The 137,676-nt window shown below is 34.3% G+C and overlaps 9 protein-coding genes, 1 long non-coding RNA gene and 2 pseudogenes across 11 annotated transcripts; 5 read left to right on the top strand and 7 right to left on the bottom strand.

Moving 5' to 3' along the window:
• The first annotated feature begins 13,926 nt into the window (after positions 1–13,926).
• On the top strand, positions 13,927–18,621 carry LOC142638477 (G-type lectin S-receptor-like serine/threonine-protein kinase At4g27290). The gene is made up of 7 exons (XM_075812503.1): positions 13,927–15,340; positions 15,475–15,588; positions 16,567–16,760; positions 17,033–17,243; positions 17,352–17,586; positions 17,692–17,839; positions 18,160–18,621. The coding sequence occupies exons 1-7, from the start codon at positions 14,038–14,040 to the stop codon at positions 18,466–18,468; spliced, it is 2,514 nt and encodes an 837-aa protein (XP_075668618.1). The 5' UTR covers positions 13,927–14,037; the 3' UTR covers positions 18,469–18,621.
• A 12,280-nt stretch (positions 18,622–30,901) lies between these two features.
• LOC142639525 (uncharacterized) lies at positions 30,902–31,537 on the bottom strand. Its single transcript, XM_075813686.1, has one exon. The coding sequence runs from the start codon at positions 31,535–31,537 to the stop codon at positions 30,902–30,904; it is 636 nt and encodes a 211-aa protein (XP_075669801.1).
• Positions 31,538–36,678: 5,141 nt separating this feature from the next.
• LOC142639524 (uncharacterized) lies at positions 36,679–37,233 on the bottom strand. Its single transcript, XM_075813685.1, has one exon. It carries the CDS (start codon positions 37,231–37,233, stop codon positions 36,679–36,681), a length of 555 nt encoding a protein of 184 aa, XP_075669800.1.
• A 15,656-nt stretch (positions 37,234–52,889) lies between these two features.
• On the top strand, positions 52,890–57,061 carry LOC142638825 (G-type lectin S-receptor-like serine/threonine-protein kinase At4g27290). Its single transcript, XM_075812887.1, has 7 exons — positions 52,890–54,503; positions 54,787–54,912; positions 55,082–55,209; positions 55,308–55,518; positions 55,697–55,934; positions 56,157–56,307; positions 56,403–57,061. Exons 1-7 carry the CDS (start codon positions 53,207–53,209, stop codon positions 56,709–56,711), a joined length of 2,460 nt encoding a protein of 819 aa, XP_075669002.1. The 5' UTR covers positions 52,890–53,206; the 3' UTR covers positions 56,712–57,061.
• LOC142638826 (uncharacterized) lies at positions 55,014–55,722 on the bottom strand. The gene is made up of 2 exons (XR_012845063.1): positions 55,578–55,722; positions 55,014–55,444 (listed from the first exon to the last, which is right to left on the bottom strand). It is a non-coding gene; the product is annotated as an uncharacterized LOC142638826 (long non-coding RNA).
• Positions 57,062–59,784: 2,723 nt separating the features above from the next.
• LOC142641384 (protein RKD1-like) lies at positions 59,785–61,980 on the bottom strand. Its single transcript, XM_075815805.1, has 4 exons — positions 61,475–61,980; positions 61,232–61,368; positions 60,773–61,119; positions 59,785–60,273 (listed from the first exon to the last, which is right to left on the bottom strand). Exons 1-4 carry the CDS (start codon positions 61,576–61,578, stop codon positions 59,962–59,964), a joined length of 900 nt encoding a protein of 299 aa, XP_075671920.1. The 5' UTR covers positions 61,579–61,980; the 3' UTR covers positions 59,785–59,961.
• A 9,453-nt stretch (positions 61,981–71,433) lies between these two features.
• LOC142640650 (F-box protein At3g07870-like) lies at positions 71,434–78,138 on the bottom strand (annotated as a pseudogene).
• Positions 78,139–78,413: 275 nt separating this feature from the next.
• On the bottom strand, positions 78,414–79,275 carry LOC142639523 (uncharacterized). The gene is made up of 2 exons (XM_075813684.1): positions 78,824–79,275; positions 78,414–78,788 (listed from the first exon to the last, which is right to left on the bottom strand). Exons 1-2 carry the CDS (start codon positions 79,136–79,138, stop codon positions 78,414–78,416), a joined length of 690 nt encoding a protein of 229 aa, XP_075669799.1. The 5' UTR covers positions 79,139–79,275.
• Positions 79,276–86,818: 7,543 nt separating this feature from the next.
• Positions 86,819–90,390, bottom strand: LOC142640649 (F-box protein At3g07870-like). Of its 2 annotated transcripts, none has more exons than XM_075814831.1 (2): positions 88,960–90,390; positions 86,819–87,087 (listed from the first exon to the last, which is right to left on the bottom strand). In XM_075814831.1, the coding sequence occupies exon 1, from the start codon at positions 90,256–90,258 to the stop codon at positions 88,990–88,992; it is 1,269 nt and encodes a 422-aa protein (XP_075670946.1). In that variant the 5' UTR covers positions 90,259–90,390; the 3' UTR covers positions 86,819–87,087; positions 88,960–88,989. The 2 variants fall into 2 exon arrangements, with proteins under 2 accessions (XP_075670946.1, XP_075670947.1); XM_075814832.1 differs by having other exon boundaries at positions 88,965–90,383.
• A 2,105-nt stretch (positions 90,391–92,495) lies between these two features.
• LOC142639522 (uncharacterized) lies at positions 92,496–96,798 on the top strand. The gene is made up of 7 exons (XM_075813682.1): positions 92,496–92,738; positions 92,824–92,929; positions 93,032–93,465; positions 94,221–94,382; positions 94,505–94,941; positions 95,143–95,473; positions 95,869–96,798. The coding sequence occupies exons 1-7, from the start codon at positions 92,496–92,498 to the stop codon at positions 96,796–96,798; spliced, it is 2,643 nt and encodes an 880-aa protein (XP_075669797.1).
• A 6,434-nt stretch (positions 96,799–103,232) lies between these two features.
• LOC142639521 (uncharacterized) lies at positions 103,233–103,748 on the top strand. Its single transcript, XM_075813681.1, has one exon. It carries the CDS (start codon positions 103,233–103,235, stop codon positions 103,746–103,748), a length of 516 nt encoding a protein of 171 aa, XP_075669796.1.
• An 8,168-nt stretch (positions 103,749–111,916) lies between these two features.
• Positions 111,917–119,107, top strand: LOC142639520 (G-type lectin S-receptor-like serine/threonine-protein kinase At4g27290; annotated as a pseudogene).
• Positions 119,108–137,676: the final 18,569 nt, after the last annotated feature.

Raw genomic sequence — 137,676 nt, 5'->3', positions numbered from 1 at the left:
AATCTTGGATGACCATAACAAGATCACACACCATATAATGTACTAAGTTTAGCAAAGAGTAACTTGTGTAGTGTGTGCAATTAGTAAGAGCTTGAGATACATGTAAGGTGATAAGTAGATAGAAATTAATCATATTTTTTACAAAATTCATCACATAAAATTCACTTAAAGAATTACATCATATAACTCCCACATCTCCTTGAAAACAAGCTTACAATCATGTAACTTTCTTATTTTGTCTCATAATGTACACACCAATTTTATTAGATTTGGAAATTATTAGAATAGTCAAGATAATGTGCACACCAATTTTATTTCATTGTGATTTGATTATAGCCCAATAATGTACACACCAATTTTTAGCATTAATCTAAGGCTACATCTTATGTTCTTTTTATGAATGTGATACACTTTCTCGAGTACAAAATCTTACGATATGCACTAAGGTGTTCATGATTGGCTAGTAAACAGTGGTGAGATGATTATTTATGCATTTCTCATTAAGTTCAAGTCCAACAATCAAAAGCATGTGACTTCAAGATTAGGATCAAGTTATCAAAAACTATAAACATCTCCCACACAACATGCACTATAAAGCTCAAACTCGTAAAGTGCAATAACATGAGCTCATCCAAGCTAACCAAAGTAAATAAACAAGTTATGTAAAGTTAATATGGCCAGCCTTGATTTCAAATCCAAGAAAAATAATGCAAAACACATTTTTTTTTAAAAGAATAACAAAAACAACCTAGCATGAAATGCATGAAAATTATGCAATGCAAATCCTAAAAAAAAAAAAAAAATCAAAACAACAAAAGAAGAATGGTCACAAAGAGTAGAGAAATGAAGCACAAAGACCATATTAGAAATACTCAATTAGATTAAATCTTTTGCATCCACAACTTCTTAGATGCAACTCTAGCATTGAAGTTATTATTCTGATTAGAATGATGAGCAACTCTAGGATTGGAATAAAGGTTTAATGCCTTTACCAACTCACCAATAAGTACCACAGGATCTTGTGCTTGAGGCACAGGTACTTTTGGCTTATTTGCACACTTAGCAGCTTGTAACTTGAAACAGTTTGAACGAATATGCCCAAACTTTCCACAAAAATGACAAACTCAGACTAATCTATCATGCAACTTATCCTTATGAGGGTTAGGGGTCTTAGGCTTAGACTCTTTGAGATCAACCCTAATCTTCCTAAGAGGTATAACTTCCACTGGTTTGACACTCTCTCTCATTGGAAGTTCAAAAGAAGGAACAAAATTTATGGAATGAGTTTCAGACAAAGAGATGTTTTCTATAAAACCTAGACCAGTTTTGTCTAAAGAGGACTTTGGAACACTCAACATGTGATCAAATTTAGAACTAGTAGACCTATTAGTTTGTTCTCTAGCAACTGATAACTCGAGTTCTAAGTTCTTAACTTTATCAAGCAATAACATGTTCTCAGTCTTCACCTTATCAAGCAATTCATTAGCATTAAATAGTTTCAACAACAAATTTTTCTCATCAAGTTTAAGAGAAGTAATTTTTTTAAAGCCTAAATCAACATTCATAGCATCCTTTGTAGCAACCTTGCAAAGCTTATTATAGGCTTCTTACAAATCAGCATTCTCAGAGAGTTCCCCATCTGAAGGGTTCTCATCAGCCACAACACTTTGATCAACTGCAGTAGTTGCTGTGAAAGTTATGAAGTTTTCATCCTCATCACTGCCAAACTCATTATCAGAAACTTCATTATCACTAAGGGTTATAGCCATAGCCTTACCCTTTGATCTAAAAAATGTAGGACATTCTGATTTCACATGACCATACCTTTGATAACCAAAACATTGTTGATCTATAGAATTATTAAAGGATTGACTTACTTTCTCTTTAGGTTTTTCAGTATTGTTCACTTTAGTGGGATCATTCCTCCTAAAATTTTTAGGTTCAGCATTATTTTTACCTCTTGCCCTTCTGTTACTATTCCTAAGAAAATTTCTAAAATTCTTGGCAAGAAAAGCAACCTCTGTAGCAGAGTGTTCATAATCAAAACCATTCCCATCTACATTATCAACTAACTCATAGGACTAGAGAGATCCTACAAGTTCATCAACAGGAATGGAGTTCACATCTTTGCTTTCAGTAATAGCAGTCACTTTGGGTTTAAAGTCCTCAGTCAAGGATCTAAGTATTTTCCTAATAATCTTAGGTTGATCATAAATTTTATCCAAATTATAAGCAGAATTAACAATGTCATTAAACTTAGCATATAATTGATCAAAACTTTCATCATCAAACATCCTAATGCTTTCAAATCTAGTTGTTAACTGCTGCAACTTATTGATCTTAACTGCCTTTGTGCCTTCATGCACAGTTTGGAGAATATTCCAAGCAGTATGAGAAACCTCAACATTTGAGATCCTCTTGAATTCCTCAATAGAAACAGTATTGAAAATAGCGTTCATGGCTTTGCTATTAAAAGTAGATGTTTTATTCTGAGAAGTTTGCCACTTGCTTACAAGAGTAGTCGGCTTCTCCCATCCAAATTCAACGGAATTCCAAACTCTCTCACTAATGGATTTTAGGAATGCTTTCATCCTTACTTTCCAGTAGGCATAATTGTTCCCATCAAAGTGAGATGGGATCACAAGAGAGTGACCGTGTTCCATGACAACAGGGGTCAATGATTAACTCTTAGATCAAAGGATCTAAACACTAGAGCTAACCCGCTCTGATACCACTTGTACATTTTTAGACCCGTTAAATACAAACAGATTAATCTAGTTATTTTGCCAAGTGATTAACTTAGGTAAATTATTCAGATCTAGGTTAACACAAGTAAATCATATCATTGAAACAGTGCGGAAAGTAAATAACACAACGATATGATAACCTAGGAAAACCAAACCGTTAAAAAACCTGGGGAGGATTTAACCTAGCTATCCTCAAGTTAAAACAAATCCACTATAAAAGAATTGAAATTTTACAATAGGGACTTAAACCATTAACATCCTATTGCTACCTCGAGTAAAAAACTTACTACCACGATCACATGATAGCTCCGAGTCCACAAACTACTTCTTTCTCAGATCCACAACATCCACATGTATACCACTTGTTTTTCTTTAAGCTCTTTGTGCAGCAATTGAAACGATTACCAAGCTCTCGACATCAATCTCGATCTTGATAACCCTAAGTGTGTATGAAGGCAAACACTTCTAAATCTCACAAGAGATTCACACACACACAACATAAACAACAACTTCAAAATGTGGTTAGGGTTTTTCTTTTTATACTTAAGGCAAAACATAAAGCCCTACACGTTATATGAGCTTGGACTGAGTTGAAAATTTTGCAGAAAAAACATTTTACACGAGTTTCGATTGATCGAGTCTAATTTTCGATTGATCGAGCCTTGCAGAAATTGAACAGTAATTTTCTGCACTTACTCGATTCCAACTTTACACATACATCACTTTGAGCAGCCTAAATCTACACTCTAAGTTTTGATCATGGTTTGCCAACATTACATATTGAAGTTTTAATACATTTAGATTCTAAATCCTTAGAACCTAACAATAAGATTCCACCTCCACAGCCACAGATTTTTTGTGTCAGATTCTATGTGGCTATGGAGGTGGAACGTTATGAAAATGGGGTGGAAGAGCAATGGAGGAGAGAGAAACGTGTAGTGAATGAGAAAGAGAGAGCAGAGAGAAAAATATACCTATTTTTGGGATTAGAGATAGGTATGAAATGTTATAAATAAGGATAATAAATGAGATCTTTATCAAAATATCAGCATTAATGAATGCATTTTTTTTTACCATTAGATCTACTTAAATTCAATGATTTAGAAAAACTGTAAGTTGAACCTATCTCATAAAAAGTTAGAGAAAGTTAATGGACACAAGTTTTATACCATTACTCTAAAAGATGTGTAAACTTAAATAGAGGAAAAAAAAAAGGTGATGAGTCTATGTGAAAATTATATTTCACCAATTACAATTATATATGTTATCAAGCTATAACAATATATGTAGTCCTAGAAGTAGAAGAACTGGAAAAGCTATCACTAATAATTATAATAAGATAAGGATTAGAGTTTGATTACCTTTATTTTACAAAATAATATCAAATCAATTCATTTAAATTTTCTTATTTAATAGTTTCTCAAGAAAAAAAAATTCTTATTTAATTAATAGAATATGCAACAGTGGTAGAGAAATCAAATATAGCTTTGTCTCTGTCAGTGTCAGGGTCACAGGGAAGACAATGGTGAGGAGAAAATTCCTACGTATAAATCCACGGTTCTGTCGCTTTCCACCACTTTCTTCTTTTTCAATTTGATTTTTTCAAATAAAAAAGAGACGTAATAGGTTTCTTTAGTGAGAAGGCAATGAGAGCGTACTAGGTGTTTTTTTTTTTTTTTTTTTTTTTTTTTTTTTTTTTTTAAAGATTTGCAAGTCGGAAAATCAAACGACCGACGCACGTTGGCCGAGCCTTATATGGTATAGAATTTTCATTAAAATATCAGTTTTTTTTTTTTTTTATATAGGAAAATTAAAATATCAGCCAAATGATGACTAACTATTACCTTTACATAATTTAGCAACAAAAAAAAGAAAAACTAGTACCTTTACATAGGGCTCTCCTCGCAGTTGGTATATTTAGTATTTATATATTTTAAGTTACACATGTTAATCCCAACTTTATACGCTTCTTATAGAAAAAACAAATGTTATTTTTTTTTCTTCTCAAAAAAAAAAAAAGTGTTTTTTTTTTTTTTTGCGGTTCAAAATATGTTAAACAGAAAATTTATTTTTTATTAAAAAAAATCAGTTTTGACTGCGAACTATTTTACATTTCAAATTTGATTATCAAAGCTCGTACAAGATCATTAAAAACAGTCTAGAGTTCTCAATTGTAAATCAAACATACATATCACCACAATCCATATAACAATAAAGGCAAATATTAAAAGACAGTATTTGGTGAAAAAATATAAAATCTTTTGAAGAATTTTTTCAGAAGAAAAACTGCTCCGAGGTAAACTACGCCAAGAGGAAATCCACCATAAAAAAAAAAATCGTTAAAAGTCTTACTTTCAAAACTTATAGCTTGATAACATATAATCAAGCAAACAACATGCATACTTAGAGCACAACTATTTCTGGACTTTTCCACCAAACGACTCATCCGTGACAATCTGGAACTCCAAAAAGAAATTTCAAGCCATTTGGAGTTAGTAAAAGTCACAAATTGGTGCAATTAAATTTTTATTTGACTTGTCCCCTTGAGGATTCAACATGTCAACTGAATCTTCGCATGGCTTAAGCTAACTCTGCCTTAAGAACTTGGCCCAAAACTCCAAAAAATTAAAATTAAAAAAAAAAACCTTTTTCTTTGTTTTGCTCAAACCTTCTCAAATATGCATCAATTTATATGTACATCAGTTTGATATATCAATATAAATATTATATTATTATGTTTGGTCTTGTTGCAAGATGTGTATTGTAAGTTCACATGTCTTACTCAAAATTTATGGGAATTATAACTCATTCATTTACATAAATATTATATATATATATATATATATATATATATATATATATATATATATCATTCTCATGTAAAAATTATATAATACTTCAGGTATATTAATGTCCGCCTCTCATATGAATAATAGATTACATTGAATTTAATTAGTAAGAAATATTATTATGTGAGAGTAGACTAAGTCATTATTGTACTCTGAGTTATGACTTATATTTGAATGGTAAATTATGGGAAACCTAGCTATACTGTTTGATATTTTTTAAAAGAAAAATGCAAAGAATTCAAAAAACAATTATTTTGGGTCTTTTTAATTTATTGATAGGCCAAAGGAATTTATTTAGAATGATGACTCAACGCTATTATAAATTTGATTACATAAACATTACAAATTGATGTATCAATGTTAAAACACAACAAATTAGTAATTAAGAAATTTATTTATTATATTGTTGATGTGTAACCGATCACATTCATTGGTAAATTAGTTTGTAAATATTTTGTAATAAAATTGGTATTTTTATTTATTTATTATGCTATTGATGTGACGCTAATCACATTCATTTTATTGTCACATTAGTCTGTAAACTTTTAGTAAAACTAGCCGATATCTTGCGTGTAAGAATTATTTATGACCCATTGATTTTATGAATACCATTGTTGTTAGCCACACTTAATCTATGAAATTTTCTACTAAAACTAAATTCAAACTAAATACATTGGGCGGAAAATTCCTTTAATTTATGTAACCAAGAAATGTTACTAGATCACATTTAACATTGTCACCTACGAACCTAATGGTTCCTATGTGTCTTTCTTGTATGATTCATGGTTTATATATCAATTAGCTATAACAACTTCTAGAATTTCATGATACAACCAAAAAAATAATAATAAAAAAAGCTATAGTGATGCAATGATATCACAACTTAACCTCGAAATTTTAATTGAACTAAAAGCAACCAAAAAACATATCCTTACCAAGTATATGCATCATACGGAAAACCAAAATATAAATTGGCACATAATATGAAAAAATAAGCCTAAATACATTACAATACTATATAAGTAAAAATGTATATATAAAATGTAAACAAAATATTTAAGATGAACATAATATTTTGAAAATTAACATACCTCTCAGAAAGAAAAACAAAGATATTATAAGAAAAATTACGGAAGTTTAATTTTTAAGTACAATGGAAATGGGGATTTAAATTGGACCAATGCGGAGACAAATAATATTTATCCAATTCATTAAATCCGACTCTTGCAATTCTGCATTAAATTTAGTCTTATGCAAAAAATTGAAAAGTTTTCTTAATTCCTACATGTCCCATGACTTTTTAGATCCATCTGTATCTATTCAAAATATGTAACGTTATGAATGTATACAAATTCTTTGAATTTTATTAATACATTGAAATAAATGCATTTGCCATTACTTAATAGTTTGACATAAATGCTAAATTTAGATGAGTTGGAAGCCTAAATGAAAAGAATGTATATAATATGTCAATTGGCAGAATCTCATACTTTCTCATATGAGATATCTGCTTTTATATATAATATATATTGATTGATTAGTGGCAATTTTAGCATTTTTTGTTGCTGATATATATTGTGATAATCAATATATATATAAAAGCAGAAACCTCATTGTGTGAGGGTTTAAGCTTTTGCCAAGTGGCACCTCCTATGAAGTTTCTCTAAAATCATCCAACTCTCTCATTAATTGATTGAATTTATACCACAACTCTCTCTCCCTTCTTCATTCTTTTAGTATACCAAATGTTTTAGTTTTTTTTTTAATAAAAAGGGATCAATACTAATAGTGTAGAGATCAAGAAAATAGTGTAGAAAAATTTTGAAATAGATCATTTCTATCATTCTCCACGCATAAGTGATAATTTCCACAAACTAAAACTTCCAAACACATACTGTTCTCGCTATGTGATATATCATATCATAGCCAAAAAGTCAGGATTTTATTTTTACTGTTCAAGATTGGTGGAAAAAAAAATCATTTGATTAGAGTGTCTTGGGTATTACGTGTCCTAAATTATTGAAGACATCTTGAAGTTGGGTTAGTTGTTGTGGGGGCAACTTATCCACATTCTTAAGGTCACTGTGCACTCTAATGATGTAGTTTGCCACGTTAGGAAAAAGGTGCTCGAGATTTGCAATATAAATAGAGTGACATCCATTAAGGTCACCACACTTCAATAATAAATAGTAGAAGTATCATCTCCATAACAATGTCTACAAACAATGTTAGTAGTGAAACAGGTTCAGGCTACGGGCTTGGGTCTGGTAGTGGTTCAAGCTATGTGGTTCAATCAGTGGTTAGTTCTACTGTGACCGTTGTTGAATCTGTTGTTGAAACGGTTGTAGATACAGTTACTGGGGCAGAATCATGTGGTAGTTTTTGCCAAGTGGGATATTGTATAACATTCTTCTCATTTAGGCTTTCACCTCGTCTAAATTTACCATTTATGTCAAACTATTAAGTAATGACAAATGCATTTATTTCAATGTATTAATAAAATTCAAAAAATTTGTATACATTTATAACTTTACATGCTTTGAATTGATGTGGATGGATTTAAAAAGTCATGAGAAATGTAGGATAAAATTCAAAGAATTTTTATATAAAAGCAGAAACCTCATTGTGTGAGGGTTTAAGCTTTTGCCAAGTGGCACCTCCTATGAAGTTTCTCTACAATCATCCAACTCTCCCATTAATTGATTGAATTTACACCACAACTCTCTCTCCCTTTTTTATGTCTTTTAGTATACCAAATGTTTTAGTTTTTTTTTTTTAATAAAAAGGGATCAATACTAATAGTGTAGAGATCAAGAAAATAGTGTAGAAAAATTTTGAAATAGATCATTTCTATCATTCTCCATGCATAAGTGATAAATTTCACAAACTAAAACTTCCAAACACTTACTGTTCTCGCTATGTGATATATCATATCATAGCCAAAAAGTCAGGATTTTATTTTTACTGTTCAAGATTGTTGGAAAAAAAATCATTTGATTAGACTGCCTTGGGTATTACGTGTCCTAAATTATTGGAGACATCTTGAAGTTGGGTTAGTTGTTGTGGGGCAACTTATCCGCATTCTTAAGGTCACTGTGCACTCTAATGATATAGTTTGCCACGTTAGGAAAAAGGTGCTCGAGATTTGCAATATAAATAGTGACATCCATTAAGGTCATCACACTTCAATAATAAATAGTAGAAGTATCATGTCCATAACAATGTCAACAAACAATGTTAGCAGTGAAATAGGTTCAGGCTACGGGCTTGGGTCTGGTAGTGGTTCTAGCTATGTGGTTCAATCAGTGGTTAGTGCTGCTGTGACCACTGTTGAATCTGTTGTTGAAACGGTTGTCGATACAGTTACTAGGGCAGAATCATGTGGTAGTTTTTGCCAAGTGGGACATTGTATGATATTCTTTTCATTTAGGCTTTCACCTCGTCTAAATTTACCATTTATATCAAACTATTAAGTAATGACAAATGCATTTATTTCAATGTATTAATAAAATTCAAAGAATTTGTATACATTTATAACTTTACATGCTTTGAATTGATGCGGATGGATTTAAAAAGTCATGAGAAATGTAGGATAAAATTCAAAGAATTTTTATACATTAATAATTTTACATGCTTTGAATTGATACAGATGGATCTAAAAAATCATGAGAAATTTAGGAATCAAAAAAACTTTTCAATTTTCTGCATAAGACTAAATTCAATACAAAATTGTAAGAGTCGAATTCAATGAATTGGGCAAATATTATTTGTGTCAATTTATTTAGGCTTATTTTTTCATATTATGTGTCAATTTATATTTTTGGTTTTCTGTATAATGCGTATACCTGATAAGGATCTATTTTGGCTACTTTTAGTTCAATTAAAATTGGAAGTTAAATTGTGATATTATTGCATCACTACTTTTATTTTTCTATTTTATTTTATTCTATGGGAATCCTTATTATCCATCTCATAAACAAAATCTCCCTTCTCTGTTAGTCATTTTTTTTTTGGGTACGACAAGTTTTTATGGTAGTTATATAAAAATTTTCTGCATTTATGATTGTGTAGATGCATTAATCATAGCTAGCCTCCAAAATGACATTTTGGTTTTTACCTTTTTGTTTTCACATTGTGTACATTATCAATACTCTGCTATATTGATTAATGTAGGATTTTCTAAACCTTTGACTCCCCAACCTCTCTCTCATGCTTTGCCTTCCCCTCTTAACTTTGACTATATGCCTCCATTCTCTTTCTTTCTCTCTTAAAAAAACTTTATTTCTCTTCAAAAAAAAACCTTTAATAGGTAAATTTCTTAAACTACTACTACTCTCAAATTTTGTTTTCATACTCACAATTTTTTAGAACACCAGGCCCTTCCTATTGCACTTGTGATCTTTTGTTGTAGCCAGTGGCTATCCATTGCACATTAAGTGGCCTTGACATGTATGACTTCAAGCTATCTTTTGTTACTTTCAAAGATTCATTTCTTCACTTACAATCGGTAGGATTAAGATCGTGAGATTCTGTGTTTTGCTATTTTCTTTTATAGGTTGTGTTATTGTGTATATCGATTTCCAAAAGATGCTTGAAGTCTATGACTAAGAAGTCGATAATTGTTTATTGTAGTGTAAAAGTCTTATTGTCATTGTCCCTTCAAGGTTGTTTAATCTTAGCATATGGCTTGAGTAGTCTAGTCTTTTCAAAATAAACTAAAACTAAACCTGCTGTAAATCATAAATTGGATTATAGGGATCAAGTAGTTATCATCTAGAGTGGAGGGTTTATTTTTTATTTTTTTTTGCAAGATAGAAATTCTACTCTACCTAAATCTAAGTGTATATATGTGTTAATGTCTCTCTTGGAGATTTGAACCCATAAACACTTATACTTGTGGAGTGACCATCACATTAAGGGTGTGCGTGATAAGGTAGAGGGGATTTAGTCAAATGACAATTGAATTTTCAGAGGAAAAACAACACAACTACTCAATCTACATTCTTTAAACTCCAAAGCTTCTTTCTTGAGTAAGTCTCTTGATATTTCAATAAAGAAATACATATTGAATTTTTTCCTACAATAAATTAAATTTTGGGTTAATGGTTTTTTTTTTTTTGAGTTTTGGTTTAGTGATGATTGTATAATGATCTATATGTTGTGTGTGCTTTCTTTTCTATGAATTCAATAATATATGAATTGAAGATTTTAGCATTTGGTTCATTAAGTTTTTTTTTTTTTAAATTCTAAATTTCATCTTTATTTCATTATTTTGTTTAGCTTTTGTTACTTCTTATAATGAACTTATTACTAACAAATTTCTATGACAATTATGGTATAATATATGTACAACATTCTCCAAACCTATCTTACATAAAATATTACAATATTATCCGTGCATCGCACGGGCAACTTACTAGTACTAAATAAATACTTGTTTGCATTAAAAAATAAAAATCGTTTATACTTTGGCCCTCTAATGGTAATATGCTCTCTCTCTCTCTCTCTCTCTCTCTCTCTCTCTCTCTCTCTCTCTCTCTCTCTCTCAAGTTTGACATTTTAGTCTTCTAATCTAAGTAGTCCACGATTATAACATGTGATGCATTCTTAGAAAATAAATCTAACATACAATCAAGAATATAAAGAAAATAATTTATGTTGTTAAGTTTAAAAAAGAATTAAATATTTGTCAATTTACGCAAACAATATTACAACATTTTCATATTCTAAATTACATTAATCTTAAAATTTTACATTTTTTTTTTTATTCCTGAAATATTATAATAGTAATAAAAATATATTTTAAAATAAGTTTATAGCATACACGAGCATCGCATAGGACATCGGTTAGTCATGATATAATAGAAAACTGTACCACCAACGCACAGATAGAATTTAAATTAACCTAGCTAGAAATCATCTAATTGTATTTGCATTTCCAACTCCAGGAAAATACAAAGAATGAATTTTAGGTCTAAGGGGAAGCCAGGAGGAAGCCAGTCATACAGGTCCAGCAAAATATGTGGCTCTATACTCCATGTACAATTTTACATGAGCCTAATATATAATGCCGCCATGCTTTATGGTAAGTTAGCTGAAAATAACCATTCCCAAGACAAGAAAGAGCCACCGTTATAGACTTTATAGTCAATTCAAAAGAATGATTACAATACAAAACAATATATATTAGTAGAAATGTCGTTTCCTAAAGTCCAGAATATCAACCTTGTACACCGTTAGAGATGTGGATTAAAATAAATGAAGTTGGACAAATAATGAAATCCGAGAAACTTTAGAAAGATGAGGTAAATAGGTTTGGAAACTAGTGCCGTCAAGAGAACATTAGCAAAGCACTAAACATGATTTTGATTTGTCACGGACGGAAAAGTAACAGTTCTAAAGCCTAAAGGATTAGGATTTAGGAACAGGGTTCCTCCGTGGACTTTCCTCAACGTGAGATCCTGTTTGGTAGAGTGGTTCAAATTCATATTTTTCAGTTTTTAAACAACCTTACATACATTTCACACACATTTTTACTCACACGTATTTCAAAAAATTACAAACAACATTACTCAAATTCCTCTACTAAACAAGCCCTTAATCATCTAAGTCAAATAATATATATTATTTTATACTCAAGTTTTTAGAGATAAATACTAATTAAAATTAAAAGATAAATAACTCCTTATTTTCTTGGATTTACCGTTTCAAGTCTTTCTTCAAATACCACATTAGCAATAGATAAAGATTAATTAAAATTTAAAAGATAATAACTCCATTTTTTTTGGATTCACCATTTTAGAACTTTCCTCTCTTTCATAGGCACAAAACCTTTCGTATTTCCACTAACTCTATTCACCTCTTGCCACTAACTCTTTTCACCTCTTGCACTTCTGGTACTTTATGTATACATGTCCATAACTCATCATTTTTATGTCATCTCATCTCAAATATACCTAGACCAAGAACAATGTTCTTTAGCTTCAATCCTTCAAGTATACCCAGCTAGCCCCAACATCCATCTAATCCTAACCTAAACCCCAAATTCACCCAAAGAGTTCATATCTAACGAGAAACATGTGACAAGCAAGGTAGTTAGGATTGAGATCTCACATGGTGAAATCTCAATGGAAGAATTGGAAGATTCTACTTTCCGTTAAGAACATAATGAATAATCATCAGTAATAATAATATATATTAAAGAATCATAAAAAAAGAAGAAGTAAAATTGACACAAATTACTCATAAAATGCACTAACTACTTAGTGCCAAATTACAAATACAAGAATAAATGACAAACTTCAAATTTCAAACTTACAAGTTCCAGGTACTAACACCAAAAATATATATAAATTTCAAAATTAACTAATCTGTCATTGGCTACAAGAAGAAAATCATCTCAATTCCAAATTTACAAAAACTTTGCACATGGACTTCTACGTTGCTCTTTTTTTTTTCTTTTTTTTTTTTAATTCCAATTATAACAAGTGAAAACTTTTTGTTCTCATTTTTTTTTTCTTTTGCTTTCCACTAGACGTTACAAGTTGCCTCTTCTTTCTTTCTTTCTTTTTTTTTTTTTTTTTTTGTCCTTGGGCATGACAATGTTTGTCTTGTTTCTTTTCTTTCTTTTTTTTTTTTTGGTTTAGACATGTTTTTTTTTCTGGACATGTTTTTTATTTTTTTAAATAAATTTGGGTGATCGTATTTTTCTTGGTTGTTTGTCATTTTTTTTTAATTGGATATTATTTTTAACAAAGGTATATAAGTAAATTATATAAACTCACTTTTTCCATCCTTTTACTTTTTCACTTCCAACCAAACAAAAAAAAGAGAAATTAAAATCTTTTCTATCCTCTTATTTTTCTATTCTCCCACCATTTTCTATCCTCTTATTTTTCCACCCTCCAACCAAATGAACCCTTAGACTTACTAACTATTTTTTTTGTCTTTTATAATCTCTCTTTTTCTTTGCTTTAACTTAGACATACTGACTTGGGCTCCCCTCTAGTTCTCTTTGGGCTAAATTGGCTTTTCAGCTTTTTTGTAAGGATATATATGTAAATATGTAATTGTGTATTTGTGTTGACTATTGATTGGCTATTGTCTCCTGAGTTCGGGTGGGGCAATGGCATTTGATTGGGGTAATGATCCTGGTCCACTTAATAGCAACACCCAGAACAAGACATTATAAAAGACAGAAAAAATTAAACTATGTTAGTTCTGATTGGTATGTAAATAGAAAATGGTTGGTTTATAGTATAGACAAAGATTCGATGTTTTGTTTGTATTGCTACTTATTTGTGCAAGAGGAGGAGAGACTTTTATAACAAAAGGACGCAAACTTTGAAAAAAAAATTTGGAGCCGCCACTGCTATATCATGTTAAAAAAAATTAAAAAAAAACTATATCATGTTAGCTAGGAGATTTAAGAGTAGCAAGCAATGGACATCTTCGTTTTTGTGGTGTTGATTTCCAATTTGCTTCTTTTCTTCTTTGTATTCTCGGATGGTGCTGATAGCATTACTAAATCCCAATTCCTCAGTGACATTGATAGCACAACCTTGGTCTCTAAAGATGGAGGCTTTGTCCTGGGGTTCTTCAGTCCCGGTAATTCTTCTAACCGTTACTTGGGAATTTGGTACAACAATATCCCAGTTAAGACGGTTGTTTGGGTAGCAAACCGGCTCAACCCAATCAGTGACTCGTCTGGCATGTTGATGTTAAATGGTTCAGGTAGTCTTGTTCTTCTCAGCCAGAATACGTCAGTTACTTGGTTGGCGAATTCAACAAAAGAGGCAGGGAGTCCAATTGTTGAGCTTTTAGATTCTGGAAATCTAGTGTTAAGAGAAGAGAATGAAGGAAACCCAGAACGCTATTTGTGGCAAAGCTTTGACTATCCTTCTGATACGTGGCTACCTGGGATGAAGCTTGGATGGGACTTAAGGATTGGTCTGAATCGGTATCTATCTTCATGGAAGAGTTCAGATGACCCCTCCCCTGGAGAACTGAGCTGGGGGATTGAAATTCATAATTACCCTGAATTTGTCATGAAGAACGGCTCCCAGAAGTGCTTCCGGTCCGGCCCATGGAATGGCCTTTTTTTCAGTGGTATGCCAGAGTTACAGAGCACCCGAGATTACAGCTTCACTTTTGTCTACAACAAGGACGAGGTACAATTCACATTTGACATGGCTCAAAGTTCTGCAATAATCACAAGAATAGTTATGAACCAATCACAGTATGAGGTCTACACGTGGGTTGAAGAAAAAAAAGAATGGAGCATGTTATTATATTTGCCAAAAGACAAATGTGACAGTTATAATTTATGTGGTGCTTATGGAAATTGTATCATGGGTGAGTCACCTGTCTGTCAATGTGTACAAGGATTCAAGCCTAAATCACTACAAACATGGAACCCAGAAGAGTGGTATAAGGGATGTGAACGCAGTAAGAAATTGAGCTGCCAGGATAAAGATAAAATTGCGTTTGTTAAATTTGTTGGGCTCAAATCGCCAGATCCTAAGGATTCTAGGGTGGAAGAAAGCATGGATTTTGAAGAATGCAGAGACAAATGTTTGAACAACTGTAACTGTACGGCTTATACAAACTCAAATATTAGATTCGGAATAAGTGGCTGCGCCATGTGGTTTGGGGATCTAATTGATATTAGACAGATTGCAGATAATAACAGGATGGATGTTGATAGTCAGAATGTATATATTCGAATGTCTGCTTCAGAGAAAGGTAATGTGTCTATAGTCTTCATTGCTCTTTAATTCATATTTTGACATGCCATTGAAACTAAAATCTTTGTTTCCGTTGGTTTTATTGCATTACTAATCTATTTTTGCTTTTCTATTGCAAATTCAATTAAAAAGAGGTGAAAAACAAGCAAAAGACGAAGGTGATAATGATAGTTGTGGTTGCCATTGCCGTAGTTTTTGGGGTACTCTTGATTCCCTACTGCATTTGCAAAAGGTCAAAATTCAGAGGTAATATTACGAAGTCATTTTACAAAGGCTCTTTGATGTAACTTCTATAAACGTACAGAGCAGCTAATAAGATAGTTGAACAAGAAAAGCTGTGATGTATAGCCTTTTTTTTTCTTTTTTTTGGGAGAGTCAAACTGCGTCACTAAACCAGTTTTTTTTAAAGAATTACGCAAGCCAAACTGTGTCACTAGACCAGGATTTTGTGCAACCTTGAATCACTTGTAGTACTTGCAGCAAGTGTGTTTATTTGATAGAAAATTTTGCACTTGGAGGCTGTGTCTGATTCTATCCTCGAGGGCTAAGTTACTTTTGATACGATAAGTAGGACTAAGTGAAGAACTTAAAACAAGCATTTTCAAGGCTAAGTCAGTATGCTCTATTCTAATTCGAAGTATTCATAGTTTCAAAAAAAAAAAAAAAAAACTTGAGACTACAATTAACTAATTGCATGAAAAGTAAGACACTGGACGGGAAATTACTTTCATTAACGTAATGAGGCATATACAATTGAGTCTAATTCTAATCAAAAAGATAAATTTAAAAGATAACAAGCAAATATGAGTGTTGGTAAATCTCTTGATATATTTTATTTGATGTTAAAAGGGGTTAAATTATGTACTTGTGGTTGTTCGAAGTATTGCTGACTGAAGAGGCTCACTCGAGCAAAGACCAAATCCCACTCATGCAAGTAAATATATGTGGGCTCAAGCAACTCATTTACTTCCTGCTGTCGGCATAAGAACTCATCAAGGATTTCAACAAAACAATTAAATGCTTTTGAAATTATATGTATATACTCTGCAACCATGTGATAGAACTCAGTTATTATTTGAGCCATGACGGCTTTTATGAATCATTTTAGGATTAGATTAGAGGAACCATCTTCACGATTAAGTAGGGGAGGACTTGTTATAATTTGATTTGAGAAACAAGACCACATAGCTTGGACTAATCAGAACTATCTTCTTGATCAAGCAGGGGAGGACTTGATATCATTTGATTTCAGCGACAGGGCTACACAACGAGGACTAATCAACAATAAGAGGGCTGGTAAAGATAGAAATAAGGAAATGGAGCTTCCTCTCTTCAGTTTTTCTAGTGTATCTACTGCTACTAACTACTTCAGTGCCTCAAATAAACTTGGAGAGGGTGGTTTTGGACCTGTTTACAAAGTAAGTTTCAATAACTAACCACATTGATCTTAGAAGAGAATTCTGAAGTAATATGTAACATTCAACAATCTAACCTTTTAAACAAATATTGACGTCCTAATACTTGAATGAAACTAATGTTAGGTGTTAAGAGGTATTAGGTATACATGGGCGAGGCCTAATTATATTGTAAGCCTAATACCTCTAACACTAGTATCCAACCTATAATAATTGTTTGATGTGGATTCTTCCCAAGGTTTAATCAAATACTAAGTTAAAAGAAGTATTTTCAGGGATCCTTGCTGAATGAACAATCAATAGCAGTAAAAAGACTTTCGAGAAAATCTGGACAAGGATGGGAAGAGTTGAAAAATGAGGCAATGCTTATAGCCAAACTCCAACACAAAAATCTTGTGAAACTGCTTGGCTGCTGCATTGAAAGAAATGAAAAGATTTTGATCTATGAATATTTGCCCAATAAAAGCTTAGATTATTTCCTTTTTGGTATGTAGTTTAACACAATCTTAATTACTTTTGAAGTCATTTGCTTACATTATGCCCACCAATTATTCCTATCTTCTATCTTACTATTTGTATGTCGTATTGAGACAGATCCAATTAGATACGGGATTATAGATTGGGCAACCCGAACTCACATCATTGAAGGGATTGTTCAAGGGCTTCTTTACCTCCATCAGTATTCCAGGTTACAAATCATTCACAGAGATTTGAAGGCTAGCAACATCTTGCTAGATAAAGACATGAATCCTAAGATATCAGATTTTGGATTGGCAAAAATTTTTTGTGGGAATGGGTCACAAGCAACCAACAGAATAGTGGGGACTTAGTAAGTATAATCCATAAGTATGTATGCTCTATAGCAAATATCAGCAATAAATACTAAGTATTCACAATGAAGCTACTAACTAGTTTGTTTTACAATGAAATACAGTGGCTATATGTCCCCAGAATATGCAATGGAAGGCCTCTTCTCAATTAAATCTGATATCTTTAGTTTTGGAGTATTATTGTTAGAGATCTTAAGTGGCAAGAAGAATACTGGTTTCTATCAGAGTAACTCTATCAATCTTATTGGATATGTGAGTAATGGACCCTCTTACTTTTAAGTTAACAAAAGCTTAGAAAATGTGTTTGATCATTTGAGTCCGTGTGTGTATTATACCATCTCTTGACTTTTCAAAGGATTATCTTCTGATTCAATAATGTTGATTTAAAAGTTATATAGCCAGTGTCAAATTGAGTTTCCTCTAAACTTAAGTAGCTGCTTTTCGGTGTTTTGCCCAAGATCATTTCTAATGCTCCTTTAATTCAGTTTGCAATTCTTCTTATTTGTGATGTATAATATGCTAAGCATCATAAATGGCACTTGCTTTTAATTTTGATGATAAATTTTCTTCAGGCGTGGGATTTGTGGAAAAGCAATAGGTCGTTGGAGTTGATGGATCCAATCCTTGGAGATACTCCTCCTGCAAATGTCCTTTTGAGTTATATAAACATAGCATTCCTTTGCGTCCAAGAAAATGCAGCTGATAGGCCTACCATATCAGATGTGATCTCGATGTTCAATAAGGAACCTATACTTCTACCTTCACCAAAAAAACCAGCATTTTCATTTGCCAGAGGTATCGAGGATTTGGGTTCATCTAAGAAAAAGCCAGAAATTTGTTCTCTAAATGACATGACAGCCTCAATTTTGGAAGCTCGGTAACAATTTAGAGTCTTAGATTTCGGTGATCATGCCTCAATTGTTTATCTTGTTACCTAAGTATGTTTTAAATAAAAAATAATAATATTATAATATCATTGGCTCATTGCCATGTTGTTGTCAGTCAAGTCCTACATTAAAAGCTTCTTCTTCCTGTTTCTCCTGCTTTCATTATATACCTCCTCTTCTTCTCCTTCTATTTTTAGCATAACTGCATGAGGATATTCATGGACTGATATGGAGGGCCTTAGGACCAATTCTAAAAGTCTACACCCAAAAAAGGCCAAGGCCCAGGCAGATGCCATTTTTTTGAATAAAAATAATAGTAATAATAATTTAGCCTGAATAAGTAGGAAATTATAATTAAGATTTTCAAATTAAATTCAAGCACATTGTTATATTGACTAATGCAATATAAACAATGTTATCTTCCTACAAAGAGAATAAATTCAACCAAGTAGTTCATTGGTCAATGCAACTACGTGATTGAATCCGATTAAGAAACTAAGTTATAGTAGCATTTAAGAAATTGTATCTAAGTTTTTTCCCAAAAGAAATATATATAGTAAGTACAATACTAGGAATTCAAACTATCTACACTCCTTGAAAGAGAAGAACAAACAGAAGCTATTACCATCCACCTTAAGTGGTTTTGTTACTGAAAAATATATCCAAGTACTTAATTGAAACAGGCTATCATCAAAAATTGGACTTGACAGCAAGAAAGAAGACAGAATTAGCTTTAATTAATTTGGCTACAGTCAATTATAAAAAATAAAGATAAAAAGTTTGGCTACCATCGCTACTAATTACAACTTTTATCACACGATTAGTATGATTAGAGTGGGACTACAAAATGCTTTGCTCCAGTAAAGAAATGTCAAATTCTTTATTGAGAAGGGGTTTATAACTTGCTCTGCGACACTAACTGCCGCATGCAATTTTGGTGTTGGCGTGTGAGTGTATTCCCTTATCTCATCTCATTCCCCTATATATATGTGTGTGTGTGTGTGTTTCTCAAAAAAAAAAAAAAAAAGTTCTTTATTGAGCACTAAAAGAAAAAGTTTGATATATATAAATATATATATATATATATATATATATATATATATATATATATATATATATATATATATATTTAGTGGCGACGCCACATACAACTCAAGGTGTTCCCAAGAACACCCTGACTTTAAAAAAAAATTTATATATAATAATTAAATTTTTTTTACATTTGATCTATATTAGGAACACCCTGAACAAAATTAGGAACACCCTCAAATTTTTTATTTGTTCTACTTTCAAGCCAAAAAAAAAAAAAAACCCAAAAAAAAATTTGAACTAAAATCTAAAAAAAAAAAAAAGTAACAGAGACAGAGGCAAGCCCACAGCAAACCCACAGATTCTCAAAAAAAAAAAAAAAAACCCACGGTCACATTGCTCGCAGAGCAAACCAAACCCCAATACAAAAAGAGCAGACCAAACCCCAATATAGAGTAAACCAAACCCACGGTCACATCCCTCGCAACTCGCTCGTCGTCGCCATAACTCGCTCGTCTTCGTCGTCGTCGTCGCTCATAGCAGATCGCCCCTCATTGCAGATCGCGCCTCATCGCAGATCATGCCTCATCGTAGATCGCCCCTCATCGCAGATCGCAGAGCTGCTCCGGTGCTCGTCGCCCCTCATCGCATCGGAGATTGATCCAAATGTCTAGTTCCAGCCGCCATCGCACATTGTTGCCGTCGCTCTCGCTCGTCGTTGTCGCATAGGTATTTCTCTCTCTCTTTTTCTCTCTGACTCTCTCTCTCTCTCTCTCTCTCTCTCTCTCTCTCTCTCTCTCTCTCAAATCTAAAATGAAAATATGAAATGAATGAGTAATGAGTCTGTCTGTCTCCCTCTTTGTTAACTTTATCTGTGATTGGCTAAAGCACTCAGTGAAGCTTTAACTTTATTAATTTTTTGACTTTTTGAATTTGGCATTTTTGTCTTTATCTTTATAATTCTTATCCGTTGATTGGTGTGTGTTGGTGTTGGACTGTTGGTGAGATATTAATTGTCTTTTAGTGTATTGTTATTGTGATTTGTGAAATTGTGATTGTGAAATTTTCGGATTGGCAGCTGGTTCTTGTGATTGGGGCATTAGGCAGGCTTGTTTGTTGAGTGGGGTGGGGGTGGAGTGGCTGATGGGCAGATGGGGCCGGGCCGCCGGGTAATTGGGCAAAGCAGTGTAATGTGCACATCAGCACATGGGATGTGTAATGTGCACATGACTGACTCTTTTAGTGTAATGTGCACATGACTGACTCTTTTAGTGTAATGTGCAACTAATAAACAATAATTTAATTAATTAATAATTAATTGGGAAAAATAACTAATAAACAATAATCAATAATTTAATTAACTAAGACATTATAAAAGACAAACAAATTAAATTATGTTAGGCTAAACAACAATTAATAATTTTATAATTAATGAAACAATAATATAACAAATTATAGCATTGATAATGAGCCTATCATGCAACAATTTTAAAATATGAAAACTCATAGAAGGCAATTGTAAACTTTATGTATTTACGTGTTTTTTGATTGCTGTTGTTGTCAATTTATAAAATTTTCTTTTTATTAGATCGTGTAATTTAGACTTGTTGAGGAACACCCTAAAAAAATTCTTGGAGTCGCCATTGTGTATGTATATATATATATATAACTGATCACAAAACATTTCATGTTAGCGTTCGGAATCTGAGTCTGAATGTGGGAATTGTGAAAGTGGCTGATTCAAAGAAATAAGATCAACTAACTCTGCCTGTGGCCATTTTTGAAGTTTGTCCATTGACTTTTGAAGTGGGTTGCTCGGTTCCACTATTTTGGGCTCACGGGATTCGTACCAACACAATTTTGGGCCCACAATGTGTTTTCCTCCCTGAGACCAAAGATTAGAGATTAATATGAAAACCCGCATTTTATTTGATGGTCTTTTTCTTTTTTTGGGGGATAAGATTTGATGGTCTTTTTTTTATATGTGTGGGATTGTAACTCTGTGCCAGCGTCCATATTTGAGGTACCAAATGAAGATGATTAAAATTAGATAATGTGATTTTCGTTTGGTACATGCTATCATAATTTTTATTATTATTATTATTTTTTTTTTTGTCCTTTCAATTGTATTCCTACTGCATTAGGAGTCCACATTAGTGGGATATAAGATGCGATCCTACGAGCTTTTTCTCCCCTCTATTTTCAGTGAAGATTTATTATCAACAAAAGCTTAATTATGAACACCTTCCCAAAAAAAAGGGTTAATTATCAATACAAGCTAACACGATAAAATAAATATTCAATTGATGATGGGTTTATAGTTAAATTGGAAGGACATAAAACTTATTTGTTTGGTTAAGGAGAAATGTGAAAGGATGAAAAAATGTAGTTTGTGTGAATTTACTCTTATGCCCCAATTACATAGCATATAAGAAATAATTGGACACATTATGAAAGTAACACACTCTAATTATTAATTTATTTTTAACACACACACACATTATGTGTGTGTTTGTTTCTCCAAAAAAAAATTATTACTTTATATTAACTTATTTCTCTCTATTATTTTTATCTATAAAAAAATGCGATTAATTAAATTAGTTAAAATAAAATATTAAAACATAAAGAAAAAAATCCCAAATGAATTGTGGAGAACGCTAAAACGTTGGTAAATTGCTCATTTAGATTTTGGATAAAGACAAGAAAAAAAAAGTAGTTAAATTTAATTGTAATAGGGTAGGAGTAATTGCGGAGTCTTTTGGCTGAATATTGCAAAAAATTGAGTTTATTGGTGTTATAGGTATTGTTCAAAGTCATTTAGCAAAATGAGGAAAGAAAGTGAATTTCGGCAACTTTGTTGCCGAAATTGTAAGAAAAAAGTATGAGAGAGAAAAGATAAATGATATGATGGGAGGAGGGAGAAAAAATTGAATTTCGATAATGAGATTACCGAAATTCTTACTGCCCCACACTCCTACTCATAAAGTGCCCCAAGTGATGTGCTAGGTGAGTGGCCGGAAGGGAAAACAATTGTGGCAACCAAGTTGCTGAAAATGGGAGGGAAAAAAAAAAAGAATTGTGGCAACCAAGTTGCCGAAATCTTGGAGAGGAATCTAAAAAAAAATTGTAGCAATTGATTTGTAGCAATGGCATTGCTGAAATAGGAGGGAAAAAAATTGTGGCAATTGATTTGTGGAATGGCATTGTCGAAATAGAAGAAAAAAAAATTGTGGCAATGGCATTGCTAAAATAGAAGGAAAAAAAATGTGGCTATTGATTTGTGGCAATGACATTGATGAAATAGAAGGAAAAAAATTGTTGCAATTGATTTGTTTGTGGCAGTGGAATTGTCGAAATAGGAGGAAAAAAAAATTGTGGCACTGAAAATTGGAGGAGTCAATCAACCAATCACCTCACCTCTTCCTCTAATTCTTATTCTCCGTACTTGGAATATATTCATTGATCATTCCCAATAAAAACCTAACCTACTGAAGCATTGCATCTCCTCACAAAGTTACATTTTTTGTCTATGTCATGGATTCTTTTTTGTCTTTTCATTTCTCTTATAAAAGGCAAGCACCATCACTAAAGCTCCTCACAAAGTTACATTTTTCATATTGCTTCACTTACCTCCGATTCTTCAGTTACTCTTCTGCATTGTTTAGTTACTCTTTTGCTTTGCTTCAGTGTGCAGAACTAAGGATTGTAAGTTTTGGGTTAATGTGAGTTTTTTTGCTTTGCTTATTAACTTATAGCTCTAAAAATTAACAGATTTATTATTATTGTATAAATATATGCTTTGTAAATATTAGAAGCTAATACATTGTAAAATATTATGTATTGTTGTAGTTAATATTGTTTGTATGCCTATGATTATTGTTGTTGTTATTTTGTGTTTATTTATTATTATTTGATTGTGTTTTTTTTTTTTTGGTTGCAAGTATCACTCTATAATTCTCACTCTTTCAGTTGGTATCACAATTGTGGTAAGCATCTCGAATCTCTAATAGATTTTATGTATGTGTTTTGTTAATTTTGAAATTATTTAATATTATTTATTGTTATTATTAGTATATGACCACAAAAATTGTAATAAATTGTATTATTGTGATCATTTTATAATCAAATTTACTTTGTTATTATCACTTATTACATCTATTACTTGGAAAAAATATATTGCATAATATGTTTGTTGGTTTATAATAAAGATATGTATGTGTATTATTATTATTATTATTATTATTATTATTATTATTATTATTATTATTATTATTATTATTTAGTACTATAAATCGTACATTTGTGTTTCTTTTTCTTTAAATTTTAATTGGTATAAAAATTTATTAAATTTCTTGAATCTTTACTTTTTAGGGTGATTATAGGCTGAGAAATGAAAATTAATTATATGATTTATAAATATTATACGCTAATATATTTTAAATATGGTTATATTATAGTTAATACTAATTATTGTGTGTATGATTATTTTTGCTAAAACTATTATTATTGTTGTTAAAAAATTTGCTTCATAAATCCCTTATTTGAGTTTCTTTCAATTTTATTATGAACTACAAGCATTGTAAGTTATATTTAATATTTAGCATAAAAAACTGTAGTAGCCACTAAATATTAATTTTATTATTTTTTATTAGTGTTCTTTTGTTTTTATTTAGGATTAAATTTTTTTAGAAGATATTTATGATTGTCTGATTTTTTTTTTTCTTTCTTTTCTTGCAAGTATCAATTTATAATTCCTATATTCCTTCACTTCGTATCGTAATTGTAGTAAGCTTCTCGGCCCCCTAATTTAATTGGAAATTATTTTCTTAGTTTGTAATTTTTTATATAGATGACTATGATTAATTTCTTATATTCTATTTAATTTAGGGTTGACCAAAATCTTAATAGTACTTTATTGTCAATTCATTAATGTCATAGAGGTTATCTCAGTCAAAAAAAATAAAGGGTTAATTTAGTTTGATTTATAGACAAATTCCTACTAATATAGAGGTAATGGATGTTGCATGGTTTAACTCATTGTAGCATTTAATGTAGGATATATTTGAAATGGAGCTCGGACCATTCGATTATTCTCTGCTAACCCAACAACAATATCACATCTTTAATGATGCAATGGAAGGCAGTGTACGCTACGAGATCAAAATTTATTAATGTCCTAATAATATCTACAATTATTCAATTTATATGTCAATAATTTCAACATTAGCAATATAATATTGTACATGTTTTAAAAAATTTCAGGTTTCCACCTTACGAGTGCGACCCCAACCGTTTGCACCCCCCCCCCCCCCCCGCGGCAGTTAGGCAAGCATATCACCCCATACATTTGAAACCCATACATTTCACCTACCTACTTGTGAAATGGTGATTACTCTACAGGATATAGCAATCATTACAAGATTGTCTATTGATGGCAATGCAGTGTGCGAGCCCACTAATTTGAACTAGGGAACAATTTGTCAGGATTTACTTGGAGTGACACCACCTGCAATAGCATTGGAATATGGTGACCTTAAAATAACCTGGGTAAGGAATACATTCTCAAACCTACCAAAGGGTGTCAATGCTGTAACAATACAACAGTATGCTAGGGCATACATGTTCCAGGTTTTGGCTTTACTATTTGGAAATAAGAACCAAAGTAGATTGCATTGCTACTTTCTCCAGCTGTTAGCAGACTTTGGTGTAGCTAGGGAATATAGCTAGGGTAGTGCCACAGTTGCTTTCCTTTATAAAGAGCTGTGTACTGCTGCTATTAAAAAAAACACCAAGGTTGCAGGCCCTATTTTCATATTACAATTATATGCCTTGGAGCATCGTTCGTATCTTACCCCAATTCCAATAAATCCAATGAATTTAAATGGTGACAACCCATACGGTTGCAGGTATAATATTTACTTTCTATTTCTATACGTTAATTATTTTATGTAGCTCTTCATTTTGCTTCTTCTAAAACAAGACAGCTTATATAATGCCCTCATGCATCCATACGATAATAGATAAATATTTCTAATATTGTACAATTTTCTTTATTATTATTATACCTAAAACTTAAATATTAAGGTTTATGAGCATATACTAACCTTTTGGGGGGGGGGGGGGGGTTTCTTATAGCATACGTGTATACTATAGGCTAACAAAGTAAGTATTTCTTTAACGAAAATTTATATCAATTTTGAAATATATTTTTGCTATATGAAATTTAAGGCAAGAATTCATGGACAAATAATTTAAAACATATCGTACAAATCAGTTCATGTTGCAAAACACATAATACAAAAATAAGATTTGCATGAACAAATAATTTAACAAAAACAAGATTTTCCTACTTAGCAATGCCCCCAAAAACATATCAACATGAATATTATAAAAAGAAAAAGATGTAACTCACCTTGTAAGAGATAAAGAACAGATAGATATTTGCAAGTGTTGTTCCTTATAGTTGTTTGTAGAATGTACGGCACGCATGAATTGAAAATGGTTGGTAGAATAATGAGGGGAATAAGAGTGGAGAAGAAGGTTGATGGAATTTTTAGAGGAAAAAGAGTAGAAAATAAGAACTGTGGAAACTTCAGTAACATTATTGCTATTTAAATAGGATGCAAGTTTCATATAAGTTAAATTCTTAGATTTTAAACTATATAACTAGATACGCCAATTGACCAAATACAACACAACACAAACTAAGATGGAAAGAATCTCAGCAAAGAATCTCTATAAAAATCTCACTTTTTCTTTTTTGTTTATAGTGTGCACATCAATCATTTTTTTCTTCCATAATTTTCTTTCATGCCTAGACAGGAATCTGAATAAGTATCTATGTACTTTTTTTTTTAGAATAAGAATCAATGTACTCAATGTACTTGAATCTATCATTATTTGTTTCATAGGGTACTTTTACAATACAAAATGAAAGAGCATGACATACACACAAATTAAACTACTTCGATAAAAAAAAAAAAAACTACTGAAACACAGAAAGAATAAGAATATGTGTACTTTTTAGAATAAGAATTCAAAATATTTTTTTTTATTCAGAAAAATCTCTCCCTCTCTCTCTCCTCCAATTTTCGGCAAATCAATTGCAACAATTTTTTTTCCCTTCTATTTTGGCAATGCCATTGCCACAAATCCATTACCACAATTTTTTTTTTCCTTCTATTTCGGCAATGCCATTACCACAAACTAATTGCCACAATTTTTTTTTCCTTCTATTTCGGCAATACCATTGCCACAAATCAATTGCCACTTTTTTTTCCCTTCTATTTCGGCAATGCCATTGCCACAATTTTTTTTCCTCCCATTTTCGGCAATTTGGTTGCCACAATTCATATTTTCTCTCTGCTCCCTTCCCTACAATTTCAGCAACTTGGTTGCCACAATTGTTTTCCCTTTCAGCCACTCCACCTAGCATATCACTTGGGGAACTTTACGAGTAGGAGTGTGGGGCAGCAAGAATTTCGGTAATCTCATTACCGTAATTCAATTTTTTCTCCCTCCTCCCATCATATCATGTATCTTTCCTCTCTCAAATTTTTTCTTACAATTTCAGTAACAACATTGCCGAAATTCACTCTCTTTCCTCATTTTGCCAAATAACTTTGAACAGTATCTATAACACCAATAAACTTAGTTTTTTGCAATATTTTGCCAAAAGACTCGGCAACTATGGGACCCAAAAAAGAGAAAACTGAAAAAAGAAAGGTTGTGGCTGAAGTCTACTAAGTACTAACCGGGCAAAACTGTCCTTTGGGATAAAGCTCTCTTTTCTCTCTAATTTTCTCTTTAAATAGGTTAGGTATAAATCACAAAAGTAGAAACTACAGAATCAAAAGAAGTAGAAAATAAATATAAAAATGAAGAGAAGATTAAGTGAGGAAGAGTGATTCTATTCTCATTGAGTATATGATCTGTACACTGTTATGGTACGTTTAGTAGACTGTAATATAATGGTTATTCATATGGTTTAGCTATTCAGTAGTTTGGTTATGTTTTTATTATAGAGAATAGTTATTCCTTATAAATAGCTATTCTTTAAAATGAAAAATAACTATTCATCTCTAAAAGGATTGTAATAGCTATTCTTTAGTAGATGTATTAATTTCTAAAATTAATATATTTCCAAATAAACAAATTTTCCATATGCATATAACAATTATAAAAGTAAAAAAATCATTAAAAAATAACTAATCTCTTTTTCAAATTTAAAAAATATTATTTTTTAGGAAATATATTTATATGAATAAAATATTTCCTAAAATATATCTTAAGTTTGATTTAAAATGTTTTTATTCCATTGTCTTTAGAGTTCTATTATTGTGTTGTCACCAAACAAATAAATAATAATAAGTATTACATTATAGCATCTTGTATTCCTTATAATACTTATTCCTATTCCAATATAATTACTGTTACAATCTACCAAACATATTCTTAGAATATAAACACATTTTAATATAATACATGGGAGAAAAAGCCATAAGTAATAGTTAGTTACGAAATTGGTTTCAACCAGTTATATCTTAACTAACCAATTTGAACTGTTATATCTTAATTGACCAATGGTACCAATTGCAACCCACTATAACCCTTGATATCTTAACCTTGGCAAAATTTGTTAAATAGCATAATTTTAGGAATTTGCTAATTAGCACCTGACCAAACTTATTTAGTTATATAACATTCTTTTGGAACTCAAGTTTGTCAAACTGGACTTTCAAACTCGAATTCCTAGCATTATGTTTGATTAGATTGCCATAATGCTTGGAACTCGAGTTTGACAAACTCGATTTCCAAAAAAAAATGCTACATAACTAAATAAGTTTGTCCCATTGCTTTTTTCCAAAATATTTCCTAAAATTATGCTATTTGGCAAAATATGCCTTTAACCCTGCAACTTCTACAATCCTGACTTAAAGCATTAGCATCCGCTTTCTACAAAATATATCATTTTACCATCTTAAAAGTTACTTTTATCTATTATACTATACCATTTTACAACACACCCAACATTCCAAACTTTTTTTTTTGGTAACTTTATTTAAATATTCCTTTTTTACTATTTCTCTCTCTCTCTCTCTCTCTCTCTCTCTCTCTCTCTCTTCTTCTTAAGCAACCAACAACCACTACTAATTAACAACACCATAAAAAACCCAACCACACCCACACTCATCAAGCCCACCACCACCATCAATCACCACCTCCACCACGGCAACCCCCACCACATCAGTCACAAATCCAACCATACCCACACTCATCAAACCCACCATCACCACCTCCACCATGGCAAGCCCACCACCACCACCACCACATCAGTCACAAATCCAACCATACCCACACTCATCAAACCCACCACCATCATCACTCACCACCACCATGGCAACCCCCCGCCACCGCCACCACCACATCAGTCACAAACCCAACCACACCCACACTCATCAAACCCACCACCACTAGGAAAAAAAAAGGGGTAAACCCAACACCACCCACGGCCAAAACATCACCAAAACCCATTAGCAAGCAACCCAACACCACCAATACCCACGACCAAAATCCATCACTGAGAGAGCCACAACCCATAAACCATAACTAGACTTGAGAGACCCATGACCTGGAGGAGAGAGCTGGACTTGAGAGACCGACAATGGACCCATGACCCATGGACAGAAGACGGAGAAGTGTGGCTTGGTCAGGTGGGTTGCGGTGGCCTGCGACAGTGGTCCGGCCATGGTGCCTTGGTGATGGTGTTCCACCAAGGGTTTTGGTTTGAAGAGGAGGGAGCAAAACAAAAGAGAGAGAAGGAAGAGAGGGAAAGTGAAATGAAATAATGAGAGAGAGAGACGAATCAAACAATAAAACCCAATTTTTTATTATACCATTCTATTATAGTACCATCTTACATAGAGGATAGTACTGTAGCAATATTGTAATTTTTTTTTTTTACAATTGGCACAATTTGGCAATCCGAATAATGCATCTTTTTAAAGGTTTAATGCTAAAATTTAGCATATTTGGAGATTTACAACTCCAGATACTAATGCTCTTAGTGGTGAGTGTCGACAGGCTGAATGGTGCTAGTGTCATTAATGATGTTGACATCTCCCTTCAAACTAATGCGCATATAAGTAACCACAAATTTGTTCTTTAATTGAATAAAAGGTTGACAAGATAAGCCCTTGGTAAAAGTATCAGATAGTTGATTATTGCTAGAATGAATTTAACTACCAAATTATTTAGAACAACTTTTTCACCAACAAAATGAAAATCCTATATATCTGCCCTGGAAACATTATAAGATGCAAGTTAAGCTACAAGGTTTTTGGTATAAAATAAAATAAAATAAAGGCTAAAATACAAAAATAACTCTCCAAGTTTCACTAGAAATCATTTCAGTCCTCTAACTTTACATTTGTTAATTTCAGGCCTTTAAGTTTCTAAGTTACGCAATCAAGGCTTTATGTTTTCCTATAAATAAATAAAAAAGAAAAGAGAAAGGCTATATGTTCAGTTCTATTAGTTTTGGTTATCTATACTAATATTTAAGGGGTTTCTCCTGTTTAGACTGGATTTTTTTTTCCAAAATACCCCTACACTCCTAGGTTTAAGTAGAGACAAAGCTAAAGGATAGTCTGGTAAAAATACATGTTTAACTTGCACTAAAACATTGCCTACAAAATAGGAACACTCTTCCACTAACTCACTTCTTCAAAGCAACTATAGGTTTATTGTTTTTAAAAAAAAATAGAAAAATAAGTTAAACACCCCCGTTTATCCAAAAACAAATCTAAATAGTTATTAAAAAAACTAAACTAAATAGATATATACAAAAAAAAAATGATAAGTAGATATATCTTTAACTCCCACTAAAAAATTGCCTACAAAACATGACTACTCTCCTGAAAATTTTCAAATTACTTTATCCATTTATTAAAAAAATTAAAATTAAAACAAACACATGTTTCTTTATAAAAACACATTTGCCGTATAGATTAAAAACTAAAAGTAAAAACACATCTACCGTTATTAAAAAAAAAAAACTAGTCATACACCCACATTTTAGTCACACAAACAACTTCAAACTTCGACCCAATAAATCTAAATCTCCCCGTTATCACCCCTATGTTTTTTTTTTTTTGATAGGGCCCCTATATATTTTTGTGATTGAAAAATGTAGTAATATCAAATTATAATAGATTCAAATTATTAACTTTTACATAAAAACATAGAAGAGTCTCTGAGCACAACCATGAGCGCGTGCTCAAAGACTAGTTATTAATATTATTTTTTATACGAAATACTGAAAATTTTATTAAGAGCTAGAAAAACTTATTACATCATGGGCTAGAGTTTGCTCTAAAAGACAAGGATTCTCCTCTATTTAAGTCATATAATCAACAACACCCAAAGCGTGTTTAGCTAAGAGATGGAATGGACTATTACCCTGTCTCCTAACGTGGGAAAACTCTATCCCACGAAACTCTTTACTCAGCTCTTGCACACCTTGTATAATAGTAGCCATAGAGGATGGTGGGTCTGTGGTCTCACATAAGGCCTTGTGGATGATAAGCGAGTCACCCTCCAAGATTAAGTTATGGACTCCTATATCTTTTGCGAATATCAAGCCCAGTTCATGCACTAAGGCCTCTGCCTCCAGGACACCCAGCGATGCATAAATTTTCTTACTCATTGCAGCTTCGAGCCAGCCCATATCATCTCTTATAATCACTCCTACTCCTATTGTTTTTTGGCTTCTACAAATAGCTGCGTCTACATTTACCTTGAAAACATTGCCAGGAGTTGGGATCCACGTGCCCTTGACTTCGACCACAGGTGTTGTGCTTTCCATGCAAACATTGGCTGCCTTAAATTCCTCAGTATACTGTGTTACCCAACTGACCAACTCCTTGCCATGCCGCCGCTTGCCTCCATGCCTTGTTGTATTCCGATTGTGCCATATGGCCCATGCCGTGCATACCACCTTTGCCACTACGTCAATATCAGTCCTTTCCACCATCATCACACCCCATAGCAGATCAAAGAAGGACTCCACTCTCTCATATCTCAGTGGGATAGCAATTTTTGAACGCGATCACACTTCTCTAGCACTCGGACAAGACCACAGTGCATGACCCGTTGTCTCAATATCCCTTCTACACTCATCACAGACGTGATCTTCTACCACTCTACGACGCATGAGATTTACCTTCGTGGGAAGACTATCTCTACATGCCCTCCATGCAAAGTGGCGTACTTTGTGAGGTAGGGGTAGGACCCATAGCTTATTCCAAAACAATCTCATTTGGCTGCGCTCCGAACTGGCAGCCTGTTCACCACCCTCCGAGAGTCTCATAGCTAATTTATAGGCACTCTTGACGCTGACCTTACCATTAGAAGCTTCTACCCATATCATCCTATCAGCGAGACGGTGAGAGCTTAATGGTATTCCCTTGATCATCTCAGCTTCGTGGGGAAGGAAAAGAACATCCAAAATGCTAGACTTCCAGCTTACCGTGGCATTGTCAATCAGCTCACTGACTCTTGTGTCTTGGTGCAGAAACAGCCTAGGCGAAGCCACTTTGAAGGTGGATGCTGATGGAAGCCATTTGTCCCCCCAAATACGAATATCACTCCCATTCCCCACTCTCCACCTCATACCCTCCCTCACCAATTTTTGAGCAGCCATTGTACTGTGCCAGGAGAAACAAGGGTTATTTCCTAGAGAAGCCTCAATGAAATCACACTTCGGGAAGTATTTTGCCTTGAGCACCCGGTGCAGCAAAGAGTTATGGTTTGTTTGAAGCCTCCACCATTGTTTAGCTAGGAGCGCAAAGTTAAATTGTTAAAGATTTTTGAAACTCATACCACCATTATGTTCTAGCTCACACATTTTCTCCCAACTTAACCAAGCTATTTTCTTCTCCTTTTCCTTCTGTCTCCACTAGAAATTTCTGATCATGTTTGTCAGTTCCTCGCATAAAGCATCCAGTAATTTAAAGCAACTCATAGTGTATGTTGGTATGGCTTGGGCCACCGCCTTGATTAGCACCTCTTTACCAGCTTTGGACAACATCTTTTCCTTCCAACTTGCTAGCTTTTTACGAAACTTTTCCTTAATCTCATTGAACGTGCTTCTTTTATTCTTCCCCACCAATGATGGCAAACCTAAGTTTTTCTCATGCTGCTTTATTATCTGAGCTCCAAACCTTTGTTTTATCTCCTCTTTGATTTCATGGGGGGTGTTCCTACTTGAAAATAGAGACCTTTTTGCCTGATTTAACTGCTGGCCCGAAGCTTGTTCATATACTTTCAAAATTTGTTGGAGGGCATCACATTCTTCCAAGGAAGCCTTGCAGAAAATCAAACTATTATCTGCAAAGAAAATGTGAGATAATTGCCCACTGACCACCGAGGCTTTTATCGTAGATGAGAGGCCCTCTGCACATAAGAGAAAAAGGTAAGGTGATAAAGGATCCCCTTGACGGAGACCCCTAGATGGAACAATATTACCCCTCAAAACACCATTAATCTTTATAGAGTATATGACAGTAGAGCAGAGACACACTACATAATAAGACTCCTCCATTTCTCATCAAACCCCAATTTTTCCATAATTTTATTCAAACACCCCCATTCTACCCTATCATACGCCTTACTCATGTCTAACTTCAAAACCATTTCCCCAACCTAACCCCCTTTTTTCTGACTAATATGGTGCATGGTTTCAAAAGCAATGAATACATTATCAGTAATAAGTCTACCATGCATAAAGGCACTCTGAGTATCACTTATAATGGATGGTAAGATTTTCTTGAGCCTATTAGCTATTGACTTGGATGCAATTTTGTACACTACATTACATAAACTAATAGGTCTATACTCCGTTACCATCTTGGGTGTTTTAACTTTTGAGATTAGAACAATGTGAGTTTTGTTGAAATCAGGGGGAGAAACACCATGGTTATGAAAATTCAAAACCGTTGTTGTGACCACCTCACCATATACATTCCAAAACTTCTGGAAAAAAAAAGAGGAGGCATATCATCCGGTCCCAGTGCTTTCAGTGGGTACATCTGCTTTAACGCCATTCTGACCTTTGTCTCTGTGAAGTCTCTGTTCAACCATTGGTTCATTGTAGAAGTCACCTTTGGCTGGACTGCTTAGAGTAGGTCAGAAAAATCTGTTGGTTGACACGAAGTAAACATCTCCTCATAATAAGCTACCAACACCTCCGCTACCTTATTATCTTCCTCCTGCCATACTTCATTTGCATCTAAAATGCCTTCAATGAAGTTTTTCTTTTGCCTTGCAGAAGCTTTTGCGTGGAAAAACCTTGTGTTTCTATCCCTGGATTGGAGCCAATTGAGTCTGGATCTTTGGCGCCACATGTCATCCTCTTTATCAAGCCAGCAGTTAAGTTCACTACGGGTTCTCTTTAGGTCGTTGTTTATCTCAAGAGAAGTGGGTTGGAGTTCAAGCCATTCAAGCCATCTTTGCAAATCAGCTACCCTCTTCCCCACATGCCCGAACACCGTTTTGTTCCATGCTTCCAAGCGGCTTCGACACCTCTCTATGCAATTCACCCATGTACTTCCCGAGCTTGTTAACTTTCCTTCCTCTCAAGCCTCTTGGACCACCACTTCACAGCTTTGATCCCTCAACCACATTACTTCAAATTTGAACATTTTCTTGGTCTTCTTCCTTCTCTGGTTTGGCACCATACAAAGGGCTAAAGGCGAGTGGTCCAAAACCGAGGAGGTAAGATGGAAAACTTTCACCTCAGGGAAAATGTTGAGCCACTCCGGAGTTTCCATTGCTTTGTCCAGCCGTTCCTTAATCTGCACACCATCTGCACGCTGATACAACCACGTGAATTTTGGACCAAAGAAACCCAAATCCCGTAGCCCACAATAGTTGATGGTTTCAATGAAACTCTTCATCTGCTATCTCGGTCTGTCACTTCCCCCCTCCTTCTCCGATGCACCTGTAATTTCATTAAAATCACCAATCGTTAGCCACGGTAAATTTGAACTTCTTTTTAAGTGTTGTAACTTTGCCCAAGACTCGGGCCTTTTTGTTATGTCCAGGTTACCATAGAACCTGTAAAATGCCACCACCCTATATCTGCCCCCCCCATCAATAAATGCATCAATATGAGACTGAGAATACGTCTGAACTTCCACAATGATCCCTTCCTTCCATAGCAAAGCCAGTCCACCACTCTTTCCTTCACTTGGCACTATCAAATCATGTTTCATATTACACTTCTCCTTAACTACTTCCATCCCCTCTCTGTTAGACTTTGTCTCCATAAGGAAGACGATAATGAGATCTTCTCTACTGATTACCTTTTCCAAGACTTTAACTGACCGGAGGTTCCCAAGCCCCCGGCAATTCCAGCTGATGAGACTCATTGGACCCGGCAAAGTTGCTCAACAACCTCCGCCGATCCTAGTTGTGTTGACATTTGTATACTTAGCCCTTTAGTTTCGTCCTCCACCCTTTTGCTTTTTTCCATGCACATAACTTCAGATAGGCTAGTTATAACGTTGTCCTGTTTTCTTTTTGGGTCCTTTCCCACTTCTCTATAGTCCATCCCATCATAATTAGAGAGTCCAGTGCATAGCCGAGTCCAAACTCTCCTTGTTGGGCACTTGTTTGTCTCCTTGCAAATTCCCTCAACTTCTTCTACCGACCCATTTGAAGTTTTTAATTTACTTTTACTTTTTCCACCACCCATTTTGGGCCCACTCTTACTTTGTTTCCCTTCCATGTGTTTTTCAGCCCAGTCCATTTCAAATTTCACATCGGTAGGATCCAAACTTAGTTAAATGGGAAGTCAAATCTGATTCCACCTTTTCCAAGTTACCATCTTTAATTCCCAAATCTTCGGTTGTATCTCCGTTAATCCCAACGTGCTGATCATTGCCAGCCAAAAGCTGCGAAGAATCCAGATTGTGAGTGTTTGAAATCGAAAAAACGGACTCCATATTGATTGCATCATCAATATCCTTAATCATTGCCTCAAAATCCAGGATCTACTCTTGTGGGCCAGCTGTGTTTCTGCCAAGCACGTGCTCATCATGCTTCCTTGTATCGCCGCTGTTCCCTACCATCATCGGTGCCGTCATGATTGAAACTCCCATATGTGTTACACCAGAAACAATAGGAACTAGTCCAGACGACATTGAAGCAGTGTTTGTTTTTCCTTGATGCATCTGACGATTTTCTTCCGGACCTGGAGTAGTCCGATGGGTGCCCATGTCGTCGTAGCCTTGTACTTCAACTCGAGTTTTCCTCGCCGGATTAAACTGCGCCGCTCTGAGCCAAGGCCCGAACTGCTGCTCCGCTCCAGACAGTTCGCCTTTGCTGCTAAGCCATACAATGCAATCCTTATTGTCGTGCGAGAGGTGGCCACACCAATAGCATATCTTTGGCAGGCGCTCGTACATGAACGCAACCTATGAAGCACGGGTGCGTTTCAGGATTCGGGTGCGGGTGCGGGAGCGGGTGCGGGACTCGGCAATTTTTGAAAAAGTAGGGTGCGGGTGCGGCGGGGTGCGGCGATTAAAAAATTATTAAAAATATTTTTATTTATATCTTTAATATATTGCTAAACATACTTTTTTCACATTATATAAATATATACCAAATTTAAGAGTAATGGTAAATAATAACTAGAATACAGAGAATAGGAGAGAGCCTAGCTGAAGAGTGAAGGTAGAGAGGCTCAAGAAAAATGAAGAGGGAGAGGGTTGGGTCTTGGTTTTTTTCCAAACGGTGCATTTGCACCTTTTTTTTTTTTTTTTTTTTCCAGCCATACGCACCTGTTGTTGTTGTTTTTGTTTTTTTTTTTTTGAATTTCGGCCGGTACCGGCAGATTTCGGCCGATTTCGCCGGTATCGGCCGATTTCGGCCGGACCGATTTCACCCGATACAAACCGATTCGGGTCGAATAGGCGCGAATCGGCCCGGTTTCGCGCGCGTCGGCCCGAATCGGCGCCGTATCGGCGCGAATCGCGCCGAAAAAAATGATTTTTTATTGCCGGACGCGCAGGCAGCGGCGTCGCCTGCGCGTCGCCGCATCCAGCCGCGTCCGACGCGGGTGCGGCGGCCCAAACGCCGCACCCGTGCTTCATAGAACGCAACCCACCCTTCTCATCCATCCCATGTGATCACTCTGTCTCTGCAAAGTGGTTTCAACACATCCACGGCAACCCGGACTCTCATGAAATTCCCTCCCTTCATCTTTGAAGTGTCCCTTGGTTTTGAGACAACCCCCAACGTTTCTCCAAGACTAATCGCGGCCTCCACCGTCAACAAAGTGAAGGGTAGATTGTGTATTTGAACCCAGAATGACGTCCTATCAAAGCTGAGTTCTTGAACTGGGAGGGAGCCATCGTACTGTTGTAGCACCACTAAGTGTCTATCAAACACCCATGGTTCACCTTGAAGAACTTTTTCCACATCAATCTCCAACTCAAATGTGATTAGCAAGATGTTTTCACTTGCCATGCTAACCTTAAAATTTCGTTTTGTCCGCCATATCAGTCTAAACGTTCTAGCTACTGCCTCAACGTTGACCATTCTCCGAGTAAAAAACTTTGCGGCAAGGACATGCTCTTGTGACTGCTTGTCCTTTGAAAGATCACACTTCTTGCCTTCTGCTTCAGACAGAGACAATTTCTTCCATCTCATAGCAAGCTCCTCCATAACTCTCCAGAGATGTCTCCCACTACACTCCACAAACAATAAGCCCTCCTAGTAATATAGATTACTAGAGGGAATGGCACTACCCTCACAAGAAGGGACAACTATGCTACAGGGAGTAGAGAGGAAAACCCTCCCACCTCACTGAGAACCTACAGAGGCTATTCTATTATTACTAGCGTCTGATGTGTGCTCAAAGGCTTTTCTATTTTATTGGTTAGAGTTAATTTAGAGCATTTATTATAATTTGAGATTACTACATTTTTCAATCACAAAAAAACTAGTAATGTGATAAAAAATTATTTCACTACACATAATACTCATCACACCTCTAAGTTTTTTTTTTGTGATTAGAAAATATAGTAATTCCAAATTATAATAAATGTTCTAAACTAACTCTCACCCAAAAAATAAAAGAACTTCTAAACACGCGCTCACGTGTGCTTAGAGGCTAGTTTTTTGTATTTTTTGAAATATTATATTATTATTTGAAAATGAAATAATAATAATAATAATAATAATAATAATAATTATTATTATTATTATTATTATTATTATTATTATTATTATTATTTAAATAAAAACGACTTTTTTTAAAAAAAAAAAAAATTCCGGTCAATCTACAAACACAAGCTTTGAATCATTACTGGCCTAATGCGTTCAATCTCAGCTCTAATGTGACCCCTAATCCGGTCCTCCTTTATAGATTCTAAACCAACAATATAGCCGGACCTATATATCATCCATAAATAGGCCTTGAAAGCAAGAAAGAAGACAGAATTAGCTTTAATTAGTTTGGCTACAATTCTACTGCTTTCAACTTTTTATCACACAATTAGTTTAACTAGCCGATATTCCGTGCGATGCACAGTACATTTTGATAAATCTTGTAAGAAATTATTTATGACTCATTGATTTCATGAATACTATTATTGTTAGTCACACTTAATCTATGAAAATTTTCTACTAAAACTAAATTCAAACTAAATACATTGGAGGGAAAATTTCTCTAATTTATGCAATCAAGAAATGTCACTAGATCACATTTCACATTGTCACCTACAAACTTGTTGGTTCCTAGGTGTCTTTCTGGTATAATTTATGTTTTATATATCAAATTAGCTATAAAAACTTCTAAAATTTCATGATACAACCAAAAAAAAAATGCTATAGTGATGCAATAATATCACAATTTAGCTTCTAAATTTTAATTGAACTGAGAGCAGCCAAAAACTATCCTTACCAAGTATATGCATCATACGAAAAACCAAAAATATAAATTGGCACATAAAATGAAAAGATAAGCCTAAATAAATTACAATGCTACATAAGTAAAAACATATATATAAAATCTAAACAAAATATTTAAGACAAACATACTATTTTGAAAGTTAACATACCTCTCAGAAAGAAAAACAAAGATATTGTGAGAAAAATTATGGAAGTTTTTTTTTTTTTAGCAAAGATGATAGAGGAAGTTTAATTTTTAAGTCTAATGGAAATGGGGATTTATATTAGATCAATGTGGAGACAAATAATATTTACCCAATTCATTGAATCCGACTCTTGAAATTCTACATTGAAGTTAGTCTTATGTAGAAAATTGGAAAGTTTTCTTAATTCTTATATTTCCCATGACTTTTTAGATCCATCTGTATCTATTCAAAGCATATAAAGTTATAAATTTATACAAATTCTTTGAATCTTATAATTTTTATACAAATTCTTCCAATTTTATGATTTTCATTAATCCATTGAAATAAATGCATTTGTCATTACTTAATAGTTTGACATAATTGCTAAATTTAGATGAGGTGGAAGCCTAAATTGAAAAAAAAAAAATGTTATACAATGTGCTACTTGGCAGAATCTCATACTTTCTCACATGAGGTCTCTGCTTTTATATATATATACTAGTTAAAGGCCCGTGCGTTGCACGATTTACTTAAAAAGATATTTTTTAAGTAGATAAATTAAAAGATTCAAAACTATATTAATAATTAGTTAGTCACATTATAAAATATATTAATGTTACGACATATAATTAATACATACATTTGAGTCACTTTTATGAGCACAGTGTGTAATATATAAATTTTACATATTAAAACATAAAATAATGATATATAATCAAAATAAAGATTAAATTTATTTTAAATTATATACTTGAAACTTTTGCTAATAGAATTTTAGATGAAGTAGAATTTTTAATTTCTTATAGTTTAGAAAATAGATTGTTATTCATAGTAAATTATTGGTAAAAGAGTTTGATCTACATTAACTATCTATTGTCACTATATTAATAATTAATGACAATTAGTTATCTTTATGCATTTAGTAGTATAACCTATTGCCAAAAGACTTTAATTTTGGAAGGAAAATTTTTAAAAGGAATGGTCATTTTGAGGAGATAAAACATGGAATTTGAGGCTTATGAGCATTATTTTAGTTTTCCTAATGCATAATGTAAATAAAGAAATAATAAGTTGCTTGAGATGATTATATATGAGATCTTCACATGCTTTATAATCAAATTGACAAACAAACTCTTCATAAGAGTGTCATTAAAAAGTAAAATAAATACTAAACTAAAACTCTTAACTCACGAAAAAAAAAAAAAAAATTTGTAAAACTTAAACTTTTTCAAGTGTGTGGACTGAAAATTTTAAAAGTAGATAAATTAACACTTAAATTAAAATTGATGACAGAAAAACGTATATTGACAAAATAAAAATTGTAGATAATTCATATAGTGATGAAGAGGAAAAAAAGTTGATATCAACAATTAAGCATTTGTATCTATCCAAAAATTAATGTAGTAATAATAGTTTAAAAGTTGTAAACTTACTGGATTTAGTTGAAATTGAATACTAATGGAAATAGAATTTTATACTGTTAAATTTTAGCTAATAGAGTTTAATCTCAAGAAAACTATCTTCATAAGAGTGTCATTAAAAAGTAAAACCAATACAAAATTAAACTCAAACTCTCTTAATTCAAGGGAAATAAAAAGTGAATTCGTAAACTTGAACCTTTTCAAGTTTCTAAGCACGATTGATGAAGATAAATAAAATAATATATTTGTCTAAAAAATCATAATAATAGAAATTTAATGATTGAAAAAAATAATGTCTAACCAAATTTAATGAGAACAAAAATGTAATGTTAGTCTAATTTGTGGATTTTTTTTTTTTTTTTGATACAAGATAGAATTTCTACTCTAGCTTAATCTAAGTGTATATGTGTGTGAAGCTCCCTCCTGGAGACTTGAACCCCGACCCTTGCCCCCCACACCCCACAAGCACTTATACTTGTAGAGTGACCAACGTACCAAGGGTGTGCGGTGGTAATTTGTGGAGTTAATGTTAGTCTAATTTGTTGAGGTTTGAAGCCGAAATCTAAATCTTTAAAACATCATGATTTTGTTCAATTATTCTTCTTCTAAATAATAAAAATTCTACTACTCAAGAAAATTAATTTATTATAATAATGCACATATAAACTATAGGGTCATTGGGCCCGGGAATATGTGTGGGGTGGCCCAAAAGTATTCTTTGGGTTAAAAGCCCAATCCGAAGATACTGAATGTTCCGAGGATGTATGAATGTTAACTCTTAAAGCAATACTAAATAAAAAATAGATAATGTCTGAAGCAAGTATGTCCAAGAGTGAGTCCGAGAAAGATTATGTCCTCGGCTATACATAGCCGAGATAGGAGAATGGCTGGTTAACATCCACAAGCCATGTTCTAGAAAACCCTATAGGTAAGGATAAACATGGTAAATGTGGAGGATAAGAAGAAAGACGGTGGAATATCTAAGATAAAGCTATTACCACCGCCCCCACATTGAATGCTCTGCAACTGCTATTCTGGCCGCATTAATGGGGAATCGAGACCTGAACATCAAAGTTTAACTTGGCTCTTGTCTCCAAAGACTTTAGGAAGGTGGGTTGGACAAGTATCTAAAACCAGAAATCTAAACCTGACGTGAAGGATGAAGAGGAGAAGAAGGAGGGGATATAAAAAGAAAGAAGGGACTTTTAGCAAAAGAGGGCGAAAGAAACAGAGGAAAAACATTGTATACCTCACTATCCATAATTGTATCCTATCTTGAGTAAAAATAATAGAAATCATCATCGGCTGGTGTCCGAGGAGAGGATTCTTTCTTGTAAACAGTTCCTTGTCCTGTATCATTGTGATCAAAATCCATTATTTTTGTTATCTAACATCATTAGAACCTAGATTTGAAGCCCACTCTCTACAAATTTTATTGTAAAAGGCTTTTCAGGCCCATCCCCTCCCATCCGTAAGTTCGGGCTCAAATTGTGTCCTTACATAAACATAACACAAATACAAATGGAACCCTTGTTGTAGGAAAGAATACAAAATTTGATAATTCTTAAATAATTAATAGATAAAGCATATATATTTATAGAGGTTTATATAATGGATTTCATGGATTTAAAATTGCATTTATAACTCATAAGCAAAACTTTAAAAAAAAAAAAAACACACACACACACACACACACACACACAAAATCAAAGTAGAGAAATACATACCTATAATAGTTTGGATGATAGGTTTGATCAGGACTTCTACTATGGATTTCAAAAACATCAAATTGCCTAAGTAATAAGAAAAAAAAAAAAAACAAAGGAGAGTTAGATTTCTAAACAACATAAAAATTTTAAGAGAATGAGAATTATTGATAACGGGGAGAGAAAAGAAGAAGAAGAAGAAGTTAGGCCTAAAAATATATAAGAATACACGAAAAATAATATATATATATATATATATATATATATATATATATATATAGAGAGAGAGAGAGAGAGAGAGAGAGAGAGAGAGAGAGAGAGAGAGAGAATTTTCAATTGTGAGGAAATTAGATTTCTAATCATTCTAGGAATTATAAGAGAAGAAGAATTAATTTAGGATGTATGTTTATCAACAAAACAAATGTCATATAGATTGAATGAAAAAAATTAGAAGTAATTATCTAAAAAAAAAACAAAAATGTCATATAGATTGAATACGTTGAATATGTAGTTGAATACGTTGGCTTTTTTTTTATTCGTGTACTATGTTTTTTTTTTTTTGCACTTAGTAATACAATTTAAATAAAAACAAAGAATTAGATGAAGGTTGTTGCAGATTTTTTATTCTTATTTTTACGTGTACTATGTTTTTTTTTTCACGTGATAATATAATTTAAATAAAAAAAGGATTAGATGAAGAGTTTGGATTGTAATTAGATTTCTAATCATTTTAGGAATTATAAGAGAAGAAGAATTAATTTAGGATGTATGTTTATCCAAAAAAAAAATGTCATATAGATTGAATGAAAAAAAAATTAGAAGTAATTATCTATAAAAAAAAAAATGTCATATAGATTGAATACGGTTTTTTTTTTTTTGTGTACTATGCTTTTTTTTTTCACGTAGTAATATAATTTAAATAAATATAAAATTTTAGATGAAGATTGTTGCAGATTTTTTATTCTTAATTTTACATGTACTATGTTTTTTTTTTTTTCACATGTGATAATATAATTTAAATAAAAAATGGATTAGCTGAAGAGTTTGGATTGTAATTAAATTAATATTTTTATCAACTTAGAAGTTATAGGAAAAGAAGATAAGAACAAAAAAAATTATATTTATTTTTTAAAAAATCTAAAAGAATTTCTGCAATTTGGTAAAACTACTTGGCGCACTACAGTATGTAAACCCAACTTTTATTGACTTTGATAAAAAAAAATTCAACAATGAGTAAATAGACATTCTGAAAAAAAAAACTAATTGGAATTAATCCAAACAAATAATTAATCAACCAAAAATATAGCTTTTAATAAGAAAACAAAAAATCACATGAGCCTAAATAAAAACTATTTAAGGTGAAGAATTGAGATCAACTTACTGAGAAGCAAATACCAAAAACCTCAAGACTTAAAACTTCAAAATTTATAGAATTCTCAAATTCTACTTTAGAACCAAACCAAATTCAACAAATTTATATATAACATACCAAATCAAAATGTATCGTTCCCTAGGCTAGAAGACATAGGTTGGATCTTTGATTTTTCTCCAAAAAAATAGAGATACTTTATCTGCCATGTACAAAATAAAAAAATAATTAGTAGAAATTTCAATCCAAAAACCAAACCTATGATTATCAACGTGAGTCTAACATACCAAATAAAAATTTATTGTTCCCTAGGCTGGAAGATATATATTGCATTTTTTATTTTTCTCCAAAAAAATAAAGATGTTTTATTTGCCATATAAATAAAAAATAATAATTAATAGAAATTTCAACCCAAAAATCAAACCCATGATTATCAACGTGAGTCTCTTTATTTTTTTAACGTTAGTCTCTTTCTCTCTTTTTTTTTTTTTTTTTTTTTTTTTTTTTTTTTTGAGTCCTATCATGTATTTATATAGATTATCAACATTTGAGTTTGAGGCTTCAAAAAAAGTTGAACTTGTTAGAGAGATAGAGTTTCACTCCTTGTTTTTTGATTAAACAAAAATAATTTTATTTAAAAAAAAATGATAATGATGAGTTTGAGTTTAAGTTGGACTTATTAAAAAGATAGAGTTTCACTTCTAGTTAAGTTTGAACTAAAAAAAATCATTTTATTTAAATAAAATTATAATTTTATTTAAATATTGTACCGACATGAAAAATTGTGAGAACCTCAGAGTAAGACTACAAAAAGCTTTGCTCCTGTAAAGATATATCAAGATTTTTACCGAGCACTAAAAGAAAAGGTGGGAGAAAATAAACAAATTTAAATGTTACTTCTTTTAGATTTATGAAAAACAAATCCAAATGGATGTTATTAGAGACAAACAGATAAGATTGATGATAGTTTGTAAGGGCAAACCAACTTTTCTATAATTAAAAAAAAAAAAAATCTGTCATAGCAATAAATAAATAAATAATTCATACTTTTTAAACTGATCACAAAAAAATTTCATGTTAGTGTTCAGAACCTGATTCTGAGCGTGTGGGAATGTGATTGTGAGAGTGGCTGGTTCAAGGTAGCCAGGATAGGTAAAAAAAAAAAAAAATTAAAAAAAAAAAAAAAAGGTTAAGACTTAAAGAGAGTCACTACTTTGGGCTCTCTGCCCGTGGCCATGTCTGAAGTTGGGCCATCGACTTTTGATGTGGGTTGCTCGGTTCCACTACATTGGGCTTGTGGGATTCGTACTAGCACAATCATTTTGGGCCCACAAGGTTTTTCCTCTCCAAGATCAAAAATTGTAGATTAACCGCATTGCACCTGATAAGAAAACCCACATTTTATTTTGATGGTCTTTTTCTCTTTTTTTTCTGGGATAAGATTTTATGGTCTTTTTTTTATGTGTGTGGGATTGTAACTCTGAGCCAATGAGGTACCAAATGAAGATGATTAAAATTAGAGAATGTGATTTTCGTTTGATACATGGTATCATAATTTTTTGCTTTGTTTTTTTTTCTTTAAAATGTATTCTTACTGGATTAGGAGTCTACATTAGTGACATAGACGATGCAATCTTATGAGCTTTTTTTTTCCCCTCTCTTAAGTAAAGATTAATTATCAACACAAGCTTGACAGAAATTATCAACACAAGCTGACACTGTAATAATTATTCAATTAGTGATGGGTTTATAATTAAACTATGAAAAAATGTAGTTTGTATGAATTTATATTTATGCCTCAATTATATAGTATATGAGAAATAATTGGACACATTATGAAATTGACACTATAATTATTAATTTATTTTAACTTATTTATATCTCTTTATTATTATATATAAAAAATGTGATTAATTAAATTGGCTAAAACAAAATATTAAAAAAGAAAGAAAAAAAGTCTCAAATGAATTGTCGTTAAAACGTTGGTAGTTTGCTCATTTAGATTTTGGATAAGACCAAAAAAAATTGATAATAATAATAATAATAATAATAATAATAATAATAATAATAATAATAATAATAATTAGTTGCTAACCCGTGCTATACACGGGAACTTACATATTTGTGAGGTAGACTAAAATAATTTTATAAAATCTTAAATTGATTAAAAAATTACACCATTGCATGATTTGCTCTTATATGGTTTCAATTTGTGTTACAATTGGATGAAGAAGTCATTGCTTGAACGTGCAATGGTTTACAAAAAATTTGTCAGACAATTTCAGATACTACAAAAAAATAACTCAAAAATTCAAATATTAAAACTTCTAAAAGACCAAAAAATATTAAAGAATCAGATAATTCACTGCTTAGAAATTATTGAAACAAAAAAAAATATATATAACTAAAAAATAGAGAAATATAAAAGAAAGATAAGTTACATTCAAAAGTATAATTTCAATTATTACAAGCTTTTTTATCTAGTAAAAAAGTGTTAAAAAGAGTTTGGTGGTTTATGTACGAAAATTACATTTTAAAGAAGTTGCAATAGAATTCTTCTATTATCCAAAGAAGTTGAACTTTATCAATAGTTGATGATTTTTATATTTATCCAAATTAAGCCACGTTTAGGATAATCTTAATATAGGATTTATTTAAGTTTTCTTTTTTAGTCAATATTTGAGTTTGAGTTTAAGTTAGACTTGTCAGGAAGATAGAGTTTCACTTCTTATTAAGGTTGGACTAAACAAAAATAATTTTGTTTAAAAAAATGATAATGATGAGTTTGAGTTTAAATTGGACTTGTTAGAGAGATAAAATTTCACTCCTTGTTAAATTTGGACTAAACAAAAATAATTTTATTTAAAAAAGTGATAAAAAAAAATGATGTGTTTGAGTTTAAGTTAGATTTGTTAGAGAGATAGAGTTTACCTCTTTGTTGAATTTGGACTAAGCAAAAATAATTTTTTTCTTAAATAAAATGATTATTTTATTTAAATATTGTACTGACGTGAAAAATTGTGGGAGCTTCAGAGGTTTCGGTTAGGTTTCGGTTTTATATAATAATAATAATAATAAGTTAAAGACTTAAAGTTTATTGTAATAGGATAGAAGCAACAGGTAGAGGAAAAAAATAAAAAATAAAAAAGGTTGTGGCTGAAGTCTACTAACGTGAAAAGGGGGGGAAAATTCTCCAGCGCCATAAAGCTCTGTTTTCTCTCTCATTTTCTCTTAAATTGGAGATATTGGTTTTTGGTACGCCCAGAATAAAACACTTGGTCGTACCAATTTTCCACCATCTCCTCTTTCTTAAAAAACACTTACAAAAATAATATTTTTTCTTTGTTATTCTCTCATATTTTTTCAGTCATCCCTTATGCTCTATTTGTAATTTTTTGTGTTTTTTAATGTTTCATAGTATTAGAAAAAATAAGTCAAAAGAAAATTATTTTTGGTCAACATACAAAGTATGACTTATTTTTATAGATTGTATTCCACTAAATTTTTTATTGGAAAACAATTCTATCTCACATTAAGTTAAATAAAGGAAGTTAAAAAATTGTTTTTAAATTCATTTAAGATTACTACCAAACATCAGAAAATGAGATAATTTTATAGAAAATATTTATTAAAAAATAATTTATTTTGTAGAAAACATTATTATTGAAATAAACAGAGCATTCAATCTTTCTAACAAACCACCGCTCATCCTTGGTGCGGTGGTCACTCCACAAGTATAAATGCTTGTGGGGTGTGGGAGACAAGGGCTGGGGTTCAAGTCTCTAGGAGGGAGCTTCACACACATATACACTTAGTCTCTAGGATGAAGCTTCACACACATATACACTTAGATTAGGTTAGAGTAGAAATTCTATCTTATAAAAAAGAAATGAAAAAAAAAAAAAGGCTCATTCAAGCAAGTAAATACATGCAGGCTCAAGCAGCTCATTAAAGCCCACTAATTGACCACCCTAATGCTCGCTTGAGTAAGAATGGTAGAAACGAAATCCAAATCCTATTATGATTAGAATTCTAACCCTACATGTAGCACCCACTTATGCATGATTTTTAGTGAGGTTAGAGAGGAACAAACTCAAAGCTTTTAGAGAGAAACCCCATCTTTTCTTCTCGTGAGCTTTCATGAGAAAATTCCTCTAGTTCTATAAAAAGCTTGCAGTCCAAATTGCCCCTAAACCTTAAAAAATAATTAAAAATAAAATAAAACTAAGATTGACTTCCCGCTGCTTGCATAAGAACTCTTTTAAGAATTTCATCAAAACAATTAAATACTTTTGAAATTAGATGCATATATTCCTCTGCAACTATGTGACAGAACCCAGTTATTAGTTGAGCGATGATGGCTTTTATGAATCATTTTAGGATTAGATTAGATTAGACCAACCATCTTCATGATCAAGTAGGGGAGCACTTGTTATAATTTGATTTGAGAAACAGGACCACCATTTTCATGATCAAGTTGGGGAGGACTTGTTACAATTTGATTTGAGAAACAGGACCACACAGGTTGGACTAATTGGGACCATCTTCTTGATCAAGCAGGGGAGGACTTGATATCATTTGATTTTAGCAACAGGGCTACAGAACGATGACTAATCAACAAGAAGAGGACTGGGAAAGGTAGAAATAAGGAAATAGAGCTTGCACTCTTTAGTTTTTCTAGTGTATCTACTACTACTAATTACTTCAGTGCCTCAAATAAGCTTGGAGAGGGTGGTTTTGGACCTGTTTACTACGTTTCAATAACTAACCACATTGATCTTAGAAGAGAAATTCTGAAGTAATATATAATATTCCACAATTAACCTTTAACACAAATGTTGAAGTCCTAATACTTGCATGAAACTGATGCTAGGTGTTAGAGGTATTAGGTATACATGGGCGAGGCCTAATTATATTGTAAGCCTAATACCTCCAACACTAGGATTTAAGCTATAATAATTGTTTGATGTGGATTCTTCTTAAGGTTTAATCAAAAACTAAGTTAAAAGAATTGTTTTCAGGGATCCTTGCTGAATGGACAATTAGTAGCAGTAAAAAGACTTCCGAGAAAATCTGGACAAGGATGGGAAGAGCTAAAAAATGAGGCAATGCTTATAGCCAAACTCCAACACAAGAATCTTGTGAAACTGCTTGGCTGCTGCATCGAAAGAGATGAAAAGATTTTGATCTATGAATATTTGCCCAATAAAAGCTTAGATTATTTCCTTTCTGGTATGTAATTTTACACAAGCTTAATTACTTTCAAAGTCGTCTGCTTACATTATGCTTGTTCATAGTTCAAAATCTGGTTGTAACTAGGGTATCATACACATAATGCCCGCCAATTCTTTCCTGTCTTCTATCTGACTATCTACATGTGGTATTGAGACAGATCCAATTAGACACGGGATAATAGATTGGGCAACCCAAACTCACATCATTGAAGAGATTGTTCAAGGGCTTCTTTACCTCCATCAGTATTCAAGGTTACAAATCATTCACAGAGATTCGAAGGCTAGTAACATCTTGCTGGATAAAGACATGAATCCTAAAATATCAGATTTTTGATTGGCAAGAATTTTTTGTGGGAATAGGTCACAAGCAACCAACCGAATAGTGGGTATGTAGTTAGTAGAATCCACAAGTATGTATGCTCTATAGCAAATATCGGTAATAAATACGAAGTGTTCACAATGAAGCTACTAACTAGTTTGTTTAACAATGAAATACAATGGCTATATGTCCTTGGAATATGCAATGGAAGGTCTCTTCTCAATTAAATCTGACGTTTTTAGTTTTGGAGTATTATTATTAGCAGGGGCAGCTTGATGCGCCTAAGGCGAAAACTAAAATTGAGGCCTTTAATATATTTATATATGACTTAAAAAAAATATTACTTCAATTTTACTATCTTGTTTTAGAGAAAAAATTATTACTAATTAACATGAACAATGTAGATTTTTTTTTAAAAAAAGTCTGTAGACACAAAAAATTGACAAAACTTTCACACCTGTTGATATGGTAGATTGAAAGTGGTAAGTAAAAGAGTAAAATTAGTGTTGGACCTAGGTAAAAACTAATAAAAGTTTGTCAACTCAATTATTGTGAAAAACATTGTGAATTTTTTTTCTATATTTCTTTTTTTTAGATGTGCCACATTCATAATATTTTCACCACAAATCCTAATTTTGAAGCTATTACTAGTTCTAATTTAAACTTACTACCGAGATTATTTATGTTGTTATTAATAAGTAACAGCCTCTAATAACCTACTACTTAGAATTTGTTGTAAAAATATTGTAAAAAATGTTGTGAATGTAACATTTCTACTTGATAAAAAAATTATTTTAAGTAATGGCTAATATTTGAGCTTAATTAAATTAAAGTTTGGGGCCTTTTTTTTTTCTTCTATTTGGGGTCTTAGGTGACTACATCAATTGCTTACCCTGTAAAGCCGACACTGATTGTTAGAGATCTTGAGTGGCAAGAAGAATACTGGTTTCTATCAAAGTGACTCTATCAATCTTATTGGATATGTGAGTAATGGACCCTCTTTCTTTTAAGTAGCTTAGAGAATGTGTTTGTGTTTGACCATTTGAGTCCGTGTGTGTGAATTATACCATTTCTTGACCTTTCAAAGGATTATAGTCTGAGTCAGTAAAGTTGATTTAAAGGCTATATATCAATGTGGGTTCCAACTAACTCAACTGATAAAATTTATGACGGTTGAATAAGAGATCTGGGGTTCAATCCTCGCCTATACCAAAAACTTATTGGTGCCTTGGTCTGACGATAAAGAGCTATCATCAGGAGCGGACGTCATAAGTTGAAACTCTCTCTTAAAAATAAAAAAAAAGGTTATATACCCGTGTCAAATTAAGTTTCCTCTAAACTTCTGTAGCTACTTTTCGGTATTTTACCCAAGATCATTTCTAATGCTCCTTTAAGTCAGTTTGTAATTCTTCTTATTTGTGATGTATACTATGCTTAGAGCATCATGAATGGCACTTACTTTTAATTTTGGTGCTAAATTTTCCTCAGGCGTGGGATTTGTGGAAAAGCAATAGGTCGTTGGAGTTGATGGATCCAATCCTTGGAGATACTCCTCCTGCGAATGCCCTTTTGAGTTACATAAACATAGCACTCCTTTGTGTCCAAGAAAATGCAGCTGATAGGCCTACCATATTAGATGTGATCTCGATGTTCATCAATGTTTTCATTTGCCAGAGGTATTGAGGATTTGGGTTCATCTAAAAGAAAGCCAAAAATTTGTTCTTTAAATGACATGACAATCTCAATTTTGGAAGCTCGGTGACAATTTAGACTTTGGTGATCATACCTCAATTGTTTATCTTGTTACCTAAGCATGTTTTAAATAAACAATAATATTATTGAACTTGAGAAACCAAAATTTAGCATTAGTCATTTACTCATTGCCATGTTGATGACTATCAAGTCCTACATTAAAAGCTTCTTCTTCCTGTTTCTCCTGCTTTCATTATATACCGTCTTTTCTTCTTCTTCTTTTATTTTTAGCATAACTGCATAAAGATATTCATGGACTGATATTAAGGAGGGACTTAGGGCTAGTTCTGAAAGCCTACCCTCAAAAAAAGGCCAAGGCCTAGGCAAATTCCATTTTTTGGAATAAATAAAATAGTATAATAATTTAGCCTGAAAAACTTGGAAATCATTAAGGTTTAAATAGTTGTATTGACTATTGTGACAAATAATGTTATACTTTTTTAAAGAGAATAAATCCAACCAAGTAGTTCATTGGTCAATGCAACTGTGGTTGAATTTGATTGAGAAACTAAGTTATAGTAGCATTTAAGAAATTATATCTAAGTTTTTCCCAAAAGAGATATATTTAGGAGGAATTTAAACTATTAGTTTTACTCCATACCTTGGAAGAGAAGAACAAACAGAAGCTGTTACCATTCACCTTGAGTGGTTTTGTAAGGGAAAATCAACTTTTTTATAATTAAAAAAAACTGTCATAGCAATAAATAAATAATTCATATTTTTTAAACTGATTGCAAAAAAATTTCATGTTAATGTTCAGAACCTGAATCTGAGTGCGTGGGAATGTGATTGTGAAAGTGGCCGGTTCAAGGTAGCCAAAATAGGTAAAAATAAATAAAATAAAATAAAAAGGTTAAGACTTAAGAGAGTCACTACTTTGGGCTCTGTGCCTATGGCCATGTTTGAGGTTCGGCCATCGACTTTTGATGTGGGTTGCTCGTTCCACTACTTTAGGCTTGTGGGATTCGTACCAGCACAATCATTTTGGGCCCAATAGGTTTTTTCCTCTCCAAGATCAAAGATTATAGATTAACCGCATTGCAGCTGATAAGAAAACCCACATTTTATTTTGATGGTCTTTTTCTCTTTTTTTCTGGGATAAGATTTTATGGTCTTTTTTTATATGTGTGAGATTGTAACTCTGAGCCAGTGAGGTACCGAATGAAGATGATTAAAATTAGATAATGTGATTTTCGTTTGGTACATGGTATCATAATTTTTTGTTTTTGTTTTTTTCTTTAAATTGTATTCTTACTGGATTAGGAGTCCACATTAGTGAAATATACGATGCAATCCTATGAGCTTTTTTTTATTCCCTCTCCTTTAAGTAAAGATTAATTATCAACACAAGCTGACACTATATAATAATTATTCAATTAGTGATGGGTTTATAGTTAAACTTTGAAAAAATATAGTTTGTATGAATTTATTCTTATGCCTCAATTATATAGTATATAAGAAATGATTGGACACATTATGAAATTGAAAATATAATTATTAATTTATTTTAACTTATTTATATTTCTTTATTTTTATATATAAAAATGTGATTAATTAAAAATATTAAAAAATAAAGAAAAAAAATCTCAAATGAATTGTCTGAGAACGTTAAAACGTAGGTAGTTTGCTCATTTAGATTTTGCATAAAGACAAAAAAAATAATAATAATAATAAGTTAAAGACTTAAAGTTAATTGGAATAGGACGTTTCAAAAAAAAAAAAAAAGTTAATTGGAATAGGATAGAAGCAACAGGTAGACCCAAAAAAAAAAGTTGTGGCTGAAGTCTACTAACGTGAAAAGGGGGACAAAATTGTCCAGCAAAAAAAGCTTTGTTTTCTCTCATTTTCACTTCAAATTGGAGATATTAGTTTTTGGAAGGCCCGAGATAAAACAACTGGTCCCACCAATTTTCAATCATCTCTTCTTTCCAACAAAACATTTAAAAAAAATAAAATTTTCTTCGTTAGTCTCGTATATTTTCAGTCCTCTCTTATGTGTTTTCCAGTGTTAAGTAGTATTAGAAAAAATAAGTTAAAAAAATTATTTTTAATCAACATAAAAAGTATAAATTGTTTTTATATATTATTTTACTAATTTATTTTGAAAAACAACTCTATCTTCTAAATAAGGGAAGTTAAAAGATTATTTTTAAATTCATTTAAAATTATTACCAAACATAGAAAAATAAGATAATTTTATAAAAAATATTTCTTTTAAAAATAACTCATTTTCTAAAAAACATTATTACCGAAACAAATAAAGTCTTCTTCCATCTTCCCAACCAAAGGAACACTAAAAGAGCTCCCACGTTTTAACATAAATCAGTTTTGAATTCGTGCTGCACACGTTGGAAAAATAGAAAGTCCTGTTTGAATTAGAAGTCATTCGAATATCGTAACATCATCACAATTCAGTCATTTACAAACCCATTAAGTCCTCCAAGTCTTTGTACTTTTTTTTTTTTTTTTTTTGGAGAGATTAGTTAGTTAAGTTAGAACATGAAAAATCTAGTATACTAACAGGTCTAATATCACAAACGGTATACTAACAAAACGGCCTAAGTCTTTGTAGCTAGAATCGTGATGAAGGGGCTAATAGATTATTTAAATTTAAGCCCTTCGTCACGCAATTCTTTTGTTTTGATTTGCAGCTGCTAACTGCTAGTATTTTTGTTCTTCTCTGCTATTAGCAGCAGTTAACTACTTTTATAGTTCGGACTGAATAAGGTTCCTTCAGTCAACCGAAAAAAGAAAAAAAAAATGAGGGGGTTGTTAATGGAGACACTTGCTCTTCCCTCATTCTTTTACTGTCTCATTGCTTTCTCATCAACCTTGTTGCAATTTTGCATTGCAGCTGACACCATAAGTCCAGGGCAATCAATTAGCGGTATCCAGACTCTAGTTTCCTCAGACCAAGTTTTTGAGCTAGGCTTCTTCTCTTCAGGCAACAACAAGAGCTGGTACTTGGGCATATGGTACAAGAAGACCCCAGGCGTACTTGTGTGGATAGCGAACCAGAACAGCCCAGTCACAGATCCTTCTGGAGTTTTCACCATCAGCAACAATGGAACACTTGTTCTTCTCAACCAAAGCAACCACAATATCTGGTATTCAAATCCATCCAGGCCAGCCCAGATTCCAGTTGCTCAACTTTTAGATTCTGGTAACCTTGTTCTTATAGACAACGCAACTTCGACCTCAGAAAGCTATCTGTGGAAGAGCTATGATTACCCAATAAACACGTGGTTACCAGGCATGACGATAGGAAAGGACATGAGCAATGGTCTAAACCGATTTTTGACATCTTGCAAAGACTCAGATATTGCATCTCCAGGAGACTCTACATACAAATTTGATTACAAGGGGTTGCCTCAAATATTTATAAAAAGGGGAACGATGAAAATATTTCGCACTGGACCATGGAATGGAGTTCGATTCAGCGGTCTTCCTATGCCTATAAATCAATTTTTCTTTCCCATATTAGCATCCCCAAATGACATGGTGGGATATAAGTATGAACCTAAAAACAAGTTGGTTCTTACAAGGATAACACTGAGTGAGTCAGGCATCCTCCAACGCTTTGTATTGAGGGAGGGAAGCACTAAATGGACTACCATGGATGCAGTACCTAATGACATGTGTGACAATTATGGGCAGTGTGGCGCTAATAGCGTTTGCAGAAGTTACAAAGAATCAACTTGCGAGTGTTTGGAAGGATTCAACCCCAAATCACCAGAAGAATGGAAACTGCTCAATTCTTCAAGTGGATGTGTAAGGAGAACCCCGCTGGAATGCCAGAGGAAAGATGGTTTCATGAAGCTTGAGTGGGTGAAGTTGCCTGACTTGCTAGAGTTTTGGTTAAACAAGAGTATGAGCACCAAGGAATGCGAGGCAGAGTGCTTGAAGAACTGTTCATGTACAGCATATGCAAATTCAGATATTACTGGGGGAGGCAATGGCTGTTTGATCTGGTTTGGGAATTTGATTGATATTAGAGGGTATAACCAAGAAAATCCCGGGCAAGATCTCTATATACGACTGGCTGCTTCAGAACTAAGTAAGTGCACTTTCTGCTCTCTAACACTCACTTCTAACATATTTGCACATGCAGTCTTCATCTACAAAGACCTTGGTCAGCATGGTGCAGAGGGTCCTATAATCTATAGCAGAATAGAGTTCAGTATAAGTTCTCAAGCCATAGTTTTATTTACGCTTGTATTAGCATTCTCAACTAACTTTTATTAAAACCTGACCTGTGGAAGCAAAGATCTAATTCTGTTACCCTAATGAACTAGGATTCAAGCAAAATGAACAAATATCTTAATTGTTGTCTGTTCTAGGATCAATCCGCGAATCAAACATGAAGGAAAGTCCGGTGGTCATCCTGATGGCATCAGTCATTTGTGGAATGCTTACTTTGGGGTTTGTTTTCTGGTGTATAACTTGGAAGATAACAAGTAGAAGATGTAAGTATAGTTATCCATTGTATTAAATAAAAAAATAAATAAAAAGTAGAAACTTCCATGCTTGGCAATAAAAAATTGTGCAAAAGCTAGATCAATTGAAGTGATCATGAAAAAGCTTAGTTAGACTAAAATCAAAACCTGTTCCTGATAAGGTAATATATGCTTTCAGTAGGTCTTCCAAGAGAGAAAGAAGATATAGAGGTACCTTTATTTAATTTTACAACGGTTGCCACTGCAACAAACAAATTCTCTCAAGAAAATGTGATTGGGGCTGGTGGATTTGGTCCTGTTTATAAGGTAAAAAGGATTCTGAATTTGTTATACAGGTTACAAATTGTATGGTGATATTATGCTAATTCAAAAGGAAAGATGCATCTTTATGTGATGATTTGCAGGGACATCTATCTAACGGACAAAATATCGCTGTGAAGAGGCTGTCAAAGGATTCAAGACAAGGTCTCAAAGAGTTCAAGAATGAAGTTGCTCTCATTGCCAAACTTCAACATAGGAATCTTGTCAGGCTCTTAGGCTCCTGCGTTCAAGGAAACGAAAAGATGTTAATCTATGAATACATGCCCAACAAAAGCTTGAATTATTTCATTTTTGGTACAATTCTAATGAGCTTTTATGTGTTATTATTGCTCCTTCTTTTATAGGTTGTGTACCTGAGTGTATTACCTATCATGTCTTTGAATAGAGTCCTCCAAATGACTTTCAAAACAAGTTCACAAAAGAACTGAAAATAATCATTGATCATGGTAATAAGGGCAAAAGTTATATGCAGAACAAAATGGGAGTGCACTGCTGACATGGCCAAAGCGTCTTGACATTGTTTTGGGGATTGTGCGAGGACTTCTCTATCTGCACCAGGATTCTCGACTTCAAGTTATCCACAGGGATCTGAAAGCGAGTAATATTTTATTAGATATCAATTTAAACCCAAAAATATCAGATTTTGGCTTAGCAAGAACTTTTGGAGGAGATGAATCTGAAATGAAAACAGAAAGAGTTGTTGGAACACAATAAGTATTATAAAATAGAACTATATTTTTGTTTGTCAAATAGTAGCAACATTTCATCAATGTGCTCTGAGTCTCTGACCCAAATGACCTTCCTTCCCTCATAAACATGGTATGAAGGGTGATGTCATGGGTTAAAGTTAAAGATGTACCGGCTCATGTAAACTACCAATAATGACAACAATAATAAGAATAATAAAACTAATATTTTATACTTTCATGCAGTGGCTACATATCTCCTGAGTATGCAGTTGATGGAACATTTTCAGTGAAATCTGATGTCTTTAGCTTGGGTGTGCTTATGTTAGAGATAGTGAGTGGCATGAAAAATCGAAACTTCTTTCATGCTGATCACCATCATAACCTACTAGGACATGTAAGTTCAAAATTCTCTCTCTCTCTCTCTCTCTTTCTCTCTGTTCCCCCCTTTGGAAAATTATGTAAGCATCTATGTTTTAATTGTTTTTTTAGGCATGGTTGCTGTGGAAGGAGGGCAGGGCCTTGGAACTATTGTATACATGTTTGGAGGATTCACATTTAAGATCTCAAGTAATAAGATGTATTCATGTTGGTTTACTATGTGTTCAAAAGTTCCCTGAAGACAGGCCAATAATGTCCTGTGTGCTTTCTATGTTAACAAATGAGGAAGCAATTCTGCCTCAGCCTAAACAGCCTGGTTTTTTCATAGAAAGAAGTTCCGGCAATGCAGGTGCATTATCAAGAAATGAAGAATCCAGCACAGAAAATGCAGTAACTATAACTATTCCAGAAGCTAGATAGGGAATTCATAAATAGCTTGCATGAGATGTTATATGTGAAAGTTTTGAAGTATTTAGTGGTGCATTTGAGACTAGATTCTTTGGCATCTTTTTGTTTCCAGATTTAAATTCTATCATTTGGGGGTTCATAGTTGGTACTTGCATGGGTGTGTAAAACTAATGACCTTTTCTTTATTTTCTTTAATTGAATGGATGGACTATTATAGCCAGTTCTTATCTAAAATCTAAATAATTAAGACGTTTACTTATGGGCTTCTCTGGCATTTTATTGACATATAAACCATGGATCCTATTTAAAGTGCACAGAGATTTTGAATCACAAAAGCAGTAAGTGCAGAACCAGAAGAAGCAGAAAACAAAGATAAAAATGAAGGAAGGATTAACTGCAGAAGAATGATTCTATTCACATGAGCATGTGATCTGCACACTATTGGTATATAAACACATTTTAATAAAACACATGGGAGTACAAGCCATAACTAATTGTTAGTTCCATGCAACTAATTTAACTCAGCAGCTGCTAGAATCTTGACTGAGTTGTGAGTGTCAACTGGCTGAGTGGTGCAAGTGTCGTCAGTAATATTAACATCTCCCCTCAAACTAATGGGCATATAAGTAAGCAATAGTTTGTTCTTTAATTGAATAAAACGCGGAGAAGATAAGCCCTTGGGGAAAAATATCAGATATGATCAGTACTAGAATGATATTAACTTTTCATATTTCCTGTATGACAATTTTAAATTGGTTCGAATTTTATACATGTTCCACCCCTGGACATGATTTGTGGCAATGGCAAGTGCCGAAACATTGTCACACCAAATCCGAGGAATATGATGAATGAAAACACCCAAAGCCCTATAGAATCATACAAATCCAACATAACTAAAGTAGCTGTGGAAGCAAAGATTGGTATTCAACTTCAGTGGAGGAGTGAAATACAATGGATTTTTTCTTGACAGACCAAGAAGTGGGATTGATGCCAAGACAAGACAAACAATTTAAGCTAATGTTAAGTGTCTTTAGAAGGTATCAACACCCAACAGCCCAATCAACATCTATGTAAGCTGACAGAGACAAAATACTACTCTAGAAGAGAATACCATGATCAAGTGTGCTCCAATGACAGCAGCATATTGAAGGTCAGTGGAGGTGGAGATGAAAAAAAAAAAAACCAATTCAAATGAAGCTTTTCAATGTCGCCATTTAATTCTTCATTTCGAGAAAACCAGCATGACCCAGTCCTCCAAACCAGCCAAAGAACAAGAACCACCTCAAAATGCCACACTGCCCTCAATTACTCAAAAGTCAAAACCCACCAAATCCAACAACATATAAAACTGAACCATTGTGGTTGTCAAACGCTGAATGCAAGAGAGAGAATCCAAGATGCTGCTCAAAGGGGAGAGGGAGAGAGAGGGAATGTGAAGAGGCCAAATGAGGAGAAAGGTAAAGAAGAGAACCCATGAGTACAATGACAATCTGCTGCTGCCGTCCCTTTGGAAGTTTGGATGTTCTCTCCCAATTTATTACAGTATTTTGCTATTTTTATTTCATTTTAAGAACAAATGTTTAGTGGGAAACTATAAACTAAAAAGTCTGTAATGGAGAGAATATAATGTGATGCAAAAAAGTTTTGTTCTTGTCCCTAAAAAAAAAATTTATTTTTTGCTCAAATTATTTTGTATTTTACTTTATATTTTATCAATTACAATTTAATATGTATTTTTAAAAAATTTTCTCAAAAAATAACAAAATTTTTATAAAAAAATGTATTACAATTAGCTTAATTTAATATGTATTTTTTAAATTTTTCTTAAAAAAAACAAAACGATTGGTTGTTTACTAGGTTATTCATAGCGAATTACAAGTTTCTTGTGATTTTTTTTAGTATGACAATTAGCTTAATTGATAGTTGACAATGTGCAATGACAATTTTTTAAGTGACCTTTGGTTTGAATAAACAAATTACTGACTTTTTTCTCACAAGTAGTTGTCTATTGTGATTGCAACATTAAATGTATTATATTTGATGATGATTGCTATAAGGTTCCTGTTAATATAGAACTCATTAATCATTATTGAGAGTGATGCCAAAAATTGTATTGATCCACAGTTATTTGATTGTTTCACGGCGGACTGGTCTATCAGTACCCAAGTTTTCAATATAAAGAGTCTTTTTTGAGTTGTAGTTTTCACTAGGTTAAGAGAATTTGTATTTTTGCTGCACGCTCAGCAGCAAAAATTGGCGATTAAGTCCAATGATTGTCCTTCAGTTTAGTTTTATCAATAAAATCATTCAAGCATAAATAATCAGTAGTGGTATAGTGGATATTCTTCACTGGATTGGCAATATGAATTGCCCAAACATGCTTTTCAAAACTCATGTCTCAACTTTCAAGTCAAATAGATACTATAAAAAGCGGAAATTAAAATAAAAAGAGAGCATATTCTCTGTATATAGCATTTTCTAATTCGAAGTCTACAGCTTGGTCCTTAAAAAAAAATGGACTATTTATTTTTAGGAATAAAAATGAAGAAGTTTTCCTTGGTTCCGCTTCTCTTGACGGGTATGTACTAAGTACTTTATTTTTTTAGTTGCAATTGGGCCCAAAGTGGATGAGACAAGGCATACTAGGGCCAGCAAATGGATGGACCAACGGTTGATTGTCAACCCAATACAGTCTTAGGACGATATGGTCCACTAGCTAGGCAATCAATTTGATGAATAGAGAGAACCCACAAAATCTGTGTTATGATGGACTTGGCTCAAGCCCAAGCCCAAGCCCAAGCCCAAGACCAAGTAAAATTTAAAACCAAACCAAACTCAATGATGAATGGTTTGGATGGATGGGAATATGAGGATTTCTTTTTTGCTGACATTTCATCTCCATTTGGGCCATGTGGTAGCTTGGCGGCACCCAAACCAAGACAATGTTTCTTAAAAATATATAGAGCAAATTAAGGAGTTGAATTAAAAAAACAAGAAGACAAAAGCTCAGGCAAAAAGCTAGAATTCGAAGAGTTGCATTAAATACAAACAAACTGTTTATTTACGTTAAATAACAGAAGGCCTTGACCTAGCTAGTGCAGGTAGCATCAGATTTTTGGTGCGACAAAGTTTAGGTTTCACTCAGCAACATATATCATGTGTGCACAAATGTAAAAACAATCCAAGATTGATCAAGCAAATTAACAAGAACATTGGTAGATTAGCCTTTTTTTTTCAGCCTTGATAGCAGAACATCTTGCAGCTAGAAGAAAAGGGGTCCAACAAGTGATTCCTCTTCTTCTTCATCATCTTGATCATCTTCTTCTTCTTCTTTCTCATCGCCGGTACCATCCATACTTGATCGATTGCTGCTAGAACAAGATTGTAAATCTACCATTCCCATGAGCTTTCTCTTTTTATAGTTAGCTTTAAAACAAGCCTGCCTAAGCCGCTTTGTATTGTCCTCAAGTTGTGCATCTGGGATTTCCTCCAGCAACTTCCTCTCCCCCTCTAATATCTCAATTGCTTCCCTCAACTTCACTTCACTTTCTTCCCCTTCCTCTTTAGCCAACTCCTGCGTAACCCACACATCAATTGAAGTAATAAACACATACATGCATCAACACTGCAAAAAGTACTAGAAGTTCAATCAACAACACAAATTCATTATTTTGAATTTTAGCTACTAACACACTATTTTAAGTAATAAATACAAACATGCATACATCACATATGCTATATGAACTTTTTTTTGGTGAATTATTGCTATATGTCCTAGAAGTTCAATCAACAACACATTCATTATTTTTATTTTTTATTTTAGCTGCTAACACAGTAACACTAACTTAATATTATTAATACTTTTTTTTAAACACATTTAAAGAGGGTAAGGATTAAATCGTGAATATCTCTATTAAAAACAACAACAAAAAAATCATTAGCTTATACATACATACATACATACATACATACATATATATATATATATAAATATATATATATATATATATATATATATATATATATATATATATATATATATATATATACTGAGAGAGAGAGAGAGAGGGCACCTGCACATTCTTGATTAGCGTTTGGAGGCTCATCAACTTCCTGTGTGGCCACCTACGAATACCCAACTCCCTACACCTTTTCTTCAAAAGTGTTAATCCCACGTTAAGCTCTTTTGCTGCCTGAGTTATAGGCATGTAAAAGTATTGAGAAATGGTTTCCTTAGATAACATTTTAGAACTGCTGCATTTCTCTTCTCTGCACCTCTTCTTCCTCCTCTCTTCCTTCACTTCCTTGTCTTTTTTTCCATTGCTACTCGACAGTATTAAAGCCTGGTTCTGGGGCTCAAACCCAGCCACTATTTCATTCCAAACTTCAGGCCGATTTCCACAACTAAAGAAAAAGTCATCTGCCACATGATCCAGCAACTATTGAAAATTAATACGAATAATGGAAAAGCAATTGTAAATTTGTAATATATATATACATTCATAATGTGATTTAAATATTGTGTTGATCACCTTGAATGGCTGTGGTTGGTTCAAGATCCAAGGATGCATAGAGAGGGTCAGTAGGGAAACTCGCCATCAAAGGAACAACGTCAAAAAAACACTCTTGCATGGGCAATTCATATTGCCAATCCAATGAAGAAGATCCACTATACCACATCAAATATATTTAAAATTAAAACCTGGGTTTGCAATTTGATTGCTTATTTTACCAAAAAAAATAAGAAGAATCAAAACATTAAAACCGAACGTTACCTTAAATCCATTGAGGGCATTTGGTTTGAAAAATGGAGAGGTTCTTCAATATCAAAGACCAGTTCTTGCTTAGACCAACAACCATTGAGTGTTTGACTCCCCATTTCTTGAGAGAGGATATTGTGATGAAGAAGACGAAGGGAAAGAGGGAATGGATTTTCTCGTTTTCAGGTGTGAGAGTGTAATTGCAACTTTGTATGGGAATAGACACATATATGAATGTAGGCCACAATGGGAATAAATACCATGAACCATGCATTAATGGGTAATTATCAAATGCAAAACTAAGATTTAATTGAGGATAGTGCGCCGGCCATGCATAAATGAGTGACTGTGTGTGTGAATGTGTGAGTTACAATGTAAGAAATAAATGGTATTTGGATGAACATTAAACTTAATTACAGCTAGCTAATCATACGTCCAGTTTAACTCTTTTTTTCTTAGAAACAATCACACAAAAGAAAATAAAATGGTTTTTAACAAAACACACGCCATAATTTTTTTTTTTTTTTGAGAAGAAGGAAACATACCATAATCCATGGTTTTGAAATCCGGACATGGATAAAGCCCGGATCCGCTTCGGGTTTTTTTAAACCCATACCCGACCCTATAACTTATTGGACCGGGTAAAATCCGACCCATTAAGGTCGGGCCGGGTTGGGAATCCGCTGGTCGGATATAAATTGCCATCCATCAATGAACTGTATCAACTGCGGTCCGATCAGAGCTTAAAAAGGCAAAAAAGAAACTTGTTAATTACAGCACCTTATTATCGCCATTGTTAAGAAAATCCCAAAAGGCAAAAGAAGATCAATTGATACACAGAATCAATAATCTTTCTCCAAAAAAAAAAAATCCTTTTACAAGATCCCTCCAAATAGAAAAAGAAAAAACTAAAATTTTCTCTTACGTACACAGCCGTAGTGTCCACACTGTAATAACTCAAAAGTTTGCCTCCACGTACAAGTCGTCCGACGCCAGTCACAGCTTCAGTCCTTGTCTTCTCCAGCCTCCAGTCGACGACCAGTGAACAATGGCGCTGGATCCTTATTTCTCTCCCTGTTCTCCTTCTTTTGCTGAGAACTCTCATTTCATTCAGTCAGAACACTTGAAGTCTATCTACCCATTCGGTAAAGGTGATTTCCAATTTCTAGCTTAGGAAATGACGCTGCTTTACCACACTCTATCAAAGACCACAAAAATCAGATTTTTCCTACTACGGCAGCTTTTTAATATTTTAATAATATTTTATATTACGTATAAGATTGATACCGGTGGTTTATCTCTTCTAATATTTAAGAGACTTTCTATATTTAGATTCGTCTTTTTTTTTCTTTTCTTTTTTTAGGTTATAAAATGTCGGATACTCCTATACTTAAATAAAGGCAAAATTAAGAGATAATTTGATAAAAATATAATTTATAACTCTCACTAAAATATTATTTAAAAAATAATATCGTTCTCTAATTAATTTTTAAATTGCTTTATTCAACTTGTACTATGCTTTGACTTTTTTTTTATGTTACGTATAAATTTGATACCGGTGGTTTATCTCTTCTAATATTTAAGAGACTTTCTGTATTTAGATTCATCTTCTTTTTCTTTTCTTTTTTTAGGTTAAAAAATGGTCGGATACTCCTATACTTAAATAAAGGCAAAATTAAGAGATAATTCGATAAAAATATAACTTATAACTCCCATTAAAACATTATTTAGAAAATAATATCGTTCTCTAATTAATTTTTAAATTGCTTTATTCAACTTGTACTATGCTTTGGCCTTTTTTTTTTAGCCGATTTTATTTGTGCTTTTTGTTTTTGTCTTTTCTTTTAAATATTTATTATTTATATTTACATATTCAATTACACCAATTTAACAAATTCTTACAATATTTTTCATAATTATTTGACAATTTGCACCGTTCATAGGCCTCTTTTTCATTTCTTTCTTTTTTCTTTTTTCCACCGTATGCCAGTTTTACTTGTTTATATGTGCATACATAGTTATACTAACACAACACATTCTTATAATATTTTCACAATTATTAAGATGTCAATTTTTTAAAGGTCAAAATAAAATAATAAAATAAGAGACTAAGAATTACTACAATCTAAAATTCAAAATATATGAAGAAAATTTTGAGGATGCTAAATTTTAGTGGGAGTATTTTAAACATTTATTCCTATGCGCAAACAGTGTTTTGCATCGTGCATTTAGTTTGTTCAACCCACATTGTGCTTTGGCCTTTTCTTTTTTTTCAACCAGTTTTATTTGTGCTTTTTGTTTTTTGTCTTTTCTTTTAAATATTTATTATTTTTATGTACATATTCAATTACATTGACTTAACAAATTTTTACAATATTTTCACAATTATTTGATAATTTGCACCGCTCCTAGGCCTCTTTTTTTATTATTTTTTCTTTTTTCCACCGTATGCCTGTTTTGCTTGTGCTCTTTTTGTCTTTTCTTTTAAATATTTATAAGTGTATACATAGTTACACTGACACAACACATTTTTACAATATTTTCACAATTTTTGAGGTGTCAATTTTTTAAAGGTCAAAATAAAATAATAAAATAAGAGACTAAGAATTACTACCATCTAAAACCCAAAATACATGAAAATTTTTTTGGGGATGTTGAAATTTAGTGGGAGTAATTTAGACATTACGCAATAAATATTTTAAGAATCATAAGATTTTAACAGAGAGAAACCATATGACATATTTGCTATTTTTCAAAATATTAAGGAAAAAATTGCTTGATTTTAAAATTTAAGGAGTAATGCTATGTCCACAACAAATTTTATGTGGCAATGTATTTTTTATAGATAAAAAAGTGATATCAGTATTGGCCTCGGTTTAAAATCAATAACTTGTCATTTAGAATTTATTCTAAAAATATTATGAATTTAGCATTTCTCTCAAATAAAATAAAAAATATCTCTTCGGATCCTAAAAATGAAGGTATTGTGAAAATATTGTAATATTTTGTTGTATTCTTAGACTTCTTTTTTAATATAGTCAAATTACGTGAGCTAAAATTCACGGTTTCACACACAATTTTCTTGTGTTGTCTTTTTGTTTGTTTGTTTGTTTTTAATGTATAATTTTAAAACCAGTAATAATTTTTCATCTAAAATTTGTTGTTAAAATGCTGTGGACGTAAAAAATAAAATAATAAGATCAAATTGAGACCTACCATAGCTGAAAATAAAAAAAAATAATTGGCGAAAATGTTGTGACATTTTGTTGTGTTCCTAGGATTTTTTTTTTTGTGTGACATTTTGTTGCCTTCCTAGGCTTCTTTTTTTGTTTAGCCAAATTTGGTAAGCCAAAATTCATTGTTTTAGGCACAATTTTCTTCAATTGGCTTTTTATTTGTTTTATTTTTTTAATGCACAGTCAAAAGTGGTTAGCCTAATTTAAAACCGGTAACAATTTACCACCTAGGATTTATTATAAAAATGATATGGATGTAACATTACTCTAAAATAAAATAATAAAATATCACACCAAAACTCACAACAGCTAGAAATAAAGGTATTGTAAAAATATCGTGACATTTTGTTGTGTTCCTAGACTTCGTTTTTGGTTTAGTCAATTTGCTGAACCAAAATTCATTGTTTTATGCATAATTTTTTTAGATTGATTTTTTTAACACATTGTTTCAAGTTTAAAAAAAAAACAAAAAAAAAACAAAACACACACACACACATTGTTTAACACACACACACAAATTGACGAAGTAGCACTTTTCTCCTTTATGTTTGGGGTAATTTCATTCCCCCTAAATTAAAGTTGAATAATTTCCTCCTTTATGTTTTGTAAATGAGCATATACTCCTATTGTTGCTCTCTTAGTTAAACCCTAACGAAATATTATAATTCCTGAAATTTCCACTATGCAATGTCTAAAATATTCCTACTAAATTTTAATGTCCCAAAAAATTTCTTCTTGTATTTTGAATATTATGTGGTAGATTAGTAGTCATGCTTGGAAAGTTAGAATGATGATATATGGTAATCTATTTGTTACCTAAAGAACACTAATTTATTAGGTTTAAATCTTTTGTACTTATAATTTTATTTAATAGAAATTTTGATGACAAATGTCTTTTATTATTTTGTTCCTTTTTTTTAATTTATTTTCCTACTTAAAAGGGTGTTTATTAAAAATAAGTAAGCTAAATATCGTAGTTAAACTCATAAAATAAGATGATAAAGAATGAAGTATAAATAACAAAATCTTCATTATAGATGGTTGCAAGTATTTAATTTAATGAAGATCTTCAAAAAAACTGTAGCATATACATCATTCATTACAAAAATTTAAATATTGTGGAAAGATGAAAACACTCATTGTCGTTTTTTGTAGCATTTTTTGGTGAGTAGATATTACATTTAATAAATAGGTTCTAAGAAATTTTCATAGTAAATACTAACTAGATATTCAAAGAGCTATTTTAAATTTAAGTACATGATTTCATATTTCTTCAACAAAAAAAAAAAATCTATATTAATTTTTTCACTAAAGGGACAGCACGTGTGCATTAACAATTTATGCCCTTAAGGAAAACAAACATTTTATAATCAGTAGGTCGATGAAGGTTAAACTTTGTGTGAAATGCATAAATGAGTCATGCAAGTGGTATGTTGCGGCAGTCATGAAGCCCAATCTCCACGGACTATGGATGGTCACCTTGTATGTGAATCCTCACACGTGTATACTGATTGTGTTACGAAATGATGGTAGAATGATGAATTGCAATTTTATTGCATCGGACATCCTTAAGAAGTTAGGTGAGGATCACACTACCCTAATTAAGCATCTCAAATCTATGATAGATCGAAATATGATGGTCATAAGCTTTCTTACTATAAGGTTTGAGATGCGAAACAAAAGGTAATTGGGAAGATATTTGGGAATTGGAAAGAGTCTTACCAAAAGTTGCAAAAGTTGCTAATGGCATATATTAATCATGATTCGAATACCCGGGTGTTCTATTGTACCACACCCACCAGTGTAGATGACATTGTATTTTTGCATTATGTGTTTTGGTCTTTCGATCCATGCATTGATGGATTCAAATATTGCAAGCCGGTTATCAGTATTGATGGGACCCATCTGTATGGTAAATATCAAGAAAAGTTGTTGGTAGCAATGACAACTGATGCTAACAACAAGGTATTCTCTCTCACCTTTGTTGTTGTGGATTGTGAGTCAGGGTCTAGTTGAAGGTGGTTTTTACAATGCCTCCAAGATACGATAGGCAATGTGATACCTGACAAAGGCATTTGCATGATTTCTGACTGACATCTTGGTATCAAAAATGCCTTTTCAACCTAGTCTACAAATAGAGATGGAAGAACATGGGTATTTTATAGATTTTGTCTTCGACATGTTGCTAGCAACTTCAACACACATTTTCAAGATTCGACTCTAAAGTCAATGGATTTGAAAGTGCAATATGATACTCAGGTAGTTAAATTTGACAACATAATAGAGCCCATTAAGTCGATGGAAATTAAGGCCATTAGGAAGAACAAGAAGGTGACGGGGAAGAATAGTAGGGAAAAAGATTATTTCCCATACACATGCCTAATGAGCGAGTCTGTGGATATGTGGACCTAGTCACATGATAGTGGGAGACATTTTGAGACAACCAATGTATCAGAGTGCTTCAATGGTGTATTGAAAGATGCACGAGACTTTCCTATTGCCGCAATGGTTGAGTTCATTTGGTCCAAACTTGTTGCATATTTTCACAACCGACACAAAGAAATTACTCATGATTTATTGAAGGGTAAGAGATGGAGTACATATGCCATGTCCACGTATTTGGAAAATAAACTAACTATATTTTAAGCTTAAACAACTAAGCACTCATTAAGACCACAACAATATATAATTCAATTTCCTTCAGGAATATTTACACTTATGTATGAGGATCCAACATTCCAAGGGATGCTTCTTGAACATTATAACCTTCTGAATTGTTTCAGTCTCTTAATCTCACCCTTAACTTCCTTTCAGGGTGCTGTTTCTATTCTCCATATGGTGCATTGCTTTCACTTGGCTGGTTTTCCCAAGGGTCTTATAAACTGTGTCATTGGGAAAGGCTCTGAGATTGGAGACTTCCTTACTATGCATCCTAGGGTGAACTGTATAAGGTAAAACCAGTTCATTTTCTTTCATACTAAATAGATCTCTCCCTTGCCTTGTATGGTTTATAATTGGTCATCCCTAATTTGCTTTGTTGCTTTGCTCAGCTTCACTGGTGGAGACACAGCAATTGTAATTTCAAAAAAGGCAGGCATGATTCCTCTTCAGATGGAATTGGGAGGAAAGGATGCCTGCATTGTACTTGAGGATGCTGACCTAGATTTGGTAGCAGCAAACATAATAAAGGGGGGCTTTTCTTACAGGTGAAAGGATTTTCCATAAATGTCCTTACTTTGTACTTTTTAGTGTAGCATTTGGTAAGAGAAAAGAAGAGTCAGGGACTGGTTCCATGAAATTCCAATTGCTGTTCTTACTTAAACACAAAAGGGGAGAATTTTTTTCAAGCTGCAATCTATGTTGTCAATAACAAAGGAAAACTTATTTACCAATGTCTGCAGGAAGTCATTTTTCAGATATAAGGTGGCTATACATGCATCATTCATTTTATAATGTGCATTAAACATTGAACCAATTTCTGATTTGACAACAATATTTGCTCCTTCAACTTCATTATTTTCCATTTATTTTAGCGGAAAATATAGTCAGAAACAACTAGTAAATGAGGTTTTATCATAATGTTGCTAACTATTATTACAATATTCAAGATAATGCATAACGTGAGATGAATGTGGCTTGCATGGATTTGGCTTATGTCTTAAAGAGTCAGTGTTGACAACTATTTCTGAAGGATGCCATTCTCCACCATTTCAATGGCATATGGAAATTGTTCTCAACGTAGTTTTCAAGTTTATTGTATTCAAATAAAAGGGGGATAGAAGCATTATGAAACCACATCTCATGATCTACTTCTCTATAATACATTAAGTCTAAGGGTGTGTTCACTTGGGATGAAAATAGAGAGAATGAAAAATAGAGAGAGGAAAATAGGGTGGAAAATGTTGTTTTCTACTGTTTGGTTGGAGAAGGAAAATAGGGAAGAGAGAAAACTCGGGAGAAAGTTCTCTCTTGGGGCTCACATTTTTTATCCTCCCAAATCGGGATGAAAATCTGGGGAGAAAAGTGCTTTCACAGCACTTTTATGCAAATGCCCTCTTCCACCTACCCTCATTCATGACCTGATGACCCTCTCACCTACCCCATTTGATGACTTTTGCCCACAAATCATCCTTATCACTTTCCTCTTCTCATCTTACCTTCACCAAGGTCCAGCAGTCCAGGTTCTCTTCTTTTTTTTTTTTTTTTTTTTTCAACGTGACCTGATCAATTAAATTTATATGTACACTATTATAATTTTTACATTATAATAATAAAAATAAAAATTTATATATATGATGTGGTAAATTTTATATTATTTAATGAGTACAAATAAATCTATTTTTTACATATTATGTAACAAGGGTATAATAGTTAATTTATATAAATTACATTTTCCATCTTTCCCTTTTTCTTTCCACCTAAACAAAAGAGTTTTTCACCCTCCCACTTTTCCACCCTTCCAACCAAACACATAATAGGAAAAACTAAATATTTTCCATCTTCCTACTTTTCCACTCCTCTAAAAGATAGCACCCTTAGTTGTTTCTGCTACATTTTCTAAATTGTGGCTGATAAGACATTCTTTTTAAACGCTTCTATTCTACCACTATCTATGACAGTGGCCAAAGATGCATAGCAGTTAAGGTTGTCTTGGTGATGGAATCTGTGGCTGATTCCTTGGTTGAGAAAGTGAAGGCTTAAGTGGCAAAATTGACTGTTGGGCCACCTGAGGATGACTGCGATATCACTCCAGAAGAATCAGAGCCATCTGCCAATTACGTTGAAGGATTGGTTAATGATGCTAAAGAAAAAGGAGCTACATTTTGCCAAGAGTACAAAAGAGAGGGCAACCTTATCTGGCCTTTATTATTAGATAATGTAAGGACTGATATGAGGATTCAGGATTGCATGGGAAGAACCATTTGGACCAGTTCTGCCAGTTCTTAGGATCAATTCTGTAGAAGAAGGAATCCACCATTGCAATGCTAGCAAATAGCAATTTTGGACTACAGGTATAAATTTCTCTTATTTTCTGATATCGGTGTTCTAGTTTTCCTCTACTGTGTGTGGTCAAGCTAAAAATGTGGCGTTATACTCATATCTTGTTAAATTCTATCAAATTCAATTTAGTGCTGCCCTGTTTTCCTTGATACAAGCACAGGCAATTTTATCCATTCAATTACTGCCTTGAAAAATGAAGAGGTTACCTGAAATTTGCAGTATTGGGTCAGTTAGGCTGAGATAGGCTTTGGGCTTGTGGGATTTGTACTAGGTCAATAATTTTGGGCCTAATAATTTTTCCCCTCCATGATCAAAGATTAACCGTGCGCATAGAACCTATTGAGAAAATCCACATTTTATATTATGATCCTTTTGATATGTGTTGGATTGTAACTCCGTGCCTATGGAAATATTAGAGCTAACAAATGAAGATGATTAATACTAGATAATGTGATTTTGGTTTGGTATATGCTATCATAATATAGACTCCTAATCCAGTAGGAATATGATTTACAAATTATAATATATATATATATATATATATATATATATATATTATAATTTGTAAATCATATTCCTACTGGATTAGGAGTTCACATTAGTGTGATATATGATTCAACATACAATCCTATGTGCCATTGGTCTTTTTTTTTTTTTAATAAAGATTAATTATCAACTAGCTGACACTATAAATTAATTATTCAATTGCTTATGAGGTTTATTGTTAAGAAGGGTGTACAATGCAATGAAATAAGGAGGTAGTAGCTTTATTTTTTCTCTTGTGAAACAAAAGAGGTAGTAGTGAACTTAAAATTTTGAATTCGGACTGCAAATATTAGGAAAAAAAAAATATAAAGTGTTGTTAGAAATATAAAGTCATTGATAAATATCGTCCGCATTACTCTAACATCACCACCATTCACAACCTCATAAGACTTGAATTTCCAACCCATTTAAGTCCTCCAATAACAAGTCTTTGTTTCTAAAATTGTTATGAAAGAGCTAATAGACTATGTAAATTTAAGTCCTTGTTCACGCAATTCTATTACTTTGCAGTTGCTTAGTGTTAACATTTTTGTTCTCTGCTGGAAGCAGCAGTTTGCTACATTTATAATTGGGACTAAATAAGGTTCTTTCATTCAACCAAAAAAGAAGGGGATTGTTAAAGGAGATACCCGCTCTTCCCACTCTCTTTTATTGTCTCATTGCTTTCTCAACTTTCTTGAAATTCTGCATTGCAGTTGACACTTGACACCATTGTCCCGGGCAATCGATTAGGGGCGTCCAAACTTTGCTTTCTTCAGGCCAAGTTTTTTCGCTAGGCTTCTTCTCTTCAGGAAACAAGAGCAGTTATTTGGGCAGATGGTACAAGAAGACCCCAGTGACAAGCGTGTGGATAGCCAACTAGAACAACCTACTCACATATCCATCTGAAGTATTCACCATCAGCAACAATCAAACACTTAATTCTTCTCAACAAAAGCAACCTCACTATCTGGTATTTGGATTCACCGAGGGCAGCTCAGACAGCAGTTGCTCAGCTTTTGGGTGTAACATGTAATCAATCCTTACTATCATCTTAAATGTACATATCCTAAAATTAAACGAAAGATTTATAGAATTTTTCCATAGATACCTTTACACCCGTTGGATAGATGTAACTGCTATCTAATTCACTGAAAAAGGAGAAATTTAACACACACACACACACACATAATGAAAGCATGGCAGACAATATAGTGCTTAATCATTTTTGTAAACACGTTGAAACAAAACTTCACATCATCTGGAAAAACTAACAAGTGGTGTAGCCCAAATTAGTTTAACAAAATAACTCCTCTAAAGTTATAACTACAATCCATTTTGACATAATAACTAATGCCAATACTAATTACACAACACCAAGAAACTTTGTTAACTCTTTTCTTTCACTGAGTTAAAGTTTGTTACTTATGTACAGCTCATCAGCACCATGATTCCTCAACATCCTGCAAGAATTTAAAATCAGTTTAGTAACAATGTAGAAAAAACCTACACCGAGATTTGTGGGTTTTCATAATGAAATTAAGAAATACTCCAAGCCTTTACCAAATGAGCATGTCCACCAAGGTGAATGGGGGACCGAGGTAAATGTTCTAAGCAGGTTACCATGCCCGAAATTATATAATAAGAAGATATTTTTCTACTTAACACAAGACAATTGTAAACAGAAGACACCGTGCTCCCAAAGAAAATCAGAGAATGGAAATATCGCACCAAAACAAACATTTCAAAGTAAAGCCAAAGCCAACTAGACCACCACAAAACACAAGTTGAGTCCAAGTTTGTATCATCCCTTGACACACATTCATAATTACATCCCTGGTTGTTAGTTAAAGGGTTTTTTTCAATTAAAAAAAATACATCTCTAAGTGTTGAATGTGTCTTATGTGTAGGCTGCTGTCCCTTGCTCAACAATAATTGATCACTCATATATTCTTTTCATGCAAAACACCCTCATTCTTAAATTGTTTAAGAGAAAAATTTAACCCTCCTCTAAAACGTAAATTTGACCTAAAGAACAAACTAAGAACATTAAATTGTTTATAATAGAGAGAGAAAAAAAAAAAAAAAAACTGTAACATTAACTTGTTTTAAGATGAAAATAAATTTCAGCAAACATATCACAGAGAAAAAGGTGCTAGCTTAGCTTTTTGGTAAAAAAATTTCGGGATTGAATTTCACCATCACCAAGTTAATTGGTATGGATGAGAGGGATGTCTAAATAAAAAAAAGGCTTCACAAGACTACAGCCTATTACTGCCTCCAAACCAGGAAAAGTTACAGAGTAGAGGCACAACCACCTAAATGGGGGAACAATGAAAAAAACTAGAAGCAAATGTTTGCATACTCCATATTAAGAAAAATATATCCAAAAACCACAAACAGTACCACCATCTCTTGCCAAGAAACAATCACAATTATCACAGATCTCATTGCATTCTTTTGATATGAACCAAGGATTGATTTGTCCATCAACATGTTTTCAAAAAGAGGTTTATAAACAAGTCTTTTTTTTTTGAGGAACTGTCATTTTCAATTCTTTTTGTGTCTTTTTAGAAGTAATATGAAATATTGCAAAATAACAAAGGGTGATCATAAATAGAAGACGTGTGTTCCAAAAGAAACTAAGAGAGTAGAAATATACAAAATTCTTTGTAAAAGAAACAACACAAATACAATATAAGTCATCAACTATATAAGATGAAATAATTTTCAGTATTATAAATCATTGAGAAAAGTTTCCAACTTAGCATCTTGGCAGATTTTTTATTTATTTTTGGGAGTTGTGTTTGGATTATGGATTGAGTTTCACCTTCACAAGGTTGGTATGGGTTAGAGGAATGACTATAAGGAAAGGTGAAACATCACACAGCCTGTTGCTGCGACCAAATCAGGAAAAGTTACATCGCACAGAAACAACCACCAAAACAGGTGAAACATGAAACATAATGCAGTAGGGAAACAACCACCTAAATTGGCCAAGTGTTGAATGTGTCTTATGCACAGGCTAGTGTCCCTTACTCAACAATAATTGATCACCCATATATAGTTTATGTTTATAACACTAATGTCTTCATTCTTAAGAGACATATTTATCCCTCCTCTAAGACATAACTTTGAACTAAATAACAAGCTAAGAACATTAACTTGTTTTAGTAATAAAATAAAAAACTGAACATTAACTTGGTATGAGATGAAAATAAATTTCAGCAAAACATATCACAAAGAAAAAGGTGCTAGCTTAGCTTTTTGGTAAATTTTTTTCATATTGAATTCCACCATCACCAGGTTAGTGTGGATGAGAGGGATGTCTAAATAAAAAAGGCTTCGCATGACGACAGCCTATTGCTGCCTCCGAACCAGGAAAAGTTTCAAAGTAGAGGCGCAAGTACCTAAATGGGGGAACAGTGAAATAAGCTAGATGCAAAATTTAGCATACTCCACAATAATAAAAATATATCCAAAAACCACAAAGTGATCCAGTATCTCTTGCAAAGCAAAAATTATATACTATCACGTATCTCATTACTACAGTCAGAAATCACTCTTATGAACCAAGGATTGATTTGTCGATCAACATGTTTTCAACTACCAAAAAAAGGCTAGAAAGATGCTAACAACCTATCAACTTCCAGAATTATAGAAACCTTAGTAACCAAATGTTGTTAAGTCAAAGATAATACACACACACAAAGAGCATTGGCAAGCATCTTCATCCCAATGCAAGCATGAAGCATAGTAGACACAATTAAGCACTCCATCATTTTTGTAAGCACACTGAAACCAAACTGCAAATCATCCAGAAATGCTAAGAATGGTCTAAACAAAATGGAGTTTAACGTTATAAAAATTACAACACAATTTCACAAAATAAAATCAAGCCAATAATAAGAAAATAAACCCCATCAACAAGCTTTGTTGAATCTTTTCTTTAGCTGAGATAAAGTCTATTACTTATCTATAGCTCATTACCAACCATGATTATTTGTGATTTTATAGCAGAAGTAGATTTGTTTTTTAATAAGTAATCAGACCATTTATCGATTTATGCTAAAAGCAAAAGGAGATAAAATAACACATATCAGTGTAGTATCATATGGAAAAAATCTACACCAATACTTGAAGGTTTTCTGGATACATATTAAGAAACACTCCAAACCTTTACCACAAAAACAAGTGTACCAAGGGGGATCAGGGACCAGGGTAAATGATCTTAAGCAGGTTCCAAAGCCAGCAATTATTTAATAATAAGAAATCTAGCAAAATAGCAAAGGGCAATCATAAAGAGAAGAAATGTGTTCCAGAAAAAACTAAGAGAGTAGAAATATACAAAATTCTTACTCTCTCCTACTCTCTTGACCAACTATTTCTTCACTGTCCGATTGCTATGGATTTGTGGTCTATGATTTTGGGTTTATTTGGAGTAAGCTGGACTATGCCAGAGTCTGTTGTGGGGCTTCTAGCGTGCTAGCAAGGCAGATTTGGTTGTCATAGAAATGGTCATATATGGTTAATTGTTCCCCATTGCTTAATGTGGTGTCTTTGGAGGAACTGCATAGTAGGGGTTTTGGAGATAATGAAAAAACCATACCAGACCTCAAGCTTTTTTTTCTTTAGTACTTTATTAGATTGGTTGGCTACTTTGCGAAACCAATCACTCTCTTCCTTTCTTGATTCTTGTAATTTTTGTTGACCCGTATTACACTCCCTACATATTAGGGTGTCCCTTTTTTATATCAATAAAATTTATTACTTATCAAAATATATATATTCAAGATTCTTAGTAAAAGCAACAACACAACACAAATACAATATATGTCATCAACTGTATAAGATGAAATAATTTTCAGCATTATAAATCATTGAGAAAAACTTTCCAACTTAGCTTCTTGGGAGATTTTTTTTCTTTGGGAGTGGTGTTACAATTATGGATTGAGATTCACCTTCACAAGGTTGGTATGGGGTGAGAGGAATGACTATAGGGAAAGGCTTCTAAAGCCTACAGCCTGTTGCTGCATCCAAATCAGAAAAAGTTACATAGCAGAGAAACAACCACCCAAACAGGCAAAACAAGAAATATGATGCAGTAGGAAAACAACAACCTAAATTTTGGGGGGTTGTAACTTTTGATTTTTGACACCAACCTCACTGCTACATTAATAAATCACTCTTATGAATCAAGGATTGATTTGTCCACCAACACGTTTTCAATTACATGAAATTAAAAGGCTAAAAAGATGCTAACTATCTATGAACTTCTAGGATTTTCCATTCCAAATAAGTGAATATATTCATTAGTGAGCTACAACAGGGGCAAAACCAATTACCAAACACAAGTGCTTATACACATTTATAGAAACAGTAGTAACCAAATCTTTTAAGTTTGAGACAATATTCTGAAAAAGAAAAAACATCCCATTAAAACTACCATACTTAAAGACATTGAACTACATCCCATTAAAGCCAATGTGAAACCCCAATTCTTGCATAAGGGTCTATACTAGTTGGTTTTTACTTCTACTTTAAAAAACTGTGTAAAAAAATATACTAAATCATTCACAAAATATTAAAAGAGGGAAAAAGATGAACAATGGAATAAAATGGAGTCAACAAAAAAATACATCTAAGCATAACCACTTTATTGGGATAAAAATATTCAAACGATGCTAAGGAAAAAGTGATAACAAAATAAGTTAAAAAAGAGGTTTGTAAACAAGTTATTTTCAATTTTTAACCACCCAAAGCAAGAAATAATTATTGATGAGCTACTTTGCCCACGAATATGGTGCTACGGGAATCCTTTCAGTAAGAAGAATGGCATATGCGGCAATTAAAATGTACAAGCAATATCTTTAGCATGCTAGGCTCACAATTGACAGATTAAGGAAAATGTATTGATAATACAGTTTTAAAAATCCAAGCAGATCATGAAGAACATTTAATGCAATTGTGAAAACATGAAGTTAAAAGAGGTCACCAGAACATTATTAAGAAAGAAAAAGTCGAGTAGATCTATCTATTATATAATATAAATTATGAGTGGCAAGAAACATGAAATTCACATAGTCCCATTTATTTTCTACCACTTAATAAATAAATGTGCTAAAAGTTGATAATCAACACAAACAACTTGGTTTTTTCATAGTTGAGTATACATGCTATTGAAAGCAAGCACGACCTTGATAGGCTATCTATCATAAATATAAATCCACTCAATTAAGGTAATCAATCAGCAATATATTCATCTCTAACTCATAATGAATGCCAAGAATATATGAAGAACAAAACAGAAAATCATAAAAATAAGCATGAAAATAAAATGCACCTTGCCTGTTGTTGTTCCTATTACTTTCCCTTAGTAAGTAATTGCAAGGTCGGGCTTGTCTAGCAAAACTAGACTCTCAACATAAGGATCAACAAAACTATACTTAGATCCAGTAACCCCAAGGTCTTTAACCTCTTGGGTCTCAAGGTTTTGCGAGAGGAGCCTTTTTTTTATATGTTTCCAATATAACCTCGCCACTCTTCCTAAATGCTTTTGCATTAGGTATTTTCTCTCTGTAATGAAATGGCATAGATATGTCCTGTGGGGGCGCTTGAGCATTCAAACTTATAATTTTGGTCCATGATGACGCATCTGCATAGTTTTTCAACACCCATATATCGAGAGTGTGATTAGCATACCCTGGTTCGAGCAGCGCAATGGAATTCCCAAATGCCATAATCGATACCCACCTCCAATATAACATATCGGAATGCTTAGGCAGTGGTATCTCACGGAAAACCTCATCCTCCAAATCAAACACCAAAACAAAGTAGAGAAATCTGATTTCTTGAGTTGTCTTGTAACAGACCAAATGCAAAGCCCCATTGACAAAAGCCTGTAGGCGTAGGCAGGCCAACAATGTATCACGAACAGCACATTTGGGACATTGAGCAGTAACCACTCTCCATTTCCCAGTGGCAAGTGAGTAGACCTCAACCTTGGGTGGAGATTCACCCTTTTTGAAGTCGCCATACTCAGGAGTGACAAACCTGACCACCTTATAGTCATTGGTTTTGGAATCAAACCCAAACCCAGCAGCCTCGGTGTAGGGACCGGTAGTCATGAAGGAGAAATTGGGTTGAGGAAGTCGCACGTGTTTTTGAACACAAGGGTTCCAGAGAATGAAATTATAAGCGTAAGTGTATAAATCATCAGCTATTACAAGTACCAACCACGCGGAATACTCCAGTAGCGCTTTCGCCATGGAAAGGGAAGTCGTCAAAGGTGGTGTGTTGATGGAAATTGGGGTTGTCGTCCCAATGTAAAGCGTAGACTTCTTTTTCGTCTCCGATTCGTTTCCTTTGTTTGACTGCTTTGGCGAGAGGCTAAGGGCAGAGTCTGAAGAGGAGGAGGTTGTTGTTTTTGGAGGAGTGGAGAAGATGAGTGGAAATTAAAGAGGGGTTTTGGATGAGGGATTTCCATGTTTTGCAAACGGAGGTGAACTTGATGATGGATTTGACAGGTAGGCGAATGAGAATATGGGGTAGGAGTTCAGGAGGAAGAGAAGCCCACATTGCTTCTTCGATTAAGGATTTCGAAACTTCGGGTAAGTTGTCTGACATTGCTACTACCTTCAAAAGAGAGAGATTAAAGAAGCAGTAACGGGAAAAGAAAGGAGAGAGTGAGAGTGAGAGTGAGAGCGAGTAGACCACCAGGCGGGATGGATCGGAGCTATATCCCTAGCTAACTCATCAGAGGAGCTGTGAAAGTGAGACTCAGAAGGAGAGAGAAAACTAGAAAAGAATCAACGTATACTAAAACGATGTCGTATCCATATTAATATGTATGGATCTTTTATTTTTTATTTTAGAACCAATACGGATGCAATTTTTGTTGTCGCGGACTTGTGGGCTTGTCGCTTGTGGCATAGCTATTTGTGACGTGGTCTTTCTGTAATTTTCTGTTGGAAAAAATGCCTAGACACTATTGTACTTTGAGGCAGTGGCCAAGACACTCCTTCAACTTTTACTTTAGCCAATTTTTTCCTTAAACTTCACACAACTGTCAAATAAAAGCCATTTGTTAGTTTACTGTTAAACTCATGTTAGTCAGTCATGTGACAAACACATGTAAAGAGAATTTACCCAATTTATTGAGCAAAAGGGAGAGAAAAACCAGGTCCACTGGTTCAGGTGTTCACCAGAAGGGAGAGAGGATCTCTCAATTGGGGAAAATCATAATTACCATTACCACGTTGGATTATAGCATAATCTGACAATGACGTGGCAAAAGTTGAGTTTAGACCAGGAATCAATGAACTTGTTTCTGGGATTGACTCAGTGTTTGTGACTAAATTGATGTTCTTCAATAAGAACTCACTCGCAATGAGTTGACTCAAAATTGCCGACTCGGTGACCGAGTTCTTCTTCTTGTGTTGCATGGCAGCTCGAACGATTTCAGTTAGCATTGAATTCGATAACCTTCGAACCCCTCGAGCTCCACCCATTATCACAGCTAAGTTGACTAGGAAATGAGATTGAGTTTTGTCCGAGTTCTTATTATGCTTGCTAGAACTCTTTGGTTTGTTGATAAGTGAACCAACACGGGGCTCCAATTCATGACTCGGCCGAGTGGATCACGGAGTAAAACCGAGTTCTTCACGTCCACCAGCATTACGTGCTTGAAATTCCTCCGAACTCGGCTGAGTAGCACCGGATAACAAGCCCATCTTCTCAAACTCATTGGAACGTGATCTAGAAACTCAGCAAGCGAGTTCTCCGGGTCAAGCTTAGATGATTCAAAACCCACCACTAAGCCATAACTCAACCGAGTCGACTTTGTCTCAATCTCTTCCCCACCACCATCCGAGTTTATATTAGAATTACTCCTTTGAACTCTCTTACCCCACAGCATCACCGGCGTTCGATCTCCCGCCGCCGTTATTGGTAGGAATGGGGACCAAAGCAACGATGTTGTTTAGCAAAGGAGGGGGCGATTGCTAAGTTGCGCCAGGGGTAGAGGCGAGAGCTTGGAGGCTTAGGCACATGAAGAGGCGGCAAACTTGAGAAGCGTTTGTGTGTGGGTGAGCCTGTGAGTTTCTGAACTACGTCCCTGAAGTCATTCTTGTTGATATTGTAGATTGGTGGTTGATGCTGTTTTTGCTGTTGTGTTTGTTGTTGTTGAATCTCTGGTTATGATTGTCAGGGATTGGGATTAAGGTTTTGATTTGGGGTTTGAGTTTGATTGTGATCAAAAGGGGGTTTTTTATGATGGATTTGGAGATCTTACGAGAAAGCTTGTTAAGGTGTTTGTTGGTCGAGAAAATAAAAGAAATAAGAAATTGAAGGTTGTTTCTTTGCCGAGAAAATGAAAGAAAATGGGAGAGAGAAAAAAAAATCCTAGATTATTGGTGGGTTCAACCAGCAATGATTGTCAAACGAACTGAGCAATCAGCGACTCCAGGGTCTAGATCAGCAGCAACAAATCGAACTCCAGCGCTGCCACCGCTCCGTTGAGATCCTCTCTCCTCTAGTGAATGCCTGAACCTGGTTTCTTGGGCAAGTTTTCTTTACATGTGCTTGTCACGTGATTGACTAACGTGAGTTTAACAGTGAACTAACCGATGGCTCTATTTAGCAGTTGTGTGAAGTTTAAGGAGCAAATTGGCTAAAATAAAAGTTGAGGGGGTGTCTTGGCCACTACCTCAAAGTTCAAGGGGGTGTTTGGGCATTTTTCCCTTTTTGTTGTTTCTCATTCGATCATTCCTCATAGGATTCTAGCCTTTTACCTCTATTTTTAAAAATATTTGGAATATGTCCTTGTTTCCAAACTATTTGGATGGGAATTCTAGCTTTTTACCTCTATTTTTAAAAATATTTGACAATATGCCCCTGTTTCCAAACTATGTAGGTTTATGCCCCTATCTCGAAACTCGATTTTATTAAAATCGAGTTTCAATAAAAAAACTCGATTGGTAGAAAATAGGGATGGCAATGGGGCGGGGCTGGGCCGAAGGGTGGGATCTTCGCCCCCGCCCCGTATAGATTTTTCTTGCCCCATCCCCGCCCCTTAAGGCCCCGTGAAGACCCGCGAAGTCCCGCCCTATACCGTAAAACTTTATTTCTTGTTAATTTTCCCTATAACTATTACCATTTTTTCAAATAAAATGACATGTTTCAATATTAAAAATATACTTGAAATTATAAATAAATTTATCCTATCAAATCAAACTAATTTTTAGCAAAAACTAAATAATATTATTTAAATGTTTAACAAGACAATGTCACAACAAAAATCTCATAGTATGACACAAAAATCTCATATTATATTAATGATGAACAATAAGTTGAGAAAGACATTTGAATCATGAATGAAAAGACAAAAAAAAAGAGTTAAAATCGGTACCTTATTTCCAACTTTGCTTGAGAGAAAAGAGAGGTAAAACCACGTTAGGTAGAATAAAATAAGTTGATGATATTTTTGTTTAAATAGTAGGATTTTAGAGTATGAAAAAATTATAACTTAATCCTTATTAACACGGGGCGGGGTGGGGCGGGGATGGGGCGGGGCGGGTCTAAAAAGTGTAAACCCATCCCCGCCCCGCCCCATGATGCGGGTCTAAAATCTCGCCCCATCCCCACCCCATCACCTTTGCGGGGCGGGGAAAACCCGCACGGGACGAAGCGGGGAGGGGCGGGTCAAGCGGGGCGGGGAAAAATTGCCATCCCTAGTAGAAAATCGAGTATGGGGGCAATAAAACTTAAAATAAAAAAAAAAAAAATTGCATGGAACTCGAGTTCATGGAGCTTGAGTTCCATACCTATAGCGGCGTTTTCAATAGAACTCGAGTTCCATGCAATTTTTTTAAAAAAAAAGTTTGATCAGCCCAAAACCTATAACAGCGTTTGGTAACACATATAGCGGCGTTTTCAACTGAACTCAAGTTCCATGCAATTTTTTTTTTAAAGTTTGATCAGCCCAAAACCTATAGTGGTGTTCGATAACACCTATAGCGGTGTTTTCAATGGAACTCGAGTTCCATACAATTTTTTTTTTTTTTAAGTTTGATCAGCCAAAAACTTATAGCGGCGTTCGGTAACACCTATAGCGGCGTTTTCAATAGAACTTAAGTTCCATGAACTCGAGTTCCATGCAATTTTTTTTTTTTAAGTTTGATCGGACATAACTCAATTTTAAACCAGTCGAGTTCTTCATTGAAACTCGATTTTTACCCCTATTGTTAAAAATATTTGGCAATATTCCCCTATTTCCAAACTATTTAGGTTCATGCGCCTGTTTTGAATCTCGATTTTCTCAAAATCGAGTTTCAATGAGAAACTCGATTGGTTTAAATCGAGTTATGCATGATCAAACTTAAAAATAAATAAATAAATAAATAAATAATTGCATGGAACTCGAGTTCATGGAGTTCGAGTTCCATATAAAACGCCACTATAGGTCTTATAAAACGCAATTATAGGTTTTGGGTGATCAAACTTTTTTTTTTTTTTGCATGGAACTCAAGTTCATGGAGCTCGAGTTCCTGGAGCTCGAGTTCCATATAAAACGCCACTATAGGTCCTATAAAATGCAGCTATAGGTATGGAATTCGAGTTCCATGCATTTTTTTTTTTTTTTAAGTTTAATCACCCCATACTTGAATTTCTACCAATCGAGTTTTTTTGATTGAAACTCGATTTTAATAAAATCGAGTTTCGAAACAGGGGCACAGACCTAAATAGTTTCAAAATAGGGGCATATTGCCAAATATTTTTAAAAATAGGGGTAAAAGGCTAGAATCCCCTAAAAAGTTTAATATGGTAAAGCATTATAATTTTCTAACTTAACTTGCTTTCATTTGTTTTCTATCCAGTGAAAAAAATTAGATTTAACACTATAAACTTTAACTACAATTGCTAAGGACTTTGTACCTAAATTGACACCTTCAATACACAAAATGCTTGGGGTGTAGAGGTGTTATTTTCTTGTCCAAGATGCATGTACGAAAAGCAATGATAGATTAAAAAGGCTATCAACATATAAAATAAAATTTAGCTAAAACTTGCACTCAATATATTTATATTAGATATGAATTGTGACAAATTCACTGTTTCAATATATTTTTATTGGATATGAATTTTGTCAAATCCATCATTAGATTATATTTTTTTATTATATCTTCATTACTTGCAAAATTCAGGAAAATCAAATATTAATAGTTATGTCATCAATCAAATGTTTAAATTTTAAGTTTTTGTATGCATACAAATTATGTTCTTGGATCAAATAGTAAATAATATCGGATTAACATGGAAATTAACATGTATATTAGAACATCAAAAAAATTCAATTCGACTATTAGATTATCAAAATATGTAATCATGTTAATCTTTTAGTGGGAGTTCGTTGTCTTTGGCATCATATTGGTTGTCTTTAGGGATCGAAAGTAAATCTCTAACTAGCTCATCAAAGGAGCTGTGAAAGTGAGACTAAGAAAGAGAGATTTTTTTTTTTTTTAAAATCAACGCATATTAAACTTGAGTCCAAAAATGCTGTCGTATCTATATTAATATGTACGAATGCAATTTTGTTGTTGTGGCATTGTGATTTATTTACTATTGGCACTTCCAATACACAAAGTGTTTGGAGTCTAGAGGGGCTATTTTCTTGTCCAAAATGAATGTACCAAAAGAAATGGTAGATTAAAGTAATTGTTATTTACTCATGGCATTCAAGTAATTGTCTGTGGGTTTTTTCTTCGAATTCAATTGTAGCTTCACATTTTACACACTTCGCAATTGATTGTATGTCTATATCACCATTTCAAATATTTACCAAATGTTATATATATATATATATATTATATAGTCTATTTGGCAAAGTTCAGTGCTTTTATTTAATGAGATTTATCATGATAGGTGCTCAAAGGATAAAATATTAAATCACCTACATTTCCAAATACTCATTAGAGTAGTTGGTTCTTATTATTCTTAGTGAATTACAAGTTTCTTGTGATTTTTTTAGTATGACAATTAGCTTAACTGTGACTTTGTTCTCATGAGAAATGCGCTTCAAAAAATGTTAAAGCCATATGCACATTTAGACATGGCAAAACGGGTCAGAATTTTCTCACTCAACCTGACTCGACCCGAAAAAAACCTGATCCGAACCCAATTTTTTTGACCTGAAGCAAAAACAAGTTGAGCCGTGACCCGACCCAATTTTTTTTGCGGGTCAACCCGACTTGACCCGATCTGGATAACCCGTAACTAGACCTGTTAAAAAAAATTCGCTAAAAAAATAATTAGACTATGTCTTGATACTAGGTGCATAAAACATAAAACATAAAGCACAAAGCACTAGAACCAAACCAATAGTCAATAAATTATAGATATATACTAAGACAACAGACAAGACAAGACAATAACCTCACATTCAATTTGATTATTTGAGCTTCACAACCAATAAAGTTTCACAGACATGATAGAGTGAGACAAGACAACACAAGACAACCATTAAAAATAAGGGAAAAAAAAATCTCATTCAATTGACTAGCTGACTAGCTTAGCTATAATCCAAAGTCAAAGGCACAAACGTGAAAGTGTGAAATGTGACAACCACAAGAGCCAAAGCGGCAAAGCTTCCTCAATGAGTCAGTTCCTCTACTCTAGAGACTAAGCACACAAATTGTGCTTTTGATGAGTTCACATCAGCACCATAGCGTCCTTTGGTGAGGAGTAAGGGAAATCCCAATTCTTTAATATTAGTGTACAATGCATGTGCATGTTATACGTGTTGGTAAATTATTAAATTGGATGTATACATTAGCTGGTTGTACTCCGTTATAGTTTGTCATTCTTTACTTGCCACCTTCATTTTCTCTTCCTACTTTGAACATATCTAAGATTATACTAAGATTAGCTTCTAGAAAGTTGGAACAAAAGTTGCACAAAATTGAGGTATCAAGTGTTTAGTGGTAATTGGTAACAATATCACTAGTGAGGAATTCATAAACGATTGACAGATTGTATCTATTTCAAAAAAAAAAAAAAAAAACTTGTTTCAAAAATACGAGTCAACCGACCTGACCCGCAACCCGATTGACCTGCAACCCGATTGACACGTTTAATAATAACCCGTTTTGACCCACGACCCAATTGACCCGATCTACCCATTTTGCCACGTCTATGCACATTGCTAAGCATTATCATGATTATGGAAGTTGTCTATTGTGATGGCTACATTAAATGTGCTACATTTGATGATGGTTATTATAAGGTGCCCGTTATCATTTTTTATTTATTTATACAAGATAGAATTCTACTCTAGCCTAATCTAAGTGTATATATATGTGAAGCTCCTTCCTGGATACTTGAACCCCAGCTCTTGCTCCCCGCACCCAACAAGTACTTATACTTGTGGAGTAACCATCGCACACAAGGGTGTGCGATGGTGCCCGTTATCATTTGATACAGAACCCAATGGGCTTTTATTTTAAATTTTGTGTGTGTGTGTGTGTGTATATATATATATATGTGATGATAGGGAAAGTTGGATTTGAATATTGAATAATAAAACAAAAAAAGTACCCATGCATACAAATTTAGATTTCAATTGGAAGCTGGTGATAGTTTAGAATTCACCTCAATCGTTCATCTTGTTACCTAAGTTTTAAATAAACAATTATATTGTTGAACTAGAGAAACCAAAATTTACCATTTGTCATTGCATGTTGATGTCTGTCAAGTCCTACATTTAAAGCTTTTAGTATACCTTCTCTTTCTTCTTCTATTTCAGCATCAAGGAAATATACATTGACTGATTTGAAGGGGGGCCATAGGGCCACAACAGACAGTCTACTCCCAGAAAAGGCCCAAGGCATAGACAGATGCCATTTTTATGAGTAAAAAAAATAAAACCAGAGACACTTGGAGATTGTACCTCAGGTTTTCAAATTAAATTCAAGCATATAGTTATATGATCAATGCAAAATAAATAATGTCATTTTTTTTTTAATTTAAAAGGAGAATAAATTCAACCATGTAAGTCATTGGTCAATCAACTATGTGGTTGATTTAATTTGAGAAACCTAAAGTGTAGCACCTAGGAAATAGTAGATTTAGGAACAACAGTCACAGTACTAGGGATTTAAATTATTTGGTCTGGTTCACACCTTGGAAGAGAAGAAGAAGAGCTGTAACCATCCTCTTTGAGTGGTTTTATTACAGAAATTATTTCCTGAGTAATTAATTGAAACAGGTAATCAACCATAAGTAGGACTTGAAATCAAGAAAAAAGTTACAGAATTACCTCTATTTGGTATGGCTACGATCGTTTGTTGCTTACAACTTTTTCTCACACAATATTATTGTGGTAGTATGAAGGGGGGACTTCGGGGGCTTTTGTTCTGTTCAGAAATATCAAGTTCTTACTGAGCATTAAAGAAAAAGCTAGGTCACGTAAACTTACCATTGATGTTAGTTTGTAAGGGTGAAGAAACTTTTTAGAATGAAATTCTCAGTCATAGCAAGTGGTTTTCCCAACTCCTCCGGAATAGCTTAGAAGACTATAAATTTTTGGAGAGCACAAGTCAAAGCAAGGAGAGTACAAAAAGAGAATCATGGATAAATGCACATACCCTGCTGAACTAAATAAGAAAATCCTAGTGTCTTTATGAACATTAAAACATTTCAAATTTTTTAAACTGATCACAGTTGATTGCTTCACGACAGCCTTGCCATGGATGTTAGTATTAAGAACCTGATTGTGTGTGCAAATGAAATAGTTAAGTGACAGATTCAAGGTAGCAAGGCCTCTAGAAAGAGAGTGAGAATTGACAGAAAAGAGAGATTAAAGAGACTACGAACAAGTATTTTTCATCTCATGATTCCTTATAATGATAAAACCTCTATATACTAAGGCTAGTTGAGTACAAGTCAAGATTTGCCCAAACCACTTCCCTAACTAACAACAAGCTAGCATCTAACAGTATGCTATCACCAATAACCTCTAATTTGGCTAGTTATGAAGATGGACCAATAACTAACTGATGACATGCACTCTTGATATGCATCAGCCAAACAGATTACATGCAATTACCTATCCTAGTACTCAAATCTCAGGATCTGTTAACACTGCTAAATAGCAAATAAGATAAAATACAACAATACATAGAACAACAGAGGCAGCAGACTGCACTACAGGCAGTTGACCAACACACAGATGAAGCAAGCATAACAGGCAACAGGCCAACTAACACAACAGCAGCAAGCAAATATAGTAGCACAGGCAACTCACTACATTGGACCCCGAAGCAGCAAAACAAACAATATCAGACAACACACAGCCTGCAGTAGGCATCAGATGGTTTACAACTAACAAGGCAGACGCATTATTTACTTGATTGTGTATTGACTGCACAACATACAAAACTAGACAAACTCAGCGGCAATATGCATCACTCATTCCTATCATCATAAATGTACACATCCTAAGATTAAAAGACAGATTTGTAGAATTTTTCCATAGATACCTTTACACCAATTGGATAGATGTAAAGCAAGGAGAAATTTAACAAACACATAATGCAAGCATGGCATACAATATAGTGCTTAATCATTTTTGTAAATGCACAGAAACCAAACTTCAAATCATCCAGAAATACTAACATAAGAGTGGTGTAGCCCAAGTTAATTTAACAAAATAAACTCCTTTAAAGTTCTAACTACAATCTATTTTGACATAACAAACTAATGCCAACACTAAATAACTACACACCATCAAAAGACTTTGTTAACTCTCTTTTTTCACTGAGTTGAAGTCTGTTATGTACAGCTCATCAGCATCCATGATTGCACAAAGTCCTGCAAGAATTTAAAAACTGTAAGTGCATTCGTTTTTGTGATTTAATACCAAAAGAAGATAAAAATATACTAATCAATTTTGTAACATTATGGAGAAAAACCTACACTGAGATTTGTGGTTTTTCAAAATGTAAAAATAAAGAAATAATCCAACCCTTTACCAAATGAACGTGAGGACCAAAGTGAATGGGGGGCATAGGTAAATGTTCTAAGCAGGTTACCAGGCCATATATAGTAAGAAGATATTTTGCTACTTAACATAGGACAATCGTAAAGAGAAGACACTGTGCTACCAAAGAAAATAAGAGAATAGAAATATTGCACAACCAAAAGAAAATTTTCAAAGTAAAACCAAAGCCAAGTAGACAACCACAAGACACATGTTTGAGTCGAGTGTAGCTATCATCCTTCAACACGCTCTCATAAATACATTCTTCTTTGTTAGTTAAGGGTTTTTTTTTTACAATTGAAATACATCCCTAAGTGTTCAATGCGTCTTATGTGCAGGCTGTTATCCATTGCTCAACAATAATTGATCACCCTTGTACTCTTTTTATTCATACCACCAATGTTCTCATTCTTCGATTGTTTAACAGAAATATTTAACCCTCCTCTGAAACATAACCTTGGCCAAAAGAACAAAGTAAGAACATTAACTTGTCTATAAAAAGAAAAAAGAAAAAAGAAAAAAACAGAACATTAACTTATTTTAAGATGAAAGTAAATTTCAGCAATACATATCACAAAGAAAAAGGTGCTAGCTTAGCCTTTTGGTAAATTGCTTCAGGATTGAATTTCAACATCACCAGGTTGGTGTGGATGAGAGGGATGTCTAAATAAAAAAAGTTTGTTTCGCATGACTACAGCCTATTGCTGCTTCCAAAACAAGAAAAGTTACAAAGTAGAGGCACAACCACCTAAATGGAGGAATAGTGAAAGAAACTAGATGCAAAAGTTAGCATGCTCCATAAATATCCAAAAACCACAAACTGAACCACTATCTCTTGCCAAGCATCAATCACAAATTATCAAAGATCTCATTGATTTCTTTTAATATGTATCAGACATCTCATTGCTACAGTAAAAGACCACTCTTATGAACCAAGGATTGATTTGTCCATAAACACATTTTCAAAATGAGGTTTAAAAACAAGTCCTTTCCAATTCTTAACCACCCAAAGCAAACAATAACCATTGCTGAGCTGCTTTGTTCATGAAAATTGTTATATGGGTATCTTTTTCAGAAAGAAGATAGGCATATGAGGCGATAGAAGATTTAAAATGTACAAGCAATATCTTATCTTTTTTTTTTTTTTTTTTTGATAATTCAATAGTTACAACGGGGGAGGAGAAATTTGAACATACCAGGAGGAGCCAACCAATTGAGCCACAAAACTCTCGGCATCGCAATAACTTTAGCATAATAAGATCACAATTGACATATTAAGAAATTCTTCTAATAATCCAAGGAGACCATGAAGAACATTTAGTGCAAGTTTGAAAACATGAAATTAAAAGAGGTCATCATAACATTATCGAGAAAGAAAAAGTTGAGTAAATCTATCTATAAAATGTAAATTATTAGTGGCAGGAAGCATGAAATTCACAGTGTCCATTTATTTTCAACCACTTGATAGATAAACATGCTAAAAGTTGATAACCAACACAAACCACTTTCTTTTTTGATAGTTGAGTATACACGCTATTGACAGCAAGCAAAACCTTGATAAGCTATCTATCCTAAACATAAATCCACTCAATTAAGGTAATCAATCAACAATAAGAATTTATAGTATTTAAAATCATATCTAACTTATAATGAATGCCAAGTATATGAAGAACAAAACGGAAAACCATGAAAATAAAATGCACCTTGCCTCTTGTTGGTCCTCTTTCTTTCCCTTAGTAAGTAACTGCAAGGTCAAGTTTGTCTAGCAAAACTAGACTCTCAATGTAAGGATCAACAAAACTATACTTAGATCCAGTAATCCCAAGATCTTTAACATCTTGGGTCTCAAGGTTCCGTGAGACGAGCTGTTTTTTATATGTTTCCAATATAGCCTCACCACTCTTTCTAAAAGCTTTTAGGCTAGGTATTTTCACTCTGTAAAAACCTGAAGGTGGCCTTGGTATGTCCTGTGGGGGCGCTTGAGCATCCAAACTTATAATTTTGGTCCATGATGATGCATCCGCATAGTTTTTCAACACCCATATATCGAGAGTGTCAACAGAATACCCAGGTTTGATCACGGCAATGGAATTCCCATATGCCAAAATAGATACCCACTTCCAATAGAACATATCGGAATGCTTAGGCAGTGGTATCTCACGGAAGACCTCATCCTCCAAATCGAACACCAAAACAAAGTGGAGAAATCTGATTTCTGGAGTTGTCTTGTAACAAACCAAATGCAAAGCCCCATTGACAAAAGCCTGTAGGCGTAGGCAGACCAACATTGTATCACGAACAGCACATTTGGGACATTGAGCAGTAACCACTCTCCATTTCCCAGTGGCAAGTGAGTAGACCTCAACCTTGGGTGGAGATTCACCCTCTTCGAAGTCCCCATCCTCAGGAGTGACAAACCTCACGACCTTATAGTCATTGGTTTTGGAATCAAACCCAAACCCAACAGCCGCTGTGAAGGGACCGGTAGTCATGAAGGAGAAATTGGGGGTAGGAAGTCGCACGTATTTTTTAACACAAGGGTTCCAGAGAATGAAATTATAAGCGTAAGTGTTTAAATCATCGGCTAGGCAAATCAAGCCATTACAAGTACCAACCACGCGGAATACTCCAGTAGCACTTTGGCCATGGAAAGGGAAGTCGTCAAAGCTGGTGTATTGATGGAAATTGGTGTTGTCGTCCCAATGTAAAGCGTAGAATTCTTTTTCGTCTCCGATTCGTTCCAGTTGTTTGACTGCCTTGGCGAGAGGCTTAGGGCAGAGTCTGAAGAGGAGGAGGTCGTTGTTGGAGGAGTGGTGAAGATGAGTGGAAATGAAAGAGGGGTTTTGGATGAGGGATTTCCATGTTTTGGAGACACAGGTGCAAGTGATGATGGATTTGATGGGTAGGCGTAGGAAAACGTTGGTTAGGATTTCATGAGGAAGAGAGTCCCACAATGCTTCTTCGGTGATGGATTTCGAAACTTCAGGTAAGTTGTCAGACATTGCTACTCCCTTCAAAGAGAAAGAAAGATAGAAAAGGGGTTTAGGGTTTAGAGAAAAAGTAAAGACTGTGTGGAATGGAATGAAATGTTCATTCCAGAGTTTCAAAAAAGAATGGGAAGTTCATTATCTTATTATTTGCGAGTTTAGTTGGAGAAAATGGAATAATTAAAAGAGAACCGTTATTCTTTTCTTTTTTTTCTTCAAAATCTCAAATTTTTATTCTTTCAAATTAGAAAAAATAGGAAGGAATAAATTTAGGTTTAATATTCAACTAGTGAAATATTCAAATTAGGAACTATTCTACAAACAGGGGTGAGCTATGACAAAAAACTGAGAGCTATCAAGAGAAGAAGAAGCTGAGCTCTTTAGGAGCAAGAAGAAGGTTAAGAAAGGACATTATGCTGGGTTTAATGATGGCTTAAGCGAGAGTGGACAGTCACAGGGAGGCTAGAGCCCTTGGGGGGTTGCTAAGAAATCATTCAAAGACAAATTGGTGGGTGAGATCAGGGTGGCCGGTACATACCATACCGGCCATTGCACCGGTACCGATACACTTCTATTTTATACCGGAAAAAATACAGGCCGTGCCGGTACGCTACCGCCCATACCGGCCAATTTCGGGCAATACCGGCCGATATCGGACATACCGGCCGGTACAGAAAAAAACTTTTTTTTTTTTAGTTTTGTAATTTTTGAATTTTTGTAAGGGCATAATGTCAACTTATTTACATTAACTTATTAGTATTATTTATTTTCTTAGTATGCAATGAACAACAAAGTTTTCTATTTTTTATATTGTGTTTTTTTTTTCTTTTAATTGATACTAAAGTCTAAAACTATGAATAATTTGTTCTGAATTGAGGTAATATTTTATGATAAACTTTTATATTTACTATAATATAAATGAAATATTATATGCTTATAAATATGATTCTAGAGATTTAGGTGTGTGTGTGTATATAAAATAGTAGTAAACTCGAAACGGTACACCGGTATTGACCGATATCCGAAATATATCGTACCGGTGGCCAAACCGGTACGGCCTCGGGTACGGTATTGACTTCCTTGGGTGAGATCCCAGGAGCTTATGCTAAGGCATTTGAGTTCTCGAACATGTTGGACATGGAGGCGGACTCAGACGAGAAGGTGGAAGAGCTCCGTGAGGGGTTAGCAACGGTTAAAGTCACGAGAGAAACCAAACTTCGAATCTAGAAACCGTGGTCCAATGCGCTGATCATTAAGCTTTATGGTAGAGCGATAGGACTTAGTTTTCTTCAGAGCAAGCTTAATCTTTTGTGGAAACCATCTGGGTATTTGGATTGTGTGGATCTTGGTAAAGATTTCTATTCAGTCAGGTTCTCATTGAAAGAAGACATGGATGCTGTTCTTAAAAATGGACCGTGGTTCATTGGGGGGCAATTTTTATCCATTAGGCCATGGGAGCCCTTCTTCAAACCGGCTAGTGCGTGTGTGTCATCCATCGCGGTCTGGGTTAGGTTGCATAAACTACCTATGGAGTTGTATGAGACAGAAGTTCTTAAACAAATTAGTGAAGCTATAGGGAGAGTTCTCTGGATAGATTCCCATATTGCCATGGAGGCTAGAGGGAGGTGTGCTAGGCTTTGTAGCGAACTAGATGTCACAAAACCACTTATCAATATTGTCCTTATAGGGAAGTTTGAACAACTCGTGGTTTATGAAGGGCTTCAAAAGCTATGTTTCACTTGCGGGAGGATTGGGCATAGAAAGGAATCATGCCCTCTCATCATTAGAAAACCAGAGTCACTGGTGGAAGGTGGTTTGACGAGTGATGGAGAGGAAAGGAATATGTACCAAGGAGCGTTGCCGCGTGGTTTACATGACTTGGCTGGCACTGACACAGGTAGTGGTACGACGCAAGACAGGGGAGATGGCATGGAGGACAGGTACGACCCTTGGATGCTTCTGACACGTAAAAAGCCTGGGCAGAAGAAAACAAGTAATTTCATTACCTCTGGGGAACATGCATCTCACGGTTTGGGCCAAGCTAGTTATGGGCTTAGGAAGGAGCCAAAGGGTGAGACAAGGAATTGGACTGGTATTGAGAGGGGGGCTGAGTCCATTGGGACTTTGAGGGTGGGCCATGAACCAAGTTGGAGTTTAATATGGGAGATAAGCAATTGGAGTATCGTTTCAGCCCTTCAGTTAAGGGCAAAAAGGACTTAATGAGAGGCAGGGCAACAAAGAGAATATCTAAGATGGGTATAGGTGGAGTGGGTAATCAATCTATAAGCAAGACGGCGGTTTGGATTTCTCCAGGTAATAATGGAGATGGTAAGAGCTCTGAGGTTCCCTTCCAATTTTCAGCCATTGGTTGTACTGGGATGGGAACGCAAGCTCGATGGGAAGAGTGTGGAGACTCCGGTAATGGGTATGATGGAGATCAGAACAAAGCTAGCACCGGTGATGCCATGGACCAGAGTGAAGCTAGCACCAGTGATGTGCGATGGAGGGCTTTGTAAAATTGGACCTTGTGCCCCACTCGGAGTAGATGGTACATAAACTCAAGCCAATGCTACTATCCAGCAACCTTACAGTGGCGAGGGAGTTGATTTTGGATATGTTGGAACTGCTGCTATCTTTACATCCAGGGAAGGAGAGGGCAAAGGAGTTGATGGCATGCGGGTTAGAGGTGGAGGAGGGAAGCAAAGAGTTTGCCTTTTCTGTTTGATTGCTCTGATCCTTGTCATCAAAAATCAATAAATTATGAATACTATAGTGTGGAATTGTATAGGCACTCTGAAGCCCAATTTTCAGAATCATGTCGGGGAGTTGGCTAGGAATCATAATCCGGTTATTCTGGTGGTAATGGAAACATTGGTTGGGGGAGACAGAGCAAGGGAAATTACAAGTCGTCTTCCGTTTGATGGTGTTATTGTTGCTGACCCAATTGGATACACGGGTGGCATTTGGCTTCTATGGAAATTAGATAGAGTGGAGGTGGTGCAGCTTGCATGCACAGAGAAAGAAATTCATGTTGAAGTTAAGGTATTACCCTCTAACTTTTCTTGGATTTTTACTGCTATGTATGCTAGTCCTAGAATTGTAGAGAGGCAGGTGCTGTGGGAAAATCTCTCAAAAGTTGCTGATCTCCATAGTAAACCTTGGATAATTGCGGGTGATTTTAACGAGCCTCTTGTAGGGGAGGATAAGTTTGAGGGAAGTCCGGTTAGCATAAACAATTCCCTAATGTTCAAGGAATGCCTTGATAAATGTAATATGGTGGATATGGGCTTTAGTGGACCGAGATATACATGGACGAATAGACGAGAAATCCATAGTCTTATCTAGGAGAGAATTGATAGAGTCTTTATGAATCCAAGCTAGTGTCTGCTCTATCCTGATGCTAAGGTGTCACAATTAACCAGGTGTCATTTAGACCATTGTCCAGTTCTGATGAAGACGAACCCTAGAAGACAGTTGCACCTTGCAAGGCCTTTCATATTCCAATCCTTTTGGCTGTCTGACCCCTTGTTTTCGAGTGTGGCCAATCAGGCATGGCAACACTCGAGAAAGCTTATGGAAGCAATCAAAGTGTTTTCTAGGAAGGCTAGTCTTTGGAATAAAAACCAGTTCGACAATATCTTCCAAAAAAAGAAAAGAGTTTTGGCTTGGCTTGATGGGTGCAGAGGAATTTGGCTAACCAACCGTCTTCCTCACTAGTAGCTCTGGAGAACTAGCTTATCAAGGAGCTGGATGTTATGTTAGAGCAAGAGAGGAACCTTTGGGCTCTTAAATCTAGAATTAATTGGATGATTTTGGGAGATAGGAGCACTTCTTTTTATCACGTCTCTGCTCTAGCTCGCAGGAAACGTAACTTCATCACTGTAGTGAAGAATGATGCAGGGGATTGGTTGACTGAGGAAAGAGAGGTTGCAAATCATTTCAGAGAAGGTTATATTAAAATCTATACTACATTTTAGGATGCAGCTAACCGTGACTTTAGTTATAATGTACAGTGGCAGCCTAAGCTCTCATGTGAAGAGAAGAGTAGCATTGACCATATGGTGACAAAGGAGGAAATTAGAGCTGATCTTTGGTCCTTAAAAGTTTTAAAGCCCCCGGTCCAGACGGGTTGCATGCTGGTTTTTTCAAAAGATTCTAGCTTGTTGTGGGAAGGTCGGTAAGTGAGGAGGTGCATGATGTTTTTAGAGAGAAAAAAATTCTAGAGTATCTAAACAGTACCAATATTGTGCTTATTCCGAAGACCCAAGGTCCTGAATCCATTAGTAGTTACCGCCCCATAAGCCTGTGCTACTCAGTTTATAAGATAGTGTCTAAGATTTTGGTTGGAAGAATCAGACCCTTATTGGACCATCTTATCTCTCCTTGCCAAGCAGCTTTTGTTCCAGGTCGGAGGGGGGCTAATAATGCAATTGTTATGCAGGAGATTATTCATACCATGGGGATAGCTAAGGGAAAAGGTGGTTATGTGGCTCTAAAAATTGATTTAGAGAAGGCTTACGACAAGCTTAAATGGAGCTTCATAAGGGGTATGTTGATCATATACAATTTTCCTGACAACCTTATTGAGATAATAATGAGTTGCATATCTTCTGTTTCAACTTCGATTTTGTTTAATGGAGGGAGCCTTGAAACTTTCAGGCCATCTAGAGGCATAAGACAGGGTGATCCGCTGTCTCCGTACATCTTTATCCTTTACATGGAATTTCTAGGTCAACTCATTCAATAAAAGTGCGAGGCTAAAGTGTGGTGTTTGATCAAGGTATTTAGGAGTGGTCCTACCTTCTCTCATCTCTTCTTCGTCGATGATCTTGTGTTTTTTGCTAAGGCGAATGTAGATAATTGTAATGCCACTAGAGAGGTCCTTGATACCTATTGTAGGTGCTTCAGGCAAACAGTGAGTGACTCTAAGTCTAGGGTTTATTTTTCTCCGAATATTGATCATGATGATAGGGAGGCTTTTAGTGATTTCCTTGGTTTCCGTCAAACCGAGTGTTTGGGGAACCTTGGTTTTCCTATAAAGCACCAAGGAAATAATAGTCAAGACCTTGGATTTGTCTTGGATAGAGTAAAGTGTAAGCTTGCGGGTTGGAAGGCCAACCTTCTTTCGATGGCCGGTAGAGCTGCTATGGTTCAAGCCTCATCTTCAACAATCCCAGCTTACATTATGCAATGCAACTTGCCTGGTAAGGTGTTGGATGGTATTGATAGAGTAAATAGAAATTTCCTGTGGGGGATCAATTGAAGAAAAGGGGAAAATGCATTGGGTGGGCTAGAAGAAGGTCACAAGATCTAAAGAAGAAGGGGGATTGGGGCTTCAAACAGAAAAAAGGTAGGAATACAGCATTGTTAGCAAAGCTAAATTGGAGGTTCCATACTGGAGATAAAGCTCCGTGGGCTAAGGTTCTTAGAATGAAGTATTGCACCCTGTAGAGAATTATTTCTAGAAATGCAAGTAAACTCCCTAGCTCTAGAATTTGGAAAGGAATGTTGCGAGGTGAAGAAACCTTTAAAAAAGGAATTAAGTGGCTTCCGGGCTTCGAAAGTAATCTGGAATTTTGGAATGACAATTGGTCTAATTATAGTCCCTTAAGAAATCTTATCCAGGGGCCTTTGTCTAAGGAGGCCGAAAATTTGAAGATTAAGGATGTGGTGGACTATAATGGCCAATGGGATTGGTCTGTTATTCAAATGTCCTTTTTGGAGGAAATTTTTAGAGATATTAAGGCCACCCCAATCCCTTTTTTTGCCAGATTAGAAGACAGGCTGGCCTGGAAGTATTCGGCCAAGAGTGATTTTGAGCTTAAAAGGGCTTATAGGCTGACCACAAAATCTTTGGGGGCTGCTCCGTTCAATGGTAAGTGGATTTGGAAGCTGAAAGCTCTGCCAAAAATTCAAAATTTTTTTTGGAAGTGTATGCACCAAAGCATTGGGGTCAAGCAGTGCTTAGTGGCTAGAGGTTTACAAGCTAATGACTACTGCCCTCGGTGTCATGTTGGGGTAGAATCCATTTTACACATGCTACGTGATTGCCCCTTAAGCAAGATTTTGTGGCAGCAACTAAGAAGGTGGGTTGATAGTAGCAATTTCTTCACGTTGAGCCTTCAGGATTGGCGAGAACCAATGCCACATCTAATGCTTATCACCAAGCGGGTCCCCTGCCTTGGAGTCACGTTTTCTTATTCAATATTTGGCTTCTTTGGAAAGATAGGAACTTTTGTATCTTCAACCATAAACATCCAAATCCCAATCTGGGCAAGAACATTGTGGACTATGCTTCGGAAATTTTTTTTTTTCTGTGCAAAAAGTGGCCTGGTCACTAAAAGGTCTATTCTGAAGAGCATTAGATGGGTAAAACCGAGGGCTGGTTGGCTTACTTTGAACATTGATGGCTCGGCAACTAGCAACTCCAGTCCAGTGGGTGGAGGTGGTTTAATCAGAGATGAAAATGGTGGTTGGGTGATAGGTTTTGCAAGGAGGATTGGGAGCACAAGTAGTTTAATGGCGGAGTTATGGGTGCTCCGTGATGGGTTGTAGCTTTGACTTCAAATGAATGTGCACTCTGTTACCATTGAGTTGGATGCTAAAGTCATTGTGGAAGCCTTTAACTCTCCCACCTTTTCTAATTCCATTGTTTCTTCAATCATGGAAGACTGCAGACTTATGGCAAACTGGATCCCTCAGAAATGTTTTAGGCATATTTACAGGGAGGCGAACAAGTGCGTTGACTTTTTGGCTAGAATAGGCATGTTGCTGGATAAGGATTTTATTGTTTTTTCTAGTCCGCCTGTGGACTTAGCTAGCTTTTTAGAGGTTGATGCCACTGGACTGTATGTTAATAGGCTCTGTTATAAGCCTTTGTTTGCTGTCTAATTGTTAATGAAGTTCCTTTTTCTACCAAAATAAAAATTTATTGAAAGTTCTAAATTACCCCTTGAATCTTAGCCCTTTTTAATTTAATTTCGATATGCTGGAACATGCTTATATCAATAAAACCTTTTCTATCTCTTACCTCAAAAACTACCTACTTGCCTCAAACTGCTAGTTTGGAATGTTAAATTAAGTTCATTAATTTTAATCAAATTGGTAGACGATAGAGTTGGGTAAATGATAATGTTAAATTAAGTTAAGTCCATTACGTGTGCTTTAATTCCTATCATTGTAGATTATCAAAAAATTCCTATCATTGTCTTCTATGTTAATGAATGCTAGTGTACCCAACTTCTTGTTTGCCTCAAACATATTGGTCTACTGTGCAACAAATAGAATCATTAGACTATTAGTTTTTGAATTTAAAATTAAGTCTGAATACCTTAATAAAATGTGTTTTGAGTTATGGGTCTACTGTACAACAAGGATAAGGTGAAAAATCGACAATAGACACTGAAAAAGAATTTTCATGAATGCTATGACATATTTAAAGATGGATTGAGTGGTTTTGGATGGAATGATACTTTAAATATATGGACAGCTGAACCAGAAGTTTAGGAGCCACTCATAGTAGTAAATTCTCATTTTTTTGTGAATTTAATTTTGTATTACATAATTATATATTTGTTGTATTAACATTTTCCTTTGTTTGTAACAGTCTAAACCTGTAGCCAAGAAGTGGAAGACAACACTTATGCCCAACTACTCTAAGATGACACAACTTTGGGCTAAAAATAGAGCAAAAGCTGATCATGTTGAACTTGCAAAGGAGAAACATGCTAGGTATGCTGTATCGACCACTATTAATGAGATGGATAATTTGGCATCCCAAAATGAACTTTCTTTGGAGAACTTTGAAGTCGAAGATGATCAGAGGTCACCAGAAATTAATTTTAATCATGAACGTAAATGTGTCCTATTTACACAATGTTTAGGCCTAAAAATTAAAAAGTGTGGGATTTCTTGGCCAATTTTAGATTTGCTTTATTTTGTTATTTTGTTTTGTTTTGCCAAGACTCATTACAAAAGTTATAAAAAAAAAAGATATTTGTTTGAATTTTTAGAAAAATTTTATTTTGTTGAAAATAAATATGTGATGCGTTAATTACTTTACAACTTAGAAATATATAGAACTTGATTTTTAATTACAATAAAAAAAAATTCCCCCTGAAACTAGAATCATGTTTTATGTTCTTTAAAATGAAGGATATAATAGTAATGTTATTATAAAATAATTCCATTTCATTCATTCCAATGTCACTTCTAAACAATGTTACTTACATTTCATTCCATTTCTTTATTTTAAAACATCCAAACAAGAATTTTTTTAATTTCATTCCATTCCATTCATTTCCTTACTAAATCCATTATATTTCATTCTATTCCTTTAATAATCATTCCATTCCATTCTATTTTCTTAAAAACTCCCAGAGGAGCGAGTAGAACATGCAGGTTAGATCAAAAGTAAATCCCTAGCTAGCTAATCAAAGGAGCTGTGAAAGTGAGACAAAGAATAAAAAAAAAAAAAAAAAACAAATTAGAAAAGAATCAAGATATAAGCCAATAGAAAGAAATTAATTTTTTTTAAAATATTTTTTTAAATCAACGCATATTAAACTTGAGTCCTAAAAATGATGTCGTATCTATATTAATATGTACGGATGCAATTTTTTTGTTGTGGGATTGTGATTTGTGCTGTGGTCTTTCTGTAATTTTTCTAATTCCTCACTACTCACTAGTCAAGTCACTACCATAACATTCCTGGGCACCAATATAATTTTCGGGCAAATTTTAAATTACAGTATTTATGTTTTTTTTTTATGAGATTACAGTATTTATTTTATGTTTTTAAGATTCTTATTCAGTCATGTGACTGAATATTTCTATCAGTGTTTTTAGTTTAACTAGTGGCAACCCCTCTGATTATTTTGAAATAAATTGTTATATATAATTTATTTCTTAAATTATTCATAAATTATATATTAAGACTAACTAAGCGTTTTCTCATAAAAGAATTTCATTTTAAATGTATTAAAATATTAATTAAGAATTTTTTTGGTAAACAAAAAATTGGGGTTAGACAACCCTTATTGATGCCCACCAATGAATTTCTGCTGGCAACGGGACTCGAACTAGGTAGGTTAAACGAAGTGCCCGAACTTTACTAATTGAGCCGAGCTCCTGTTAGCAAGAAATTTTTTACATATATAACTGTTTACTAAACCAACAAAGGGAAATGGTCTTTTTTTACTGCAGTAAAGAATTTTTTGTTCCCTATAAATAAAAAATTATATATATTATTTTATATTAAGATTGTCATCTATTCATATTATGAGCCAATTTGCTAGTGATAGAATATAGTGTGGATTAAAATTTTCCAATTTTGACATTTAGAAAGGAATGAGAAAAATAGCTTTTTCCCACCATTAAAAAATTTCAACTTGTAGTATCCTATTTTAATGTTATCTTTAATTCTAATCCAATCTATCTCTTTTGAAGTACTCAAAGTATAATCCAATGAAAAAAGTGCTCTTTGAACCAAACGTGAAAGTAGTTTTCCATCAGATGGCTATTCCCGTAACTCCACTCTCGACTTGGATTATATATCCAAAAAGGTTCGCTCTCGGCTATTCCACATGCTACCTAGCAGAGGCGTGGTTATTTGAAGTGGATTCTTTATTTTCCGTTTGGGATTGGAACAACTTGGGGAAAGTTGTCTTCTTACATAACCTACCTCCCAGACCAAGGGAAGAAGGTATCAGATACATTACTTATCTCAATACATTCATTAAAATACATCAAATCAAAACATACCTATATGAAGATGTTTTGCAAAAAATCAAAATGTCTTATCAATCATTGATTTGCAAAATTTCATATCAATAATCGCTGAACAATGACTAATTTGATTGATTAGGAAAATAATTTGTTATTTATAATATATTAAGATTATTTTCTCTATAGAAACTACAAATTTGTCCACACAAAAAGATTATAAAATAAAAAAATTATTGGCAAAATCTCATAATTAAGTTTCTATGTGCATCATGGATTTTAGTTAGTTCAACTGGTAAAGTCTCTGATGGTTGAATAAGAAATCTGGAGTTCGATCTTCGCCTACACTAAAACCCAATTGGTGTCTTGGTTTGATGATAAAAAGTTATCATCAGGAGTGGACACCACAAGTTGAAAGTCTCTAAAAAAAAAGTTTCTATGTGCATCATTATAATAATTAATGATAATAATAATAACAACAACAAAAAAAAAAAAAACAAAAACAAAAACAAAAATGATTTAAAAACTATTTCTATGATAATAATAATAATAATAACAACAACAAAAGTTTCTATAGAGTATTTCTAATACAATTATTAATAGTACTTTCTTTACAAAAACTACAATTTTGTTCACCCAAAATGATTTAAAAAATAAACAAAATTTAGTAAAGTCTCCTAGTTTAACATCTAATTGGACCACTAAAAAAAAGGAAAAATAATTTTGATTAGGAATTGGAATACCAAAATAGCTAAATATGCATAAAAGTCAATACAAATTTGCCAAAAAGAGAAACAAATGTGAAGTGACAATTAAATCAACAATAACAAAAAGAACCATTAGTGGGAAAAAAGTTGTTGAAAGTTGAAACAATAATAAAAAAAAAATGCATCATAAGAGACAAAATTGGAGAGAGAGAGAGAGAGAGAGAGAGAGTAGTAAAGTTTGACTTGAGCAGGTATAGTAGGTCCCAGCACTTTATTTTTTTACAACTTTGCCATTGAACCCAGTTTTCAATCACTTAAAAACATCTCAAATATGTTTTCAGTTTTCATCACTATATAACTCAGATATTTAGAGTTTTGAGTGATGAAAACTGATAAGGGTAATTTCTGAAAAGGTATCAAAAGGATGGGCCCGTCGGGTTCAATAGACTCGTCAGCCATGCCATACATTTAATAAAAATGGTGTGTACACACCCAAAGCCGACAACTCTAATCTTTACCTATCGACTCTTCCTCTTAGTAGACGACATTTTGGACCTGACGGCTTGAGTGTCCGGACGAGATGGAAAGTTGACGGGAATGAGGAAGCTCTTAACGGATCCAACATGACTTTGCTTGGACTCCACAGATTGGTATAAATAAAAACATCTTGTGCCCCACGAATAACCCTAATTGAGAAGATCTCTACAAGGAAAGGGTCCCATAAGATACGCGCATTAATGAGAATCTTCTCTACAAGGAAAGATCTTCTCTGCCAAGGAATGGATGTCAACTCTATACTACTATAAAAACCCCAGAGCCTTCACAAACCAAGGTACGCATAATTCACTGCAGCTCTGGCGCTCTAGAGTTGTGAAAAGTTTTCTAACTTGACCGTTAGAGGGTCTTTGGCCAGTACCACACCGATACTCTTCGTAGGTTCTTCTTCTTCTTTCCTTTGTGTTGTGTAGGTCTTGTTTGGAGCATGTGAGGACTGTGTGGCTCACTGACGATTTTCGGCATCATTAGTTGGCGCTGTCTGTGGAAAAGAGTAGCAGGAAGAAAGCCAAACTACCGCTTCTCGGACAAAAAGTTGCATGGAACTTACTCGCTCGATGGTAACCACCACCAACAACTACGGGGACGAACCACGTACCACCACCTTTAAGAGATAGGTTCAGACTCTTGCGGTTGCCGTAGAACGTCTCACCAAGCAGAACCACAACCTAGAGGAGCAACTGCGCCAAAAGAATGCAGCGCTTGAAACTTAGGAGGAGGATTAGGAAGGAACCAGCGCTAAGAGGAGGAACCAAGAGGGGCCGGAAGGCAGCAATTCCCTGACCAAGCAAGAGCAACAGGACACAAGTCGACCATCCGCCACAGACATGGCTCCGCCACCGCATTTGGTAGCAGAGATGCAAATGAGGAAGGAACAGATGGACTTCATGATGAACGTCCTCAGAGGACAGGGTATCAAGCGACCTTGACGAGTTGGTCCATCGGATGGATTCACCCTTCACCGTGTTTGTTACCTCGTTCCCCTTTCTACCAAAATTCCGCATGCCACAAGTTGAGGCTTACGATGGATCTAAGGATCCTTTAGATCACCTAGAGACTTTCAAGACCTTGATGCACTTGCAAGGAGTGGCGGACGAGATCATGTGCAGGGCCTTCCTCACTATGCTGAAGGGAGACACAAGGGTTTGGTTCAGCAGGTTGACGCCCAACTCCATCAGCACCTTCAAGGAGTTGAGTGCTCAGTTTGCCTTGCACTTCATCGGGAGGCACGGGTACAAAAAGTCCACTACTGGCCTAATGTTAGGCAATAAGAGGACGAGGCGCGGAGGTCTTACATTACCCGCTTCAACAAAAAGGCTCTTTTAATTAATGAAGCTGATGATAAGATGCTCGTGGCTGCATTCATGAATGGGTTGCGAAAGGGTAAGTTTTTATTTTCCTTATACGAAAACGACCCAAAGACTATGTCGGATGTACTCTACAGGGCAACTAAGAACATGAATGTGGAAGATGCGCTACTGGCCTGAGAAGGGAAACCCAAGAAGAGGGAAAGACAGGAGGACGCCCGACAAGATAGGAGGCGAAAGATGGCAAGGGCTGGGGAACCATAGGAGGATAGGTGCTCCAAGCCCCCAACGGGAGGACTTTGCTGAACGCCCCAATCAACCAAGTCTTGATGCAAATCAAAGACGAAGGAGCCCTGACGTTTCCTGGCAAGCTAAAGGGAGATCCCAATAAGAGGTCTAGAAACAAGTACTGTCGTTTCCACAGCAACCATGGTCATGACACATCCGATTTCTATGACTTGAAGCAACAATTTGAAGCTCTTATCAGGCAAGGAAAATTGCAGGGATTCGTTAGCAAGGAAAGAGCAGGCCCACCACAAGAGCAGGCTCCTTGATGGGAGAACGAGCACCCTAGGCCACCGATAGGAGAAATAAGAATGATTGTAGGGGCACCACGGCTTCCGGCTCATCCAAAAAGTCACGTAAGAATTACCTCAGGATGGTCCAAAATGTCCAGTTGACAGGCTTCGTACCAAAGATGGCGTGGATCGACAATCCCATCATTGAATTCTTAGAGGAAGATGCTCGACGTCTCCACCATCCGCATGACGATGCGCTCGTCGTCAGCATACGGGTGGGAGACTACAACACACACCAGGTTCTGGTTGACAGCGGAAGCTCTGCCAACATCCTCTACTACCTAGCATTCCAACAAATGAGGATCGATAAAGAACGGTTGGTTCCAACCAACGCCCCACTCGTTGGGTTCGGAGGAGCTAGGGTATACCCCCTCGGCGTAGTCACATTGCCTATAATGGTTGGTGATTACCCTCAGCAGATCACTAAGGATGTCATATTCCTTATTGTTGACTGCTTGTCCGCCTACAATGCCATCTTAGGGCGACCCACCCTCAACTCATGGAAGGCTGTAACTTTGACCTACCACCTGATGATCAAGTTCCTCACCGACTATGGAGTAGGAGAATTACAGGGAGACCAAGTAGCTGCGCATGAGTGTTATATAGCAATGTTGGAAATGGACAATCATTTATAGACAATGAAAATAAAAGAACAACGGGAGATGGCAGAGCCCGTTGAAGGATTGAAGGAAATACCCCTTGATAACTCTAGGTCTGAGTGGACGACCAAGATCGGCACTCTCGCCAGTCCATCAGCCCGCCAAGCACTCGCGTCATTCCTACAAGAGAACTAGGACATCTTTGCCTAGAGTCATGAAGACATGCTCGGGATTGACCCATTGGTAATGGTGCATAGGTTGAATGTATCGTCTACCTTTTCCCCCGCCCGTTAGAAGAAACGAGTATTCACCCTAGAACGAGACAGAGCCATAGCAGAAGAGGTCCACAAATTTCAAGATGCAGACTTCATTAGAGAAGTTTACTATCCCGACTAGCTAGCCAATGTAGTGATGGTCAAGAAAGCCAATGGAAAGTGGAGGATGTGTGTAGATTTTACGGATCTGAACAAGGCATGCCCAAAGAATAGCTACCCTCTGCTGAGTTTACAACCCAACACCAGTTGTTGAGTTTCATGGATGCTTTCTCTGGCTACAACCAGATAAAACTGGACAAAGATGACCAAGAGAAGACCTCGTTTGTCAGCAGCCAAGGCTTTTTTTGTTGTAAGGTAATGCCGTTCGGACTCAAGAACACGGGTGCAACATATCAAAGGCTTATGAATAAGATGTTTGCCCGTCAGATTGGAAGAAATGTCCAGGTTTATATTGACGACATGCTTGTGGAAAGTCGAAGGGAGGAAGACCATTTGGACGATCTCAAGGAAACATTCAATACCCTACACTTTTACAACATGAAACTCAATCCAAGCAAGTGTGCTTTTGGCATGACGGCTGGAAGGTTCCTAGGATTAATGGTATCTCAGAAAGGTATCAAAGTTAACCTGGACAAGATCCGGGCCATAATAGAGATGGTAACCCCCAAGGAATGTGAAAGAAGTGCAAAGCCTCAACGGCTAGATAGCCGCACTAAATAGGTTTGTGTCAAGGGCGACGGATAAGTGCCTACCTTTCTTCTGTACGCTAAAGAAGTCATTTGAATGGACTGCTGAGTGTTAGCAAACGTTTGAGGATCTAAAGGTCTACCTTTCTTCCCCATTGTTGCTAAGCCCCTCCAAACCAGGGGAAGAGCTGTTCCTTTACTTGGCAGTATCTTCAGCTGCTGGTAGTGCAGCCTTAGTTAGAGAAGAAGATAAGGTGCAGAAGCCTATATACTACACCAGCCGAGCACTCCACGGCACGGAGGAAAGGTTCTTGCCAATGGAAAAGCCCACCTTCGCTTTGGTTACAATGGCCCACAAGCTCAAACCGTACTTCCAGGCCCACATGGTGGTCGTCTTGACTGACAGGCCCCTAAGACGAGCAATGAGCAATCCTGAAGCCGCCATACGAATAGTACTATGGGCAATAGAACTGAGTGAATTTGACAACAATACAGGCCACGTACTGCCCTTAAAGGACAGGTAGTTGCTGACTTCATCGCGGAGTTCACTAGCATGGAAGACCAGGGGGTAGAAGAACATCCACAATGGAGATAACACACAGACGAGTCGTCCGACAAACAGGTTGGCAAAGCAGGTATTGTACTTCATTCTCCAGAAGGCGACGAGATTGAATGCATGGTTTGTCTTGACTTCCCGACGACCAGTAATAAAGCGGAGTACGAAGCTCTAATAGCAAGACTGGATCTCGCCAAAGCAGCAGGGGCCACAAGTGTTGTTATTCATTGTGACTAACAGATCGTCACAAACCAAGTAAATGGTGATTACGAATGTAAGGACGAGAGGATGAAGAAATGCCTGGAGCAGTTAAAGAGAATGGTGGATGACCTACAGGCCAAAATTGTTCAAGTCCCAAGGGGAGAAAACGAGCGAGCTGACTGTCTTGCCAAAGCCGCATCAGCAGAACACATGGTCGATCTTGGCGAGGTACTTTTCTTTATCCAGTTTTCACCATTAATAGATTCCATCAATGTGTAGGAGATAAGTCCCGAAAATGACTGGACCATGCCTTTGGTCTCCTACTTGAAAAACGGCACACTACTCGATAGTAGGGAGGCCGCAAGAAAGCTGAAGGTCTAAACAACACGATTCATCTTAATGAAGGACATCTTGTACAAGAGAGGCTTCTCCCGACTGTTCCTAAGATGCTTAGCCCTGCAGAAGCAGACTACGTCATAAGAGAAGTCCATGAAGGGATTTGCGGAAACCACTCAGAGTCATGGTTGTTAGTATACAAACTGATTAGAGCAGGATATTACTAGCCTACTATGCAGAAGGATGCCCAGGCATATGTCAAAACCTACGACAAGTGTCAGAGGTTCAGTAACATTATAAAGCTGCCAACAGAAGAGCTCACCCTGATGACGGCCCCATGGCCTTTCGCTCAATAGGGATTGGACATCATGGGCCCATTCCCAATCGCTATGAAATAGCTGAAGTTCCTGGTAGTCATCATAGACTACTTCACCAAATGGGTAGAAGCTAAAGCCCTGGCCACCATCACAGAGAAGAATGTGCGAAGTTTTGTCTGGAGGAACATCGTTTGCAGATATGGGATCCTTAGAGTCTTGGTTTCAAACAACGGAAAGCAGTTCGATAACGATTATTTCAGGGACTTTTGCTTACAGTTGGGAATCAAAAACCACTACTCTTTCCTCGCCCACCTGCAAGCCAATGGACATGTTGAAGTTACGAACCGATCCTTGCTTAAAATCATCAAGGCTTGGCTCGAAGGGACAAAGGGTATATGGCCAGAAGAGTTGCCAAGCGTACTATGGGCATAGAGGACTACTGCCAGAACACTGACAGGAGAGACGTCGTTTCGACTAGCACACGGAAGCAAGGCAGTTATTCCAACTGAGATGGGACTCACAAGCTACAGGGTGGACAATTATGATGAAAGAAAGAATGACGAAGCCATGCGTCTACAGCTTGGCCTACTGGACAATGTTAGGGCAACAGTTGAGCAGCGGCTAGCACGGTACCAAGACCTCATGGCCAAGCACTACAACTCCAGGGTTAGACATAGAGATTTCCAAGTAGGAGATCTTGTCTTAAGGAATGTGACGGCTGCCACAAAAGACCCCTCTCAGGGAAAGCTCGTACTTAATTAGGAAGGGCCTTATAGAGTCACATCATGGCAAGGGAAAGACACTTATCACTTGGAGACATTAGACGGGAGGAAGTTACTCCATCCATGGAACGCCAAGCATCTCAGAAAGTACTACTAGTAGAAGACAACATGAAGGACACTACTCCTCATTTCTAGTTTATTTCTTTTAGTTAACTCTTATCTACAGTACTTTTTAAGCCCAAAGGGCTATGTTTTATTCTTTTTGGAACAATTTTCTACTTATGCATGTATTTATCACAATAAGAGGAGTTATTCAGATATAACCTGTGTATATGTTTGCCTCTACAAAATTGCGTTCATAACTAAGTCCACAAGTGGACTAGTTTATTACTAAGTCCGCAAAGTGGACAAATCTATCACTACTAAGTCCACAAGTGGATGAGTTTATTACTAAGTCCACAAAGTGGACGAATTTATCATTACTAAGTCCACAAAGTGGACGAATCTATCACTACTAAGTCCACAAGTGGACGGGTATATTACTAAGTCCACAAATGGACAAGTTTATTACTAAGACCACAAAGTGGACGAATTTATCACTACTAAGTCCATAAGTGGACGAGTTTATCACTAAGCCCACAAAGTGGACGAATTTATCACTATTAAGTCCACAAAACAGATGAGCTTATCCAATGAGGATGCATTGAAATTGTCCATAAGTGGACGAGTCTATTACTAAATGGACAGTGGACGTATCTATTAAATCCAAAAAGTGGGCGAGTTTATTGGAATCCACATCAAATTCATTACTTAGTCCAAATGGATGAGTTCATAAGTAGACAAGTTCATACACAGACATTTGGGTGGACATACACATCAACACATAAAGATCAACACACATACTAAAAAGCGATGAATATAAAATGATACCACAAATAAAGTCGAATCTTTACAAATGAGGCCCAAAACACAGAGGGGCACTTAATATTGTCTGGAAATTGGATAGAATACATAAAAAATTATCATAAAAAGAGAGAAAGTAAAGCTAAGCTAAAGGGTCTTGGACGATCTGGGTTGGAGAACTCTCGTCATCGTTGGAAGGAGGATCTTGGGCGCCTTGAATAGAGGGATTTTCAACACCTTTAACCTCAGTAGACAGGATCAAGGGAGTGATAGGCTTCTCCATAGCCGGTTGGGCAAGAACGACACCATCTTTAGGATCTCACTCTGACTGAATGGTGTCGTCGTTCTCCTCAGGGATAGTGTCTCCAGCTAGAGTAGACGGCAAGGGGTCATCCATGGTGATGTTGGATAAATCCAAGTGTGAGTAGACGGATTGGACCTGCTTTAGGCAGTCCTCAAACCCGTTACCATAGTAAACGACACACAAGTCTATGAAAGGCTTTGAAGCCTTGAATTCAGCTACAGCATTAGCCCTGGCCGTCAGTTTCTTCTCCATGCTTGCCTTTGCCTCTTGCTCCTTCTCAAGTTGACGACTTTCCTCCTTCAGTTTGCCCCTCAACTTTGTCACCTCCTCATTAAGGGTGTGAAGGGCCTCCTTATATTGCGCCTACTCGTTGGTCAGGGTTTCATTTTGCTTCTTAAGGCAAGTGATCACCCCTTCCTCAGCGACACACCTGTCTTGCAGGGCCTTCATGCGCACCAGGGTTTGAAAATGAATTATAACCATCAGCCAACAAATAAACAAAGGTGTAAGAAAGTTTGAGAAAAACATACCCTTGAAAGGTCGAAGAGGCCTGACGCCCCCAAGTCCTCCGTCTCCTGTTCGACACACAATTCCATGTTCGTCTCCTTGATGATTGATTTGACCATCTCGACGGCGTAGCCTTTGTGTGTGAGAAGACAACGGGTTCCCTCGCTGACGGGGCCAGTTTCCATCATCAGGCCCTTACTAGCTCCATGGGTGGGCTTAGGAGGCGACAACTTCTTTTGGTTCATGTCACTAATAGTAATGCCTGTCCCTTTCTTTAGAGGATGGTCATCTTTCCCGTCACTCTTTCGTTTAGGCGCCCCCTTGTTGACGTTAGGAGCAGACGAGGAAGCTCCTTCCTTCTCCTTCTTCTTCTTGTTCACAGTGGCTGCCCTTACCAAGGCTCTTTGTCTCGCTGGCTCCATTTCTGCAAAGGATAAGAGACAAATGTTAGGTAGGCAGACGCCGATAAAGACGACTGGAAGAAAGAAACAAAAAATATTACTTACGCCGATGGGAGTAAGCGCTAGTCTACTAGCTACAGGCGTCGGCTCGAGACCACCACAGAAAGCGTGCAAAGTGTCAAGGGTAATTATGTCCTGACACCTGCATTCGTCGAGAGGGATCTCTAGAACCCAACGGATAAAGGCTTCGTACTCGCTTGTAGTATGTAGGCGAATGCTGGCTGGACAGTAAGAGAAAGTTGACGACATTAAAACCATGAATCAACATATATGCAGTAAAAGTTAGATGCCAAAAGGAAAAGTGGACGGCATTATGAGACATATAGACGGTACTAAGCCTGAATCTTTGTCGATGCCTCAAGTATTGTCAAAACCATAAGGCATCATCACCCACTCGTCCCGACGGCACACCTAATCCATCCCTTGAACAAAAAAGTATCTACTCTTCCAATTCCTATTGGAGTTGGGCATATCTGACACCAGCCTAAGTGTCTTCTGCCTCATTGCCAAAAGGTTTATACCCTTGGACGAGGAGATGCGTTGGGGTTTATTGCACCAAAAGAACTCGTCCAAGGTTAACTGGCGGTTCCCTCCACTAAGATGACCTCAGATGACTTCGGCCTCTATAAATATCCTCCAAGCGTTTGGGGCAATTTGACTGACGGACAAATCAAGGTAGGTGGCCAACTGATGATGTAGTGCCATCAAAGGAAGCCTCAATCTTGCCGCGAACATGGCATGATACATACCGATGTCTGCGGTCTTACTAGAGTAGCATTTTTCATACTTCCCAGGTAGATGGATTGGAATGTTATTAGGAATTTGGAAACGATCCCTTAAGCTGTTGAATATTTTGGTCGTCATCGTCGGGTAGAAGTTGTTCATTGTTCAGATCTTGGGGAGAATAAAGGGACGAGTGTGGCCATCACCAGGGCTTCCAAAGCTTCCCTCCTTAGGAGATCCCTCGTCACCACTACCCTTGCCCCCGTCATCTTCTCCCGCATCCTCTTCAACCTCTCCTTCCTCATCATCATTGTCGTCACCCTCTACTTCCTTACCTTCCTCTCCAACATAACCCTACACTTCGTCATCAAGAAAGTGGGTAGACAACTCCCTCTCTAACGACCTTGAAAAGCCCTCCTCAGGCTCATGACCTGACGGAAAAACTTCGTCGTAGCCCGCTCCCTCACAGACTGACGATTGCTCACTCGTTGCTTCTCTAAACATCTATTTACCTACAAGCGACAGAGGTATTCTAAGAACCTAAGTTGACGTTTTCTCTAAAATTAACGAGTAACTAGGATAACGAAAGCAAATGATAAATAAAAGGACTTACTTAATTAGTAGACAGTTCCTTGAGGGGTGACGATCTTAGCAAACTGATGGCAGCAAAGGCGACGAGACCTGCAAGTTGACGGTAGCAAGGTAAATTAAAATGAGGAGTTCTCTCTTAGAATCAGCAAGGATGAAATAAGATAAATGAGGGGAGGGGGTGAGATATATATAAGGTGAAAGTTGCATGGAAGACGAAGCGACACCTTTGTTCAAAAACAAGGCCAACCAGCCTGTGCCACGTGTCTTAAGCATTAAATGATGGTTGTTCGAGGAGCCATCAATGAACGCGCCATTTTTTAGGCAAATGAAAGGGTACAAATCAAACTCCATAACCTGTCGACTAAAGTTGACGGAGCCATGGAGTAGGGGGCAGTTGATAAGGGTAAGTTCTGAAAAGGTATCAAAAGGATGGGCCCGTTGGGTTCAATAGACTCATTAGCCATGCCATACATTTAATAAAAATGGCGTGTACACACCCAAAGCCGACGACTCTAATCTTTACCCGTCGACACTTCCTTTCAGCAGACGGCATTTTGGACCTGATGGCTTGAGTGTTCGGATGAGATGGAAAGCTAACGGGAACGAGGAAGCTCCTGACGGATCCAATATGACTTTGCTTGGACTCCACGGATTGGTATAAATGGAAACATTTTGTACCCCCGAATAACCCTAATCGAGAAGATCTCTACAATTAAAGAGTCCTATAAGATACGTGCATTAATGGGAATTTTCTCTACAAGGAAATATCTTCTCCACCAAGGAATGGATGTCAACTCTACACTACTATAAAAACCCTAGAGCCCTTAAAAACCAAGGTTCGCATAATTCACCCAGCTCTAGCACTCTAGAGTTGTGAAAAATTCTCTAACTTGACCGTCGGATAGTCTTTGGCCGGTACCACACCAGTATTCTTCGTATGTTCTTCTTCTTCTTCCCTTTGTGTTGTGCAGGTCTTGTTTGGAGCACGTGAGGACCATGTGGCTTACTGACAATTTTCGGCATCATAAAAAAAATTACTCAAAAATTTTCCCAAACAAAGGTTATTTTGTGGGTCCCACATATTTTGAGTTATGAGTGACGAAAACTGAGTTATATCACTCAGGTTTCACAAAATCCAAACACCTCCTGAGTAATGTTAAAAAAATTATAGGAAAATTGAAAATAAAAGAGATAATGACGTGGACGTTGATGTGGCTCAATTAGAACGTAGCAACAATAAATACTACGCTTCAACTTTTAGATATATATATAGATATAAATTTGTTTTTTTTAAAGTGATGTTATGACCATAATTCTTGCTACAACTTGCTCATATAATAAATCGTGAGTAGTAAAATAAAAATGGTGAGTTTACGATTTCAACCCTCACGACTTACTCCGTGAGTTGTGCTAATTATACTAGTTTTTTTTAAAGATCAAGTCAATAAGGTTAGTGGTGAAAAAAAGTTGAAGTCAACAAAGGTTGGCTAAAGACAGTATAAAAAATATCAGCCACTTTGTGGACCTTGCGGTCAATAGCGTTAGCGTAATGTTATAATATTACACTATCAATGTCAAAAGCTGCCTGCAAGTTCCAAGAGTCCACTTCTTGTCAAAAACCAATGCAGAGCTTTTCATTCGTCTTCTTTCTCTCTCTAGTCTTATTAGAGCTCTCCTCTGGAGCTGATATCATCGCTTCAATGCAATTCATCATCAAGGAGGAGACCTTAGTTTCCCCCAGCCAAAGGTTTGAGTTGGGTTTCTTCTCTCTTGGTAATTCCAGGAACCTCTATCTGGGAGTATGGTATAAAAAATTTCCACGTACCATTGTATGGGTTGCCAACAGAGAAATCCCACTTCCAGATTCATATGGAGCTTTGACTTTGGCTGAAAATGGAAATCTCTTCATTACAGACCATAATAATCACACTGCCTGGTCCTCCAATTCTTCAGGAGCAGAAATGCCCATCGCCCAGCTTTTAGAGTCTGGAAACTTTGTTGTGAGAGAAGGCTAATAATAATACTGAAAGCTATATATGGCAAAGTTTCGATTTCCCTTCAGACACACAGTTACCTGGCATGAAGATGGGTTGGAATTTTAGGACTGGCCTTAACCGGTTCTTGACGTCTTGGAAAAATGCTACTGACCCTTCTAGGGGGGAATTTACTTACACATTTGACAATCTGGGGTTGCCTCAACTTGTTTTTCGCAAGGGATCAGAGAAGAAGTTTCGCACTGGTCTGTGGAATGGACAACAATTTAGTGGTGCTATTACGATCATAAACCCAGTTTTTAAGCCCAGTATTGTGTATAACAAGGATGAATTGTATTACATGTAAGAGGCTACTGAAAATTCTGTTGTTACAAGAGTTACTTTGACTGAGTCGGGTTCAGTCCAACGTCTTTTGTTGAATGAAGGGAGTGGTGAATGGGGTGTAATGTATTCTATACCGAATGATCTCTGTGATGTTTATGCACAGTGTGGTGCTAATGGAATTTGTAAAATAAGCAAAAGGCCAATTTGTAAGTGTTTGAAGGGATTTGTTCCAAAACATCAGGAGTGGGAAGTGCTTAATTGGATTGGTGGTCGCATGAGAAGGCTTCCACTGACTTGCCAGAAGGGAGAAGGGTTTCTGAAACTTGAAGGAGTGAAATCGCCAGACTTGGTCCAGTTTTGGTTGAACACAAGCACAAGCCTTAAAGAATGTGAGTCAGAGTGCTTGAAGAACTGCTCTTGTACGGCTTATGCTAACTCAGATATTAGAAATGGAGGCACTGGTTGATTGATGTGGTTTGCTGAGTTAACCCCGGGTTAATAACCCGTGGATGCACAAGAAATAAATTGAATATAATATATGATTTAATCTTACTAAATAACAGTATATAGTTAAAGCACATACTGATAGTTATATGTTATAAAATGAAGGAAAAAATGTCTTATACATTTATTATTATTATTATTTATAATCCATTAAAAAAAACTTATGCAACATACAAAAAATGTCATTATAAATTAACAGAATTATCCATGCAATGCACGGGGAAGCTATCGAGTATGATGTATGATTTAATCTTGGTTTACTTTACGACAATCATCATATCAGTATAATTTAATAGGAAAAATTAGTTTGTATAAATGCATAGTATACTTAGAAACGTGAGGTAATATTAATAAAATACAAATTGTAGCAATTTTGCAGGATGATATTTGAATAAAATTGAACATATATAATAAATTAGAACATAAAATCTTGGGTTCCAATTAGCTCAAGTGGTAAAATTGAGTACTATCCAACAACATTATAACTCTTTTAGGATTGAACTTTAAATGAGCACAATGTTTAGCAAATTTATTTATTTTTATATGATATATGAATATTTTGCAAACATAACTTTGATAGATTTTTGTAAAATATTTAAAAAATTCTTCGTTTCTTCTTCTTTGATTGCACATTAAGATTCTAATTCAAAAAATCCCTAACCTCAATATGAAATATGCAATTAAACAAAAATTTAAATAAACATTAGGATTCCAATTATCTTGCATGCAGACCTACTCCCTTCTCTTTAACAATGTACCTCATAACTATTTAAGATACTATTTAATGATGATAATTACATAAAAGAAAAAGGAAAAAGAACAATAGTAATAAACTGAAACACAAAATATTATGCTATCCAATAGATGTTATAAGACCATATTTTCTAAATATTTGATATTTGAAAATTATTTTTGTTACAAACCTCTATTGGAACTTATTTAGTTATATAACTCTTTTTGGTACTCGATTTTATGAGAGTTGAGTTCCAACGTGGAACTCAATTTTGCCAAAGTCTATGAAATAGTAGAATGTAGAACTCGAGTTTCAGAAAAATGGGTTACACATTTGTCACGTATCATTGAATTGCATAGAACTTGACTTTGGTGTAATTAGTTTCTACTTTGAACTTGATTTTGAGAAATCAAGTTCCAAAAGATGCTTCATAACAAAAGAAGTTGCAATAGAAACTTTTTAACAAAACAATTTGCATAAACAAAATATTTAACAAAAAAAAAACACCGACATTGCAATGTTAAAAGAAAATTTTGTAATAAATTGAACAAATATAGTTTTTCTAAAATTATTGTGATTGTTTTGTAACTTTTCAAATTTGCCATTCAATTTCAAAAAACCACCTAGTCCATAAAAGAATGATATCTAAAATCAAATAAATGTCAATTTAAATGTCTTAAAAACTAAGTTTATCAAAATGTATGACTATAAAACAACACAAATCAACCAATAATAACTTCGAATTTCAATACTTTGCAAGAAACAGTCAAACCCAATTAAGCCAAGAGTTTAAATAATATTTTTGACATTCGAAATTAAGGGTCTTCCTCTTTCAAACATTTTGTGGCTTGAATGTGTCCTTACTCGGACGTGGTCATAGCATAAGTCCCACACTTTCTATGTAATAGTTGTTAATCTATGAATGAAACTTTGGCAGACTTTTCTCTTAAAAAAATGGAAAAATAAAAAGTAAAATAAAGAAAGGCTGCATGTTATCCATATTGTGCATGAGACTTGTTTACCTGGCATTCAATGAGAGTGCTAGATTGAACCAAATAAAAAAGAAAAAGAAAAAAAGATATAATAAAAAAAAGAAAACAAATTCACAGCAATTAAAAACATGTATTGCAGCATTCCTATTCCTCCCCTAACTCCTTAAGCCAAAGTTTAATGAACCAAACAATCAATAAAGCCAAGATTTAAAGAACCCAACTTACAAAAAGAAGCGGAGGAGAAAGAAATGGCACTAAAGCCAGTGAAGAAGACTTTTTTGTTGAAGAGGCTGTGTTTGTTTTCTAAATCTTTGTGGCGTTTAGACTACAAAGGCTTTCATGTAGGGCTTACACGTTTTTGGGTTTTTGAGTTTTAAAGAGAAATTCCTATATAGTCAAAAATTGGGGCTAGGATGAATGAATGAAGGGAGAGAGGCGAAGGGTGTGGCTTAGAGTCTGAGATAAAAACAAAGAGAAAAACGGATTAGTCTACAATCGCTTGCTGTAATGGGGTTGAGATTGTTAGCGATTTTTTTTCAAAGGTAGAGATGTGCGGTTGGAAAAGAGAAACTGCTTACAAATCGCAGTTTTTTTGCAGTCCGGTTATATTTATATGTAGTAAGGGAAAAACAACTGTAATGATACAGTGTCACGACTTGTTTCTTTTAGTTGTGGTTAGTTATTTAAAATCCCAACAGACATAATTGTTCAGTGTCTTATTCTGCAAAACGAAAAGACACAATTGTTTGGTTTTTAAATGTAGGTGTGTGGCATAAATATATGTAGTAACGTGGCGCAATGAGACATGGTCAACAAAAAGTCAAACGTTTCGGCTATTAGTTATTATATAAATATATTGATGATGTGATGGCCAAGAGTACAATCAAAGCTAATAGAAGAAATTTTAAATTGATTCCAATGATGAAGGAGAGATTCACTTAAATGAGGAGACTAAGAAAAAAGGAGAAGTATCATATTCTGAGTATAGTATTGAATTTTAAACTCTATAATTCAATTTGTTAACTGCTAAAACATCTTAGTAAATTGAATTTTTGCAACCACGGATTACACCATTCAATTGAATTTCTGCAGGCACGAATACTACTAAAACTCTATCATACGAATATTACTAAAACTCTATCACACTGATTACACAATATAAATTGATAATGTTACCATCTCAAACATAAAAAAAATATATAAAAAAAAACCTGAATCAATTTTAAAAAGAGAAACAAAAAAATCATATATCAGTACAAATACCCAACCTAAATACATAAAAAAAAACCATATATGACCCACAACACAAAAGAGGTAGTCAAAAAATTAAAAGAAAAAAGAACAGCAATAAAAAAGAACAATACTATTAATCTAATCCTTACATTGAACTCTTATGCAGGGCAGTCACAAGAATAGAGGTCAAGAGCAACTGAGATTTAGAGATACCTGAACTAAATCATCTACCTTTTCAGTATTAATATTGTGTGAGGAGAGGAAGAGATGAATGAGTTAGAAAGCCAAAGTTTGGCGTTAGGAAGCTAAAGGGTTGCGTTTGAGATTGTAACCACGGAACACAAAGGGTTGCTGTTTGAAATTGTAACCATGGAACACAAAGGGTTGACATCTAAAATTGTAATCGTGTAAGAGATAAGGTTTAGAATTATTTTTTTATTAGTATTTTTAAATTCAGGAAAACTACTTTTAAATTGTATTAATATAGTGTGAAGAAAGAAAGAGATGAAGGAGTTAGAAAGACATAGTTTGGCCTTAGGAAGCTAAAGGATTGCAGTTTGAGATTGTAACTGTGGAACACAAAAGGTTGCCATTTGAAACTGTAACTGTGGAACACAAATGGTTGCCGTCTAAAATTGTAACCGTGTAAGAGATAGGGTTGGGAATTATTTTCCTTTTATTACTATTTTTAAATTTAGGAAAACTATTTTTAAATTGTAGGACAAATTCAAGAAAAAAATGGAAATGACATGGCTGCTGGTGTGGCTTAACCTGAACGTAGCAACATTAAATGCTACGCTTTAACTTTTAATAATATATATATATATATATATATATATATATATATATATATATATATATATAAAAGAGAGTTCGATGAAAAAGGGAACTTGGCTATTTATATTAGAGAGGCAGCTCCAGAATTAGGTATGTGAAAACTCATTATCATATTACTTTTATAGTTCTTTTCTAATCTAAAGTTCATTACACCAGCCCCAAAAAACCTTAATGTGCATTAATTTAGATCAGAAAGGTAGATCCCTTACCCTTGAATCATACATTTGAATGATCAAAACGAAATGGCTAGAGAATTTGGTTATTTCACTTTAGGTATCCCCTGCATAGGAAAAATCATCCAAACCAACAGTAAATTTGCTTGTGGACTGCCACGCATGCACCTCAAATGAAGTAGAGAAATTGGGTTATTTTGAATTTTGAGTTTCATTATTTAATACTTGATTGCCATCTATTCTAGAAAAATTAGGTTATTCCAATCTGAAGGAGAAGAAACTACTGATCATATCAATAACTTGTGGGGTGCTTGTTTTTGGTCTGGCGTGCTGCTTCATAATTTGGAAGAATAGAACAAGGAAAAGAGGTACACCCTTGTGTATATATGCATATTGTTGACAAAGAGGCTAGTAAATTCCTTGTCCTAACTAAAACCTTTATCAAAATTACTCTGCTGTCTTGTTCAATTTCCTTTCTGGTTATGCTTGATCAAATCCCATACATTCTGTATTTTCCTTTGGCGTTTGCTACATATACTTTGGAAATTAGACACCCACTTGCAATAGTTTTACATCATGAAATCTTCCAATTTTATAGGAAAAAGAACCAAGGAAGATTTGGACGTGCCATTGTTTCATTTTGTTACTATTGTGAGGTCAACAAATAACTTCTCCGGCACAAACAAGATAGGAGAGGGCGGTTTTGGTCCTGTTTACAAGGTAATATAATCTTGGTGCTATTGTTCTTTTTTTAGTGAGATACCTAGATCTAACTCTCTCTCTCTTTCTCTTGAAAATATTTCCATATCATCAAAACTTGAAGGGTGAGCTATTATTAGGACAAGAAATAGCAGTGAAGAGGCTCTCAAACAGTTCCAGCCAAGGTCTTGAAGAGTTTATGAATGAAGTTATTATGATCTCCAAACTTCAACATCGAAATCTAGTTAAGCTTCTGGGCTGTTGCATTGAAGGAGAAGAAAGGATGCTAATCTATGAGTATATGCCCAACAAAAGTTTGGACTATTTTATTTTTTGTCTGCCTCTAACTCTGATTTTTCCGTTGTAACACACTAAATACAAAACATAGGCCCCTGTTTTACTTCTATAACAAGTAACCCTAATTATTTGGTGGTAAAATGAATGGCAGATCAGAATGGAAGAGCATCATTGGATTGGCAGAAGCGCTTTCAAATTGTCATGGGAATTGCAAGGGGACTACTTTATCTCCATCAAGACTCCAAATTAAAAATTATTCATAGGGATCTCAAAATTAGCAACATTTTACTTGATCATGAATTGAACCCCAAAATTTTAGACTTTGGTATAGCAAGAATTTTTGGAGGGGATCAAATGGAAGCAAAAACAAAGCGAGTAATTGGGACATAGTAAGTTCTATAAACAATTGCCTACAAAGTGTTTCTTCATTTTCAAGTAATGAGTTTTGAAAATTTTGCACAGTGGATACATGTATCCAGAGTATGCAATAGATGGAAAATTTTCAGTGAAATCAGACATCTTTGGTCTTGGTGTGCTAATATTAGAGATACTCAGTGGCAAAAAGAACAGGGGGTTTTCCCATCCAGATCATCACCATAATCTTTTGGGGCATGTAGGTACATATAGATAGAAATCACACTGTTCTTTCTCTTGCTTAGATTATGCATCTCTAGCTTTTCTGATTTACACTTAGCCCATGCAAATTGTAATTCTTTAGGCTTGGCTTCTGTGGAATGAAAACAAAGCTTTGGAGCTAATGGATCCATGTTTGAAGGAATCATATGTTAAATCTCAAGCGCTAAGATGCATTCTGGTGGGTCTACTATGTGTTCAGAAACTTCCAGAAGATAGACCAGCAATGTCATCTGTGGTTTCCATGCTGGGAAATGAAGGGCCACCACTTCCTCAGCCTAAACAGCCTGGTTTCTTCATTGAAAGGAGTTCCAATGACGCTATTGTGTCAACAAGTGTAGAAGGATGCCATACTGAAATTGCACTCACTATAACAGTGATGGAAGCGAGATAAAGGAAACATTTGCCGTTGCAATTGGGATAAGTTGATGTTCATCAAGAAATGAGATGTAAGATTCAGAAGTTCAAAGTTTGTGGCATCTTGACTTGATCACGGGGGGTGAAATTGGGGTGTGCATTAGAATTCTAGTAGATAAGAGAGAGGGAGAAACGAGAGCCTCGATTACCGGTTCCAATAAGTAGGAATTTATGTCATTTATTTTTGCCAATGGTTGGACAAAATTTTGGCTAAGGGAAAAGGCAGGTATAGGTACTATTCTTGAGAAAAAGTTTCAATGGCTATGGTGAAGCAGAGCTCCTTCTGAGCTCGTGATTTTTTTTTTTTAGTGGATTAATATATATATATATATATATACATATATATATATATATATATATATATATATATATATATATTACCATATCCTCCTTCAACTCAAACTTTATGTTACTAGTTACCTTGTTGGGAGATAATTTTTTTTTGTATACATGTTAAATTTAGAGGTGGAACCTTGGTGCAATGACAAGTGTTTTGTCAAAAGCAATAGGTCACGGGTTCAAGATTAGACATTTCACTTCCCAAAAAAAAAAAAAAAAAGAAAGAAAGAAAGAAAAAGAAAAGAAAAGAAAAAGTGTAAAAATGCCTATCAATTACATCTCCTAGACGGCTAGACCCTATAAAGCATAACTATATTTTTGCTCTAGTATTGGCATGCAATTGGTATTAGCACTGACACTTTTGGGATACCTCTGCATGTGTATCCTAGCTATTTTTATTTTAAAAAGAAGTGCCCATATACCCAGGATATGATCATTACTCAAATCCCAATAGTGAGACATAGCCTAATTTTTAAAGATTTTTATTTATATATTGGTTTAAATGTTAAACACTTATTGTGAGAGACTGAGAAACTTAGGTGCTCTCAGAAAAGGAGGTTTAGGCATCGGCACCTACCCTATTCAGGATCATATGAAGTCGCCACTTATTTTATAAGTAAAATAAGAAAACTATATAAATTGCAACATATCTTGAATAATACACATCCTCATTAACTATAAATAATTATAGCTTGATAGAAAGAACTTTACATGGCTTTGTTTCCTAGTTACAATTTAGTAAAAAATTACAAGACCTTGTTTCCTAGTTACAATCTACCAAAAAATAAGTCACTAGTTCTACAAACCTAAAATTCTAACGCTCGGGGGCTAGGTTACAAGATGGAAATGTGTTAGGCATCCACCTTACTTAGATAGAGTCTAGTCTTCTAGACTTTAAATGATATTTTAAATACCCATTAAAAAAAATGACAAGCAAATTATTGTGTCAATATTCCTAGATCTAAAGTTGGTTAATGTGCAAAATACTAGATCTGTTGCATTTATACAAGGAGAAATCATATCTGAATTTTACTTAAGGGAAAAGAATTTTTAAGAGAAGTTTCAAAATAAGCAAAATGAATTTTTTGTTAAAAAAAAAAGAAATTGCAAATCTGATTTTTCTGAGAAGAAAAGAATGAATTTTTAGAATAATATTCAGATCTGTTTTGTGGTTTTGGAAAACAAAGGAGATTTGAAAAAATAATTTCAATTTTTGATTTTTGGTTTAAGAAAACAATGAGGTTTTAAAAAATAATTTAGATCTGATTTGTGGTTTAAGAAAACTATGGAGTTTTGAAAAATAATTTAGATTTGATTTTTTGGTTTAAGAAAACTATGGAATTTTGAAAAAGTAATTCAAATCTGATTTTGTTTTAGGAAAACAATGAGGTTCTTAAAAAGAATAATTCAGATTTGATTTTGTTTTACATAAAGCAACAGATTTAGGGTTTAATCATATGCATCACATAACTACATGAACACAACACATACATAAACAGACATACATCATATAACCAAAATAGAATCAAGGCAAACAAAAGGAAACACATGTTAAGAGCATGGAGAATTGAATCAATTACATGAACATGTAAATAAAGAGATAGAAACTTACCTGCATGAACGTGTTCCACAAGGAGAGAATTCTTTTAGAAATCAAGGAGAATGAATTTCTTAAAGATCTAAAATAAGAGCCACTTAACAGAATAGAAATTCCCAAAGCAAAGCTTCCAGAATTTCTTTAACATAAGGGGAGAAAGAGGAGGGGTCCTGATTTCTGATTTTAATTCCCTATTTATAGAGGTTTGGTGCTTAAAAAATAAGCTAGGTTTGATTAGATACGAATTACGTCAAATTTTTATCCCTAAAATGTCAAATCAGATGTGCTTTGGCTTGATCTGATCATTTCTGGGCCGGGCCTCAGACTTGTGCCAATCAACACTATGGAAGTGCTGATCGGCACTTGCCATGAGCCGATCAGCACTCTCAAGTGTCGAGCCCAATCTCCTCTTTTATTTAATTTGGAATCTTTTTTAGGGGTTTTTTGAGTCGAGAATTGCACTTGGACGTATTTTCAACATTTATTCCAAAATAAATCCCTTTTTATTTTGATAATCAAGTCCTTAAAATAATAATTATCTAATAGATCAATATTCTAAAAAGACTTAAGTATTAACAATTCCCTTTTTATTTGATTATATATTTTATTCCTATTCAACTAGGCTTATTTTGATAAAATCCAACAGCCAATCACATAAATTATTCAATTAATTTTAACTAGTAAGTTGCCCGTGCGATGCACGGATAATTTTGTAATATTTTATGTAAAACAGTTTTTGTTGGGTTCTAAGACCTTTAGGTTTAAATGTATTAGAACTTTAATTTGTAATGTTGGCAAACCATGATCAAAACTTTTTTAGCCTTGTTTAGACGGCTCAAAGTATGTGTCTAATATGTAAAGTTGAAATCGAGTTGCTGCAGAATTTATTGTGCAATTCTACCTGGCTCGATCGATTGATCGAGAATTAGACTCGACCGATCGAACGTCGTGCAGATTATTTTTCTGCAGAATTTTCCAACTCAGCCCAAACTCATTTTACGTGCAGGGTTTTATGTTTTGCCCTAGGTATAAAAGGGAAAACCCTAGCCACGTTTTTAGAGTTGTTGCTGATGCTCTTTTTGCTATGTGTGTGAATCTTTTGTGAGATCTAGAGGTGTTTGCCTTCACACATACTTAGGGGTATCAAGGATCAAGATTATGTCAAGAACTTGATGATCGTTTCAGTTGCAGATTCAAGAGCTTAAAGATATACAAGTGGGAGTGCTTGTGCTTGGGAATCCAAGAAAGAAGTAGTCTGTGGACTCGGAGTTGTCACGTGGTCGTGGTAGTAAGTTTCCTACTCGAGGTAACAATAGGATATTATTGGTCTACGTCGCTATTGTGTAAACTTCAATTCTTTCATAGTGGATTCAGTTTTACCTTGAGGATAGTTAGGTTATATCCTTCCCAAATTTTTTACCGCTTTAGTTTTCCTGTGTCATCATATTGTTGTGTTTTTTATTTTCCTCACTTTACAATAATATGATTTATATGTGTTAACCTAGATTTGCATAATTTACTTAAGTTAATCACTTGGCTAAATAACTAGGTTAATCTGGTTATGTTTAAGGGGTCTAAAAACGTACAAGTGGTATCAGAGCAGGTAACTCTTTTGTTGTAGATCTTTTGATCTCTGAGCTGATCCTTGACTCCCAGTTGTCATGGAACACGGACACTCTCTTATTATTCCTCATTATTTTGATGGGAATAATTATGCTTATTAGAAAGTCAGGATGAAAGCATTACTGAAATCCATTGATGAGAGAGTCTGGAACTCCGTTGAATACGGATGGGAGAAGCCCACTACTCCTGTGAGTGAGTGGTAAACTTCTCAGAAAGAAGCAGCCGCTTTCAATAGCAAAGTCATGAATGCTTAATGCTGTTTCTATGGAGGAATTTAAGAGGATCTCTAATGTTAAGGTTGCTCATACTGCTTGGAATATGCTCCAAACTGTGCATGAAGGCACAAAGGCAATTAAAATTAACAAGTTGCAGCAATTAACTACTAGATTTGAAAGCACTAGGATGTCTGATGATGAATCTTTTGATGAATTCTATGCTAAACTTAATGATAATTTTAATTCTGCATATAATCTGGGTGACATCTATAATCAACCTAAAATTGTTAGGAAAATTCTTAGATCTTTGACTGAGGACTTTAGACCCAAAGTAATTGCCATCACTGAAAGCAAAGATGTGGACTCCATCCCTGTTGATGAATTTGTAGGATCTCTTCAGTCTTATGAGTTGGACCTACCTAAGACTAGCAAATCCAAATCAATGGCTCTTAAGTCTGTTGATGATGTTGACGTAAATGGATTTGATGATGAGCTCTTTGCTACAGAGATTGCATATCTTGGCAAGAACTTTAGAAACTTTCTTAGGAACAACAACAGAAGAGCAAAAGGTAAGAACATTGCTGAACCTAGAAATTTTAGGAGGAATGATCCCACTAAGGCTAATAACACTGAAAAACCTAAAGAAAAAGTTGGTTAACCTTCTAACAATTCTATGGGACAACAATGTTTTGGGTGTCAAGGGTATGGTCATATGAAATCTAAATGTTCTACATACTTGAGGTCTAAGGGTAAGGGTAAGGCTATGGTTGTAACCCTTAGTGATGATGAAGTTTCTGACAATGAGTCTGGTAGTGATGAGGGTGGAAACTTCATTACTTTCACTGCTACTGCTATAGTTGATGAAAGTGTTACTGTTGAGGAGAACCATTCTGATGGGGAACTCGCCAAGGATATAGATCTTCAAGAAGCCTACAATAAACTTTGCAAAGTTGCTGCAAAGGATACTGTGAATGTTGATCTAGGCTTAAAGAAAATTCCATCTCTTGAGCTTGATAAAAAGAATTTGCTTGTGAAACTGTTTGATGCTAATGAATTGTTGAATAATGTGAAGACTGAGAACATGCTTTTGCTTGATAAAGTTAAGAATTTGGAACATGATTTATCTGTTGCTAGAGAACAAACTAATAGGTCTGCTAGTTCCAAACTTGATCATATGCTGAGTGTTTAAAAGTCTCCTTCAGACAAAACTGGGTTAGGTTTTGTAGAGAGCATCTCTATTTCTGAAACACATTCCACAAACTTTGTTCCTTCTTCTGAACCCCCTGTGTGTGAGGTTGTCAAACCTGTAGAAGTTTCACCACCTAGAAAGATTAGGGTTGATCTTCAAGAGTCTAAACATACGACTTCTAATTCTTCTAAAGGCAAGTTGCATGATAGACCTGCATGAGTTTGTCATTTTTGTGGAAAGTCTGGGCACATTCGTCCAAACTGTTTCAAGTTGCAAGCTGCTAAGCGAGCAAATAAACCAAAAGTATATGTGCCTCAAACACAAGATCCTATGGTACTTATTGGTGAGTTGGTAAAGGTTTTAAACGTTTATTCCAATTCTGGAGTTGTAAATCATTCTAATGTGAATAAGAACTTCAGTGCTCAAGAAGTATCTAAAAAGCTTTGGATGCAAAAAACTCAAGCTAAGTGAGTCTTTCTGACATGGTCCTTGTGCTTCATTGCTCTTCTCTTTGTGACCTTTTTGTTTGGATGTTTTTGTTGTTGTTTTTCTTTGTTTTTCTAGGATTTGCATTGCATAACATTCATGCATTTCATTCTAGGTTATTTTTGTTATTTTCATCCAAATTTTTTTTTAAACAAAAAAGGGGAAAAGGGAAGCAAAATGTGTTTTGCATTGTTTTCTTGGATTTGAAATCAAGGTTGACCATATTATCTTTACATAACTTGTTTATGTACCTTGTCTAGCTTGGATGAGCTTATTTTATTGCACTTTACCAATTTGAGCTTTGTAGTGCATGTTGTGTGGGAAGATGTTTATAGTTTTTGATCACTTTGTCTTGATCTTGAAGTTACATACCTTTGATTGTCAGACTTGATCTTAATGAAAAAGGCATAAATAACCATCTCACCACTGTTTACTAGCCAATCATGAACATTTTAGTGCATATCGTAAGATTTTGTGCTCGAGAAAGTGTAGCACATTCACAAAAAGAACATAAGGTGTAGCCTCGGTTTAAATGCTAAAATTGATGTGTACATTATTGGACTATAATTAAATCAATCAAATAAAATTGGTGTGTACATTATCCCGGCTAATTCTTAATAAGTTTTTGATCAAATAAAATTGATGTGTATATTCTGAGGCAAATCAAGAAACTTACACGATTGCAAGCTTTTATTCTAAGAGATGTGAGAGTTATATGATGTAACTCTTTAAGGGATAGTCTCTTTTAAATGTATGTGATGGATTTTGTAGAAATTGTGCTTAATTACTATTCACATATCACCTCACATGTCTCTCAAGCTTTTGCTAGTTGCACACACTACACAAGTTACTCTTTGCTAAACTTTGTACATGTTATAGTGTGTGATTTTGGTTTGGCCATCCAAGATTGAAACTTCCTTGAGTTTAAATGCAAAATGTGTTTTGAAGTTTGAGAATTTAAGGTGAATTGATTGAAATTCTTAATTTTTGGGAAAACTGGGTTTAAAACATGTGTTTTTTGAAAAACATTTCATCCCATACTTATATATTTTATTCATAAAATTCCATGCTTTGAGGAGTTACTACATAAAAGTGCTTTGTTTTTCAAAAAATTGATTTTTCCAGAATTTCGATCGATCGAAGCTGTTTCTCGACCGATTGAAATTGCGATTAAAATTTTGGTCAGCCTCTGTTTGTTTCGATTGATGCTCGATTGGTGCTGGACCAATCGAAGCATTTTCGATCAATCGAACCTGTTTTTCGATCGATCGAAAGTCGTATAGAGAGTTTTTAAAATCATGAGTTTTCTCACATGTTCAAACACTTTTCAACTTTTTCAAAACTTTTTCTCTCTCTATCTGATTGGTCAAGGCTTCAATCAAGATTTTTGTCGTTTTCCTCCAATCTTTTTGCAAAGTTTTTCTCTTCCAAGGCCGGTAAGACCATTTTGCCCTTCCTTTTTCAAGTATTTTCATTTTTCATGCACTAATTCATGCATTGTGTTGAAAATTTCGAACCTAAGGAATTTTGAGATTTTTGTTAAAACAAGCCTTTTATTTTAAAATTGATCATTGGGTTTTTGTTGTGGGATGCTATAAACATGATTCTTATGAATTAATTTGATCAATTTGGTGGTTTGTGAAAAATTGGAAATTTTAGGGCTTGAAACTATCCGATTTGGGGATTTTGTTCAATTAGGTTTAATTTGATGAAATTGGCTTGTTGGATTGATTCATATGATCATTATATTGTGTTATTTGTCTTGTTTAATGATCAATTGGTCAATTTCTTGAAAATTGTACAAGTGGTTTTTCAAAATTTTGGGTTTTTTTTATATAAACTCTATGCTCAAGCCAATTTTGTGATTTTAAAGTTAAATTGAACTAATTCTCACTGCATTAGAGCATGCATCATGTGTTTATTTTGTTCATACATCATATAGAATTGTTATTTCTATATTTTTTTTGTGCTAACTTGCAGTTTGCCATTAGTTTTCTTGTTTCTTTTTGGCTCTTTTCTATGTGCCTTGTCCTATCCTTAGCACCATGCCTAGGAAGACTAGAGCACATAGGCAAGCCCCCTCATCTCCTCCTCCTTCTTTTGAGCATGATAGGTTTTTGAGTGAGAAACACCAGGAAGCCTATGAGAAGTTGAACCTTTTGAGGAATATTTAGGCTGAAAGAAAGGTTCTTTTAGAGGAGCTAGATCCCGAGATTAGGAGAAACTTTGAGCGTAGGGGTTGGTAACCTTTGTTAGATATTTCTCACCCCCCTCCCTCCGGCTACCTTGATTAGAGAGTTCTACTTGAACCTCTCTATCCACTCCTATGATGCCAACACTCTTGTGAGGAGTTAGATACGTGGTGATGAGTACACCATTACCCCTTCGGTAGTGGTTGCTACTCTTGGGGTGCCTCTTGTTGAGCATCCTGTTTATCCTTATGATTAGTCTCTTCCTCTTGATGACATCATGTCATACATCATTGGTTCTTCTATCCAGTGGGGTTCTGATCCTCAGATCACGTCTCCTGAGTTGGCCGAGATTCATTATCTCTTCTTTCGGATTGCTTGTCATTCTTTGTAGCCTATCTCTCATTTGCACACCATCCCTTTAGAGCGTTGTGTGTTCTTGTATGCCCTTATTACCGATGCTCCTATGAGTTTTCCTCATTTGTTCATACGATCTTTGATTGAGGTTCATCGGAGTAGTTCTACTGCTCATGCTTTTTTCTTTCCGATTTGTATTCATCGAATTCTTTTGCATTTGGGTTTAGCGGACTTTCCTGCTTCTGAGCCCGTGCACATCATTGCTCCTATAAGTGTCACCTTTCTTAGGCAGCAAGCTGCTCAGAGGAGATCCAGCTCTAAACGTCCTAGGGTTGAGTCTTCTGGTGTCGTACCTCCTCCTCCTCCCTCCTCTACAGGTGATACTTCTACTGAGGCGTCTGTTGATCCTGCTGCTGCTGATGTTCCTCCGCCTTCTACTTCGGATGATTTAGACATTCAACGTATGTTGGAGACTGTCATGACAGTTCAGGCGGCTCATGGTCAGTTTTTGGTGGACACGTTTGATGAGCTTCGTGTTTTGCGAGCAGATTTGGAGAGTATTAGACCGCCACCTCCTTTTGATGATGAGTGAGTGCTCTTTGGCAATTCGTCACAAAAAGAGGGAGTGCATATGGTGTAGAGAGGAGTTTTTGTTGTTAGGGGGGAGATTTTGTGTTGTTTGGAGCTGTGGAGGTTTTAGATTGTATCTAGGTGTTTCACTCTGTATTTAGCTTTTTTTGGCTCATGATGTGTTATGTTTTATATGGGTTATATATGATAGGGGGAGACATTTTTTTGTATTTGTTTTTGTTTGTTTCTTGTTTCTTGTTCCTACTCGAGATAACAATAGGATGTTAGTGATCTAAGTCGCTATTGTGTAAACTTCAATTCTTACATAGTGGATTCAGTTTTACCTTGAAAATAGCTAAGTTAAATCCTTCCCAGATTTTTTACCGGTTTGGTTTTCCTGAGTCATCATATTGTTGTATTTTTTATTTTCCGCACTTTACAATAATATTATTTATATGTGTTAACCTAGATCTGCATAATTTACTCAAGTTAATCATTTGGCTAAATAATTAGGTTAATCTGGTTGTGTTTAAGGGGTCTAAAAACGTACAGTTTTGAATAATGTTGTACATAAATTATAAAGAAAAAGTAAACTAAATTAAAGTAAAGAAATATATACATTTTGAGATATTAAAAATTGGTTTAGTAGCTTCACTGCATATTTGTAGCCTTCTTAAGGTAAGATTATTATTATTTTTAAATCATGAAACCAAAAATAAATGCAGAAGAGTAACGGGACCATGAAATAAACTAATTTGTGTTGTGTTAATATATTTCATACTATGAAATAAAAGTATACCCAACTCTCTGACTATCTTCCAGTCATCGATAGTGCGACATTAAGACATGATGTGGACAAGTGTGTATGCATGTGTCTTATAGATGAATTAAAATTAAATCATGGTAGAATATGACTTTACATTGTGCACCAAATATTCTCTCTACTTATATACTTAAAACAAAAACTAACTAACCAAATTACCTAACCTAAATCATATTTAGGCCCCTAATTTAAAAAGAAAAAAAGATTACCCATAGGGGTTTATAATGGAGGTGGTGACCCCTCAAATTCCTCTTTCTCTCTCTTTCAAATATTTTGTTAGTTTCAGGTCTTTTATTTTGGTAATATATAGTGAAATAATGCCTTTTATTTAACAATCCACAACATTTTTGTGTCTCTTAATCTCTCTCTAGAGTCTTATCTCATTAGTTATTACTATTAGCCCTTACTTATTATTATTATTTTTTAAATACTAAAATAGTGGATATGCTAAAGGACATGAAGAATAGTGAAAGGTGTGGTGTAAACTTAGGCAATTAATGAGATAACAGTAAAATAAGATAATGTAAACTTTTGGGTAACAATAAAAAAAAACTTAATAAAAGAGGTAAAAAAAAAGGTTAAATGCAAAATTAGAGTGTCACTTGGCAGGACCTCATGCACTCTCGCATGAGGTCTCTAAGAGAGACATTTTGTAACAACTTTTATTCTACAATATTCCTCAAAAAAAAAAAAAAAAAAATTCAACTCATTCCTTGAACTGAATAACTATAATGATTATGTGTGTGCAATTTGTAACTGTTGTTTCATTGCATATTTATAGCATTCTCAAGGTAAGATTAATTTTTCACCCTAAAAAAAAAAGAAAGTAAGATTAATTTTTTTTAATCATGAAACAAAAAGTAAATGCAAAAGAGTAACAGGACCGTGAAAATCAAATAATTTGTATTGTGTTCACATATTTAATACTATGAAATAAAAGTATGTCCAACTCTCTTACTGTCTTCCACTCATTGATAGTGCGACATTAAAACATGGTGTGGGCAAGTGTGTATGCACGTGTCTTATAGATGATTTAAAATCATGGTAGAATATGGCTTTACATTGCGTACCAAATATTCTCTCTACTTATATACGCAAAACAAAAACTATCCAACCAAATTACCCAAACCTAAATCATATTTAATCCCCTAATTTAAAAAGAAAAAATACCCGTAAGGGTTTCGGCGTCTTGATGGTGGTAGGAGGCCAATATGACGGAGGCGACGTCCCCTCAGATTTCTCTTCCTCTCTCTTTCAAATGTTTTGTCATTCTCAGGTCTTTTATAGTGAAACAATGCGTTTTGATTTTGTAGTGAAACAATGCAATTTATTTAACAATCCACAACATTTTTATGTCTCTCTATCTCTCTCAAATGCCTTATCAAGTTAGTTATTACTATTAGTCCTTAATTATTATTTGTTTTTTTTAAAATATTAAAATGGTGGGTATGCTAAAAGACATGTAAAAGAGAGAAATGTGTGATGTAAGCTTAGGCAATTAATGAGAGACTAATGAGATAACAGTAAAATGAGTTAATATAAACTTTTGGGTAATAGTAAAAAAAACTTAATGAAAGAGGGAAAAAAATGCAAAATTAGAGCGTCGCTTGGAAAGACCTCACACACTCCCGCATGAGATCTCTACTTATACATATATTGATGATTATTCCTTTAGAGCTTCTAATCACTAATCAACATGAGTCTCAAAAAACTTTGTGATAGGACTTTATCATACGTACAAAATGAGTATAGATTTTTTTTTTTTTTATCTTTATTTAAAAAAAAAAAGGATATTGCTATTGTGTTCATCCTTATAAGAATTTAAGCATAGATTAAATTTTCATTATTTTTGACAATTTTTCTTTGATTCCTTTATAATTTATATATTGTGTTGGTTTAAATGAATTTTTTCTCAAGCTTTCAGATGATGGAATTTAAATAAAATGTTCAACTTTTATACGCCAAGCAATGACTATAAGTCTTGTACATGGAACAAATAGAGATAAGAAATTAAGAATATTGTCCATTTTGGTCAGCCTTAGCTTGATTTGTCTAGACATCAATTTTCTCTTTTGCCAAAAGTCCGACTTATTTTGGGTGGAAGTTTCCTTGATTATTACTTGTATACAAAATTTCAGGATCATTAAATTGGAATAGGTCCCTTACTAACCTAATCAATTAGAATAGGATGAAATTTCTTCCCATCCACACTACACGTTGTGTACACTCCAAATTTTTTTTCTTTTTCTGCATCTCATAATGATACGTTGTTGATAGGTGTCATCAAAGTCCAACATGATTGAGAGTTGTAATTAAGACTATGGCCTAGAAGCTTTACTATTCAATACTTTGCGAGAAAAATTAAACACTCATTTGATGTAATAGGAGACTATGGAATTTGACATTGTATATACTGGGGTTTGTTCTTGATGTTGTGAAATTGCTGTAGGTATTAAAAACTCTAGTTTGATTAGTTGGCAAGTCATGTTCTTTAATCGTGAAAAGTATGCAATGGAAAACTTTTGTGTTCCTACAATAAATATTTTGGAGAGAAAATTGTTAGCCTCCTCATCACATTGAAACCCCTTATTTATACAAAGGAAAAATGGTCTAATATTCCTAAGTGTGACTTAGTTACATGGAATTTTTGTGCAAATGTGCCTATATTTCTTTTAAAAATTTAATTATAATTTTAAACTCTAATTTGGTGATTTTTATATGATTTTTGTGGTTTAATTTTGATTCAGTAAAGACATATTAGACAAAAGAAACGAAGGTAGAGCTATTAAAGAAATATGTACTTTCAGATTAGCAATTACATATAGCTAATGTTGCATTGTCATTTGTGGTTGTGGTATGAATAAGCGATATGTTGTTTGGGCGACTGATTGAGGCAAAACAATTAACCATATTAAAAAGGATTAGCAACTTTTTCTTTCTCCTTTACCATTTGTGGTATGTATATACATTTTTCACATATGCTCAACTGAAGTACCCATTAGGATTTCCCTTAATTATGATAAACATATTTATTTTTTTAAAAGAACTTTTATATTTATTAAATGAGAGATATATATATATATATATATATATATATATATATATGTGTGTGTGTGTGTGTGTGTGTGTGTGTGTGTGTGTGTCGAGAACCAATTAGCTGAATTGACACCTCCCCATTCACAAATTAAGTGTCTGGGGTTTAAGGGAGAAAATGTTCAAATTGCGAGAGTCAAAGAAAAAATGTTCAAGTTGCGGGGTTAACAGTATATTGTAATTATTTATATAAAAAAAAAGATATAGAGATACATATTGTTTTCCTCGAGCTAAAGCAGTTGCGATGGAAGTTGTGATAATGGTGGATTCTCGGGAGTGATGATTTTAAAATCACCTAGTGGGGTTTTTGCCTTAAAGGTTTTCCCTATTCGTAAACAAATCACCGTGTCAACTTTATTTTTGTTGCATATTAACTTAGTTGGTGATTTGTTTGTGCTACCACGCGTATTGCATGTTAATTGAATTAATTAATTAACTTGGGTAATTAATTGGTTAATTTATCACAAAGGGTCAATACATTCTTGGCCTATCAAATAGAAAAGTTATCATTGACTCTATCTAAAGCATTTAAAGTAATAAAGGCATATTAAAGATTTAAGTTGATTGGCTAATATAAAACATCAGCCCATTGTTTGGAATTCAATGGGAAGAGCATAATTTTTGTTATACTCTTGATTGCATGTGTATCAATTGTTGCCAAAAAAACTAAATATGAGTAAGCTAATATCATAATTCAAATCAATAGTAAAAAACAAAAATGAATAAAAACATTTTTGAATTTGGCTTAATGCATTCTCACATTCGTGGAACGACAAATCAATAGATACTAATTTAACTGATTACACTAATTATATTTTTAATCTATTAGAGTATGTTGCAAACTTTCAATAATATAAGCACTTGTTGAATAAATTATCTCTAATAAAACAACTTACATATCTCAAGATATGACACTACCAAACTGCCCTTGATGGTTCTTCCTGCCAAAATCGATCTTGAGCACAAAAACTTCAAAACTACAAATTAAAAGTATTAGTTACAATGTAAAAGGATTAGACTACATGCATTTTCATATTTTTAAGAAATGCTTTTTTAAATTGTTTTTGGCCATTTAGTAACTTTAGCTCAATGAAGTAAATGTCAACATACTTAATTTATTTATAGTAGATATATGTTTGTGTGGTTTCTCCTCAAACATGTATCTTTTTGCAATCATCAAAGTATTCATGATGGCTAAAACTTTTTAAACCTAAAATGAAAATGAAGCACATAACAACCTCAATTTTAATATATCTTTATGAAAGTTACTCTTTTGAATGTATAAGATCAACCAACAAACCCAATAGAATCGAATTTTGTATAATGAAATTGAAGCATCGGCTTAACACCTATATTAACTTGAAAAACCAAAAGGAAAAAGGATCAAGAAAACAACAATTAAGCTCATTCTATTGAAGTTGAATTGAAATGATAGATCCTTCTACGCATTGAGCACTACATTGATGAGGTTAGAAAGTTTTATATCTATCAAAAACAAAATGTAGAAACACAAATAATTTTTTTTTTTTAAACCCATAAGTTTGTTATGCTTAAAATTAACCCAAAAAAAAAAAACTAAATTTTGACAATCTTAATCTATTAACAGAACTTGATAAAAATCATAATTAGCAAATAAAAACTGGCACAAAGAGCATCCTATTATATGACTATATCACTTTATAAAGCCCCAAGCCCCAAATTCCCATAAGAATGATAATTAGCAAACGAAAAGTATAAGTAAGTAAAAGAGCATCTTAGTATCAATTTAAACAAAAAAAAAAAAAAACAATTTACCATATTGAACCACGACCATTATGACATGAAGCAAGTGGAAGATGAGCATTATTGTTGTTTATTATCCCAGGTAAATAAACATATGCTTTTTTGGAAGATTCATGTGTTTTTAAATAATCTTAATGCTATTTCCGTTTGTGCCAATTATAGAACATAGAATTGGTAATTTAGCAACATAGGCATAGGAGAAGGCATGTAGTCGTTTAGGAAGAGTAGGCATTTAGTTATAAGGGAAGAGGAGTAGGCATAGGCATAAACATAAGAAAACCTTTGGATAGAGGAATAAGGAAAACAAAGAGTTTTTGATGATTAACATCCCTCTATCTTATCCATTAGTCTTATTTATTATTAATTAAAATCTATTGAGTTTTGTAAATAACTGATGTGGCATCTAATAAGTGTAATAAATTAAGAATGATGTATTTTATTTCAAAAAAAAAAAAAAATCAATTATCTTTTCAAAGAGAGTGTCACTTGGCAAAACCTCATGCTCTCCCGCATGAGGTCTCTGCTTTTATATACATATATTGATTGTTGACCAATCAAAATCAATTTCAATTAATCACACGTGATCAGCTTCACCCGCATACAATGCTTGTAGACCGTGAAAACTTGATCTTGTGATATCTTTCAATTTGTCGGTCCGATTTGGGAATCGGGTATATCGTTGCAACCGTTAGAATCTCAAAATCATTTTTATGATATGTGATGAGTGATTTAATGCATGAAATGCAACTATGATTTTTTGGGTACTTGAAATTGTCATTTCAGTCATATTCCAAGATTAAAATACGGGTGCAAAATTGAGTGTCTACACTTATCTTTTTATTCTTTGATTTACTCTTTTGGATCTTACTTTGAATTCTAAACACCCTTCTAATGGCCACATATTCACTTTATCCATTATTACTCTTAAATTGATATATGCTTAGCAATACATAAAAAATCAATATTTGATAACATGTAAAAATATATCTAATAATTAATTAATACGCGTATCCCTATCATATTGTATCATAGTTTTTGAGGAATTGTCATATTGTATCCTAGATTTTTGGAAATTTGAATATTGTCTTATCCCTAAACTTGTTCCTAAAAACAAACACATGCTTATTAGCCCAGACTCAATAAAAGTGAGAGCTTTCTACATATCATCTTTAAATTATATTGATGCAACCTAAAATTGAAGATGCATTTTTTAATACACAAAACTTGAGTACAAATATTTAGATGTATTATAGATTCTTCAATAATTCAACCATATGTGGGTTCCAGTTAGTTCAACTAGTAAAGTATCTAATGGTTGAATAATAAATCTGGGGTTCAATCACTGCCTATACCAAAAACTGATTAGTGTCTTGATCTGATGATAAAGAACATCATCAGGAGTGGACGCCATAGGTTGAAACTCTCTCAAAAAAAAAAAAAAAAAAAAATTCAACCATATGATTTTGTTGGCTAATGTGTCAAATAGTTGATTATGATTTCTCTTAATGGAATATAACATTTTTTTTTTTGTGTTACAATTTACATTATGCAGTCTTGTGATTGAATTTACTTGGGGAAGCAACACTTAAGGAAATATATATGAATTTTGCCCTTCATTAATTATGTCCTAATACACCCATATCTCGTTTGTTGTAGCATAAGGTAATGAACTCAAACTAGATGTATTCAAGTTGGTTTACTATATGTGTCCATAAGTTCCCTGACCAATAATGTCATCAGTGGTTTCTATGTTGGTGAATGAGAGAGCAGTCCTGCCTCAACCTAAATACCCTGGTTTCTTCATGGAAAGAAGCTTCTACAACGCAGATACATCTTTAAGAAACGGGGTATCACATTGAGAAAATTTAAGGGGTATATCAGGGATTTGATTCCTTGGCCTCTTTTTATATCTTTTATAGAACTAAAGATAATCATAAGTTTACATTGTATTAGCAATATAAATCTTACAATTAAACAACTGTTGTACATATTTGCAAAAAGTTTACAATATACATTAATTTAGTTTAGAATATAAATCTTACATTGCTAGTATAATGTAAACTAAAAATTTTTCTAGAAATAATTTCTTGCATCTGGAGATCAACGTTGCTAGTTGCTTGGGTATGTCATCATATGTAAAACAGTAAAGTAAGGGTGACGAAAAAGTAAAACTATGGTTGATCCGACCGTTTGTGTATCATTCATATTTGGCCCTATGATTGACCTGACCTGTTTGTATGGCCAATTTCAAATTCCCCGAGTAATAGTACTGCTACCTAAAACCATGAAAACACACGACCAATCTCAGTTTGCCATCAAATTAAGGTTAAGGAGGTGATCAAAACTTTCACAGGTTCATCCTAACGTACTTAGTATTTTCTTTTCATTAATCTTAGTTTTTTTTTTTTTTTTAAATTCTTTTTCTTTATGTATTATTGTTGCTCTCGTTCATTGTATCCACCAAAAAAATTCTGTCTACTTTCATATGGAACATGATTTTAAGTGTTGATTATTGTAATAAGGTACTTTATTGGGGTTTGAACAAATCTGGCTGTGACTTTTTGTGGGAATGTCAATTTGGATTTTGAATTTTGAAGATTAAACTTATAAAATTGTTGATTTTGACAGGACTGGCATGTTTTGTTGCTCTTCAATTCAACGCCGTATTAGTTCATTCAAATTGCTTTATGTGTCAATTTGCATATAACGTGTACAACGTGTTGGTTTTTATCTATTTATTTAGATTTATATTTGCGGTGGTGTTGGTGGTTAGATTATGATGTAAAGGTTTGTGCATTGCAATCCGAATTCGGTGTATGTCATTAGTGGGTTTATTTATTTATTTTTAAATGTTATAAAAAATTGTATGATTTCCACAGCTATTGAATCAGAGTTTAATTTGACTTCATAATTTTACTGATATTTTATTTCTTCTTTCAATATTTATATATAACTAGTAAGTTTCCCGTGCGATGCACGGATACTATTGTAATGTTTTATGTAAATTTGTTTTTGGAAAATATTAGACATATATTATAGCATATTTATTCTAAAACTTTGTTAGTAATGAGTTCATCATAAAAAGTAATAATTATAAATTGCTCACATATATATATATATATATATATTATAATTATTTGTTCAAGTAATGAGCAATAATAAAAACAACTGGGAGTAATATTGTATAATAAAAGTTGATAAAAGTATATTAATTCATTCTATATTATTGATTTTTATTATATGATGTAATAAAAAGCTTCATTACGAAATTTTTTTTTTTTCTTCAATCTTTGTTATTAAGGTAAGGTGATGCTTGTTATCATCATCAGTTTCTCTTTCTTCAATGTTTGAAATTTAGTCCGTTCATATTTGTTCAATTTTTGAGCTTTCATCATTTTTTTCCTTTTGTTGCATCATTTGTGTTAATCACTAATGAATTGGCATCGAGAGATTCTTAATTGGATCTTACAAAGTTTGGACTTTGTCGCTAAGATTTTTCATAGTATTTGCATTTATATTAAATTTCAATGATGTTACAGTTTTTTGTAAATATTTTTATTTTTTATTTTTGTTAATTTTGGAATAGTGAAACAAAAAGAATTAATATAGCATATTGAATTGTGTATTTTTTTTCTTCCATACATTTTTATCATTTGAAGGTGCATAAAAAATCTTAGCAATTATGTAATTTTCAAAATCATCCTTTAGATTGAATTTATTCAAATGAAGTAGAGAAATCAATTTTTTCCTTATTTTTTTTTTCAAATCACGTGGAATTCGTTCTCCAATATCAATATTTTTACAATAATTTAAATAAGTTGTACCTCAATTTATTTTTCAACAAAATATCTTGTAGATTCAATTAGGATTTTCTCGGCATTTCAATCAAATATCACAAAATTTGTTTTGATAGTTGCATCAAAACCTTCAATTTGAATTATGTATCTGAAGTAGTTTGCAATTATATATATATAGTAGTTATAGTGGGATAAATATATTATAAATATCTAGAGAGTATGTAGTTAATGTGAGTGCCTCTAACTTTGGGATAGAAAGATTTATTTTTGTTTCACATTTTGCATACCAAAATGATTTTACTTGTGGTTTGACATTCCTTTCACAAAGTACGCATAAAATGTAATACCAACCTATTGTTGTATCAATATTACTTATTATTGCAATACCCTAGCAGTTCACATTTTGCAATGAACTTTGAAATTAATATGTATTATTTTTTTAATGTAAATAATATGGTGTATGATTATTTTTTTTCCGTAAATGAT

The sequence above is a fragment of the Castanea sativa genome, chromosome 6 (genome assembly GCF_040712315.1).
Source record: "Castanea sativa cultivar Marrone di Chiusa Pesio chromosome 6, ASM4071231v1".
Classification (NCBI taxonomy): Eukaryota; Viridiplantae; Streptophyta; class Magnoliopsida; order Fagales; family Fagaceae; genus Castanea; species Castanea sativa.
Note: the sequence above shows the minus strand (reverse complement) of the source record. Positions and strands in the feature narration are given on the sequence as shown.

What these genes read in the sequence shown, in the direction of transcription:
- LOC142638825 (XM_075812887.1), top strand. Translation starts at nt 53,207, where the DNA reads ATGAGGGGGTTGTTAATGGAGACACTTGCTCTTCCCTCATTCTTTTAC. An exon ending in CTTGAATTATTTCATTTTTG is followed by an intron (nt 55,519 to 55,696) that starts GTACAATTCTAA and finishes AGTTATATGCAG; the next exon opens with AACAAAATGGGAGTGCACTG. An exon ending in ATCATAACCTACTAGGACAT is followed by an intron (nt 56,308 to 56,402) that starts GTAAGTTCAAAA and finishes TTGTTTTTTTAG; the next exon opens with GCATGGTTGCTGTGGAAGGA.
- LOC142639524 (XM_075813685.1), bottom strand. Translation starts at nt 37,233, where the DNA reads ATGGAGGAGCTTGCTATGAGATGGAAGAAATTGTCTCTGTCTGAAGCA.
- LOC142639522 (XM_075813682.1), top strand. Translation starts at nt 92,496, where the DNA reads ATGGGTATAGGTGGAGTGGGTAATCAATCTATAAGCAAGACGGCGGTT. An exon ending in ATAAGTTTGAGGGAAGTCCG is followed by an intron (nt 93,466 to 94,220) that starts GTTAGCATAAAC and finishes ACTACATTTTAG; the next exon opens with GATGCAGCTAACCGTGACTT. An exon ending in CAGGGTGATCCGCTGTCTCC is followed by an intron (nt 94,942 to 95,142) that starts GTACATCTTTAT and finishes TACCTATTGTAG; the next exon opens with GTGCTTCAGGCAAACAGTGA.
- LOC142639521 (XM_075813681.1), top strand. Translation starts at nt 103,233, where the DNA reads ATGGCGTGGATCGACAATCCCATCATTGAATTCTTAGAGGAAGATGCT.
- LOC142638477 (XM_075812503.1), top strand. Translation starts at nt 14,038, where the DNA reads ATGGACATCTTCGTTTTTGTGGTGTTGATTTCCAATTTGCTTCTTTTC. An exon ending in AATGTCTGCTTCAGAGAAAG is followed by an intron (nt 15,341 to 15,474) that starts GTAATGTGTCTA and finishes TCAATTAAAAAG; the next exon opens with AGGTGAAAAACAAGCAAAAG. An exon ending in CTTAGATTATTTCCTTTTTG is followed by an intron (nt 17,244 to 17,351) that starts GTATGTAGTTTA and finishes GTATTGAGACAG; the next exon opens with ATCCAATTAGATACGGGATT.
- LOC142640649 (XM_075814831.1), bottom strand. Translation starts at nt 90,258, where the DNA reads ATGTCTGACAACTTACCTGAAGTTTCGAAATCCATCACCGAAGAAGCA.
- LOC142639523 (XM_075813684.1), bottom strand. Translation starts at nt 79,138, where the DNA reads ATGCTGTGGGGTAAGAGAGTTCAAAGGAGTAATTCTAATATAAACTCG. An exon ending in TGAATTGGAGCCCCGTGTTG is followed by an intron (nt 78,789 to 78,823) that starts GTTCACTTATCA and finishes AGTTCTAGCAAG; the next exon opens with CATAATAAGAACTCGGACAA.
- LOC142641384 (XM_075815805.1), bottom strand. Translation starts at nt 61,578, where the DNA reads ATGGGGAGTCAAACACTCAATGGTTGTTGGTCTAAGCAAGAACTGGTC. An exon ending in ATGCCCTCAATGGATTTAAG is followed by an intron (nt 61,369 to 61,474) that starts GTAACGTTCGGT and finishes GATGTGGTATAG; the next exon opens with TGGATCTTCTTCATTGGATT. An exon ending in CGCTAATCAAGAATGTGCAG is followed by an intron (nt 60,274 to 60,772) that starts GTGCCCTCTCTC and finishes TGGGTTACGCAG; the next exon opens with GAGTTGGCTAAAGAGGAAGG.
- LOC142639525 (XM_075813686.1), bottom strand. Translation starts at nt 31,537, where the DNA reads ATGGTGGAAAGGACTGATATTGACGTAGTGGCAAAGGTGGTATGCACG.